Source organism: Microtus oregoni, unplaced genomic scaffold (genome assembly GCF_018167655.1).
Source record: "Microtus oregoni isolate MIOR12 unplaced genomic scaffold, Mior012 000014F_ref0000157, whole genome shotgun sequence".
Classification (NCBI taxonomy): domain Eukaryota; kingdom Metazoa; phylum Chordata; class Mammalia; order Rodentia; family Cricetidae; genus Microtus; species Microtus oregoni.
Window position 1 is genome coordinate 7789457 of NW_024543073.1, and position 109368 is coordinate 7898824.

Below are 109368 nucleotides of genomic sequence, written 5' to 3' on the forward strand. Positions count from 1 at the left end.
AAGTGGGAGACTAATTATCAGAGAAAGAACTTCTGGGCGCTCGCTCGCAGCAGAGGAGTTTCTACATTTGCAAAAATTGGTCGGAAATCAGCAGTTCCCAGCACACAGCAAGAAATGACAAGAAATGTAATGAGCTGATAATGCTAAGATATACTTGCCTGTGCATTTGATCATTCTCCTGGGTAGACTTGCCCTGCCCCTCAAAAAGGATATTAACAAGAAAAATCGTGAAGAAGTGAGCCCTGAGCTCGAGGCCACCCAATTAGAAAGTGACTTGGTAGAATAATAATAAGATGTGCCCGCACTTTATCACCAATTATCCCAGGATGATGATGACTAGATTTGTTTTGTACCCTTTCCTCTCTTATTCCTGCACATATGTAGAGAAGAAAATGAAGAAAAATGTGTCCCCCGAGCTTCTGCCAGCTGCTACACAATATGGTGTCAGCAGATCCAAGTTCCTCAGGAGTCAGAGAACATGGGTCCCTTAGCAAAATGGGGCAGAACATTTGCCTTCTCAATTTTGTTTTGGTTTTGCTTTTTAATTTTAAATAATGTACGGTGTGTGTGTGTGTTTTCCCTTTCCAAGTCAAACAAAAGATTACACTGAGATGAGTACTGGGTACAGTGGCATGACTGAGCAGAGGGGAAGAAAGAAAATTATGTGCTTTTCAGCTATTACTTCTCCCACTGGAGTACACAGGAAATGGAATTTCCCGAGGAACCGGGCTCTCTTCCTTGCCGGGCCATTCTGGAGCAGTGGGCGAGAGGGCAACACTCTATGAAATGGATCCCTACTATCGGATGCGGGTGACTCTTTACCTGCCTGTTTTGAAATTGCGTCTTTGAAACTGTATAGACAACTCGTGCCCATTTATAGTGAAATTGGGATATAAAGATTGTATCTGAACCGTCAGGATTTACTGTAGGATTTGAGGAGATGCCCTCAGCTGTGTTCATTTCTGTGCGAATCCTGTGCTGGGAATGATGGGCAGAAAGGACAGATGAAACACTTACCTATTCCATATCACAAGTATACATTTGTGGTTTCAACGTAGATGAGAATCTGCATCTACACACTATCTACGCATCTGTCTACGCTGCCACGTGCATTCTGACTCGACCTTTGATCCAAGCGGTGCTCCAGAGGAATTCCAGGCTCTGCAGGCCCTGAGAGGATGGGATCGTCCTGCACCAAGAGAGATTAAGTAGCAAGAACAGTGCAGGCATCATACAAAGAAGAGAGAAGCACCAGGAACCGCAGACCTGCCCACGGGGATGAAGTTAAACTCCAGAAGGCTTGGCTGCTTTTCTTCCCACTTGTTATAAAGCCTGCTGGTTGGAGATGGTGGGTGGGGGCTGTAAATGTGGGAATGTCAATCCGCATCCTTCCCAGACTGCTCGCTCTCTAAATAAAGTGCAGTTCAAAGATTCTGCGCTCCCTGTTGGCATTTGCGTTTATGAGCAAACCTGGCTCCGGGATTCAGTAACATTGAGTCCTTAGAGATGGTGTCAGGTGCATGGTACACGGCTTGGCACAAGCACCCACGACTGGGAAGATGCGTCTAAAGAAATGATAAAAGGCTCAATTGCTGAGTGGTCCCAAGGATAATGGTGACCATGATGGAACATTCAGAACCAAGTTGCTTGTGTTGTGACCTCAGTTGTGCCCTCCTCTGCCAAGGTTCCCACCAAATTCCCAATCCCCATTCTCCAGGCTTCGTCTTCCAATCAGTGCTGTGTGCTCCACTAAGCACACAGTGGAGCTTTGGAACATTCTCTATAATGATTATTTTTTTTAACCTTTAGAGGATAAATTTGAATTTTAGAAGACATAAAGGAATTTTGAAGTAAGAAATGGCACTAATTAATATCAGAATTGGACACACACACACACACACACACACCACAGGTTTTCCTGCCTGAGAACATAAGCGGTCAAAAAAACTGTGTTGAACAAGTGAAACTGAGGGCATTTTAACATTTCTTGACCTCTCTCTTCAAAGAGATGGAATATTCATTTGATTGTTTATTCATTTATAAATTAAACTCGGTCTCATTACTGCTTACCTAGTGTGAAGCCTGTATGAGCCCTGGCAGAACAGGACCTCATGGTGATGCTCAGAATCCTTTATAATTAAGAGGAAACCTGTGTTCACAGACTCACGACTTAATTAAATTAGACCTCATAAGTACAACTCTATTTTGCTCTGCCTAAAAATATATTACCCATGCTATCATAATAACTACATGGCTTTGCCCTGACAATTGAACTCCATAAACAAAGCGTTATCTTGAAATAGTATTTTGTGGCCATTAAAACAAACAAACGTCTAATTATTTTGTTTTCGGCTACCATGCATGTTTACATTTCTCAAGCCTATCTATTTGTAAATTTCCAAAACTCAGCAGTGTTGAAATACACATTTTCATCTTACTCTATGCCACACAATTCACCCAGTTAAATATAAATGAAGTGTGCACTTTGATAGGCTTTGGCACGTGGAGCATTAGTCAACCATCATAACTGTGATTTAAGAGACACTAACAACGGGTTGGAGAAACAGCTCAGTGGCTAAGAGCACTTGCTGCTCTTGCACAGGACCTGAGTTCAATTCCCAGCACCCACAGCAGCAGCTCACAGATACTTGTCACCCCGACTCCAGAGAATCCAATGCTCTCTCCTGGCCTCTGAAGGCACCTGCACACATAAACACATAAACACATGCGTGTGCACAAACACATATTGTATTATAGAAACTAAAAAAAAAATAAACTTTTTTAAAAAAATAAAACATCTTTTTACATTGTGTGTGTGTGTGTGTGTGTGTGTGTGTGTGTGTGTGTGTGTGTAGAGGGTTTCTGAGGCCTACTGACTGGAATAAGTTCTCTCTTCTCATCACATGAATTTTGGAACTCAAACTCTGGTAATCTGCTTTGGCAGCAAGCACCTTTACTGGCTGAGCCATCTTCTTGGCCCCAAATTTAAATATCCAGATGCTTTCTCATTTTATGAAATCAAGACTGACACTTGATTTTAAAATTAGGTAAAATGAGAAACCACAAAATGTGTATGGCATATCTACTATTAATCATTGTCATTTAAGTCACAAGTAATATCTAGTAAAAAAAAGTTGTCCTTAGAAGCAATTATATCATTATTTCTCATGGAATAATAATTCTACTTATTCATTATTATTCTATTGTTGTCTGTTGGTTCATGTTCAACATATGATCAAATTTAGGGCTTTGTGCACCACTATTGGCTATGGATTTACATTCCATCTCTTCAATTATTTCCTTTTTAAAGTCAAGATCAATCCATTTAATTTAGAATATATGTGATTTATACATCATTTATAATTTGTTTTCTGATAAGTCACCATCTAAATATCCCACCACTCTGTCTTCTTATAAATGACTGATACTTTCAATTGCCTGAGAAATGATTGACAAGCTATATTCATGACAAGTTTTAAGACTTAAGATTTCCTATAGCAGAAGGTTTTCTATAAAGAAACAGATAGGGAATATTCTGGGCCTTCTGGCCATATGGTCTTACTCACAAGTGTTCAATCCTATGCTATAATCATGCCAAAACCTTTCTGTAAAGATAGGGAGCTGCATCCATGAAACCCCAATAATGTGGTGGCCTGAGTAAGACCTACACAATGACAACAAGGCTTGACATGCCGGTGCGGATGGAGCGATTCCACAAGACCCTACCCCCAAATTAAAAGCTACAGGTAGTCAAAGGCTTCTGAGAGAGGGAGAATCAGTCTTTTCCAGGGTTGAGCTATTTGATATTATCCATACCCAAGTGGTCAGCCTTAACCACAAATGTATTGTGCCATTGAGCAGCAGCAAATGGACTCAGAAGGTGAGATATATGTATGTGTACATAGATGTACAATTGTTATTACATGTATGTATAACCAATAAAGAGGTTATTAATTTGAGAGGTTATTAAAAAACAACAAAGCATAATTTTCAAAATGTTGAAAGTCTGACTCTGATCTAAATATAAACATGTATGAAAGATTCATTTTATTCATTAATGTGGGAAGAATTAATGCGTAAGATAAGATGGCAAAGGTGAGTCCAAAGGGTGGAGGAAATGGAAGAATATTATCACTGACGAAGAGCTTGCAAAACAAATGCCAAAATACATAGACAACTTGCTGGTATCCCACACTAACTGTGACCTCTGGGGTTTCCCTTTCCACTAAACAGAATTTACCAAATCCTGGTCAGTTCTGTGTTAGTCTCCATCCCCCTACAAAGTTAAAAATATGCCCGCCATTAGCATCTACCGAGTCAATGAGTGAAAACTCCGGGAGTGAATAATCCTGTGTACCTCTCTTACACACTTTTGCAGCGTGGCTAGTTCCAAGTTTGGGCTATCCATTTCTTAACACTTTTTACTCCCTCACTAAACTGCAAACAGTGACTTTTCTGGGGAAAAAAAAAATCATTTCAATTATCTAAGACATGCCCTGATATCACATCTTTCCCAAATGAATTTCAGCATTTTGCTATTAAGTTCTATGGTAAAAGCATGACTTTCCATCCTTACAGCTCAGTGTTTGGAAGTCAGCGCACCCTCAGCATGCAAGTATGTGTGTACGCCTGAGAGAGAACTGCACAGTTCAGGGTGGCTCTACTACCATCTCTCAGCCTCCTGACCTTCAACCAATTTGTGTTGTTGTTGTTGTTGTTAAGGTGGAATAAAAACTTCATGCTTAGGAAGTTACCTGGCAACAGAGCCCGTACAGATTTTTACTAACAACCGCAATCTCTTATTAGTGTCTTAACCCTCAGATCCTCCAACAACTCTTTTTACATTCAGTCACCTTACCAAGTTTTCCAACTACGTTTTTCATCTTCATTTTCAAAGAAAATATATTTTGCATTTATATTTCACAAGGATTTTGTAATCTCTGGCTGAATTTTGCAAACAATAACAGGCGTAACTACTGTTGTAACTAGATTTTGGGACAGCCTCCAGTGGCTCTCTCTTGAATTATACACACTTTAATATAGTCCTCTTGCGTGCTGACTAGGGTTGAGCTGTCTAACTAACAGAACATCTCAGAAGTGACTATGCATGACTTATGACGCTATCATAGAAAGCATTATGGCTTTTATCTTGTCCTCTCTAGGATGACTCACTTTGGGATGAGCCAACTGTCATGTCATAGAGGCACTCAGCCAGTCTATGGAGATGACTCCACAGCAAGAAAAAAAGGCCTCCTGCTGACAGCCACCATCGGCTTTTCAACTGCAAGCCTGAGTCATACTAGCATGACTTCCATCAGACGCAGTCAAGTACTCAGAGGACGGCAAACCCTCCCAGGACCTTGGTCACAGCCTCCAAGTATCTCCAAGTCAGTTACCCTAATCAAGCTGAACAGAATCCCAGACCCACAGACACCGAGGTTTAGCAAACATTCATTGTTTTTGCTTTGTTTTGTTTTATAAGCCAGGGTTTCTCTGTATAATCACCCTGGCTGTCCTGGAAATCACTCTGTAGACCAGGCTGGCCTCAAACTCACAGAGATCCTCTTGCCTCTGTTTCCCGTGTTGGAAGCAGTGAGACCCCAGATCCTGAATTTCTTGTAATCCCCTGATCTGAGTGCCTACAGTTGCTCTGAGCACGAGACCTTCAGGAGTTCCTGATGGCAGGAGAGTCGTTTCTGGTGGGTTTGGCTGGGGTGTGGCTATCTCTATATAATAACACAATAAAGGGGGCATTCTTGGGGAATTCAAGGATGACCCGTGTCGCTGTCTCTCTGTCTGTGTGTGTCTGTATATTTTAACCTCCAGCCCCTTGCCCGAAGCTCACAAACTGGGTGCCAGCGCACAGAGCGCAGATATGGGGGCGCGGTGCACGGCATCCCGAGTGCTGGGATTAAAAGCAGGTACCACCATGTCTGGCAATTCATTCTTGTTTTTAAAACCATTAAGCCATTAAGTTTTAATCTGTTATGAACTTAAAACTAATGTGAGTAGCACAAACAGGTTTAGGAATAGACACCCAATACAACTGACATGAACAGATTTGTAGTTAAATAAAATTAGCAAACGGTTTGGGAATAAAACTCAATGCTATGTTAGAAGACAACCAACTGGCTCTGGTTACTCAACACTATGGAGTGGGCATGCATCTGTATACTTCTATGGAGGATACAAACAGCATGGTTTCCAGAAACTTTCCTAATCAGCAGTCCATGAAGAGAATGTCAACCCACCAGGATATCTTTGGGATGATTGTTGTTTCGTTGTTGTTGCTTTTTTCCGAAGAAAATACTTATGCAGGTTTTTTTAGTTCCAAAATTCCCCCTACACTGAACTGTCTATGACAGCGGCTGGAATACCTTGATATGTTTGTTTCCTTTTCTAGGGCTTACGAGACGTGTCCAGTTGAAGCAGCTACAACCTGCCACATAGTGCAATGGAGAACATCTCTGAGACCTCAGTCCTGCTTTTCCCTATCTCATATGCCTGGACACCCTCTTTGGGATGAGAGATGGTTGGAGAAACAACTCTGGAACATTAGCGTCCTGGGCTGACTTTAATCCTGAGCCCATACCATGACTTAAACAGAAACATTTTACAATGCAGACTCACCCATGAAAGAGAGTAACTACAACATGCAATAAGATGTTTTATGATGCCTAATACTGTGGGAATTTAAGGACAGGTATATGTGAGAGAAATCCCAGACCCAAGACGGAAGCTGGGTTCCGTCCTCCGTGCAGGGTATGAGGTACCATATCACTAGAGACTAGAGGAGTTCCCTGTCTTGTTCATTTCAGAGTATGTCTACAAGCAGGGAGCAGAAGGAATATCTGGGTTGCCTGCAGTGGGACAGGGTTGTAGCTAGTGGTTGGAAGAGGTGTGCAGAGGGGAAGGAAGTGGAGGTGACAATTCCATAGGGGTTGATAGTTGGCAGGTTGAGTACCAGAGAGTAGCTCACCAAGGGGTATTTGGGGCAGGGGAGGGAGTTGGAAATACCAGGACAGACAAAAGGCCTGGAGTGTGCTACATCCAGGTGGCAACACTCTCAGCTTGTCTGCCCTTGGTTGTGAGGAGACTAAGGGACTTCGGCTTTTGGAACAATGGCTGGGCCAGAACACTCACCACACTCACACCACTGTGCAATGGAAATAGGAGGAGTCCCTTCTTTCTGAGGTGTCTTCACAGCATCTCTGAAACTGTAGGAAGAGACACAACATAGAAAAATTGGGAGCACTGTTAAAGTATCCTCCTGGCTTTCTCCAGTCTTTGGGTGCTTTTTCTCTACAGGAATCATAGCTCAGATCTGAACAGACCACTAAGCCAACAATGCCATATTTTTCTGATCTTTCTGTTGTCTCTCTTTGAGATAACAAGAATTGTATAAAAAGAATTGTATGAAAAGGTAAGTCCCTTTTCCCATGAGACCAAAAATGACCTCTACTTGTTCTAATCCAACTCATCCTTCCCAGAGTGACCAAACCCACCACACTCTGAAAGAAATTTTACTCTTATTTATTTTGGGGGGTGGGCTGGGGTTTCCTATAGCCTCTTTTGCTTATGAAGTCAAAACTAATACAAAATTTTCTTTTACTCAATTTTAAGATATACAAAATTTGAGAGAGCCCTTGCTTCTTTTGATCATTTGAGCTTTTCATGCTGCCAGCACTGTTTAAAACAGCCTATACTATAGTAACAAAAAGTCAAGCGCAGGCAGTTTCTTTCATGCTAGTTATAAAAACCCTGAATCCACTCCTGATCCCTCAGTTTCTCATTTTCCAATCATGGCTACCAAAAGGTGTCTTGATCAGACCAGGTATAAAATCATGTACATAAATTTTCAGAAGGGGGTATATATTTCAAAATCACTTATATTACAGTTAGAACCTTAATCTTCACTAGCAAATGAGAACAAATGGATGGGTAAATGCATGAATAAGTTAGAAGATGGGATAGCAGAGAAAACATTGGACTAGACAAGATACAAGCTTAGAAACTTTAGGGAGGCTTATGTCATAAAATACTCAAGGACATTAACTCTATAAACAACTTTCCATTATCTATTCTTAAAAGATAGGAATAAAATGATCCACGCTATGAAAACTAGGGCACTGATAATTTTTGCAACACTAAAAAGAAAGAAAATAAGTAAAACTGCTTCCAATGAACTCCAATACAGTCATTGAATTATGCATCTTAGTTTGAGAGATATTGAAATATGGATTTTTAAAAAGCAAGACTTAAAAGTAAGAAGATATAGAAGAAGAGATGGTTAAATTCTGTGGGAACTTCTTCAGCCTATAGCCTTAAGAAACTCATGTTTCTGGGAAGGTACTATACACAAAGGTCACCAGCCATTCAGGCTGCACAAGAACACAAAACAGCTAGCAAACCTTCAAAGATACCAACAGTTCTACCTTTAAAATGGTCAACTGAGGAACTAATATGGGTTAAACAATAGCCTTTGACAGAAGAGAAACTGCAAGCTTTAGAAGAGCTGGTACAGGAGCAACTAGATGCTCACCATATTGAAGAATCAACCATACCTTGGAATTCTCTTGTATTGTTGTTAAAAAGAAATCTGAAGGGCTGGAGAGATGGGTCAGTGGTTAAGAGCACTGACTGCTCTTCCAGAGGTCCTGAGTTCAATTCCCAGCAACCACATGGTGGCTCACAGCCATCTGTAAGGAGACCTGGAGCCCCTTTCTGGCATGCGGGCACACATGGAAAGAATGCTGTACACATAATAAATAAATCTTAAAAAAAAAAGAGGGAGAGAGAAAAAAGAAATCTGAAAAATGGAGAATGGTGACAGGTCTAAGAGCTGTCAATAAGGTAATTCAACCTATGGATCCTCTATAATCGGGAATTCTTTTGCCTTCCCTATTATCTAAAGAATGGTCTCTTATAGTTATTGATTTAAAAGATGGTTTCTTCACTATGCCTTTATAAGAAAAGGACAGAGAAAAATTTGCCTTCACAGTGCCTACTTATAATAATTCTTAGCCTACTAGGAGATATCAATGGACTATCCTCTCACAGGGGATGCTCAACAGCCCCACCCTGTGCCAATACTTTGCGAGTCAGCCATTGGAAATAATACATAAACAAGTTCCTAAATCTATAATTTACCATTACATGGATGACATTTGTTATCTGATGTAGATACTTTAGAAAGAATTTTGAAGAAATAAAGTTTTTCCTAAATGGGGATTACAAATTGCTGCTGAAAAAAAAATACAAAAAGGATATTCTATCAATTACCTAGGTTAGAAAATAGGTTTACAGCAAATTAGAACACAAAAAGTGCAAATTAGGAGAGACTGATTGCAGACTCTTAATGACTTTCAAAGATTGTTAGGAGACATTTTCAATCTATGACCTGCTGTTGGGATAACACCTGATCTAATAATTTATTTAAACAAAACCTTAGATGATGACAAAGACTTAAATACTCCCAGGGAATTAACAGCTGACACTGAGAAAGAATTAACTTTGGTTGGATCCAAATCTTAATTGCATTCTAGTCATATTGCCTTTCAGAATTTCCCCTACAGGAATTTAATGCAGAAGGAAGATGCTATCTGAGAATTGATCTTTTTACCACATAAACTGAGTAAAATTTTAAAACTTATGTGAAAAGGTCTCTGAATTAATTATAAAAGAAAATTTGAGTCTTTGTCAACCAGCAGGACTAGACCCAGAAAAGATTATAGGACCTTTTACTAATGATGAAATTAAAAATTATGGGAAGACAATGAACCTAGGCAAAGAGCCTGTGCTAATTTTTTAGGAGAGATTAATAGCAATCATCCCCAAAGTGATAGAATTAACCTTATAAAGAGAGTTACTTGAGTCCTTCCCCACATTGTATACAACACACCAGTAACTAGAGCCCATAATTCTATGCTGATGCAAATAAATCAGGAAAAGCAGATTACAAATCAGAAGATTTAAGTAAAATGGAACAAAGCCCTTATATCTCTGTCCAAAAGTCAGGATTATATGCTATTTTCATGATACTAAGGGATTTTAAAGATCCTCTCAATATAGCTACTGATTTGCAACATGCAAAAAGAGTTGTTTTGCATATTGAAACCACTGAATTTATAGCAGATGATACAGAATTGACTTTATTATTCATTCAGGTTCAAGATATAATCAGGAATAGGCTTTGTCCCATATACATAAGACACATGCGATCCCATACAGGTCTGCCAGATCCTCTATCACATGGTAATACAGAAATTGATTAATTATTGATTGTAAATGTACTAAAGACCTCAGAATTTCATAAAAAAAACATGTCAGTAGCAAAGGTTTAAAAAAGATTTTTCTATTACATGGCAACAAGCTAAGGAAATTATAAAGAAATGTTCTACTTGCTCTTTCTATAACCAAATACCATTACCTGAATGGAGTAGCCCAAAAGGTACTCAAAGGAATGAGATCTGCCAGATGGATGTGTTGTACTTTACAGAATTTGAAAAATAAAAATAAGTACACCACACCATTGACACTTTTTCAGGTTTTCAATAGACAACTGTTTTGAACTCAGAAAAGGCTGACTCAGTAATCATGCATTTATTAAAAGTTATGGTCAGCATAGGTAAACCTGTACAAATAAAGACCAATAATGGTCCATCATATGTCTCTAAAAAAATGAAACAGTTTTCTGTTTATTATAACATAAAGCATATTGCAGATATACCAAACAATTCTACAGGCCAGGAAGTTATAGAAGGATTAAATCAAACTATAAGGGATAAGTTAAACAAACAGAAAAGGATAGAAAATACCCCCAGAAATAGATTGCATAATGCTTTATTAACCTTGAATTTTCTTAATGAGAAAGAAACAATGACAGCAGAGAGACATTGGATAATAGAAAAAACTTCTGAATTAAATCAGCTGGTGAATTTCAAGGATGTGTTGACATCAGAATGGAAACCAGGAGATGTGCTATGTTGAGGAACGGGTTTCGCTCTTGTTTTCACAGGAGAATAAAAACTATGGATACCTTCAAAATTAATAAATATTTGAAAAATAGAAACCTCTTGAGAAAGAAATGAGAGTTCATCCACAGAGGTGTCAATCATACAGGTGGTAAGGAAACCATATAGGGTTGGGGCAGGGTTCTGTTCTTGTCTTTGCAGGAAAATACCCATCTTCAAAAATTCAGGAGACCTTGGACATCTAGATGCCTAAAGAAGAAAAGATAGCTATCCAGAAAGAATCACCAAGCAAAGAGAAATCTGACTTATGGTGACATATCATCTGCAGGGTAAAATTTTAGTACCTAAACATGTATGTATCTCTACTAACAATCAAAGCTGGCTTTGGAGTTGGACGATGGCTATCCTTCTCTATATATCCAAGCATGTTGTTAAAAGAAAAACTCAGAGTTTCTGTCTCATATAAGGAGCCATCTTGTATGGGACAGAAAGAAGAATGAATTTAGGAAAGATTTTACTTTTTCTCATAAATATTTTGTTTTTATCATACCTTTCATTGAATATATGTCTATATATGAATGATGTTTAAGTTTTCCACAATGAACAACAAATATTCCTGCACTTATCTTTGAAGTTTCCAGGAAGAAGGGGTCCCACAACAATGATTCCACCTGGTTGATATGACATCATAGTGCTGATAGTACTACTTTAAGATCAATTTTGGGTACCAGCTGCTCAAAATGATTCCAACTTGGTTAGCTGAAATGGTGTACCTCCTTACATTCTGGCCAGAACTTCAAATGAGAAAGACCCTACTGACTACTTAGAGACTCTTTGCAATTATACCAGACAGTAATCTTGAAACTTAACCATCATTATAGTCCATCATTATAGTTTTATAGGATCCCATAGAAAGAACATCACCCCTATAACAGCTGGAAGTAATTCTAGAAGATAACATCCCCTCTCCCAGCTAAGTTTGTCCTTAGGGTTAGGAACACGAATTAGGGGTTGGTTTTAACTGGTTGGAGGTTGGGGTGGAAATTATGTAGGCTCAGGATCTCCATTGGGAAAAAAAGGAAATTGAGTGGGATAATAGGTAAATTAGTGTGAGCTTACTCACACCAATAATAATAGTGAGTAATAGAATAAATAATTGTGAGCTATTATTTATAGACAATTTACATTGGGATAGATTCTTATATATTGATACAAATTCAAATTATATTTGTTATATTGAATATGCTCCTATTTCTGTTTACAATATTTGAAAACCTACGCAAGGTTATTTTGTCATATTGTACGCATGCATGGTTCTACCTCTGCTTAAAACATTTTGTATATTGATACAATTTTAAGATATATATTATATTGCACTATACATTGTTTATACTTTGAGGTCATTGTCCTCATTTGCTGCATAGTTGTTTAAAGATTGTCTAATATTCTAATATGAAGCCTTAGTCTTTAAGCTATATAGGTATTAATAATTATAGGTCAATAGTCATCCATGTTTGTCATCCTTATAGTCATACTAATCAAGTTCTTTAGATACATAGAGATTGTATTCCACATAAATAAGTAATCTTCAACCATGTCAAAGAACTGTAGAATATGGCATTTAGATAACTCGGGATTCTATTGACTTGAGACACAATTGCTCTTGGCAGCACTGATCTATTCCTGAAAGAATGTTGGGTATCAAAGACACTCCACTTAGAGTTTGTTGTCTTCTTGGCAAAACTGGCCTTTGGGCAGAGAACTGCCCCTGCCTCAACCACTGACAAAATGCTTGGTGTCTGGACTGGACAAAAAGGATACAAGAAAAAAGACTGCCAAACCTTGCCAAGACAGAGTAAGATGGTTTTGAAATTTTTCCTGCCTCTGAAATGGTCTGTCAGATACTCTAGGCCTTTGTCAAAGTTGGTTGTTCCAAGGTTGCAAATGAGACTTTGAGTGATTGCCCAAGTAGACAGTTGTCTCTGTCATTTATTGCACATTTTGGACATTGCTTGATTGTACTTTCTGTTTATTCAAGTAATATTATTTCCCTTTTTGGGTCTTTGATGGGGTTGAAGACTAGATAGTAGTAGTTACTTTCCTTTCATGGATTAGTGAAGCAATTTCTAATACAAGACTTAGACCCCTAGGATAGAATAATTATTGAAGCATTTAGCATATGTTTCATGCTTGATATTGTTTACACTGGTTGTACAAAACTATATACTGGGATGGAATTCTTTTATTAGACAAAGTGGGGAGATGCTGTGGGAATTCCTTCAGCCAATAACCTTATACAAAATCCTCAAAAAATTAATAAAAATAGTTTTTTAAAGGCCTTTTCACAGCATAAATGAGTAAGCCCCAGGATTCAATTATATTAGAGATACCAAAAATGTTTCAGAAGTGAAAATATTGAAACAAGAGCTTCTGAGATGATTTCTAATATAATTTTTTAGCATTTCTAACTTCCAGAATACACTATAGAAAAAAGGCACCAAACTGTATAATTTTGAAGCAAGTATTAAGTGTTCCCAAATGTCACAACAGTCCAGTAGGACTATGAAAAAATGAGAAGCCATGTACAACTGGAACCCTGGAAATGTCGCTGGTGGCTGCAAAGGCTGCTGAGCAACATGCCCGGGCAGTGAAGGGCGAGGACAACGCTGTGTCCTGTGGCAGAAAGACTGTGTCCAGTGTGTCATGGAAGCACAGGCCACTGCCGAAAGATGTCTTGTAAGAAATCTTCTCCAAACTAAAAAAGGAAGAAAAAAGTGGTGGTCTCTGGGCCCATTTTAATTTTACCTAAAGAACAGAAACACACAACCTGTCAAGTTCATCCTTCATGCCACCTACAAATTGATGGTGTGCTCAGAGACAGAGAGAGAAAAATCCCCACGTTAAAAAAAATATAAAGCATGAATATGAATATTAAAATCCCATTCTTTCAATATCTATTAAGATAAACAGAGGACCCAGAACACAATAGAGTTGTTCTTGTACATGTGTTTTAGGATTGAATAATCAATCAGGCAGCTTGACTCTGAAGAAAACAAATCCTCTTTTTCAGCAGCCATTGACTGACAATAGCTCTACACCTAGGGGTGAAACCTTGTAGAATTTCCATCTAAGTTGGCATATCAGAAGGGTGGTGCACGCACGTGCGTGCATACGTGTGTGCATGTGTGTGTGTGTGTGTGTGTGTGTGTGTGTGTGTGTAAAACAACAACTACAAAAGAGAAGATCATGAATTTGAAAGGGAGTATAGGGGAACATAAGAGTTAAAAGGGGAAGAAAGATGGATGGAAGTAAATACTCAAAAGTTTAATGAAAAAAATCTTAGCATCTATGTATATGACCAACATTAATAGATTAGAATTCAGCTCCTATTTATGTCTACTCAAAAGTCTGCATGTTTATGAAGTTAGAGTCTACTTACAATCCATAATAAACTAGCCATACATGGCCACACACAACAGGAATCCCAGCACTCAGGATGCTGAAATGGGAGAATCACAGTGAGGCTAAGTCAAGCCCAAACTACAGTGAAAGATCCTGTATCAAAAATACTTTCAGGGAATTTGAAATAATTTAAGAGATGCTTATTTAGTATTCTTATTTTATATTAAGACATCTAAGAAAATGTCCACATGCACGCTCACACTCACCCCTCCCACACACACACACACTTGTGATTAGAATTTGAAAGCAAGCATCAAGCCACAAGTCAGGTGATCTTCTATCTAATGGGATAACTTGTTGCTTTGTAGCAGCTCTTAAAACTCAGTTTTCCAAGTCCTAAAAACTGCCATTAACACCAATAATGATACAAAATGAGAGTATGATTTATATAACTGTACTCAATACAATTGAAAAGGCCATTTATTGTGATTGATGTATTCACTAAATTCAAAAGGCAAATCACTGAAGATCCAGGCTTCCTGCGGGAGTAGGAGATTAACTACATGGAAATCAAAGAAACGCTAAGGGAAACACCAAGTTCACATGCGGGGAAAATATTAAAAGCCTCTCACTGCCGGCAATAAGCTCAGGCAATGCATTTGTGGAGCCAGTTCTAACATTCATTAAGTATTATGAAAAGGAGCAGAGCAGACCCAGGGGCTCAGGATATCAGGCTGCTGGCAGCAAAATGAAAACCAATAATAAAAGGACCACTCTTGAAACAGAGCACAGGGACCGTTCATCAACGCCAGCAATCCGGCAATGCCCTCGAGGGACCTACCACCAGTGAGCCTCGTGAAAAGGTTGAAAGAGAAAGATAACACAGCGTCAACCTGAAAAGGATCCAAGATTCCAAGAAGCACTGGGATCCTGATGTAAGAGTGTCAAATATGCAAGTATGGTGGCCATCGTGAAGATGCTACTGGGGAGACTTCAAAAGCATCTGCACCTGGAAAGAATCCTTTTGTACTGCCAGTTCACAGAAACCCTTGCTGCCCCTCTCTTTAAAGGCCTTTTAGACTTTAAAGTGTTTCTATTAGCTGGGAAATGTGAATTGTCAAGTCATTTCTAGTGGTCATCAAAGGATGCTCCCTCAAAGGATGCCACTATGCTACCTTCTTTGCTGATGAACACATCTTCAGAGGTCATCTTAAATGGCAGCTCCTAGTGACATCTCCCTCCAACTTCCCCGGGACACTTACCTCTCTTCTTCAGCTCTGTACTGTATGTGACATTGATTTCTTTGTCTATACTTAGATGTAGATGTAGCTGTTTCTTCCCTGAGCTGAGGTCCTTTAAGAGTTACAGCCGTCACTCTTCCTGCCTCATTTTCTAGCCTTTGGTATCAGACATTAGGCTCCACAGTAAGCTGAATAAATAGAAGGGCTCTCAATAGGTGGAGAGCTAACTAGTCTTTCTGAGGAGATGTCCTACAGCCTGAATACATTCTGTTGAGGGTGTTAATGTCACAGTAGTGATCCTGATGCGAAAGTGCAATACCAACATTGGCACTGGACAGTTTGACCAGATCCTGAGGACAAACAAGGAAGTAGGGAGTAAAGGCACAGGGGCAGCAATGAGGAGGAAGGGAAGAGCAGGGAGATTTTAACAATATTAAGTCTTTTAAACCATGAACAGGTGAGGTCTTTCCATTGAGTGAGGCATGGAATCAGCCTAAATGCCTGAACAGATGCAGCAATTGTTTTGTTGTTGTTTTGCTTTGCTTTTAAAGGAAAGAGTGAAGAAGAGGGAAAGAGGGAAGAAGAACGGAGGGGGCAAAGAGAGAGGGAAAAGACAGAGAAACAAAATTAAAAAGAATGTGAGGGAAGAAACAGTGGGGAGAGAGAGAAGGGTGATGACAAGATTAATATACAATGTAAACATGTATAGAAATAGCAATCATTCCCATTAGTGTATACAATTAATTTTAATGAAAACAAACTCATCAGAAACTAAGAAAAGAGAGAGAAAAAGAAAGGGTGTAAGGGAAAAGAAGGGAGGGAGGGAAGGTAGGAAGGAGAGATAGAAAGAAAAATAATTCCTTTTGTGAGATCTGCTCAGACCAAGCCCATGTATCCTGCCTGTGACAGGATTTAGTGCGGTCAAGGAGGAAGAACTGTGGATCACCAGAGGAAAAACCTCCAGTGGTAGCTGTGAGCCGGCATCTCTCCCACATACAAGGCCATCGAGTTCTGAAGAGCATTCAGTTTCCTTCTGTAGCAAGCACTGTGTGGCATGGCCCCCACATGTCCTCATCCTGGTGACCTCTGCATTCGGAGCCACTTCTGTGTATCTTCTTGGTCCTGGAAAATGTGGGCATTTGCAACCACCAAATACAATCAACTCACTTGACTAAGGTGAAAACCAACTTGGAGAGTTCATATCTTACACCATAACACTTGCTTAACTGTCTACCAGCCGCGCTAAAGACTGAAATCCACATTCTCGGTTCTAACCAACATGGCTGCTACAAATTCCACCGGGAAAGACCACGGTACTGGATCAGGAGTCGCCTGAGACTCTCTCAACTGCCACCTGCCCCACTACCTTTCTGTTAGCATGGAGGAGACGAGGCTTCCTCCAGCTCTCCCATGGCAGGGCCACTGTTCTTACACATTACTCCTGTTACAGTGTCATCAACTGCCCATGAAGCTGCTCGCAGCGACTCAACGATGAGTTCTCTGCTCTGCTATTTTAAATACTTATTATATTTTAACACCAGCAACTGCAAAAGAATGACTTGGAGGATTATGCTTTGACCTAGATGGCCATCTCTACATTTATTACAACGCGCTTGGTTTAGAGATTAAAACATCGATTTTTGTCAGAGGACTAAAACAAAAACTTATCTAATGAAAGGAAGCAAGCCTAGCTACTCCCAGACAGCAGAGAACGGAGCTAAAGTAAGGGGCTGGCTTGTATACAGTTCTTCTACCTCAGTTTTTCTGCTCAAGTTGAAGATGCGGACAAATTTTTCCTCTTTAAAATCTAGTAATCAGACACTTATTCCAAATTATTTGCTGCTGAATTCAGGCAATTATTCTTTTCTCCCACTTGTAAAGAGGTGTTAGTGAAAGTCCTCTGGTTACTAGGAAGATGGATGCTTCTTTAAGGTATCGTTTTCACACAATTAATGACTTACTGAAATGCAGTGGACAAATCACTACTCTTTCCCATAGAAGTCAATAATTATCAGCACAAGGAAGAACTCGACTTGGAAATCCGTCCTCGTTAGATGCATCATGGCTTGTGAAAAGTCAAATAAGCTAAGTGAGGTACCTCCTATGGCCTTAATACATCACACAATACAAACTTTGTAAAACAGAAAAGTGAGGGACTCTGAATATAAAATCATCATCTGCAGGCAATAATTGTTTCTAATTATACCTAGCATTTTGATTAGAGAAGAAGAAAGCAATCAGAGGTTACCAAAGACAGAATGCTGAGATAATCTGACGCAGGTAAGTTTGACCATTCTGCACATTTTACCTAGATGTCTTACATTTTTTCTAAGTTTTTTTTTTCTTTTGACTTTTCAATAGAGGATTTCTCTGTGTATCCCTGACTATCCTGGAACTCGCTCTGTAGACCAGGCTGGCCTTGAACTCACAAAGATCCACCTGCCTCTGCCTTCTAAGTACTGGAATTAAAAACACGAGTCACCACAACCTGGTTTTGCTAAGTATTTTTAAAATGTATTTATTTTCTATTACCCCCTCCCAGGGATGATGTTGGATTCCTCTCTGATTGCTATGACTATGTTTTATTACCATTGGTTAATAGAGAATCTGCTTTGGCCTGTGGCAGGACAGAATAGAGCTAGGTGTGAAAAACTATACTAAATGCAGGGGGCAAGTAGACAAAATAAAAGAGACGCCATGTAGCTGTCAAAGAAGAAAGACTCTGAAACCTTACTGGTAGGCCACAGTTTCGTGGTGATACACAGATAGAAATGGGTTAAGATATAAGAGCTAGCTAAAAATATGCCTAAGCTATTGGCCAAACAGTGCTGTAATTATTATAGTTTCTGTGTGATTATTTGAGTTTGGTCGACCAGGAGGTCAACATGCAGCCTCCATCTATACAGGGAGATCTATGTGTCCCCCCCACTTGGGCCCTCCTTGTTACCCAGCCTCTCTGGGTCTGCAGATAATAACATGGTTATTATCCTTAACGTTACAGCTAATATCCACTTATGAGTGAGAATATACCATGTTTGTCTTTCTTGGTCTGGGTTACCTCACTCAGGATGATTTTTTTTTTTCTAATTTCATTCATTTGCCTTCAAATTTCCTGATGTCCTTGTTTTTAACAGCTGAGTAATACTTCATTTTGTAAATGTATCACATTTGCTTTATCCTTTTTTTGTTGAGGGTTGTTTCCAGGTTCTGGCTATTATAAATAAACTGTCATGAATGTAGTTGAGCAAGTGTCCTTGTAATATGATTGAGCATCCTTTGGGTATATGCCCAAGAATGCTATCACTGGGTTTTGAAGTAAATGGAATCCCAGTTTTCTGAGAAACTGCCATATTGGGGATGGAATCTTAAGGAATTGAATTGGGGGGATGGATGAAAAGGAAGAGTACTGAAAGAGACAACTGGAAATGGGGTGAGGGGCGCTTATCAGGGTTAGGTAGAAACCTAAAAAAGGAAAACTCCATGAATCTACAAGGATGACCCCAGCTAATAGGATGACCCTAGCAATAGTAGATACACAGCTTGGACTGACCATCTCCTGTGATCAGGTTAGCGACTACCCCAACTGTCATTAGAGAGCCTTCATCCAGTAGCTGGTAGAAACAGACACAGAGACCCAATAGTCAAACTTTAGGCCAAGTTCAGGAACCCTGCTGAAGAGAGGGAGGAAGAATCATAAGAGTCAAAGGGGTCGAGGAAATCACAAGAAAATGAACAGAAACTAGCCTGGAACTCACAGAGTCTGAACTGACAACCAGGGAGCCTGCACGGTGCCAACACAGGTCCTTTACATATATGTTACAGTTATGTAGCTTGATCTACTTGTGGGATTCCTACTAATGGGAGCAAGGGTTGTCCCTAATGCTTCAACTGACTCTTGGGAGCCTATGTCTCATCCTGGATTCCCTTGTCCAGCCTTAATACAAGGGGAGGTTCTTAGTCTTACTACAACTTGATACACCATGCTTTGTTGATACCCATGAGAGGCTTGGCCCTTTCAGAACAGAAACAGAGGCGGGGTAAATTGGGTGTGGGTAGAGAAGGGGAGAATGAGAGGAGAGGAGGGAAGGGAACCTGTGGTTGGGAGGTAAAACAAACAAATAAATAAATAAATAAAAGATTCATTTATTTTACGTGTATGAGTGTTTTGCCTACATGTCTGTATGTGTACCACGTGCAGAGTTCAGAGGATGAGGTCAGATCCCCCAGAACTGAAGCTGCGGATAACTGTGAGCCACCAAGTGGGTGCCAGGAACCAATCCCAGGTAAGAGCAAGTGCTCTTAACCACAGGTCATCTCTCCAGCCCAACGCCAAGGGCCTTTTCAAACGTCAGCCAGCCACTCGGGATGCTGAAGCATAAGGATCACATGAGTCCACAAGCTCAAGACCAGCCTGGGCAAGGTGGTGAAGCACTGTCTTTAGGATAAATGTTCACGCAGAACCCCATGTTTAATTCTTTTTAATTATGCAATCAATAGGCCAGAAAGCTGGTGTGCTCTGCCTCCTCTGTCATGCTCATCATTAAGATCTCAGGTGATTCAGCTTTCAGCCACACGAATCTAATTTTTAAAACCTCTCCCAACAGTTTGACTCTGGGCTTTTACTAGCTGCTGAGTCTAACAACCTGAACTTAAAATAAAGGTACATAGATACTGGTATCCATAGCTACAGATAAAGTAGAGCCACGAGGTCTCCGAGAGTCAGACAGTGTGCCGTTCTATACAAATAATTTCAGCAGCCAACAGTCTTGCTATCTTAGTAAATTAACCCTGAGGTTGTTTCCTGTCAGGCCTCTTCAAAGGTCATGTGTGAGTCCCTTGTGGAAACAGCGAGTAAAAGGCCTCCATGTTCCCATGTTGGATTTGTCTACAGCATTCAAAATAAAAACAGTTCAGGATGCCAACTGCACTTTACTTATTTCCATGAAAACAATTTTTAGGCCTCTTTTTTTTTTTAAATAAAGCTTTATTTGTTTTGCTAAACATAGAGCACTAGCACATACCACTCCAGAAGTCTTCCTCGTTGTGACTGGGAGATGTACTCTGCAGACCAGACTGGCAGCAGTCTGTAGCTTGTGATGGGTGGAGGAAGGGAGAAGCTGTCCTTCCATTCTCTAGAAAAAGCTCTAAATGTTGTCCATTTCCTATTGGAGCAGAAGAACCAAGAGACGTATTGCGAACTGAAGAGAACTAACCAAACCACTAGTTACTTTTGTTTTGGAAAGATGACTGGGTGGTAACACTTTCTAAAGAACATAATTTGCAACAGAAAATCAGTTGAAACAAAATTTGCTCAACAATCTCCAAAGAGGAACCTGCAATATTATTAAGGGGATTTAAAACAAAAGCTTAGATTCATTAGAAAACAGTGACATTTATATAACAAAACAGATATGCACTAAACAACCTAAGTGGCATTTTATTGGCTTAGCATCCAGTCATCCCCATTTTCTTTCTCTGAACAGGAGGGTAGAACATGAGTTTAGCAAACCCTGCAATGTAAAAACCCATGAATACTTATCCTGCTGAACTAATGAAGGTATCTGAGACCTACTGCAGGCAGCATCTTTGCTCTTCAAAAATCAAATACTCCTGCCTTCACTTCCTTTGATGATGATCCATAAAGAGATGTACGGAAATAAACAAACCCTTTTCTCCCCAGCTGGTTTTGATTGTGATGATCCACCACAGCAACAGAAAAATGAACAAGGCAACAAAGTCTAGGACCTGGAAAAAAAAACTGTGAGCATTAAATACCAAAACCCAAATCATCTAATCAAAAACCAGACAGATAAACTGAACAGACACTTCTCAAGGGGTGGAACACCACAAATAGCCTGTAAATATTTGGAAGAATCAATGACCGTGATGCTCATGAGGGGTAGATGTGGAGAAATAGAAACTTGTAAGCACGGCAGATGGGGATGTAAACTGATGCTTCTGAGGTTGTCCCTGCGGAAATGGGTGTTGGTGGTCCCAAAGAAAATGAAAAGAACTACTAGATGATTCAGCTATAGCACCCCAATACAGGCCCCAAAGAATTCTAAGTCTGCAAACTACATAGATTCTTGTACATCCATTTTTACTGCTATTATACTCACAATAGGTACTGTACAGAACCGGCCCAAGACGTCTTTCAACACATAAATGCATAAAGAAAATGTAGTGTAGATATATACAATGGAATCTTATTGCACTCTAATAAAAAATGGAATTATAGTATTCAAAGGAAAACAGACAAACTAGGGACTATTATGTTAAGTAAAAGAGGGCAGACTCTGAAAAATTAAAAAGTGCATTTTCTTTTGCATGTAGAATAGAGGGGTGTGTGTGTGTGTATGAACATTAAAGTAGAAAGGGTGGGAAAGTCCAAATAGGAGTCAGGGGACAGGAAAAGGTACTGAAATATATGTAATGAAAGCAGGGGATAATTTAGGGGGAAGAAGGGACAGCGAGCAAGGGAATGTTAAGTATGAAGGGAGGGAGAGACAGGAATAAGATCAAAGCAGAAAGAAGCACGTGTATGAAAATGTCACACAACAAAGCCCATTCCTTTTCATAGTAACAAAAATGAAAATAAGATTAACAAATAGAAGCAAAAAAAATTGATCAGGGAAAGGGAAAGACGAGGGAGATGTTACAATGTTCTTAAGGGGACGACAGTGTTCATAAGGGGACCACAGTGTTCATAAAGGGACGACAGTGTTCATAAGGGGACGACAGTGTTCATAAGGGGACCACAGTGTTCATAAGGGGACTGCAGTGTTCATAAGGGGACCACAGTGTTCATAAGGGGACAACAGTGTTCATAAGGGGACCACAGGGTTCATAAGGGGACTGCAGTGTTCATAAGGGCACCGCAGTTTCATAAGGGGACCACAGGGTTCATAAGGGGACGACAGTGTTCATAAGGGGACCACAGTGTTCATAAGGGGACTGCAGTATTTATAAGGGAGCATGTGTTACTTCTACTTTTAGAGGTCCTAACTGGGATGAGACATGGAAAAGGTAAAATATTCACATGACAAAAAGTAACATGAAGGCAAGAGACCTCAAACTCAAGGCTAGCGAACACACACACCACCACACATTAGTAACAGAATCTAGACATGTATTAAAAAATTAGCATAATACATTATGATATGACTGGGATTTATACCACTTTCCACCTAATTCAATGGTGAACTCATATTAGAAATCAAATACCACAATATACCCCAGTGCAATAGAAAGTAAATTCACGGGGCTAGAGAGATGGGATAAAGACCCCTTTCTCCCAGCCTTGAGCACCCGGGTTTAGATCCCACCACCTACATAAAAAGCAGTGCTTGCTTGTATCTTCAGTGCTGTGGGAGACAGAGACAGGAGGACCTATGACTTGTTGGTCACCAGCCTAACTCCAGGTTCAGTAAGAGGAGCAAAGGAGCAAAGTGGAGTTGCCATAGCAGGACAATTCGTGGCTTCCTATGAACTCCACAAGGATGCACACTTACCAATACACATATGCATATTCTAGTACATTTAAATACATACAAAAAGTAATAAAAATTAAATACCTTCATTTACCATGATAAAAGTAATATGCAAATACTTTCAAGTGTCCTAAAAGTTTTCTCTTTAAAATCAAGAACAGTGACAGCTTGTTATCTCCGATCAGCACTATACTGAGGGTCTCAGGTGGTATGAGACATTCCCATTTCAAGCAAGGGAGGGGGCAGAAGGGATGAAAGAGACAGCATTTAAAAAGTATATCATTTCAATTGCTGTTGTAAAAATTCCACTATAAATCATGAAACCATAGATTTTTATATAATAAATGGTTTCAGGGTGTCTAAAGATCCAGCTTAGCTGAGTCCTGTTGACTCTGAGTCTTTCAAAGACAGCAATTCATTCTATCGGCTGTGGCTATCACCTCAAGCTGAACTGAGGTGGGACCCACTTCCAGGAAGGAGCACAAACGTTAGTGCCAGTCCTCCCGTCATCACTGGCTGTTAACTGAATGAAAAAAGAAAAAGAAGAAAGAAAGAAAGAAAGAAAGAAAGAAAGAAAGAAAAAGAAAGAAAAAAAAAGGAAGGCTACGCAACTGTCAGCCACATTCAGAGGGACTAGGGGACTAGTTTGGTCCTATGCTTGTTCCTTCCCAGTCTGTCTGGAGTTGGTGAGCTCCCATTAGCTCAGGTAGACTGTTACAGTGGGTATACCCATCATGGCTGGGCAGACTTGGGGGCCACTGGCAGTGGCACCAGGATTTATCCCTACTGAATGTACTGGCTTTCTAGGAACCTATTCTCTTTGGATGGCTACCTTGCTCAGCCTAAATCTAGTAGGGAGGGCCTTGGACTTTCCACAAAACAATGTGCCTTACCCTCTCTGAGAATTGGATGGAGGTGTGGTGGGTGTTTGGAGGGAATGGGAGGAGAGGAGGGAGTAGGAACTTGTATTGGTATTTTTTTTAAAAAAATCTAATAAAAAATATTTTTTCTTAAAAATAAAAAAAAAAGGAAGGCTATGCCTGCTCCTAGGTATGGTGGAAGAGGTTAGTCATAGGTAAGAGAGAAAGCATAGCCTGGGGTAGGGAGAGTCCAGAGTGAACTTGACCCTGAGCCAGACTATAAGAGGAAACGGGTGTGGGCGGGTGTGCATGTGTGTACACATGCGTGCGTGTGTGAGTGTGTGTGTGCATATGTGTGTAAAAGGGAGAGCAGGATCGAGAGGCCAGGAGAGTGAAGGAAAGGCTGGGAAACCAAAATGGCTGAATTATATAGGGAAGGGCAGTTGAGGAAAGGACAGCCCAGCCCCTAGGCTGGAGATGGTCAGGGGAGGAGGCAGGGTATGTCAGCCATTCCCTCTAACAGGCAGGAACTGAGGGATGCTGGGAGAACCTGGCAGACAGGTACACTTTGACATGATAAATAGGCAGCTCAGCCGTTTGTCCCAGGTTTGAGACCTAACATTGACAAGAAGCAACAGTTCCCACATGACCAGCCTCTCCTAATCCCATATGCAAAGGAAGATTACATGAAGCATTAAATATCTGGAATGGCCAGAGTACAGCTATATTAAAATCAGAGTGAAACCATTATCAGACACCAGTATTTACCTATACATTGAGAATTCAAACCCCATAAGGCAAGCTTTGGTGAAAATGCTGTCTAAGAAACTCACGCACACTGATGATCCAGGTGTTAACTGGTATGAGTACGTAGGAAAATTGTTGCTACCAAGCATCGGTTGTATACTTGGTTTATGGAATTTCCCTAAGAACTTTATACGTTTCAAGAAGTAAGCATAAGACAGAAAGCAATCACACACACTTCCAAAAGCAACAGACAAAGGGGTTCTCCACCATGGGGCAAGACTGAGCAGAAAGCAGAACTAGACTTTGCTTTAACAAAATGTCAAAGTCTAAGAACGCTGAAGTCTAAAAATCACCTTCACATTAAATATTTGAACAGTACTTGGGCCAACATGGACACTTCTCCATTTTTAAATGGGTTAAATCTCTGTAGACCATGGAAGATATTCTGTCCCAGGAGAACAGGGGCCGATCTCAAAGGCAAGAGCACAAAAACAGGTCAGGGTACACTCAGAAGTAATGCAGGTGCTCCACTATTTTGCAGAAGAAACAAAGGAGAGAGAAGGGAGAAGAGGAGGAGGGAGAGGATGGAGGAGGAAAGAAGGAGGGAAAGACAGAGACAGTCAGACAAACAGCCATTGGGGCACACTCTTGAAACCAATACGAAAGCCAAAATAAACCTCACTTCTGATACACAGAGTGATGTGACTATATTAACAAAGGCATTTGAGGAGGCTCCCTAACTTATATAAAAAGAAAAAGAAAAACACTAGACATAATATTAAAAAAAAGAAAAACACTAGACACAGTATTAAAACCTTCAGTATTTATTTACATTGCATTTACTTTCAAAAGGATGAAGAAGCTGAGAAAATACATTCATAAAGGAAGTAATTTCATCTTACCAAACCTATTTATACTTTTTTATGAAACCAAACAAAGATTTAATTTAGATTTACAGGTCTAAGAGAACCCAAAGAATTCATCCAGCTCAACCTTCGGTCTTTAGGTAAGACTCACAACACACGACTGTGGGCAGATGCAAATCTACTCCACACCCACACATCTGCAGACTGATATATGGGAGATCAAAGAGCCAGCGTTAGTGGATTTCACAGCAACTGACAAACCTGCAAGGAAAAGCACAGCCAACACAATGCAAGACAGTAGGGACTTTTGCACAACAACAGCAACAACAACAAAATGGGATGTACACAGAGATCACAATTGGCAACGAAGTCAATGTATCACAGTAACAGCACCCAGTGTGGTTTTCATTCAAGTATGTACATTATTCTTAGGCTTGGTTTTCACAGACGTGTCAGGGAGGAGAAAGCACACACAAAGAACTTTACACACTATAGAAAACAACAAATAGAAGAGGGGGAACACTTTACCTTTAGACTCTGCAACAATCCCAAGCCAGTTGCACCACCACTATACACTTGGCTTGTAATCGTTCACTGATCTGTACATCTCTAAAAACAGCATTGAGATTTATAAAAATACTGACAACGGCTCAATATGGTAAGGGTCAGGTCCGGCTTCTCTGAAACCCCCTATTTCAGTAGTTTATAACTTAGCATTCTTGAGCCTCGACTGACTGAAAACTGTCTCGAGCGCTGAGGTCTCTAAAGCTCCGTCACCGCATCACATCCGGAAACTTCTTGTCCTCTGAAACGGCTGGAAAGGCTTCCTCAGCGCCCACATAAACAGCTGCGGTTTGGGCTTGGGCTTTTCAGGGAAGAGAAGCGCTTCGCTCTCTGGTGTAGGAAATCGCTCCTGGTAGACTTCAGGGTACGATTTCTGAAACTGAACAGGAGTCCAATATGAGTCAAAAAAAAAGGCATAGAAGAGCCACAGGAATTGGACAGTCCAATTGCAAGACTTCTTGATCCCCGCTCCCCTTTACTCTTGTTAAATATTTGATGCTGGTGCCCACAGCTCCACCTCACCTTTGATCCAGTCTGCAGATGAAACTGTCCTTGTAATCAAATCCCTTAAAATGCTCTCACTGTCCACTCCACCCAGACCTCACTGTGAAAATCGGTAAGTCTGAACCGGAAGTGCCCTGTGTTTACACAAAATCTCTCTGCTTCTCCAGCTTAGCCTGGCCAGCTTCTACCCAACACAGAGAAGAGAAGAATGCCAGAGGTATTATCCAAGGAATATTTAAAGAAAGGGCATGTATTCTTCCTTCGATATTTGCCACTCCAACATTAGCAGAAGTATGAGAAAGAGGCCCAGATCCCTGATGTCCAGGGAACAATCCTATGTATGCTGTGTCCAGGAACCCAGCTGTGCAGTGAAGAACAAAAATCAAGAGTGGCGAGGCCCCACTTCCAATTCCAGCACTCCACAGGTACGGAGAAGATAACCCGGTAGAGGCTGGCTGGGTGACAGAGTGAGACTCTGTCTGAAAAGAACAAAAAACAACAAACCAAGAACTAAATACCATCCACCCGAATGAAGACCAGGCTTTGAGGATGGTCAAAGTTCACGTTAGGTTGGGATGGCCAATGTCCTCCTGGTGTTTCGAATGTGTGGTTCCCAACAGGGGGCATGGCTTGGGGAGGTCTTGAAAACTGGGAGGCAAAGACTGGCTGAAGGAAGTGAACCACTGGAAGCAGGTCCCTGCGGGTATATTACCCTCCCTTTTCCACAGATGCTCTCTGGCCCACGGTGGCATGAAAAGTCTTTAGGCATGCTCCTGACGCCACACCCTAAACTGTTCCATCATCCCTTACCTGCCACAATGAATATACCCTCTGGTACTGGGAGCCCATGAAACCTTCCCCACCCCTTAAGTTGTCTTTCCTCCACAGCATCAAAACCTAAGTGATGTGGTGACATGAGGCGGTGACGTGAGGCGGTGTGCCTTTTCTGGATGAAGACTGTTCTCTAAGAACCTCGGCTGTGCTACCCCACTTACGAGGAACTCAGTTTGGCTGACTGGAACACTTAGTGGGGTCTGAGACAGGAAACCACGCTGATAATGCCTATCTAAAAATAACAGTTCCTACGAGGTGGCTCAGTGGGTAGAAGCACCTTTGCAGAGGCTGAACACCAAGGTACACCAGACAACTAATTCCTAACAGGTGTCTTGACTTCTATATGCATGCTGTGGTATAGGCACCTGCACATATGCGCACACACACGCACGCGCGCACACACACACGCGCACACACACTAAATATTTTCCTTATAGTCAGTTTCCATGAATTGTTTGGCTGATTCCTATCATGTCAGGTTGCAAAGCGAATGGCAACTATTAGAATTTAACTCTACGAGAGAAGTACTCAGTGATGTCAAACATGACAGAACTGGGGAAATGACGGCAGTGCACCAGTAACCAAATTTCTGCAACACAGAACCTAATGAAAAACTCACATGCCTAGATAAGATTTACATAAAGCTCAGGAAAAGAGAGAATAAAAGGAAGAAGCAGCGAGAACAGAGAGGGAGAAGCCTCCTCAAGAGCATCCTAATCACCTGCTTCAGCTTCTTCTTCTTCTCCTTGTTGGAGAGTTTGGCATCTGCTATGACTTCTTCCAACAAGGCTGCCAGAGGCTCCTGAGAGCCGTATGCCCTTTGGTATTCAAATTCCTCTGGACTGATTTGACGGCAAAAAGAAGGCGCAGACAACGTGATATCCATATCAGCTCCTGGGTATTTTATCTGAGGCAAAGCAAAGAATCAGATTAAATTAAAACCAGCTTGTCTCCTGGTAGGAGTGAGATATTTTCTTCAGTTTGCTTGGGGGGGCGGGGGCATACTGAAAAGAAGGGTGTATTCATGCTTTCAAAAGAATAACATTTAAAGCCACAGTATTTTAGTATTTTAAATTTAAAATACTAAATTGTTTTATTTTTCTGAATTTGAGACTCATTCTAAAACAAAACAACAACAACAACAAAAAAAACCCAATTAATAACAAAGACCTCCTATATGTGCCCTTCAATAAGATCTGAAATTTAAATAGAAATCAGGGGTCAGTGAGTGGGTGGTGGAGAACTTTCTAGAAAAGCCTGGAGAGCTCAGCTTGATCTCCAGAAGCCATGTACAGCCATCACTGACTTTACTCAGCCATAGCACAATTCCATCTTTACAAGACCAAGCTTATCTGCGGGCAGATTATTAGCATAGCCTACCCTTGATCCTCAAACCACAGGGCTCACCAGCTAAGCTACTGTGATCTACCTGCCCTGTAAGTGAGCACACAAACCCAGCAAGTACCTGGAACAACAATGACTGCTCTAACCCTCCCTTGTGAAGACTGGAGGAAGCTTTTCATCGTTACTCTTCAAAGTCAAAGTCATAAAAATATCAGGATTGAAAAAAATGTTAAACTAAAATACTAGTAAGATTATGTATTTTACCAGTGCAAATGGCAAGTGCATGTGTATGTATACATATATAATATACATACACATACATATATGCATTACACACACATATACATGGAGATTATGTTCAAAGCAGAGGCAAAGGGGAAATGAACACTTATTTTCTTATACCACTGACATAAATTAAATTGAAACAATCAAACTAAAAGGAAACTTGGCAATATGCTGTCAATACTTAAAATATATTTAAGGTCTTTGACTCAGCAATGATGCACTTAGTAATTTACTATTAGAAAATAATTGTAGATCAGCTCCCTCCCCCTAAAATCTAGCTATAAAAATATTTACTAATACATTACTTGCAAAACAGAGGGATAAAGAGACAATCTAAATATCAACCATAGCTGGACATGGTAGTTCATGTCTATAATCCCAAAACTCAGAAAGATGAGGCAGGAAGATTGTCTCCAAATTCAAGGCCAGCCTGAACTATATAATGAGTTCCAGGGCATGTTGGTCTTCAGTATGAGACCCTGTATTAAAAACATAAAGTAAAATACAACTAAAAATTTTTAAAAATTAAACACCAAGAACAATACTGGTACAGGAGAATTGTCTGTATTCTGTCAATCATTGTCAATCATGTCTTAAATAAACTCTGATTGGCCAGGCAGGAAGTATAGGCGGGTCAACCAGATAGGAAGTAGAGGCGGGGGGGGGGGGGGGGGGCATGAGAACAGGAGTACCACCAAAGAAGCAAGAAGTGACCAGCCCCTCTGAGAAAGGTACTGAGCCATGTGGCCAACATAGATAAGAATAATGGGTTAATATAAGTTATAAGAGTTAGCAAGAAGCCTGAGCTAATGGGCCAAACAGTTTATATCTAATGTAGACTCTCTGTGTGATTTTCTCTGGGACTAAACGGCTGGGATACCGGGCAGGACAGAAACCCCAACAAGCCCAGCCCTCATGTTACACACCACAGTCAATTATGTATACATTCCTACTATGGAATATGGATGGTATCAATAAAGATATTATTGATACCACATACCAATAACATCGCTACATTGTTATTGTAAATAACAATAGCAATCACATACCAATAACAACAACGGTCTCAACAGCAATTTTCTATGTGATAGACATTAGAATATTACTGTAAGCACTTTCTATATGTACTAACCAAACAAAATATTAACTATCATTCCAATTTTACAGAAAAGGGATAAAGCACAGTAATATTATTTTATTTGCCTACTAAGAAGGCACAGGAAAGAAAAGGACACACCATTAATTCAAACACTATTTACCTCAGAGTGTGCTCTTGGAACTAGTGTCAATCAAGAATATTTGAAGATAGGAGATAATGTTCCATTGTATTACTAAGTAAGAAAAATTAAGTTACTAAAAATAAGTGAGATGAAGAAAAGAATGGAGAAAGGAGGAAGGGAGAAATATAAAAAGATAAGAAAACATATATTACAGACATTTTAGTGTAACTGCTAATTTTCTATATGTGTAATCTGTATTTCCAAGCTTGTTCAATGTATTAGGTTGACCCATATAGCAGTGATTGATCCAATGAACCAAACACACATCCCACGGTTATCCATGGTAACAGCAGACTCCTGCAGTGTTCAGTATATGTCAAGACCTAGTGTAAGCACTTTGCTCCCATCAACTCACTTGATCCTTAGGACAGATGTCAGAAGGAGACTGGCAGACCTACTTGTCTTCCAGCTGTCAATCTTACAGGAATGACAATGTCTCGTCTTTACCTGACCTCTTCGCAGATGAGCCACGCGCTCCTCTATGGAGGTCTGCAGGGCCAAAGGAACTTTCAGAATCTCCTGGTAATTGTCCATCAGAAATGTCACCAATCGAGCAGCTAGCAACTCATCTAAGTCTACTTCGTCCTTAGAACACAAGATGCACCGAGAAAATGTCTGAACCATCTACAACGAGAAGCAGGATAGGGTGAAATCAGCAGAAATGTGTGGCCTTGTTGCCACCTCTAAACTGAGTGCCAGCTAGTCTGCAAAAGACAAATGTGAAGAGTTGGGGAGAAGGGACAAGGGGCAAGGTGCACATCCCACCAGGCACCCAGTCACACATGCCCAACTCAAACAGCAATCTCCGCTTAAGAGACTTAGCAGGGAGAAGCTTGTCTAAGGAATTGTTGAAACTCTGTTTTATACAAGGTTTATATGCATATATATTTGTACGCATACATACATATACCTATGCACATATATTCTGAAAATTACATGAATTATCACTTTAAAGTTCAAAGTACTCATAGCCATTTGACCAAGCAATACCCCAGTTCCACTGATTGTATTTACTTTGTGTTCCCCAACTGTCATCGTTCCCTGGCTAACTTAGTTTCTCTGCAATTTGAAATACACACTTGAGAATTATCTTTGTGTATCAAGTGACAAGACTCCTTTTATGGTAACCAGAAATACAAATATATAAGTAATATGAACAATACAGCTTCCATGGAATTCATATGATCACTTCTTTCCACTCTATGCTTTGGAGTAACCTCTTTCCCTTTCCCTCTAATTTTACTGCAACTGTAACCATCTCACATCAAAACCTACAAACAGAAAGCCACGTGCTGCTGTTTATTAAGTAGTATTAAGACTAGCTTTCATCCACACTGTGTCACGTTATCTTCATATTTGCATATATAAGGAGAGGCAGAAATTTTTGCTTTGAAACAATAAATTTCAATAGATTTAAGAATGCTTTGAAATCATGTTTAAAATTTTATACTTACAATTTATATTGTGTGTGTGTGTGTGTGTGTGCTGTTAAAGGAAAGAGGTACAAGTTTTCTTTTCTTTGACTTTTCAAAAAGGTTCCTTTTACCCAGGAAGGATCAAGAGTCACCCCAGTGGGCACAGCATGTTCCTCTAGAGATGCTCTCGGCAATCCCCAGGAAGGGAGTGGTGGCTTCAAGAGCACAAGAAGGACACACATGGTATTAAAGTAACAACCTCCCTACAAGACTCTTCTTGAGGAAAATGGAGAGAAGGCAGCGGCAGGAAGAAGCATGGAGAGGAGATGCCAGCTAAAGCATATGAAGTTCCAGTTAGGAGGAAGTTCTAGGAATCTATCCATGGCAGCCCAGCCATAGCTACAATAACAATACATGGAATGTGTCAACACTGCTGGAAAAGTGGTAAACAAATAAATGAATAAATAAATAATCATGGACATATTAATTAGTTTTAATTAAATATTTCTACAGTGTGTCTATATATCAGAAGAGCACATGAATCCATAAATGCATGAAATTGCCAATTAAAAAGAAATCTCCCTCTCCTCCCATATTGTCTAGCACAGCTAGGTACTCTGCTCCCGCCTGCTTGAATCCACTACTTCAGCTGCTTCTACCGTTGCTTGTGCTGTCTCTCTTGCTTGTTACAATAAGAAGGACTCCTCAAGTCCCCTGTGCTGGAACAAGAGAATGGGTTTCCTACACTGCCTGCCCACTTTCATTGTCTTCGTGTTGACGGCAGGTAACAATTTATGCAATGTAAGCAAAGACACAGCAGCTGTCTCTGGAGGGAGTGCCTGTTCCCTACCCTCCCTCTTCACTTTACACCATGTTCTCCAAGGTTCTTAGGCTGAAAGCAAAGGAAGTCTGGGAGGACAGAGGGCTGCGCTCTCAAGCAAGCTTCCCTCCCGCTCTCAACTGACTGCTCAGAACAGGGACTCGGTTGCCTTTCAGACTGAAAACAGGGGTCACAGTAGATGGTAAGAGTCCACCTACCAGCGTGCGGGTGCCAAAGCCATCACACAGTGGCGGCATCTCTTTGTTTAAGCAGATCCTTGCCATCATCCTCATCAGCAGCTGCAGCTTTCTCCTGTTTTCAGGAGGCAGAAGGAGACAACAAATCTGAAAAGCTTCGATTGCCATCTTCTCTTTCTGCAGCAAACCTGATTCAAACAAGAAGTTTCGCCTTTTAGTACCCAACCCACTTGACTGGGCCTCCTTTCTCACATTCTTACAGTTAAAATTATACAAAATGTTCTCACATATTCAGCTCCACCTGGTAAGGTGCACAACACGCATGCACTGTGACTCACAAGTCAGCACAGAAAATGCAAACCATGAAGCCATTCAGCATGCCGAGAGGGAGACAAACACAGCCATTTTCCCTCCCAGCAACAACCACATAGACAGAGAGAACAAATTCATAGCTCTCTTTCCCACTAAACTAGAAGCAGGCCCTGCTAGTACCAAAGCCCAACTCTAAAACCTACAGTGATTGAGAATACAATACATAAATTGTCATATTAACAGATGGACAATCATGGTCATCTTGACAGCTTCAGAAAAGGCATTTAATAAACTCAACATCCTTCCAAGATAAAAATCCTGAACAAATTAAGGACCATAATAACGAGGGACTGGGGAGATAGTTCAGAGGTTGGGAGCACTGGCTGCTCTTTCAGAGGACCAAGGTTCAATTTCCAAGACCCACATGGCAGGTCACAACTGTTTGTAGTTCCCTTTCCAGGAAATCTGACACGCTCATGCAAGATATATAAGCAGGAGAAAACACCAATGCACACAAAATAAAAATAAATAAATAAATTTGTTTAAATTTTTTAAAATTCATCTTCAAAAAGAAAACAACAACAAAAAGACAAAGGACCATAACTAAACACAATAAAAACCATTTACAGTAATAAATAGCTGGGACCAGAGAAGTAGATAAAAATGCTGGCCAGACAAACCTGATGGCCTGAATGTGACCCCAGAATCATTGTAAAAAGCCCAATGCTGTTGCACTTCTGTAAGCACGCCTACGGCAAGGTGGAAGGCAGAGAAGAGACTGCCCAGAAGATCACAGGCTGGTTAGCCGGGAGGATAAAGCATGGACAGGCAGACAGACTGCTCAGAAATGAGGGAGAGGGGACAATTGCCCAACAGTTGTCACACGTGTCCCAACACACGTGCACACTCTCTTACACAAACACACAAAGGAAGGGAGGGAGAGGTAAAAAGGTACTTTTGTTTGAGACAAAAACAGAGACAGAGAGACCGGGAGAAACATGATTTCCATCATACTGATGGGGGAAAGCTGAATGCTTTCTCTAAGACCTGGACTGAGAAAAGCGTGCCCACGGTCTCTGCTCGCTCTCCAACACAGCGGTGTTTGACTGCATACAGCTGCAGACATTACACCACCTGACTTCCAAATATGACACGAGGAGGTGGAGGGGTGGTTAGGAGCACATATGCCTCTTCTAGAGGATACTTATGCAAATCCCAGTACTCACATCAGGCTGCTCACAACTCCAGCCTCAGGAGATCCAATTCCCTCTCCGGACCCCTGCTGACACCAGCTACACAGAGACACACACAAAGCTAAACAGTATAAACAAAAGGAACAGAATAAACCCACGTTCTTACAACCAACTGACTTTCAAGGGAGGTGCTAAGGACACACACAGGACAGCCATCCCAACCGTGTTGAAGACTACCCCCATACAGACGAGTAAAACTAGATCCCTAGTCCTTACAGTCTCACAAAATACAACCCAAAATGTATAAAAACTTCAGTGTAAGACTGGACATTATAAAACTTCTAGAAGAAAAGACAGGCTGATCTCAAACGTACAGCATTCCTCCCGCTTCAGCTTCCCAGTTCTTAAATGAGTTACAGTTCTTATTGTGTTATATAACATAAGCTAGGAATAAAAAAGTCAAGTGTCTCATGACCTCAATTACATATGGAATCTAAAGAGTTGATCACACAGAACTGAGAGGAAATGAGGTGAAGGGGTAGCACTGACCAGTGTGCGCTGAGAGGCAGACAGGACGAGAAGGCTCTGGGACCCTACTGCATAGTCAAGTGACAACAGATGACAAGAACACCAGAAAGCTGTGAGAAGAAGGAAAAGGAGGAGGAGGAGGAGGAGGAGGAGGAGGAGGAGGAGGAGGAGGAGGGGGAGGAGGAGGAGGAGGAGGAGGAGGAGGAGGAGCGGGAGGAGGAGGAGGAGGAGGAGGAGGGGGAGGAAGAGGGGGAGGAGGAGGAGGAGGAGGAGGAGGAGGAGGAGGAGGAGGAGGGGGAGGAGGAAGAAAAAGAGGAGCAGCTCTAGGCCAGCAGGATGGCTCAGCAGGTAAAGGAAGGCACTGCCACCAAGCCTGATGACCTGAGTTTGAACTGTGGGACCTACAGAGTAGAAAGTGAAACTGACTCTCACAAGTTTTCTTCTGACTTCTGCAACTGTATCATGACATGTACATACACACATGCATACCCACACACATACAGAAATGTAGATTAAAAATTTTAAATACCAAGATGTGACATGATCAATTAAACTCATTTTAGGCTTCCTCACACTTATGCACCAGTATCTCACTACAGCTTTAACCCATGGGCTCTGAATGACCAATGAAATATATTTTCTTATTGTGTGCTCCTTAGGGAATCATCTCTCCTTTACAAAATATCTTTTAAAAGTTTGTGCCCTCAGGCGATCGCTTCCTAGGTATAACCCCAGCAGCACAGACATTAAGGGCAACATTGAATAAATGGGACCTACTGAAACTGAGAAGCTTCTGTAAAGCAAAGGACACTGTCACTAAGACACAAAGGCAACCTACTGACTGGGAGAAGATCTTCACCAACCCCGCAACAGACAAAGGTCTGATCTCCAAAATATATAAAGAACTCAAGAAACTAGACTTTAAAATGCTAATTAACCCAATTAAAAAATGGGGCACTGATCTGAACAGAGAATTCTCAAAAGAAGAAGTTCAAATGGCCAAAAGACACTTAAAGTCATGCTCAACCTCCTTAGCGATCAGGGAAATGAAAATCAAAACAACTTTGAGATATCATCTTACACCTGTCAGAATGGCTAAAATCAAAAACACCAATGATAGCCTTTGCTGGAGAGGTTGTGGAGAAAGGGGTACCCTCATCCATTGCTGGTGGGAATGCAGTCTTGTGCAACCACTTTGGAAATCAGTGTGGCGGTTTCTCAGGAAATTCGGGATCAACCTACCCCTGGACCCAGCAATGCCACTCTTGGGAATATACCCAAGAGATGCCCTATCATATGACAAAGGCATTTGTTCAACTATGTTTATAGCAGCATTATTTGTAATAGCCAGAACCTGGAAACAACCTAGATGCCCTTCAATGGAAGAATGGATGAAGAAAGTGTGGAATATATATACATTAGAGTACTACTCAGCAGTAAAAAACGACTTCTTGAATTTTGCATGCAAATGGATGGAAATAGAAAACACTTATACTGAGTGAGGTAACCCAGACCCAAAAAGATGAACATGGGATGTACTCACTCATAATTGGGTTCTAGCCACAAATAAAGAACCTTCATCTGGCAATGGATGGAGATAGAGACAGAGACCCACACTGGAGCACGGGACTGAGCTCCCAATGTCCCAATGAGGAGCAGAAGGAGGGAGAACATGAGCAAAGAAGTCAGGACCACAAGGGGTGCACCCACCCACGGAGACTGTGGGGCTGATCTATTGGGAGCTCACCAAGGCCAGCTGGACTGTGACTGAAAAAGCATGGGATAAAACCGGACTCTCTGAATATGGCGGACAATGAGGGCTGCTGAGAAGCCAAGGACAATGGCACGGGGTTTTGATCCTTCTTCATGTTCTGGCTTTGTGGGAGCCTAGCCAGTTTGGATATTCACCTTCCTAGACCAGGATGGAGGGGGGAGGACTTTGGACTTTCCACAGGGCAGGGAACCCTGACTGCTCTTCAGACTGGAGAGGGAGGGGGAGAGGAGTGGGGGGAGGGGGAGAGGAGTGGGAGGAGGGGGAAGGAAATGGGAGGCTAGGAGGAGGCGGAAAATTTTTTTTTCTTCAATAAAAAATAATAAAAAAATATTATAACTAAAAAAAAAAGTTTGTGCCCTTTTCATTGTATTAATTGTCTTATTGCTTAAGAGTTCTGAATATATTCCAATGTGCTCATTACTTTATCCGTTGCTGGGGCAACTTCAGGAAGACCTTCTGGCCTCCAGTTCAAGTGTATTATCCCTGAGGGGGAGCAGCGACAGCGGCAGGAATTTGGGAGGTCGGTCATGCTGTGGGCTCAGTAGGGAAACAGAGTTATGAACACCAGCTCTCAGTCCCCTTTCTCCTTCATATTCAATTGGGCTAGAATGACATTGTGCACAGTTAAGAGGGTCTTCCCAGCTCAATTAGCCTAACCTAGACACTCTCAGAGACAGCGGGCTGTTTCCATAATGACTCCATTCTAGTCTACTATTTTATGTGTATGGGTGCTTTGCCTGCGTGTATGTCTGTGTACCACATGTGTGCCTGGTGCCAACGGGGGCCAAAAGGACATCAGATCAGCCACATGTGAGTACCTGGAATCAAACCCAGGACCTCTGGAAGAGCAGTCAGTGCTCTTAACCACTGAGCCATCTCTACAGCCCCTCCAACAGGGATTCTAAAACCCACCAATTTCACACTCAAAATTAACTACAGCACCTAGCTTCAAGCATTTTCTAAGATACATAATAAGCACATGCTACTCCAGACTCTTTTCCTTGTATTTTAATGGTGTATTTCTTTTTTTAATTTATTTTTATTTCCGAGAATATATTTCTTGTGCCTTACATTTTTATTGTTTCTGTTTACCTTTCAATAACTATAAAATCAAACTAGAGAAATCCTTCTTTGCCTTGTAAAACAAAAACCAAACGGCAAAGCTTTCATGATGCCATTTGCTAATCTGACATTGTCTTAGAGCAAGATGGCAGCTGAACAGCCAGAGTCTGAACGACACAGGTATAATTCTGGAAGTTCTAAGAGGAAATGTTGACAAATGATAACTACCGGCTGCATCTTTGAGGGAGGAAAGAAACACTGCTAGAAAATTCTAAAGTGACTCATGGGCCAAAGGGGAATGGGGTTAATTAAATGTCTCAGTGGCATTTGACGAAAACACAGACATTGGAAGTTGCTGGAAACAGACAGACAAGGCTGGAGCATCTCAACATCAATACTCACAACTGTAACAACACCCACAGGCCACACACACTGCTAAGGGCTTTTCCCTCCCTCAGGAGCCGTTGGCAGAAGGCTTACTTAGTCCTTTTCTAACACAGGAACCACCTGCCAAAGCAAAGGGAAGAGGTAGAAGGAGCCCTTGCAGAGGTCCTGCAGAGAGGACGGTGATGGAGGAAGGTCATTGGCTAATAAAGGAACTGCCTTGGCCCATTTTATTGGTTAGAGGATAGGTGGGAGGAGTAAACAGAACAGGACGCTGGGAGAAAGAGGAAGTGAGTTCAGTCTCAACAGCTTTTCTCTCGGGAGCAGACGCCTCAGGGAGAGACGCCATGCTCCTGGCTCCTGGGCAGACGCACGCTATGAAGCTCCGACCCAGGATGGACTAGGCTAGAATCTCCCCGGTAAGCGCACCTTGGGGTGCTACACACAGATGATTAGAAATGGGCTAAATTAATATGTGAGAATTAGCCTAGAAGAGAATGGGCCAAGCAGTGATTAAATGAATACAGTTTGTGTGTTGTTATTTTGGAGCTTATGCCGGGGTGCTGGGAATGCAGCCCCGCCGCCCTTATTACTACAGGACGGCCCTCTCCGCGGCTCCTGTTTTCTTCATGCTTAGAGACAGAGCATCTGAACCACAGATGAGCTTTTTGAGCGGAACATTTTCTGGCCTGCTGGGACCGTTGAATGGCCCTGTCTACATTTCTCTATACCTCAACTTGTTTCTCTCTGTAACTTCTGACTGAGAGCCAAGGGCCCTGCTGGTGTGAACCTCAACATCATGCTCAACCTGTCCATCCTCCTAGGAGAGGAGCTGTTACAGTGAGAACTGCCCGTGAGCTGGCCTGTCCTGGCTATGCGGGACATGTCTCCATTTTGGGTACTGGATGAGGCAGGTACTACTTAGTATCAGCCCCACATCTTCCTCTTGCCATTATTGTTGCTGGCACTGCTGTTCATGGGTAGTTGTGCCGAGGAGCTGGTCATGCCAGCCAGCAGGGGCCATAGGCCACAGTTTCCTCAAAGTGGTTGGTTGCTGTTCTAGTGCAGAGACATTAGAGGCTCAACAAAATCACACTACATTGCTGGGGGATGAACAGTGATCTGGGGCTACAGCAAGACGATCTATCATTCTCAAACCAAAAAAAAAAAAAAAACAAAAAACCCGCAAGTCTAGTCTCCCTGAAACCTTGTCTACATTTCCTGGTGGAGTAATCGAAACACATGACACTCCTAATTTGAATGAAGTCAATTTTATTAAATTTTTATTGTTTAAGCTTTTTGTATGTATATCTTTGCCTACCCAAGACTGCAAGAATCCTCTCCTACGTTTTCTTCTGGTGGATTTTAGATTGATTTGTTTTATTTGAGTCTATGATCCACTTTAATTTAAGTCTGAACAAGCATGAAAAAAATACAGAGGCTCATCTTTTCCAGTTGTTCTAACATCATTGACTGAAAATATTATCTTTTCTCTGGGTTTCTTTTGAAAAACCTCTTGGCTATTGGTATATGAAACTATGAAATGAAATATAAAAGCAATGAAATATGAAAACTCTAGGGAGGCCTGAAAGTCCTAGAAAGGCCAATAGAGTCATGTCTGTTGAAAGGGAGGGAGGGGTCAAAGTTTCATTTTTATTGAAAACGTATAAAGAAAAAAGATTATATTGAACCAAGAGGATTTAAAATACAAATCAATTGGCAAGAATTTTTGGCTTAAAGAAAGACACAGCAAGAGAATCTAATTCTTTGCAGATTTTTAAGGAAAGGCAAGTAGGTTACCACAGCGAATTATTCAAAAGTAGATACAGGCTCCCCATGCTCAAGATGATGTCCTTTCTTACATGAATCTCAAATATAGCATTTAATGATCCCTTCGGCTCTTGGGCTCAGAAAGTTTTTTACTCATCCAAATACTGGATAAAAATGAACCATATTTCATATTACATTTTAAACTAATTTTATCTTTATCTTGCTGAAATGGTATGGGAAGAATCCTGGACTTTCCTCTTGAAAGTACTATCAATCATCTTAGTGATCACTGATATAAATAACTTATACACTGGGTTACATCCAAGGAAAATCTAGACACTTCCCTAAATTGCTACCTTTAGGGAATACCTAACTCCACTGTATTTCGACAATCACTGGAGCTATTTGAGGGTGAACAGATATCTCTATCTTGACCAATCTGCATCTTCAGAAGCTCCAGTAACAAGATGTGAGCCCAGAAATCAGATGACATCACCACCAAGAACAAGAGTCCTCTGTCTGGGCAAGCACACTAACCAGTCTCCCTCTGAGAAAGGAGGAAATAAGTGACAAGGACCCCGAGGTTGCCTGGAGAATATAGGGGCAGGTAAAGACCACATCCTGTTCGACAAGTCACCTGACAACAAGCAGTGAAAACACCCAGCCATCTGGGTTATTCTACACTAGGAGCCTACACAACTCTCTGGTGCGCACGTGCCTGCGAGTGGCGTGCACACACACGGAGATCTCAGACTACCGAGACAGACGGTCCAGCGCACAATGACTAGTGAATGACAGTGTGTTTTCAAGCCGGGAGGAAATGACAAATAACAAAGCTGCCATCTCTGCCATCTCAGCCTTCCAGCTCAATGGCAGGGAAACCGGGCGCCACTGCTGAGATGCAATAATTAAGAAACGGGAACTAAGTGAACTCAGTCAAAACCAGAGAAGCAACGCAGCAACAAGCTGGAATCCACGTTCCCAGACACTTGCTCCTTCTACTAGAAGGACAGCGACTTGTACCAGCCAATCCTCGAGTTCCAGACTCGCAGATCCTGCCATTTTTCTTTTTAAAAAGCTGTAAAAATTAATTTGTCTATGAATCTCCTGTATCTTAAAATATGCTAGTTAATCAAGTTTCTTTAAAAAAAATCAGACACACAGTTCAAACTAGAGATGCTTACAGGATATTTAAAGAAGCAAGGTTAGCACAAACCAACAATAGGATCACTCGGTTTCTCATTTCTTATCCACCTTCATTCCCCTCAATATGCAAATTACCAAATGCTACACTAGTCAATGGACTCGGTGTAGGGGCTATGGAGCACGGGTAAAGGTTGACACTCATGGTGGAAAATAAAGAACCGTCGACAGCTGGCTTGGTTAGACTGCTGGACCAACTCAGTATTTTGTAAATTATTGGTAAAGAATAAGTCTCGCATCTTCAAACATGTCAAATCAGGGTTCTTTTCCTGATCCCCATCCCATGCTTTTTAAATGTCCGATTCCTGAGACAAGATCTTGCTATGTAGCCCAGGCTGGCCTCAAATGTTACTCTCCCCTTCTCAACATCCTAAAGGATAGGATTATAGGCATGGGCCGCCACACCTGCATCTTTTCTTTGACAACTATTAAAATGGACTTGAGACGCCCAGTTTCATACATCAGTGGTGGCTAACAGCTCTCAGGGCCACAGCTCTGGTCACAAGGTCTACCATGTTCAATCAAACAGAGGCATGAACCTCAAAAAAAAAAAAGAATATAAGCTAAAGTGACAATCACATCCATTGAAAACTGCCAGACAATTTTCAGCTTCCACACAAAGTAGACTGATTACTTCCTTCAAAAGACAACATCCTGCTTCAGTCTAGGCAACGTGTGATTTCAATCAAGGCAGCATCCTATTTCAATCAAAGTCAAGAAGTTTAAGAGATGAATCAACTCTACGAAATTCAACCTACATCTCTATATACTTCCTTTATCCAGACTGTATTAGATACTCTTTGTTAATCATAATCTTCCAGTCTGGGTTTTCTTTCTGCACTACAGGAAGACACTTAATCTTTTTTAAACAGTGATTTCCAATGCCGCTGGCTTGTGCATGTTCACTTTGGAAGGTCTGATAATAGAGCAGGTTAATACATTTTACCAGAAACATTCAATGGTTGTGAAGGGTTTGACTGAAAATAGCCCCCACAAAGGGAGTGGCACTACTAGGAGGTATGGCCTTGCTGGCATAGGTGTGGGCTTGTTGGTGAAGTGTGCCACTGAGCTTTGAGGTCTCACATATACTCAAGATACTGTCCGGTGTCTCAGTTCACTTCCTGAAGACATAGAATTCTCCAGCACCACGTCTGCCTGCACACCACGTACTCCCAGTCACAATGATAACAGACTAAATCTCTGAAACCGTAAGCTACCACCTCAATTAAATGTTTTCCTTTTTAATAGTTGCCATGGTCATTGTGTCTCTTCACAGCAATAGAAACCCTAACTAAGACAATAGTCTATCTATTCTGGCTTACAGCTAAAGGCAAAAATTCCTAATACTCATCATTCTCTACCTCAAGTCCTTTATATTTTATGGGTTAACTAATTCTGATATCAATTTGGAATGGAGCCAGCTTTAACTCCTAGCTCAGCTCAAAATAAATAATTATGAAGAACAAATGATATAAAAAGACAGATTCATTGGACTTTATGCTTTAAAAAAATGTTCCAAGTCATTCAGTTTCCAAATCAAATAATTTTACTACATAATATTAAAAAATGGGAAATGAGAAGAAACTATAAGAACTGATTTTTCAATCCAGCCTTTAGAATTCTAGTCTAAGCAGTGCTAATGGCAGTACGGATAATGAGGATCTACCCACTAAGTCCATAAGCACCCGCAACAGCGGCAAGCGTTCAGCATTAGCCATGAGATGCACATATTCATAAGCCCCAGATCAAACACAGCTGAAAACAAAATACCAAGAAAACTCCGTAACAGTGATGGGTTGGTGGTAAATACCTGTCATTTAGTACTCAGACAGGGGAAGAGGAGAGTTAGGAGTTCAAGGCCAGCCTCAGCTGCATAGTGAGTTCAAGGGCAGCTCGGTCTAAATGAGACTCTATCTAAAAATCAAATCAAAACCAAGACACCCATAAAAGATCAACTGGCCTAAATAAAATACCCAAAAAACTTGCTGGTCTTAGAGTCCCATAATAAACTGAATAGGTCCTCCATTTATCCCCAGTGTTGATAGTAATAGAAAATAATCACGCCTAAAACAAGGTGGATGGATGGGTAAAGCACTGCTGGGGAACCTGCACAAATCTGGAAAGAGAAAGCCAACTGCACAAAGCAATCATCTGATCTCAACGGGAGCACTATGGCATATGCCTGCACATAAACCGCATGTGCGTGTGTGCACACACACACACATGCACACACACATACACACAGTTACTAGTACACAAACGGTTTATAGCAACTTTGTTGCTTTCAGAGAACCTACAGAGGCGTGAATCTAGAGTACACTGCCGAGTTCAGGTAACTCATTCACATATGGCTGACATTTTGTTCAGATGCTTTGGAAGGGATGCAGAGAAAAATAAAGGAAGTAAAACTGGAAGGGGAAAAATTGCTAATGCCCAGGATGCTAGGGAACAAGAGTATGTTAATTCCTCTCACATCTACGTAACTGACGATACTCACACAGCATGCATTTGACAAGGAGAAGATACTTACAGCCCACGGGGAAATCTGATTTCCAAAAAGAAATGAATAATAGTAATAATGGACTTTTCTCCCTTTCTACCATGTTTCCTTGACGGTGTAAATTCTAAGGTATAAGCCTATATATATGAAGAATAAAAACAAGCTTTTCATGGATAATGTTACTGTATTTATTTTGCATATTTCAAGTATCAAATAGTCCTATAAAGACGTGTTTTTTTCTAATAAAAATAAATTACCTTCAAAATGACAATATACCTCCTACACTGACTGCTCATGAAGTCATATCTAGAGTAATCAATTTAGTATTGAAGAGTAAATGTCAAATTTACATTCTTCTCTACCAACAAAGTTATGTTCTTATACAACATTCTGGTCTTCCTTTAGAAATAAAAGCTGCTAGGTTTTGCTTTGGGTTTTACAATACAGGTTAACTATTTTCTTTTGCTCCTTCTGGAGCAGGAATTAAGCAGTCTATCAGTTCTAACCTTGACAATGCCTGTATGGCTAGCTTTTACTGTGCAGGAAGGCACTATACAGGCCGCTAGAGGCAAAAAGTCACCAACACTTTTACCCAGCTGTGGACCCTACACTGGAGCACCACTGGCAGGATCTCTATGGAGGTAACCATCCACTTACTGATTGGATTTGAAGCCCTGCTTCATGGGAAGGAATTAACACTTGGTATTTAAAAAATAAAAATCAAAAAACAAAAACAAAAAAAAAACCTGATTTAATAAATAAGACACACGTGGAGAAGCTACTACCACTGTCTTGATAAATGCCAGACCCATCCTCTGCCCTCTGCTATTCGTGCTTATGACCATAGGGCAGTGCTGCTCCCAGCTTAGGTCAGAAAAGCATCTCTCTCAGTGGATGATGGTCACTGCAAAGACTTGCAACTGCTCAAAGTGCTGAGAAAAGTGAGCATTGAATGTTCTGCCACAAACAGGACAGCCACCAACCCCTCCAAGGCCCAGGGAGCATCATCACAGAAGAGAGAATAGGAGCCAGAGGAAGGGGGCGGTGCAGTCGTCCAGGTATGGCATGGCTGTTGCACTCGGAAGCTCACAACAGCTATGATTCCTGCCTAAGACTGGGCACAACACACTGCATCACAGATGAAGGTTTATGCAGGCAGACAAAGATCACTGTGGGGAGGTCAGGACTCCACACTCCACCCTGAGAAACTGTCGGGAGTTAATCATGGCTGGAGCAGAGGGAAACATTTTTTCTGTGGTGGAACCACTGAAAGGTGCAATGATCCTATAAATAGCTTTTACCAATGCTTCGGTGAGCAAACCTAATGAAACTCTTTGTGTCACACAGAAAGAGAGAGAGAGAGAGAGAGAGAGAGACATGAAAGCAGAAGGTGCTGTTTGTGAAGAGGAGTCAGTAGGAATGGGAAGAAGTAAGGAAGGATTATGCATTATATACATGTATGAAAATGTCTTCATGAGACCCGTTATTACATTAAATTAATATATGCTAATAAAAGAAAAATACTGATGTATGAAATTCTCAAAGTTACAAATAATTCATATAAATATTAAAAGTAAAACAAAAATAGATAGAACAGGATATCAAAACTCAATTTAAAATGGGATTTTTTTAAAAAAATAAAAGATAATGTTCTGAGCTCTTATTAATGGAACTCTGGAGACAGTGACAACAGGATGACTCAGTATCACCATGCAGATACACTGCTATATGTGTGTGTGTGTGTGTGTGTGTGTGTGTGTGTATATATATATATATATATATATATATATATATATATCCCCACCTAGGACACTGACGAAAGCATCAAACAGATGGAACGTAAGGAGTGGCTCCTTCAGGTGACCATAGTAATCCGCGATTGTCTTGAAGACATCTTTCTCAAACCCCAAGTACATAGGCTGCTTCCAATCAGAACAGTTGGGCCCTTTAAAAGAAGAAAGAGAACAATTAATGAGGCAGTTACTTGTAAGTACCATAGTCTGACCATCTGTGTGTGTACACAGATAGATACTTGAGAAATACAGATAAGTTTTCATATGGAAATGACATATACCTTTGCTCAAATACGATTAATGTTTAATTGAATATATTATAAAAATGAGGAGTACTTAATATATCTCTATTTTAAAAGAAAAACTTTTTTTTCAAGTCAAGGCAAACTTTATTCATGTTTCATTTCAAATAGTCAAAATTTTCCTAATCTTAATAAAGTTAAAATAACAATTTGTTAATATGTAATAGATGAGCTATCAAGAAATTTTTACAACTTCTTGAGTTTATTAACTATCCTATAATATCCTAAAATCATACAGTTGAAAGAATCAGTCTTTCCTAACAAACTTTCAGACAAATGAAACTTTTATGCTTTTTGAAAAGATGAGAAAAATTTTACATTCTATCTTGTCAATTTATTCTAAACTATAAACAATCACTGCCCAATTATTAAAGGAAAACTGATCACACTGTAGAGCTGGAGCAACCTTGGAAGCTCTGAGCCAGCCTGGGCCATGCTCTGTGCCACCTGAGGGCAGAGGAAAGTCCCTCTAGAACCCAGGTCCCAGGAGAAATAAGAATGATCTGCACAATCTGACAGCAAGCACCCTCAGTGCACTGCACAATGAGCACAGGATCACACCGCCAAGCTGACAAACAAACTGGAGGTGCTGAGGCCTTGAAGGAAACAGCGCGTCCCAAGAGGACCATGGACGAAAAGGAGTGCAATTATGTGACCAGCTCTCGGCCAGCAGAGGACAAAGTCGTTAAACCCAGATAGACTGATATGCCCAAGAGGATGAACAAAGCAACAAAGACGAATTCAAGGAAATTCTTCCCACAGAATTGAGGGAGCTAAGAGATTCGAGCTGTAACACAGGAAGCCACTCTGGACCATGACATTCAATCCCCCAGGACGTCATGAAATGGCTCTTTATGGTGTCCCTAAAATCTCCTTTACTGGGAGCTGGAGATGGCTCAGAGGTTAAGAGAGTTCCCAGCACCCACATCAGATGGCTTTACAACCATGAATAACTGAAGCTCCATGGGATCCAATGCCCCCTTCTGACTTCTATGGGTACCTCCACCTACATGCACACACCCCCACACACATAGGTAAAAATAAAATCGCTAGCCGAAAACAAAACTTACTGTACCCTTTACAGTCTGTACCCGTCTTAAAAATTAATTTTATTAGTTAAAATAATGTTGTAAGCATAAACCTAGCAGCAACTGTATAAACCATGTTTGTTTACATCTTCCTCACATACGAAGCGTAATCAAATGATGGTCTGCTATATCTCAACAAGAAGACCCATTGCCAGAATTAGTACTTAGCAGGGTGAGCGAGTAATAAACAGTTACATGCCTAGGGAATGTAGCATCATCTTTGTTAAAAATATGGGGGAAATCCCTTAAAGGAAACACAGATCTTTTCTTTCTTAATCACCTTAAGTTCTAAGGACATATTTTTCCCTTAGTCTAGCTTTTTATAATAATGTTATTCCTGACAGATTCTGGAATGAAATGTTTTACCTATTTTATTTCCATTTTTTATTGGCTCTTCTGATGTCTACACACAAAAGGCAAAAGAAATCAGTTAATCCAGTTCTGCATTAACACAAATCTTCATCCTCTGAGCGTCCATGAAAGGGTCTGGCCCAAAACTGAGCACGCAGGTCCAAGCGTGCGTGGTCTACACTGACTGAAGAAATCTTCAAAAGAGAAGGAAGAATAGCAGACTTCTAGAAAAAGAAGGCACATAGCTCTTAAGACACCAGATAGTCACCTATACCCTTTCAGAGGACTCAAGAGGAGACTGCACTTACTAAAGGTAAGGACAAAGAGCAGGTCGTAACCGACAGACTCAGAGTAAAGTTTCATACACAGGAGAATTCAGGAAAGCTTAGAAATTTTATAAGACTGTCCAACAGGCTGGCCTTGTCCTTTGGCTACCTTTTATATTTGATACATAACCAACCCTCTGTGATATGCTAACCATTTGTAAAGATTGCTCTCAATACATGTGAGCCCACTCCTTCTCCCAACACTCTGGTCTCTAGCCCGTAGCAATTATAAAGTCATAGGCCATCTTTCCTCTACTAGATGGCCAGTCATGCCCACCTTACTGCAGGCATCTGTGGCTTTGTGTGTCAACCAGGGAACTGAGTACACACTTCCCAGCATTCCCGTCTTCAGTAAAAGTCACACACAACAAATGCACCTCACGGCATTTCAGCGCACTCTATAGCTTCATTCCCACGGGTAACTTCCAAATCTTTGGTTCTCCAGGAGCTCAGAAAAAGTGTAGGAGCTTCGCAATTGTACATTTATGTCACCACTGCCACCGCTGGCCAAAGTTGTAATTTTTATTTAATTTACTTTGACCAGTTGAGCAGAAAGGATAAAATGCACTTCCGGGTCAGCAAGATGGCACAGTGGATAAAGACATTCATGGCCATGTCTGACCACCTAGGCTCGGTCCCAGAACCCATAAGGTGAAGAAGAGACTAACTCCTCCGTGCATCCTCTGGCCTCCACACACTTGCTATGGCATGGCAATAGTATGTACACACACACACACACACACACACACACAACACACAATTTTAAAATCTTCAGTAAAGTACTTCTCCAGGCTAAAGCCGTATCCAAATTATCAACAAACATCAGTGAAAATTTTAAGAGTTAAACTTGGAGAACTCTGAGTTGTATGTTAACTGGTATTGCTATGTGTGTTCAGAATAAGAGGGAAAAACCGCCCCACACAGGGCCAGTAAGACAACCATACTCAATGGTTAGTTTTATTCTATAATCAACAGAAGTGACTCAGCTTAATAATTCAGTCTACTAATTCAATAACTTACACATCTGTCTCTGCATATGCTGATCCTACACAAAAATAAGAAAGTAACCTTTTCCTGAAAGAGCCATGATACTCTAGAGCTTCTCTAAAACCAAATATCATCATTATTAATAAGCTAAAATAACAAGGATTCTCATTAAAAACACATGCTTCGGGCAGAATAGACTGTTCCTCAGGTGAAAGTGTTGGCTGTCCAAACCTGATGATCTGGTGAAGACCCTCAGAGCCCAGAGAATAAGAAGCGATCCCCCAATCACCTTCTGACCACCACACAGGCAATACAGCATGCACACGACATCCGCATGCACACATACATATCACATACACACACACAGTAATAATAATAAAGCGTTTCTTCCTTTAAATATTAGAATCCACTCTTTAGGTTACACTTCCTGAAAATACCAAGAACATGATAGTGTTCATTAAGCCTTTATTATACTGTTCCTTTACGGTGCTGATGACAGCCAATGAGGAGCATGCCATGTGTCCACTAAAGAGATTTTCTATGCCTAAGTGCATACCCTCGGGCCCACCCGGGGCCAGGCCTCCAGATCTTACGTGCAGGTCTCTGACACAGTCTTTGTTGTCTCTCTGAATGCAGGCTCCTCTCCTTCTAAGCCATCCTGCAGATCAGCCAGGCCAGTTCTCTAAAACACCCTGTTCCTCTTATAACACTGGCCTCCAAAGCCCCGTGGAGGACAGAAGCTGCCCAGCACACAAGACGTGAGCATGGCAGACGCTTACCAACCCCTTTAGGAATGACAGCCTACAGACCACCGCAGGAGGCTGCTGCTCTACGGTGTCCACTGTCACTCGCTTCTTTCACCCCTACGATGTGCTCGCGGGAGTGGCACGGACTTGATGTCTAGTCATCCATGAGACCGAGGAAGAACTAGATGCCTTTAAAACTGCAGTATAAAATGCTGTGACTAAGTCATGAATCTACCGGAAAACCACAATGGTCGCCAAGCGATTCCCTGCCAGCCTCACAGGTGTTAAATCAATGTCCAGCCCACTGAGCAGGAATGTTTTCTAATTCAAGGCACTAATTTCTGTTAATTTTATAAAACTGGCAGATAATTAGTACTTACAATTTGCCAAACACTTCATAGCTGACAGGACCCAATAAGGAAGCTCTTCTGTAGGAATAAAAAGAAAAATACAAAAGATATTTTATTCATCTCTTTATAACTCCATCAATCAATCTCTCTCTCTCTCTCTCTCTCTCTCTCTCTCTCTCTCTCACACACACACACACACACACACACACACACGGTATTAGAATATATCATTTGTCCAGGCAATATGAGACATTTCACCAATTTGTGTACAGAACAATTACAAGATAGAAATTTTTCTTTTCTTTAGAAGCAATGTTATAACATGTACTTAAATCGGAAATAACACTTTCTCAAAGGATAGGATACACTTTTAAAAACAGTAGTAAAAAGAAAGAATTGGATGATTTGTCCAGGGAAAAACATGGCATGCATGAGGCCCTGGGTTCAATCCTTAGCACCAAAATGAGGGGCCAGGGGCGGGGGTTGGGGGAGACAGGACCGACAGTATATTTTGTAGGTCTAATATAGTTTTCATTTTACCTGTTACCATTTTCAAAATGTTTCAGGTCAAGAACATTCCACTGACATATTAATCACAGGCTGCAAGTAGCAGCTCAGCCTTACAACATTAGTGACATGGCTAAGATAAGCCCAGCCCAGAGGCTGGAGAGACTGCCCAGTGGTTAGAGCATGGGGTGCTCTTCAGTTCCCAGCACCCACATCACATGGTTCACAATCACATGCAACTGCAGCTCTGGGGAATAACTCCCTCTTCTGGTCTCCTTGGATATTGCACTTATTCGTACAAACCTACACAGAAACACACATACACACAAATAAAAATAAAACCTTTAAAAAAAAAGATCCCAGCAAAATAACTTGATACAGCCTCTTCCCTCTGGGCCTACAGTAGAAAGGAACTTGTATGATTCTATAGTATGGGAAGCAGCCTGTTGTTGCAGAAAAACAGCAAAACAAAAACAAACAAACAAACAAAAAAAAAAACACCTGACTGGTTGTCCAAGTGCCAACTCAAAGTATGATTCTTCTCCACACACCGATTTCTGCCTGTCACTGTCCTCCATTCCTGATGGAGGGCCTACGACAGGAGAAGTGCTCCTGTTTTCCAAGGCAAGTCCTCCTCCTGTCCAGGGACACAGCTTACTTAAACCTCTTCTCCGCTCACACACCGTGATCCTTCTTGTACACGCCACTGGTTAGGAGCTTCAGCCTGAATGTACTAACAGTTTCCTATGTCCCCCAAAGTACTAGACCATTTTCTCGCATCCAAAGGTCACTTAGTTCCAGCCAATTATCAGCAAGGACTTAAGATCAACTCAAAGAACCCTTCTAATTCCGGTCCAACACTTACCTATAAGAAAACGCTTTTAAATTAGTCTTGAGTCAAATATGAGGACACATCCCTGCCTGTCAGCTGAGGCAAGAACATCTCAAGTTCCTGAACTACATAGTAAAACCTTGCCACACATAAACAAATAAAACCAGTCTGACGATTGTGGCCCACCACAGGCACTATGGGCAATATGACTGCCTTGTTACAAAAAGAAATAAAAATAAAAAATTAAAGGCATGTTTTGGTTTGTGGTTTGGTTTCACCCCTGATTTATAAGCCAGCTTAAAAAAAATTCAAAAAAAAAATACTTTCAACATTTAAAGTTATCTCATTAAAATAATAATAATAATAATAAAGACTATCCCAGTCAACCTAACTTACTGACACCATTGTGAAAAGGTAATTCAGAAACCTAAACGTGGGGCTGAGAATGTAGCTCAGTTTCTAGAGTACCTGACTAGCTCACAAGGTCCTAGGTTCAGTGGCCAGTACCACCTGAATCATTACCACATGGTAACTCTTGCCCTTGACCGCAGCATTCAGACTCCCTGGGCACTCGTCTTTCTATGATATTTTAATAACCCAAACACTGAGTAAAACACTGATAGAAAACAGATAAATGTAGTGAGGACCTAGACTCCGCTGGGGCTCAGGAAGAGACGTGTGTGCCACTGTGAGGTCCGAGCAGCGCACAGGGCTGTGCACTCACTTGACTTGTCATCCAGGATGACGACGCCCTGCTTGCTGACACTGTACACATTATGGATGATGAACTTGGAGTTGACAAGTTTGGTGTTTAGAACTTCTTCCAGGGAATCCAGGCCAAGGACTTTCTGTAAACTAAAATGATAAATAATTTATTCTTAAAATAATGTTTAAAGTTTCAAAGTTTGTTTCTAAACACTGAGCAATACAATAGGTTCTCTCCCCCCACCCCCGCCGTGTGTGTGTATGTGTGTGTGTGTGTGTGTGTGTGTGTACGTGCATGTGTGGTGTATGTTTACATGTGAGCCAGCACTCATGCATGCTCATGTCCAGGTCAGAGAAGGGTGCCTCATGTCTTCTCTGTAGCCCTCCCCTGTTTTATGAGGCAGGTCTCACTGAACTCCAAGCTCACTGTTTTGGCTAGCTGGTCAGAGAGCTCCAGGAATCCACCTATCTCTACCTCACAGTGCTATTACAGGCACAAGCAGGCGTGTCAGTTTCTACCCTGCGCTGGAGATTTGAACCAAGGTCCTCGCTGCATTCACTGCAAGCACTCTTATCCACTGAGCATCCCCTTATCACCTCAAAAGATCAATCTTTAAGGTGCACTGTTTTCATTTACTGTACCCAAACTTTCTAGACAGTGGGTTAGGAATGGAATATATTTAAAATAACCTAGAATATCCTTTTCCAATAGCATACTTCCTTAATTACTGAATCACACAACAACTTGAATTCTAAGACAGTTTTTTAACTAAAATCCCTTAAGGTCAAATTTTCCATTACATGCTTATTAAACTTAAGATGTCAGTGACTGAAAGTTTAAAACTCTAAGTTGGGAATGGTAGGACATACATGAAGTCCAAGCACTCCAAAGGCTGAGCAGAATGACAGAGAATTCAAGGTCAGCTTGGGCCACAGAGCAAGAGCATGTCTCAAGAGGCTTAAAAAATAAAAAAGAATTCAAAGTCATATCTAACAATAGAAACTTCTCAAAAATTCAGTTAAATTATATATGTAAACAGCATAAGTACAGATTATGCAAGGTTGAGATTTTTAAACATAATTTCAGAAAACTAAAAATGCAGAGTAGGAAAGAGATAAGTAGAAAGAAGACCCCACAATTTCCCAAACATCAAGCGTGCATACTAGGATAGCGTCATGGACTTCCAGATCTCCTCCACGTTGGCCTCGGTCAGCTGTCTTCGGTGGACCAGACGGCAAGCTGGCACCTCTCCAATAGCAATGCTGTGCCGCTTGAACCACATCTCAGAATTCTAATGTGGCGGGAGGGGGATGGGGAGGAAGAAGGGATGAAAGGGGCAGAATAGAAAGAACCAGAATAAATTTTTCAACATAAAATGCTACAGTTTATGAGAAATGCTTTTGACTCGTCTATTTGTAATTTGACTGAAAATATGGTTAGAGTTATCATCTTTCTTTGTATGGACTGCTGAGAAGGAATGAATGACTCTCAAGATCAGGTCCTATTACAGCGAATGGCAAAAGAGCTAAGGCAGTAAGTACGGCACTAAACCACTGCTATTTCCTGTGGGAGCTCCAACTAACCTGTGAAATAAATTTTTATAAATTCAAAATTAAGTGCAGAAATGCTTGTCTTGATTTACATTGTCCCAACTGAGTAATCATTTATATATATATATATATATGTATGTAATATATACATATCATTTATATATATATATATATATATTCTAGAATTCTCTTTTATAAGCAAATATCAAAGCAAATATATAATATTGGAAAGCAACCCAATCCTAAGCAACTGCGAAGGGCAGAAAAGCAAGCAGCCTGCAAGAATGGTTCAGGATGACTAGAGCCAGGGAGTGACACCTTCTGGAGACAGGTGATGGCTCAGAAAGCTCAGGCTGCCCAAGCCACATAGCTCTCCACACCCGTGTTCCTAGCAGTTCATGCCCCAGTTAGTCTATTAGACACAAGTCAAACTTTTTTTTTTCAATCACAGGGAAGAATTTTGACCTGTGAGAGGCAAAACTATGGTAGAAAACATTCACAATGGGTTTCTAGAATATATTTTTTTAAATATACTGCTACAAAAAAAAATCTTACTAATTTGGAAAAAGCAAGAAAGTTATTTTTTTTGTTTGTTTGTTGTTGTTGTTTTTAAAGGAGAGAGAGTGGGGTAGATAGGGTTCAGGTGCCCATGGAAGTCAGCAGCACTGGATTTATGATGGTTGCTGCCAATAAACATGGGTGCTGGGAACCAAACTGTGATTCCTCTGCAAGATCAGGTTCTGTTAGGTGTTTAAACAGACAACTGAAGAAAAGGAGTTTCCGTACGAACCTTTTCTCGACTAGGAACTAACAGCTACTGGGCAGTCCTCGAGGAGCTAGCACCCCGCAGTCTCCATCTGCTGTCTAACACTGTATCTCCTGCTTTACTGTCCTTCTCTCTCTAGACTGCGCGTGCAGAGACGGTGTCACATGGCACTGAGTATATACGCATTGCACACTTGTCACACATGGATGCTCTCAGTAAATATTTTTAATAAGTAAACGAGGGATTTCCAAATACTGTCTCCCTTCTAAGTTCCGGGGTCACTGTCTCCATCCACCTGCTAGGCACTCCTATTTCCCATAAACCACCATTATTGTCAAATTCATACCAAAGTCAGCACCACCCTTGACAAGTCTGCAAGCCCCTGTGGGGTCCCCGCTTCTGTCACTGCTGTCATCTTTGCCTTGATCATTTTTGATAAGCCTGAGCTCCTTAATTAACCTCCCCAAGTTGAGACATCACAGAATTTCTTTGCGGGGGGCGAGGGCTGTTTTTTCTTTTAATTGGGCTGTCTAAAAATGGCTTCATCACATCTTTACAAACAAAACTGTCTGGATGTCTAATCTTATAAGACCTGATTAACCTAAATCAATAAGGTCAGTAAATTTCTTCCATAACTGACATATCAAAGATTCTCTGCATTTTATTTTTTAGCATCATCTCAATCTTGGCAGTCTTGTTAGCACAAACGATATTTTAAGAAAAAAATATGGAGGAGAAAAAAAGAGGCTGTGTGTTTCACGATGTGCTGCCTTTAGAGACCGGAAGAAGCCAGGCTTGTTCATACGCTGTGCTGGGAATGGGGCCACTCCACAGGACAGCCTCCCGGCTCATGCTCCCGAGACAATAATTAAGACAGCCTTCAGGAGAAGACAGGAAAGGGAGTTAGCAGAATCTGCTCTGACTGAACATATGAAAGCAGGCACCACAGGCTCTATCAAATGTCAGGGGTAAGAGTGAAAACCAGGAGAGAGCCTGTGAAATGGCCTCAGCCCTGGCAGGTGGGGAGTTATTTCACAGTGCCTCCCAAACAGTTCAAACACGACCCAGGAGAGCGCACTAGACACGCTGGTAACTCACTAGGTGATCCCTCCTGGATTGAAATCATGACTATTGTTTTAATTCATTCATTCATTGACAGTTCACACATGTGTGCAATACATTGTGGTCACACTCATTCCTCACCCCTCTTGTCCCTTCCTCATCCCTTCCCCCACCGGGTCCCCATGTCCCTTTCATCTCTTTATTTTGTTGTTTGTTTTTGCTGTGTGACTCACTGGGTTTACCCAGGGCCCACTGTGTGGGCAGGGGTGGGGAGTTATCCACCAATGGCAACCCCATGGACCCAGTGACTTCCTCTTCCCAGCAGCCAGCAACTGCAATACTGTGCCCGCTGTCTTTACCGCAGCGCTTACCATCACAATCGGCCTCACGGGAATGTTCTCTTGTGAAGTGCCAGGTGGGGGATCATTCCATTCTGGAAATTTGATGACATCTCTTTGATGCAGGGGCTTCTTTGGATATGGCTTCAGGGGTGAGGAAGGAGGAAACCTGAATCCAAGAAGAAATGCTCTAATATTGCAGACAATAGGAGACAGGTGGTTCAGCACTCAAGGGAGTGATGAGCCCGTTCTTGATTAAATTATCAAACATGTAATAGCATTATCAACAATGACGTTTAAGATATTCATTCATTATGCCTACCAAATAAAATTTATAGAGAAAGGGTATAAAATATGAGACATTTTTTATAATAAGCCTTGTTTGAACCTGTGGCACTGTGCACACTACACAGCCCTCTGCCACCACTACACCCTTAGCTCGCCATCAATCAGTCTCAGTGAGACAGGGACTGGCTACAGGGTCCAGACAGACCCGGCATTCACAGTCCCCCAGCCTCCTCCTCTGGAAAGCAGGGATCACAGTGTAGACAGCTGTGGCGGGCTTCTGGCTTGATTTCTTTTTCTCTCCCTTTATCTTTAAGATGAGGTCTCACTTTAGTACTCAGGCTTGAACTCCTGGCCTAGGCAACCCCTCTGCTTATGCTGCCAGAACGGCAGTATCAAGTGTGTGTCACCTCATCAGTTCTAAAGGTGCTCTTACTGCAACGGGAGGCCCTTGGTTTCACCCAGCGTGAAATCTTCTTTGCCTCCTGGCTCTATTGCTAAATTTTACAGATGGAGAAATCCTCAGTGGGCGAGGTCGAAGGGCAGCACACTGACTGACATTCATCGACTCCTTCGCTGGCAGTGCTGGGTCCCGCACAGCAGGCAGGCACTCCACCACCCAGCTAGGCCCAGCCCTGGGTGCACTTTTATAACGACTTCTCAGAAAGACTAACTCCTCTTCCCTGGAATATCCAACATGTCACACAGGGATTGAAATACCAACCAAGAAATCCATCTTCGGGGAGGTAGAAAACCGTCTGGAATGTTTCTGCTTTCTCCACATGGCCCATCTTCCTGGATCCCCTGACTATCAGGGCCATTCCACCTTGAACATAAGAATTCCCTCCTGAAAATGGATTGCACCACACCAATACAGAACTTATGCTAGGGGCTGAAGAGATGGCTCCATGGTTAAGAGCATTGCCTGTTCTTCCAAAGGTCCTGGGTTCAATTCCCAGCAACCACATGGTGGCTCACAACATCTGTAATGAGGTCTGGTGCCCTCTTCTAGTCTTCAGGCATACACGCAAACAGAATATTGTATACATAATAAATAAAGGATTTTTTTTCAAAAAAAAAGAACTTATGCTAAATGTGTCTTTTCTTCTAAGACGTTCCTCTATACATTTTTTAGAACAGGATACAGTGAAATATATCAGTAGGATGGATGTGTGGCTCAGGGGCAGAGTTCTTGCCCAGCATGTGGGAAACTTTGGCGTCTGGGATGTTCAATCCCAGCACTGCAATAAAGGATAGGGGAGCATCTCAAAAGCAATGCAAGAAATCAGGAAGTTGTTAACTTTTGTTTTTAAGATTCAGGCCCAAATAAAGGTTCAAAACCGTCCCCACAGGAATCAGAGAAATGGCGCTGTGGCTAAGAGCGTGTCTGTTTTAGACGACCTAAGTTTGGTTCCCTGCATCCATGTCAGGCAGCTCACAATCGCCTGCCACTCCAGTGTAAAAGTATCTGATGCCCTCTTCTGGCCTCCATGAGCACTGCACTCACACACACATACATAGAGACACACATATACACACATATATTTAATTTTCCCTGTGATATCTATAGGAAAAGTAATTCAGATCATTAAACATTTTATTCTTTAAAAAAATGTTTAATTGAAAATTTCATACATGTACACAAATGGATTTTATCTGCCTTCCACTTCACTCAGCTAATCTACCACCCAGCTCTTCCCAGCTTATCTTTTTTTAAAATATTTATTTATTTATTATGTATACAATATTCTGTCTGTGTGTATGTCTGCAGGCCAGAAGAGGGCATCAGACCTCTTTACAGATGGTTGTGAGCCACAATGTGGTTGCTGGGAATTGAACTCAGGACTTTTGGAAGAGCAGGCAATGCTCTTAACCTCTGAGCCATCTCTCCACCCCCCCCCCCAGCTTATCTTTTTAAATATTCCACAAAGTCAAATTTGTACCTTCCACATCCTCATGAGTATGAGGCCATCCTCGGTACATCGTCAATACCAGGGGCCACACCCTTAAAGAAAAGTGCTTCTTCTCCCCTCGGTGACATTGGCTGTCAATAGCTAAGAGTGTACAAGCCCCGCCCCAACACGGACACACATGCACACATACACACGCACGCACACACTGGAATGTGACAGGCTTCATCTGTGCAGACAGCCACGACTGCCATGAGCTCCTAAGTCACATCCAGAAGATGTGTTTGGCCCTGGTCCTCCCCACCTCTAGCTCTCACCATCTTCCCAGCCCTGTCTTCTGCAACATTCCAGGAGCTTTAGGGACAAGGGGTGTGATGCAGATGCTTACGGCCCAAACTTCATGCACACATGGTCTCACTCTTGGACCGGTCATGAGTTTCTGAGCTGTGAGCGTCTCATTCTAAGGCACACACTGAATCAAAGAGTTCTAAAAGTGCCAACGTCTTCAAAGAACACTTGGCTCACGGTGAGTCAGGAGACATGATGGTAACAAGAGCACTACAGGAACCTCTTCACAACAGTCACAGGAGAGAAAAGCTCGACTCCGCATCCTCTGAAAAGAACATCCAATAGCCACGCTGCATTTTAAGTCAGTCTGAATCACAAGAAAAACCACGAGGTCTGGAAATCACCAGTTCAGTTATATTAACTGAAACCACCCCCAGTGGATTATGTGGCAATCAGATTATTAAAGCAGGTGACAGAATCCCAAGTATAAAATAAATGAAAACATTAAGCCAGCCAAGGATACTTGAGTCTGTATGTTAAGGCTTTCTCAGCTGGGTGGTGGTAGCGCACAACTTTAATCCCAGCACTCAGAAAGCAGAGGCAGGCAGATCTCTGTGAATTCAAGGCCAGCCTGGTCTACAGAGTGAGTACCAGGACAACCAGGGCTATACAGAGAAACCCTGCCTTCAACTACCTCCCCTCCAAAAAAAGAAAGAAAGAAAATGGCTGTTTCATAACAGTCCATCTAACATCTAACTCTTCTCTCCTCCTCTTCTGCCCCCCCCCAACCTTTTCTTCTGTTTTTAAGCAGACCCTTGCTACGGCCCAGGCAGGCCTTGAACTACAGATCATCCTTGCTTCAGCCTTCCACTGTGCTGAAATGACAGACGCACCACACCTAGGTCCACTCTGATTCCTTAAAACCAACAGTCACAACAAAACCTCTTTCCAACCCAAGCTTATCATGTGGGCATGCGCCCTCCCACAGACTCACCTGCGTATATAACCCGAGTTCCTAAACCACGCACCTCGCAGCTCACTCTCCACTATGGTAGGAAAACTGGGGACCTGGGTTCAGACTTGGCATCTTACGCACTGCCTGTACGTCCTTCAGAAGGAAAAACCTCCTTAAATAGCAACTTAGTGATGTGTCAGACATCTATACACTCCCCTTCAGCTTTGGAAACTTTATCCTTGTATATCCACTGAGAAATAAATATCTCAAAGGGCAAAGCAGAATTTCTTATGTGCAGACTATCTCTCACCCTACCTAGTGATGAGATCTTTGCCACCATAACACCTGGCAGATAGGTATCCTATTTCCACTTCAGTCTGGCGACCTAGCCCCGAGGGGGTAAAAAAAATGTACAAGGGCTCCCTCTGGTGGTGACTACTGGAGGTACCTTCTGGAGATAAGAAGTTTAATCATAGCATTTGACTCCTGCGGTCTGGGGCTAGACACCCCATTAGCTGATCTGCTTCAAACTTCACTTGAATGAAATAGAAATATTTCCCAAACAGGAAAGCAATTTTTTAAAAAGCTAACTAACTGGCTCGAAGCACAACACACCTTCAAGATTTATAAGTTCCTCAATAGGGGTGTGAGCATGCCCTCAGGAGTCTGGGGCCAGCCTGGGAGACACAGCACAAAGCCTGTCTCCAAAACAAACACCATAAGTGGACAGCAGCTCACAGAGACATGCAATTTGTACAGAGAAGAAAAGACCCTGGAGTGTTCACCTCCCTACCCCAACGCTCAAGGAGCAGGACAAATGAAGGGAACAAAGATTCTAAGGGCCTGAAGTCAGGAAGGACCAAACCAGCATGAAAGGGGGAGGAGCTCACAAGGCCCCACCCTTAGGTGAAAGCTATGGGCAGCTGAAGGTGGAAGAATGGATGAAGAAAGTATGGAATGTATACATATTAGAGTACTACTCAGCAGTAAAAAACAAGGACTTCTTGAATTTTGCATACAAATGGATGGAAATAGAAAACACTATCCTGAGTGAGGTAAGCCAGACCCAAAAAGAGGAACATGGGATGTACTCACTCATAGTTGGTTTCTAGCCATAAACAAAGGACATTGAGCCTATAGTTAGTGATCCTAGAGAAGCTAAATAAGGAGAACCCAAAGAAAAACATATAGGCATCCTCCTGTTTTTCAGGCGATGAAAGGAGAGACAGAGACCCACATTGGAGCACCAGACTGAAATCTCAAGGTCCAAATCAGGAGCAGAAGGAGACGGAGCACGAGCAAGGAACTCAGGACCGCGAGGGGTGCACCCACACAGTGAGACAACGGGGATGTTCTATCGGGAACTCACCAAGGCCAGCTGGCCTGGGTCTGGAAAAGCATGGGATAAAACCGGACTAGCTGAACAAAGCAGACAATGAGGACTACTAAGAAGTCAAGAACAATCGCAGTGGGTTTTTGATCCTACTGCACGTACTGGCTTTGTGGGAGCCTAGGCAGTTTGGATGCTCACCTTACTAGACCTGGATGGAGGTGGGTGGTCCTTGGACTTCCCACAGGGCAGGGAACCCTGATTGCTCTTTGGGCTGACGAGGGAAGGGGACTTGATTGGGGGACGGGGAGGGAAATGGGAGGCGGTGGCGGGGAGGAGGCAGAAATCTTTAATAAATAAATAAATAAATAAATATTAAAAAAAAAGAAAGAAAAGAAAAAAATTGCAGGTCCTTTATAATGCTATTGAAAGACATTAAAGAAAAAGTGAACTAAGGAATACCTCAGTGAGAAGGATTCAAGGGAATAAAATATGAAGGCGAAATCACATTGCAGAGAGTTCAGGGGTGAACACCTTTGGACTGTCACTGTGGCAGTCTGCTGTAAAGATGCAGTGTCACTTCTCCTACATGCACCACAGTGGCCAGTTACTGAACAGACCATGCATTCCCAGTGTGCACTGTCTACTCTGTCATTCCCCGTGTTTTCAAACTTGAGGATGTGGCTTGAATTCAGTTCATTTAGTCCCATGTCTCCCAGCTTGGGACGGACCGTTGTGGGGGATATTTGTCAGCGTCTTGGAGAAATACCGGCTCTTTCCCCAAGACTGAGCCCATCAGGAAGTTGCCCAGGGCCCCAGCAGTAACAAAAACTCAGTATTTACCAAAGCAGATTGTCACAAGTAGCAAGACCCTCCTGTCACTTGGGAAATCCAGGGACTGAGGATGTAGTCAATACTCCATCATAGGCTTCAGGAGTCACAAGGGACTACGTCACAGAGGACTTCTGAGTAGCCCAAGACAGAGCAGAAGCTGAGCCAAAGAACTCTAAGACTGTGACTCCATCTCATGGAGCAAGTCACAACAGGATTCCTAAGGAAGCACAAGCTTCTTAAGACAGGAATAGTAGCAGAACTACCACCCATGTGTGCAGTTGAAAGGAGAAATGAAAATCAAAGCCGCCTCAACTTTTCGAAACGAAATGAGTTATCGCGACTTTCAACCTTCAGGGCACTGGAAGTGTCTGAGAAAGATATCCTGCTGCAGATCTGGGCTATTTCTTACACAAAGAATGACTCAGAATGTTGAGCAAAGACTCGAGCTGAGAGCCCCATGGAACTCTGGGGAGTAGCAGAAATGGCAGATGTATCTCAGACTGCGTATCAGTAGATGTCATGACATAACGGGATGAGACTCAGTTGTCTCACCGGGTGGGTACGGGTCCTTGAAAATGAGAAGAAACTGTTGCAGCCAGAGGCAAACTCTGACAGATTATATTTTCCAAGGATGGCCACAACATAGCTCCCGTCCATATGCTCTTCCCATCCCATCCCATATGCTCTTTTCATCCCATATGCTCTTCCCATCCCATTCCATATGCTCTTCCTACCCAATATGTCACTGCGTCTCCATCAATAGGAGCTTTCTCTACCTGACCCCAATGAGTGGACTGACAAGCAGAATATGACAAGCAGTTTCCAGGCACAGATCTTGGGGGCCCATCAGCATTCTCCTCGACGAGAGAGAGAGAGAGAGAGAGAGAGAGAGAGAGAGAGAGAGAGAGCGAGCAATCTGGTCTTGTGGTACATTATAATTCCAGTCCTATAGAGTCTAAAGCAGGAAAATGGAGAGTTCAAGACCAGCCTGGGCTACAATAATGAATTATAGGATACCTTGAGCTTATAAGCCTTTCTCAAAAATAACATAGATTGCTGGGCAAAGGTGGTGCATGCCTTTAATCCCAGCACTTGGGAGGCAGAGGCAGGCCTCTGTGGGTTCAAGGCCAGCCCAGTCTCCTAAAGGAGTTCCAGGAAACCAGGACTGTTAAACAGAGAAACCCTGTCTTAAAAACAAACAGACAAAAAAAAAGTAGCTTAAATTAAAAATATAGTTACTTTAAGCCAGTGAAGTTTGGTGACATTGTTTCTCAGCCATAGACAATCAGAACATTGCCTGATTCACACCATGAAGCGCAAGAATGGTCTGTGTCTTCTGTTATGATCACTTATTTTAACAGTAAAAACTCTTTTATTTACTCAAAATAAAAACTATCATAAAGGCTAAGGGAACTGCTCAGTGAGTAAAAAAAACTACTAGCTATGTAAGTATGAGGACCTGAGCTCAAATCCCCATCACCTATACAAAAAGTCAGGCATGACTGTGAGTTCCTTTAAGCCTAGAACTAGAAGGTAGAGAAAGGCAGCTCCCCAGGGCTTACTGGCCAGCCCAGTCAAAGCCATGATTCAGTTGAGTGGGAAGACACCTGACACACAACATGCACACATGCATACACACGCACACATACACCTATGCATACACAAATATCACAGCAAATATGAGATTTAAGATAATATATTAAAAAAATAACTCTCAGACTCCAGGAGATGAAGACTTTTTAAGCGATTCCTTTCTTGGAGCTGTGGTACAGGCCACAGCATGCACAGGACTGAGACATCTATGGGGGGGTTAGTTCCTTTCTTCTGTATCTGGGTTCTGGGACTGAACTCAGTAGCCATGCTTGACAGCAGGTACCTTTGAACAGTTAGCTCCAAGCCAGCCAGAGATACAAGGTGAGACCTTGTCTCAAAGAAAAAAACAAAACATTGATATAATAAAATTATTAAGTTTTCTATTCATCAGGATGCCATAAAACAAGTCCTAGAGGTTTTGTGGTAGAGCAAGTGCTTGCCTAACATGTGCAAGAGTCCTGGATTGGACTGTAAAAAGTAACAGGAAGAACAGAAGGAAGGGGGAAGACAGAAGAGGGGAGGGGAAGGGATGGGTTGGGAGGGGAATCAGAGCAGGGCAGAGCACAGCAGAGCACAGTAGGGCACTCACAGACGAAACCAAAGGCTGAAGGTGTAGCTAGGTTACAGGCTGCTTTCTCACAAGGCCGTTTCTCAGCACCGCGAAAGGGAGAATGAGAGACCACTACCATCTATATAACTGATAAAAGATTAATTGACAAAATATCCTATCTTAACTACTAAGAATCTACTAGAAGGAAAAGTTCTACAGAGAGGTAAGAATGTGAAAGAAACAAGTATTTCCAGATGTGGATGGAAATAATGAGCACGCATAAAAAGACTCAGCCTCATCAGTCACCAGCGTAATGCCAAATATCATCACAGTGAGACAGCTCTCCAGGCACACCAGGGGGGCAATGTGTAAATCAATCCTTATCAGATATTTTCTGCCAGTGGAATAAAAACGAGCACTATGTGTGCTGGAAGAGGATCTGTCAGTACCAGCAAGTGGAATATACCCAAACCCTCCAAATGCAATGAACTCTGGGATAATGCTGGGTACCCTAAAATAACACTGGCTGGGCAGAACAATCTCTCCACATAGATGAAGACAGCACAATGGAAGCAACCCAACTCTCTACTGACGGGGTACAGGCTGTGGAATGCTGGTATGTCAGGGTACAAACAGCCAATTGTAATCACACACATCAATATGAATAGATCTAAAAAACTACCACAAACAAAAGACTAAACTCTGGAAAGTTTTATATAAAGTCAAGGACAGAGAAAATACTTCAGAAACAAAGACAATTGGTTGTTAGGGGCTGGGGAAAAGGCTCAATGGTCAACGGCACTTGTTGCTCTTGCAGAGAACCCAGGTTCAATTCCCAGCATTCACAGCATAGCTCATAACCATCATCAACTTCAGTTCTATGGGATCCAGTTCCTTCTTCTCCCTACACAGGCACCAAACACACACATGATATACATGGGCAAAATTCTCCTATGCATAAAATAAGTGTTTAAAAAATAATAATGAATTGTTTAAAGATTATATGGATAAGTAATTCAAGAAAAAATATAGTAAACCAGAAGCAGTGGAATCATCCGTACCTGTGTCCAAACCCTGGCGAGCTCTCAGGTGATGAACACTGTGGGCAAAGACCTCTGCTTCCCTACCAGTGCACACTGTTCAACTACAGCCAATCGCCTCCAGCATGGGAGGTCCCTCACACTAAGAGAACATTCCAAAGACCATGGCTCCCTCTGCTGGGTAAAGTGTCTGTTTCAGAAACTGTAAGTCATAAATTTCAGAACTATAAAGTCATACTGAATTCCACATGTGTATACCAAAGACATTAAGAGCAGCAAAGTGATCAGCCTCCCTGACTAGCCAACAATGCAACCCTGGTCTCTTAGCGCCCCCTCCATCACCAAATAATGGCTGAAAATGCCCTTTAACACAATACAAACAACTACTATCCTCGGCATACTTATTTGAAAAAAATTAAATTTAGTATTTAATCAAAAGTGCAATAAGACATCTAAGTCATAAGGAAAACACACTTTCTAAATCTTTGAGGGCTAAGAAGATGGTTCCCTAGGTAAGAGCAGTTGTTGGTCTTCTAGAATACCAGAGTTCAGCTCCGAGTAGCTATGCTAAGCAGCTCACAACCACCAGTTTCAAAAGATCTATCCCTCTCTTCTGGCCTCTGTATGCGCAACTGTGCGCAGGCGCACACACACTCACACACACACACACACAAATAAAAAATATAACCTTTAACAAATCTTCTATTTCTTTATCTCAGGCTTTGAGACTAACAAAACAAAATTCAACATCAACAAAAACCTGCCAGAGAGTAATTACCATGAGCTCTGGTCTTTTCAGGGATGCTGTTTTCCAGAAATCCATGAGTTAGACAAATCTTCAATTCTAGGGCTTTAACTGTGCTCTGTAAAGCCTCTCAGCACATGCAGTAGTAGTATGGTGTGTGTGTGTGCATCATAAATATCATATACAAATACTGAAAATTTGCTAATTATATTTCATAAAACTGCATGAAGGTGTGTCAGGAACATATAACTGTATACAGTAACATCAAAAAACATGAACGACCTAAAATCTAATGAAACATATTCAAAATTGAAATAACTTAAAACAGCAGAACAACAGACAGACATCAAACAGAAAGATGTCTGTACTCTGTTTATGACTTGGTAGATTCAATTTTGTTGAGAAGTTAAATCCCAAATGGATTTACTGAATTCCACCAGAAATTCCATTCAAAAACCCCAGGAGGAATTGTTATAAACACATTGACTCTAAAACCAATGAGGAAAGACAAAGGACCTAGACTAGGAATAAGATCTGGAAAAGCACAAAGATGGAGCACTGGCAGGAAACTGACCTCCGGGACTGTCACAAACCTACAGTGATCAAGGCAGCACTGCACGGGGACACACAGGCAGGGCCTACAGCAATGAAACCATCTGGGAACTGAGGGATCACTATGGGTATGGCTGCCCCTTAGATTAAAACCAAAAATCAAAGGATGCTCTCCTTTGATTAACCTTGCTCTCCAACCCCCCTAGTAACTCCCAGAGGACTGATGGTCACCACCACTCTGGATTCAGCTGGTAGTATTCCTGACCCCAAAGGGACAAACTCTTGCTAGGATATCGAATGGGGACACTCTGGACTGCTCCTGTGGCCAGGGAGCAGAGGGCGAGAAGAATGACTACCATGGCAAGGGTAAGTGATTCTGACCAGAAGGAAGGATGACTGTGCTCGTACAGTGAAGGCAGGAGGAACAGCCTAGAGCAGCGATGTCTGCATGGCACCCCTTGCTACCTCCTTGTCCCACTGCAATTGTGGATGGCACAGTACAGAAAGACTAGTCTAAGAAGTGCAAGATGATCAAGGAGGGTGCAGACCCTCAGGAATGACATTCTGGGTCACTCTGCCAGGTACAGCACTCTAAGCCTGCAAGGTGATGACAGAGGAGAGAGAACTCATGGTGGAAAAGAAGGCAGGGGAGAAGCAGCAGCTGACTAACTGTGGGGACCAGAGCTGTGGTCTTCCTAGTAATTCCCATCCTCTTGACCTCCCCTTAAGGAGAATGTCCCACAAACATGCATGGAGAAGTGGTTCTTTGCAGCACACAAAACAGTCTGTGCTCACCACAGAGGTCACCTCTCTCTTCAGGCCAACAACCCCCAGCCGCTGTATCATCCCTGTTTTCTACAAGATGCTTCTAGCCCATCATGGGGCACATGGAATAACAGAATCAGTCCACTCCTTCCGGAAGAGGCAGGGCTTCAGCAGCACTCTGCGTGAGAACACCCCAGGAGCCTGGGAAAGCCACTGGTCCTGGGTTCCTGCAGTTCTTTCCTTCTCAGGTGAGACTTGCATCACCATGTGCTGTTCACTTTATTAACTCCTGTATCCCTCTGGGTACTCCCTATCCACAGCACTAAAGATCACTGCCTCAGGTAGGGTTTCTATTGCTGTGAAGAGACACCATGACCAAAGCAACACCTATAAAGAAAAACATTAATAGGGGTGGCTCACTTACAGGCTCAGAGGTTCAGTCCATCATCAGGACAGGGAGCATGGCAGGCAAGCAGATGCCATGCTGGAGTAGTAGCGAAGAGTCCTAAATCTTGTGGCAACAGGAAGTCAACTGAGACACTAGAGGGTATCCTGAGCTCAGGAAACCTCAAAGCCCATCTCTACAGTGACTTCCTCCAATGAGGCCACACCCATGCTAACAAAGCCATACTCCTTAACAATGCCACTCCCAATGAGATTATGGCAGCCAATTACATTCAAACTGTCACAATCATGCATATCTGGTACTATCTTGCCACCTCCTTCTCTACTCCAAAGTCCTAAAGGATCCTGTGTTTGCATTCGTTCAATATAACTTCACATGGATGCAAGAAATACAAGTACCTGTTACACATGAGACACAAGTGGGTAAACCTTGGTCTAACAACTATGCCTGCACGTCAAACTCCATCATTTGCTTTATAAACAAAGTCTTACTGACACACTCTTTACATACGATTTATAGCTGCTTCTCACAGAAAGCAGGCGAATCGGGCTGTGCCAGAGGCTGCAAGACCAGCTGTCTCCTATCCAGCCAAGTATAATACAAGGCTGCCGGCCCCTGGTCTAGTGAACAGACGTAACGGTGTTTATTTGGGGGTTACACAGACAGCATGAGACAAGGAACAGACAGGCCTACCTTGTCCCCACTGCGTTGCCAACAACAAGCACATTCAATCTGAATATTATAAGCGGCAGAACCATTCAATCCCTACTCCTAAGTGTGGGCCAAGTCCAAATGTTAGCATTCCTAGTTTGTAGATGAGGCCACAGGGCCACAGAGTATAAGCAGTTTACTTAGAGATGCATGGATGGGAAACTGTAAATAGCTGGGTTTGGAGCCCAGCCCTGCCGTACTCCACACCCTGTTACAACCCTCCCATCACTGAGCTCACATTATACTCCACTCCCCCTCACATGGTGTGGGAAAGCTACAGCCAGTGTTACTAGAAAAGGGGGTGTAGTGAGAACTGCTGGCTTACAGTAAGGTCGGGAGCTCACTCTTCATTGACTAACCTTCGGACTTCTTTCTCAATGGACACTAGATCTTCTGTTGGAATGATGGGGACACCCAGATAAAAAAGAAAATTCTGTCACACTCTTATCTCCCAGCACTCCCTTGTAATGACACCCAACTTGTTTATTGGTGTCCTCCACAGGCAGACACCTGCTGCTAATGAAGATTCAACTGAGTGCCACCTTGAAAGCAAACTTCTCTGAGGGACTTCATAGAGATAACCTTCCTAGAGCCCTGAAGCCATGTCCTATCAGAGGCTTCAGAAGAGATCCAGGGTTCATCCATGTGCAGAAAGGGGTGCCCATTTTCTCTGTTCCGCATCACCATGGATACAGTAGGTGTGACAAGTGCTTGAGAAAGGATAAGAAGAAACAGGACAGAGAGAGCAAGGCGGCATATGTAAGGGTATAATTACCAGAGACACCCCCCCCCCAAAGAAAACCCACAAAATTCTAACAAGAGTTCAAAACTGGGTCAGCAAGATAGCTCAGCAAGTGAGAGCACTGTCGCCAAGGCAGACGATCTGAGATTGATCCCAAGGCCCCACGTGGCGGAAGGACAGAATCAACTCTCATGAGTAGCCCTGAGTAGCCTTCAGGCCTCCACACATGCACTGTGATACACCCCTGGAACTGCATAAAGAAATAAAACTAAAACTTAGAATACAGCTCAGAACGTAACTTTAAAATATCTTTTCAAGTTTTATGCACACACACAAAATACTAGCCCCTCATATCAGAGCGTAAGTTTCAATCAAGCAATTGATAAAAGGCTGATGTGAGTGGCATAAATACACTTACGTCAACTGTGCTTCCTGAGGCTCACATGACACATCTGCCTGGCATCGCTCATTCCTAGCTTACCAGTCTGCCAACTCCACACGCAGAATGGTGTGTCTGTTCTGCCTTTCAGGAACTTCAGTGAACCTCGTCTTACAACCGCACAACAAATCCCCACTGTTCTCTGCTAATCCTAAACTGCGCTTTCCTGAGAAAGGCTAACTAACCCCATGTCTCTTTCCTGTTGTTTCTGTGTCAATAACAGCTGGGATGTGCTCCTATGCGATCTCCCTCCAGCTCGAGAGAGCTCTCTGCCGTCTAACAGGGCGGAGCACTTGTGAACCACACTGCTCCCAAGAGATTTCTGAATTGTGGTTCCAATCTCTACTGAAGCTAGTGGATAAATAAATAAATAAATAAATAACAAGCAGAGAGAATTCAGAGAAAACTAGCCAAGGAGCACAGAAAATAGCAATTTTAAGGATAAACTGGTAGCAGTCACATGCCTAAAACAAACACAGAGGGAAAGGATAAAGAAACCTGCCAGACAGCGTGGAAGGCAGAAATATTTCAGGGTCAGGGCAGAGAAACAACTCACAGGTTTGAAATTAGTGAGAATTAATCACCAACACACCTTAGACAGGACTTTACAAAACTGTGTTGACAATCAGGCTTCACCTGGTTTGACAGCGTATTTCAACATCCCATTGGCATGTCTACCAACACCCGGGCAGCTTCCACATCACAAGATGGCAGTGGTTGGCTGTACCCGCAGAATTGCGCTGATTTAATAGTTCCGTGTATAATTCTCAGCCCAGGGTTCAACTGGTGAGGCTCCCGTCCTTGGCAGATCTTCCCCTGTGCCTCGGGCTTTCAGAGAACGCCAAGGACCCCTCCTGCCTCAGAATGTTGCACAACAGTCTGAGTCATTGCTTTGCTCTCAGACGGTCTACACACAATCTCCTAGGCCAAAAAAGCTGCCCCAACTTAACATCCTCTGCAGTCATTGCTTGTTCCATAGATATACGCTCTTGCAGCTGCAAACACCAGAAACCAATCTTGACAAAGTTAACTAGAAAAGAATATGAAAATATCAAATAGGGCACAAACCAGCAGAGAGCTAGAGAACAGGAGGAACAAGGATAAGGCAGAGAGAGACAAAAGCAGAGGGCCAGGTGGCAAACACAGCTAGAACCACATTTGAGACCAAGCCCTAGAATAGGTGAGTCCCAAAGCCAGCACTGGCACTATGTCCCTGTATGCATCCACCATTGTTCCTACCGACTCTCGCCTCTGTCCCAGGAAGATTAAAACTGTCCTTTCCCTTGCATGAAGATTTAGTCCTGGGTGCAAACACCTAAACAGCCAGAATGGCCATGTGCCTGCATCCTCCTTGCCATGAGGGATAAGGAGGGTGGGCTCAATCACCTAGGCTTTCACTCTAATGGTCTCCTTCCCACCAAGACCACAAAAGAGGAACTCCCACAAATAGAAAAGTTGAGCATGATTAGGAACAAAAAAAAGCTAAAAGCTCCATATAAGCATATAAGCATATGTATGTTTAAATTTTTCACCAATATTCCAGAACTCCAACCTGGCTGTTAATTATACCTTTATGAGATCTCATATATATATATATATATATATATATATGTATGTGTGTGTATGTATATGTATATATATGTATGTAGATGTATATATACATATATATGTTTTTGTGTTAATTACTGACCTTTATGAGATCATATATGTGTATGTGTATGTATACACATTTACACATATACACATAATACATCCAAATATACATATATATATACACACAAATGCATTATATATATAGCTAGAGAGATGGAGAGACCCTGGACATTTGCCCACTTCTCAATGCTCCATACTTCTTGAGATACTAACTAGGTGCAAAGGTCTAAATACCCAGAAATACTGAAGATGTTTATGAAGAACTGAAAACTATTATGGACTGTTAACTGGCTCTAAAAAGACTAAGATTATAGTCTAAGCCTCAATAAGGAAATGTTAAACACCAATAAAAATTCTAAATAAGATGGCTAATCAGGTAAAGGCCTCCAAGCCTGACTACCTGAATTCAATATCAAGGACCCAAAGAGTGGAAGGAGAGAGATAACTCCTACAAAGTGTTCTCTGGCCTACACACACAGCGACGTGTATGTACGCATGCATGGACACACACACACACAATACACGCACACACACACACACACACACACACACACACACTGTTACTAAATTAACGGTTGTAGACCACAGGCTTCCTTCCTGCTCAAAGCCCTTGCCTTGGCTGCTTTCTTACGAAGCAAATGTCTACTCTAGGGGCTAGAGAGATGGCTCAGTGGTTTAGGGCACTTGTTCCTGTAGAGGACCCAGGTTCCATTCTCAGCACCTACACATTGGCTCGTAACCATCTATAACTCCAGTCCCAGGGGATCTATCACCCCGGTGCATAAACATACATGCAGACGAAACACTCATACATACAAAAAGTAAATAAATCTTTTTTAAAAAGGCCTATTCTGTAGCTATAAACCTAATAAATTCCACCAAATTCACACCTGTGACATCCTAAGACTAGCCATGTTTATAAATTCCACCAAATTCACCCCTGTGATGTCCTAAGACTAGCCATGTTTGTCTCCTCCCAGTTGTCACATGAAAACATGAAGACTTGGGCCCCATCCTCAACATCACCAGAAAAATAAAAAAAAACAAAAAACAAGAGGAAGGAATGATGGACCTCATTAACCCATGAGTCGCTATTCGAGAAAACTAACACCTAGAAAGGCAAGGGCACGCCTGCTCATCACTGGGGTGGAGAGAAGATGAACAACCGTGGTACAGTCTAGGGGTCTGGATCAAGTTCATCTTATCTGTCAGTTAAAGGATGGAAAAGAGGTGGAGAAATCTCAAACACTGCCAACAGGAGCAGACAAGGTTGAAGAAAGGTGTCTATTGGAGTGAACACACACACACACACACACACACACACCAGAAACACGGAGAAAAAGACCTTCTCTCAAAGCAGGAGGGTGGGGAGTAGTCTCAGGAAGCCTAAAAAAAACCCAGTCTCTTCTCAGGGGGTGGGGTTTTTAAAGTGTTGAAGAGTTTTCCTCCCCTGATTTAGGGCTGGTCCTTTTGAGGAAAGATGGGATGGGTGACTGGCCCACAGCTGTTATGTAACACATTCTGAGCCAGCTTTGAACTCGCTCAGCCAGTCCTTCAGCGGCAGGCCTCCTGGTGAGAGAAAAAAGCCTGCAAGGTCTTTGTTTAAAGCTGTCAGAGTCTGTCTCAACTGGGGAGAGTGGGGAAGAAACCCGTCATCTTGGAAATTTGCCACCTTTGTTACCTAACCATGGCCCTCTCCCTATCTGTCTGCCTCCCAGAGAGTCTGTATAACATCAGACCCTCAATGGTACAGTTGGATAGAAGGAGTCACTTGGAACAGTTCTAATAGCGCAATACAGTGTCACAAGGTCAACTGAGTTTTTCTATATAGCTAGTAGAGGGGATTTTAATGTCCAACAAGAAAAATGAGACATTTCCAAGGTGACCCGAGAGTCTGTGGATGGAATCTGGTCACAAAGCACATATTCTTGTGTGGAAATGCCACACCACACCCAGCAAAGATGTAATTAGTGGGTCAACTTAAGACGAAAATATATCTAAAACAAAAACATCAACACACACAAACTATTCTCTGATTAATGTGCTGCTTCTCATTTCAAAACTAGTGTTGCCAAAACTGAGAGCGGGTCATATGTGCCAATAAAGAAACCTCTAGCAAACGGTATCAGGTGTGAGTCTGAACCAATTTCTTAGTGAGAGAGAGAGAGAGAGAGAGAGAGAGATAGAGAAGAAAAAGCATTCCTTATACTTTTTTTTTTTTTTTTGATTTTCGAGACAGGGTTTCTCTGTCTTTTGGTTCCTGTCCTGGAACTAGCTCTTGTAGACCAGGCTGGCCCAAAAGAAAAATATCCAAAAGAAAAGCATACTTTTAATGCTCCCAAACTCAACTGACCAATTTGATATTGGATATTTTTCTTTTACTTGCTTAAGAAATGAAAATAACTCCCTGCGTCTCCAGGTCCCTGCACTCCGCTGGTCTCAGCAGCTTGGCACTTAAACTTAGCGCCTGAAACTTGACCTTTATGGACTTGGTGAAATGAGAAGTGAGAGAATAATAAAATCACATATATGCATTTTGTGCTTTCCTACTGAAAAAAGATGTCCACTAGAGGGAGTAAAGAGTCCACCCATTGTGGGAGCTGAACCGGTTCCCTTCAAAAGATTTACAAGATAATCTAAGAATTTGCAAGAATGTTTCACAGGGTGACAAAAAAATGACTCAGGGGTCTTACATTTTAAAACATCTGCTCAAGTTTCTGTCAACAGAGATACCAATGAGATTTTTCAACTCTACAGCTTACTGGCCTACTGAAAAGTTGATTTGGGGGTTGGGGGTAATATGATCCTATCAACTTTTAACACACAATCACATTTGTATAGCCTTCATTCTATCAGGAAAGAGGTTTCATTACTCCCCCAAACACTCTCTTCCCTTCACTGTATGGTCAACGCCCTTCCCCAATCTGACAGCCTTCCATTGTGTAGATGAACTGTGCTGTCCAGCCAACCATGGGACGGTTAGGTTGTTTCCAGTTACTGCTAATTATTAACAGAGCCGCTACAGATACAAGTTTTCCTTTCGTACACTAAATTTTCATTGCTGTAGGGAAATACCCAAAAGCAATGCTGAGTGAGATCCTCTATATTAACTCTCTATGACACTGCCAACAGGTTTTCCAAAGTGACTGCCAACCTAGGATTCCCGCCAATGACAGAGGTCTCAACCTCTGCACCTCAGCAGCACTTGACGTTGGTGGTGGCATTTTTATTTTAGCCACTTAGTGGTTGCTGCTTTACTTTGCATCTCCATAAGGTTTACTATGTTAGACACATTTGAGGGCTGTCATCTGCATATCTTGAAGTATCTGCTCAAACCTCTTCCTCATTCTTGTTGAGCAACTACTGAATTCAAACGTTCTTCATATGTTCTTGGTTCCCATCCACTGCCACATGTGTGCTTCACAGATACTTCTGCCTGTCCTCCTTTTCTGTTTGTTTTTTGTTTTGTTTCATTTTTAATGTGTATAGATGTTTGTGTACCTGGTGGTCAGAAGAGGGCTCCAGATCCCTGGAACTGGAGTTACAGTTATAAGAGTCACGTACATACTAGGGATAGAACCTGAGTCCTCTGCAATTGTGGCAAGCACTCTTAACTGATGAGCCAGCTATCTAGCCCCCTTTCCATGAGCCTAAAGATCAGATGAAATTACTGAAATGGAACTGCCTCATAAACAGGGGGATGGGAAAAGCCAAACAGGGGATCAATCATCAGATGAACATCCTGGCACTATTTGACTTTGCTTGTACTGAGTTTGGGGAGAGGTTCTCACTAGGCAGTCCAGAGTGGCATCAAACTGAGCTCCTCCTACCATCAGCCTCTTGAGTGCTGAGATCACAAGCGTGCAACCACCATGCTTGGCTTGAAACTGCTTATAAAAACACATGGCACAATGGTAGTACATGTGACTCTAAAAGACTCTGTGGTATGACCAGCTGTGTCCCTCACGCAGAGGTCTGGGAATGTAAAACTGCTAAAACAGCCACCCTCTGGTTCACCTATGAGCACCTATTACTGAGACCCAGGACTCTGAAGTCACTGGTGTTGGTAATGGAGAGAGGGAACCCTAGACGGCACTGGGAGCTTCTCTACTGCATCTTCCCTCAATTTCATGGACATCCAGACAGCAGGATCTCACTTTCCTTCTTACACACTAAGCTCTCTCTTCACATTCATCGCTGTTTGACTCCTGAAAAACCATAGCTAAGTTAAGGGCATTCACCAAACAAATACAATGAACATTTTTAAAATCTAGAGATATTAGATTCCTTCCAAAATGAGGGCTTTATTCCTCACCCGTGTTATAAAATTACCCAACACATATATGTAATTTCTCTTTTTAAAACACACAGTCGCTGGGCGATGGTGGCACACGCCTTTAATCCCAGCACGCGGGAGGCAGAGGCAGGCGGATCTCTGGGAGTTCGAGACCAGCCTGGTCTACAGAGCTAGTTCCAGGACAGGCTCCAAAGCCACAGAGAAACCCTGTCTCGAAAAAACAAAAACAAAAAACAAAAATAAAAATAAAAAAACACAGTCAGGTGCTGGAGATATAGTTCAAAGGTAATAGAAGAGCCTGGGTTTGATCTCCATCACTACAGAAACAAAACACAAAAGATAATGGACTGTTTGCATTCATGTCGCTTTCTCTAATAGCACAGACTCAGGTACCACCCTGCTGCACTTAGATTGACTGTTGCCCATACCTCCTTCATTTAGGATGTTCATAAAGAAGGCACTCTATCAGTTACTATGCATCACAAGAACTCCGTGGCTACAAATGTGCTGCCCACAAATGCTCCTCACTGGACTGTGATTATTTATCATCAACATATCTGTTGAGCTATGTCAACCTCATCTTGGGGAAACTGAGTCAGCCTGGCATATCACAAGAACAGTGATTTTCTTTACAGACAGTCCTTGACTCAAATGATGAGCCTTCCACTATTAACTCCAAGACTCTGAACATGTTTGTAAGCCCGGCTTTATTCATTTCCTAACCTTCATATTTCGGGAAGCTCAGAGTGGCAGCTCAGGCCCAAAACCTCAGCACTTAGAAGGCTGGGACAGGAGTGCCACAAGTTCAAGCCATCCTGGACTGTAGAGTAAGACTGTATCTCCAGAAAAGAGAAAAAAAAATCATAATGAGGATATCAGCTTTACATCTACAGAGATAAATGGCAAATTACATACCGAGTTTGCATCATCAGAGATGTTCTGGAATGTTAGTTTCTTTCTTTCCAACAAGAACTCTCTAGCTTGTCCTTTTCAGCACTTTCTAGACTACATAAAAGGACTGACTCCCTTCCATAAATCTGGACCTTTTGAAGTATGTCCTAAACTCTGCCAACTCTCCATCCACTCCAGATCTAACCTGCCTTGACGTATTCTCTCTTCTTCAGCTTCCATGATAACTTGGCTTTCGTGTTCTTCACCTGAAGAAAGGAGCTGGAGATACACAGGTCAGAATAGCAAAGGCAACCCTCCCCAGAACTCTGGCATGGAGCACCAACTCCGGAAGGCTGCGTGTGCCAGCTGGCTGTACGCTCACCTCCATACAAGTCACAGGCCCCTTCACCAGTGGTTTACATGTTTAAAGTCAGTGGTTAATTTACAGAATTCTCATGCAGAAAAAAACAAGGTGATAGTGAGCATTCAGTGCTAAATAACAAAAGGCTGTCCTGTTTATGAGTCAAGCACTCGACTACCAAAATAAGACACTACGGAGGAAATCATTAGAACCAGCCCCCCATATCCATGAGTTCTATGTCTTAAGATTCACCCATGCTTGGACCAGCCAACACTATATGAAGAAAAGACTTCTGGCAGATGAAGTGGCTCCTATGTGTACTCTCAGACCTTCAGGACACTGACACAGAAGGATCACTTTTGAGCCTAGGAGTTTAAGGTCAGCTCAAACAATATAGCAAGACTCCCATCTCAAATATTTAAAAAAAAAAATAGTTTGCAGAAAGTTCAAAAAGCACTGGAGCCGCCACCTCACACGCCCTCAGATTCTCCTGGGTACTCCCAGCAGAGCTTCCTTTGCCTCCCCTAGTTCACCTCACTTTCTGTTCACGATCTGATCTGTGCAGTCAGGAGCACAGTGCTTGTATCTGGATGGCATATGTGTGCTTTGGTCACTATCTCATAGCAATGAGATAACTACGTATTTATATTGGGTATTGTAAGGAATCGAGAGAGGATTTAAAGTGTAAGAGCTGTGTTTAGGTTACATGGAAATGCTATATTTTATATAAGGAACTTTAGCACATGCAGATTTTTGGATAAATGGGGAGTTCCTGGAACCAACACTTGGTAGACACTGAAGGACCACCACACTTAATGAAGAAACATCTTCTGTCATGTGAATTCTTTTATCAACAGGGATGTGTGATTAAGTTTAATACTGAAAGGAAATATTCTAGTAATCAGTGTTCAGTGGTCAACTCCAGGAATACATGCCTATGTTATTCTCCTGAGAATTCAAGAGCCTCAGGACACTCAATGGGAGATACCCTATTTAAGATCACAGCAGGAAAGACTGTACCTTACTCACCGAGAAAAGTCTCTCAGAGCGGTTCTAGCCAAGTCTTGATGGGTACAATCAAGGAATTTCCCAAAAGGACAATCACTTAAGAATCCCCAGTGCAGTTTGGTATGTGCAGCCTGAACGGGACTTCCCACCATCTGATACCAATAAGCACTCAGGCCTCAGATTAAACTCAGGCCATTCAAGACCCTAATCAGAACTTAGATCAGCAAATAATTGCCAAATGGAGAAACAACTAACAGCTCACATGACAATCCTGACATCGGGGCACTGGAAACATTGGAGGACACGCCCTCAGGCGATCTGGCAGGAAATGCACACCAGCACCTCTTTAGCCCTACATGCTACAACCACCCTGTATGCTATGACCGCCCTGCATGCTATGACCACCCTACATGCTATGACCGCCCTGCATGCCATGACCACCCTACATGCTATGACCACCCTACATGCTATGACCACCCTACATGCTATGACCACCCTACATGCTACATGCTATGACCACCCTACATGCTATGACCACCCTACATGCTACATGCTATGACCACCCTACATGCCATGACCACCCTGCATGCTATGACCACCCTACATGCTATGACCACCCTCACCCTGTTCTGCTTTGCACAAAAGTTAGTCAGGAGGGAAACAAAGAAATAGATCAGGTAGAAGAAGACACATGCTTGAAGCCGTGCATCCCGGGCTGACAGGCTCATTAGACATGTTCTGATCAAGATCCTTGCTTTTCGGTTAGAATAAAGGAGAGCACGAGCTACAAGTCTCCCTGTTCAGCTCTCCACTCCTGGTTAAGTCCTCTCCAGTTCTTGGCACTGACAGGCTTCTATAGAGGATAAGCAGCTCCTCTCTGCACCTGTGTGACTCCATTCCTCTTAAGTTGTCTTCCATCACCTGAATTTTAGGTAGGTCTCCCAGGCCTCCATCAATAAAATACCCTACTGCTCAGAGAGAAAGCACCATAGATCTCCATTTCCCCTCAGAATACCTGGTACTAACTGTCCACACCATAAAGTATTGTCAGCCAATCCCATGGAGAAAGCAGGTGTGCAGCATCCAGCTAGTTAGAGACGAGAAGGAATTCTAACACAATCCCACACATGTACCCTGAGCTGTTTCAAGACCAGACATTCTGCCCCAGAGTATTCCAATCCTTGGTCCTCAGCAAAGCTATCCCCAGAGGGACCGTTTCACCCTGCCAGGCACTCTGGAATTACTAAGTCATTACTAAGTCCAGGCAAGCAGGAGGCGTGGAAATTTTTCCCTGCTGGAAAAGCATCCCAACAAAAGCCTGTTCCGTGCTGCTCTGATGGAGCAGGACAAACCGCAGTTGGTTTTATTTTAACAGCCCATTCAGTCAGGCACTTAGCACATCACAAACAGAACCACCGCTCCAGTGGACACAGGAAATTCCTTCACTTCAGGAAGTTTCCAGATGCGGAGCAGATGCACTCAGTCTCCCTAAGGTCCTTCTGCAGACTTTACACACTGCCAATACCTGTAGAGCTGACGGTTGTCTTCAAAATCCTCCTGGCCCCATTTTCCCTTGATATCTTCGATCACGTGATTCTTCAGGAATTTCTTCAGCAGCTGGACTGTCTGTTTGCGAGTTACCTCGGGCCCAAAGTTCTGACTGTTCCTCAGAAGCTCGTGCAGCCAGTCCACAGCTTCGGCAGCTGAGAAGCAATGCTCGTAGCTCTTAAAACGACAGCGATGTTTCCGTAAAGGCATCCTGGCACGAAAAAGCTCCACCGTCTCGTTCCACTAGGCAAAAGACACAAAAGTGTGTAGTTACCGACCAGTGTTCTTTAAGGGTTACTAAGTCCCAAATATTTAAATCAAGGAATACCAATTTTCCATTTAACAAACTGCAGGAAGACTGGGGACGGTTTAGCATACGCAAGACCCTAGGTTAGAGGATAAATATAGATTGATCTACAAACTGGGAGGCTGCTAGGTAGGTAAACAGGTAAACAGATAAAATCTAATTATTTAAATAAAAAGGAAAAACACTGGAATAACAGATGGAGATTTAGTATGTTATTTGCAACCTTCAGATTCTTAAAGTCCTAAAGAATGACTGGTGGGAGGTAATGATTAAACTGGTGTGGATGTAATCATACCACACAACGATACACTTAGAAATAGTTAAAGTAGTCTAAATTGTCAGGTGGTGGCGGCACACGCCTTTAATCCCAGCAATCAGGGAGGCAGAGACAGGTGGATTTCTGTGAGTTTGAGGATGGCCTGGTCTACAGGAGCTAGTTCCAGGACAGGCTCCAAAGCTACAGAAAAACCCTGTCTCAAAAAAAAAAAAGTCTAAGTTATGGTTATTTTGTTACAATTGGAATGGAAACCATGGTAGGAGTACTGGTTAAAATGAAGCTCATCGCTGGGCTTGGTGCTACACACTTGTATATAATCCCAGAACTCAGGAAGCCGAGGCAGAAGGGCTTGGAGTTCAAAGCCAGCCTAGAATTCATATAAAGTCCCAGGTCCAGCTTAGATCATATAGTGAAACACTGCCAAACCTTACCCCCCAAATCTATCCCCTTATATACAATTCATTTCTAGAAGTTCCATGTTTACTATGACTTCACTCGGCACAGACTGTTCACAGTGTGGGAGGCATCGTGTGGGGAAAGAAGAAAGGTATGAATAGTAATAACGATACACCTCCCAATGTCACAGGGCTCAGGACAGCAGAGAAAAACCTTTACAAGGTAGTATCAAGAGTCTGCTTAGTCACCAAGGAAGCTGTTTGAAAAGACTCACTAGTCAGTCTCTCAAAGCACACACACAAACTGTAAAGCCCCTTCTTTTCTTTGGCTGCAGTCAAGTTTTCCTAACCCCTTCACTTGCCTGAGAGGGAGGTTGGCTTGGGGCTCTTCTGAAGAACACAGTTCAGTTCAGCATGGTGTCCTCAGAAGCCATAGGGACACAGAAGACTGAACAGACAGAGCTCAGGCTCTGAAGCCCTGTCTGACTTCACAGCCCGCTCTGCTAATGACCAGCAGGCCAGCCTTATATCGGAGTTAGCCGAGCCTGCGTATCTCTAGCTGCGTAGCAACAAAGACCAGAGACATAAAAAAAAATAAAAGATAAAAAGTGTATTGCAGTATCTGCCCTGATGTAGGTACTTAACAAATCTTACTGCTATCGCCTTTATTGTCAGGGTATAGCCATTAAAGCTGAGCAAGTATGCAGAAAAGCCCCCGCATTGAGTCTCTAGGATTCAGCCCGATCTCTACCAATAAGCAGAATACACTGGGCAAGGTTAACACATTTCTGTAGAATATAGCAATTATAGCAAACTAAAACGCAAAAAGTTGAGATTCTGATATATGAAAATCATGGAACCCAGCTGGAGCGTTGGCAAGTACCCATATTCTTCTGATTTGCCTTAAGGCAAGACGAATGTGAGTTCAAAGCCAGCCTGAGCTACAATACAAGCCCCACCCACCCAGTCCAAAAAGAGAGCAATCAAAAGAAGGTCAAGGAGGTTAGGTGTTACCCAGGGTCAGTCTGCTAAGAAACAGGGCTGGTTCAATCTACTCTAGTCAGATCAGAGAGAAATAAGGCCCTGGTGTATGAACCTTTAAGCAAACAAACCTGTGTCACATGAGCGCATACTGACCAGCGCTAACACACAGCCGCCAATGCTTACAGCAGTTAGTCTGGCCTTGGCTAAGAGATGTCTTCAACAGGACAGAATCAATCTCTGAAGAAAGGGAAAAATATGAGGTGCTGGGTGAGACTGGGGTTCTAATCCCAGACTTTCTATTCACAGTTTTCGTAAGGTTTGGTACATATTAAGTACCACAAAAAATATCCAGTTTCCTTCTGCTCCCAAATGCCACTGATAGAATCACATGAGCCACTATGTCACTTTAAGACAAAATCCAGATCTCTCTAGATGTCATTTTTTAACAACTTCAAGACAGCTCAGCCTCTTCAAGACTCCTTGTCTTTCGGTGACAGGAAACCAGGACATGAATAGGTCTAGAATAGGGAAGCTTTATGAACATGGCAATGACCTAGTCAGCATCCCAGCAGACGACACAGGTAGCCGGGAGTGGCTGCTGCAAGCATCACAGAGCGGTCATTATATAAAACAGTCAGTTTTCCACAGCCTATGCCAAAGACACCAAGAACACCACAGCAATGTTCCTGGCATGCCTCGGAATTAATCCCACCACTCATGAGGCTCTTGTCCACTCTGCTTCCAGAATGTGGATGTGTGAATAAATAGCTGCCATTTCTGTTCCTCACACAGCAGGACTCCGCCAACCTTTCTCTCCACTGTGCCTTTGTATCCTGCAGTCCTCACAGTCACTGATTCTGCTCTATTGGAGGCATGAACCTGGGATAGTGGAGCTTAAAAAGGAGGTGGGCTAAAGCCTCCTGCAATAGCCGTCTTTATTGAGAGCACCAGACGATTTATATTCTGAGGGTATTATATTGTGAGGTTTGGAAAGTCATATGAGCAGAGTTCACTTGAGTTCTAGCTGTATACAGTCACAAGGGCACAGTCACATGAGTCAGGCTGGATACTACTGAGGACAGCTCCTGCTTAGAAACATCATTCTAGATAATCATGGGTAAGACGACGGGTGACCTAAAGTAAACCTACTCCTATTACACCTGGGAGAAGCAGGAAAAAGTACATTCCAAGAACAATCCATGTCCTGGAAAAACAGAGGTTACAAGATGCTTGCCTTGTTCCTTGGAGTTATCTCACAAGTTCTCAAAAATTCTCCTCACACAGCTTCATGGACCATGTTCCGACACTAACTACCTTCCAAAAGGTTAGGGATTGTTCCAAACCACACAGCACAAGCCTTCTGGAAACTATTTTTAAATGAGTTTAGAAAACAAAAAAGACAGCTGTCCCACTGAGAACGAGCAAACAGCTGACTGGCGCATGTGTCGTCGTGAACTGGACCCATCATTTCACTTTTACCATAAAACTTTAGCTAATCTGTAAAGTTTTATTTTCAAGCCAGACATCAGGGCTTTAGAAAATGAGGAAGTTACATGTTATGAGACATTACAGCCAACCAGGGAGGAGACTATAGACCCTGCCATTTGTGTGCTAAGAGTCTCCAGGCTCTTCCTGAAGAAACAGGAAGTTGAGAGGGATGCTGAGAGGAAAAGAGTTGGGCCAAGGATAAGGGAAGGAAAGGCCAGCCTTGAAGGACAAGAGAGGACGAGTTACAAAACATTTATTTATGCAATAAAAGCTTTAAGACACAGCTGGAAGATATTTGGAAAATATCCACAGGTTCTACTTTTAATAATAACTAATTTCTGGTAACAGCAACCCTCACGGTTAAGGGGAAAAAACTGATGATCACTGTGTCTTTTAAAATCTTAATAATTAACATTAAGTTTCTCAAATACATAATAAGACTGCAAGGTGAATTGATTACCTGTAAAATACTGGTAAAACTGGGGGTCTTTATTAATTACCCATATACTTTTCTTTTTAATTAACTGATTAACTTAAACAGGGCCTGAATGTCATGGAGGTAGAAATTAAAAGCATCCAAAGAAAGTTTTTTTTTTCTTTACAGACTCCTGCAGTAACATGTTAATGCAACAGAGAATCCAGTAGCATCTCTATATGAAACCTCTGCAACCAAGAGGAGAAGCACCCCATAAACACAACTGCCTCAGACAGTGTTCCGCTGCTGTGAAGAGACACCATGATCATTACAACTCTCACAAAAGAAAGCATTAAATTTGGACTTCCTTACAATTTCAGAGGTTTAGTTCATTATCACCATAGCAGGAAGCATGGCGGCACACAGGCAGACGTGGTGCTGGAGATATACCTAAAAGCGCTGCATCCAGATCAGCAGGCAGCAGGAAGAGAGAGGCACTGGGCTGAGCTGGGCTTCTGAAACCTCAAAGCCCAACCACAGTGACACACTCCTCCAAAAAGGCCACACCTACTCCAACAAAGCCACATCTCCAGATCCTTTTCAAGAAATGCTACTCTTGATGACTAATCATTCAAATAAATGAGCCTATGGAGTCCAACCTTTTTCAAACCACACTAACAATGTTTAAAGCATGTCCAATTACAATATTTATTTTTTTTATCATAAAACAGGATATAGACTTGCCGTACCAAGATCCAGTTTGTTTCCCTTGAACAAGTATTGTGGATAAATAGTGTACAGGATAAAACGTGTTCTTTTTTTCTACCCAAAAGGACAATATAATAGTCAACCCTATCCAAAGTTTCAGCAGCCCACTGTTAACAATAATCTGAATAATAGAAAATTCCAAAACTTCACAGTTCCTAAGTTTTCCATTGCATGCAGCTCCGGGTGGCAGACTGAAATTGCCTCATCCCGCCAAGGAAGTGAATGATCTCACTGTCCAGGGCATCACACTGCATGTGCCACTCACACTTCAGTCATTTAGCTGTGTTTAGGTTATCAGACGGGGAGGTATCACCGTGCATGTGCTCAAGTCATCTTTATTTTAATACCAATGGCTCCAAAGTATTACAGTGAACTTTATTAGAGTATGTTAATTGTTCCATTCTGTTATTGTTGTTGTTAATCCTTCATTGTATTAATTTATAAGTTAAACTGTCATAGACATAGGCAGGAAAAACACATACTATGTATACTATATATAGGGTCTATCATAGTTTTAGGCGTTGATTGGGTATCTTAGTGAGTGTTCTATTGCTATGAAGAGATACCATGACCAAAGCAACTCTTATATGAAAAGCATTTGGTTGGAGCCTTGTTTATAGTTTTAGAGGCTGAGTCCCTTATCACTATGACAGGGAGCATGGCAGCTGGCAGGCAGGAGCTGGGAACTAGCTAAGAGCAACATCCTGATCCAGAGAGAGAGAGAGAGAGAGAGAGAGAGAGAGAGAGAGAAACTGGGCTTCACATGGGCTTTTCAAACCTCAAGGCCCACCCCCAGTGACACACTTGCTCCAACTAGGCCACACCTCCTAATCCTTGTAAATCTTTTCAGACAGTTCCATTCCTGGGGACTAAGCATCCAAATACATGAGCCTATGAGGACCATTCTTATGCAGCCACCACATGGGGTTCTTGGAACAAACCCTTCACAGATAGGAGAGCACAGGTGGCGCACGCCTTTAATCCCAGCACTCGGGAGGCAGAGGCAGGCGGATCTCTGTGAGTTCGAGACCAGCCTGGTCTACAGAGCTAGTTCCAGGACAGGCTCCAAAGCCACAGAGAAACCCTGTCTCGAAAAACCAAAAAAAAAAAAAGAAGTTACTGAAAGGAACATCTTCTATCTGCCCTGGGGTTGGAGCTAGGAATAGTCCTGACCTCAGGCAGTTTAAATGCTAGAACCACTTCTGCAGGATCAGCTATAAAAACACCATTTTGAGGCTCTATTATTTTCCTTGCCATTACCATTCATACCTCTTAGAAACTAGCTCTAAAAAAAAAACCTAACTTTATTACTTTAGGTTTATTAAAATAAATGGATCACTCAGGGTGTCCAGTAGATTATACAATGATTCCTTCCAACAACCCTCATCACAAACATCTTAGCAATGTGACATTTTCAGCCAAATGAAACAATGCCACAGTCCCTAAAATCTTAGGAAAAACCTCATATGAGGCAAGTGCTGTTTCCTGTGAAGGTTCATAATTTAGTAGTAGTAGTAGTAGTAGTAGTAGTAGTAATAGTATTCTCCAAATGCCCCATAAGTCTAATTTAAAAAGTAAAGAACAAGCAGCCCGAAATCTGGGTTCCATCCATCCGGAAAGTGACTTTCCACGGAACACAGAGTGCCTGGCTCTAGAAAGAAAGGAAACTACGTCTCTAGAATATGAGTCTAATACAAGAGCTAGCGTTTAGCGCCTCATCCCCACCTTTCCCAGGATATTATAGAGAGTGGTGAGACTTGACTGCAAGGTACATATACCTGAGAGTGGCTCAAGACTAAACTCAAGTCCTCACCTGTGCCTATTCCGTTAAACTAATCCTTGGAGGCGGGGTCAGTAAAATTACTTCCTCCAAGTAATCAGACAGATCGGCTAAATCTTTGCATCTTGTTTTCAGGAGAAAAGGCCTCACCCTGGCGCATCTGCCGAGCTTGCAGACCACCTACCAGAGCTGATCCCTAAGTGAAGTGGGTGCTGACAAAAAGTGAAACTCCACGGGCAGGAACCTTTGGAGGAAGAATACACCTTCACGCTGTGCACCGTTACCAAGAACTCTCGTCAAGTGTCAACAGTGTCACTCAGGAAGGAGACACGCCCTTGGCTGGTCACCGCAACCCGCAAGTGCAACACGGGCAGGGTGGTCCTAGAGCTCCACCCAAGGTCAATCTTGTCCCAGGCGCTGGAGTAGGTCCCGAGGACAAAGGGGAACACGGTCGCCAGGTGTTCGCTTCCCGCTAAAGCCGAAAGCGCCGTCTACTGCAGATAACATAACCATTGCCCGCAGATGAAGTTCATCCCGTCCTGGTGAGGCTGGCTCCAGGCCTCGTCTGCGCTCTGCGGGGCAGGGAGAGGAACCGCAACCCAGCAGACGCTCGCCCACCAGCACCGGCAGACCCCAGCGGATGCGCACCGTCCAAGTCACGGCGGTGACGCCGGCACGGGGTCCGCCTGACCCGCACCCTCACTCACCAGCTTGGTGGCCCGGTACGGCCCGGGGCCCACGATGCGGTGCTCCATTGCCAACCCGCAGCAGTCGCCGGGCAACGCCGGCGGGGACTCCCGAGCTCGCCGCGCCGCAGTTTGAATCACAAGCCTGGAGGTTCCGGACGCTGATTGGACAGGGCGAAGGCACGTGACAGGAACTGCGTGAGTGGGCGGGGCCGTGCGTGGCCCGGTTTTCTCTGCTCCGGGTTTGGCCCTCAAGTAGCTGGATGGAGAAGATGAAAGATGCTTCTTCTTTCTCGCCGGTGGGTGCTTGGACGCTCGCGCGCGTGATTGATCGCGCAGGGTGTCTCCGTCCCGCCGTGGAAGGCGCTGCCAAACCCTTCCCCGACTTTGCCCGATGCGTGCCCGCTCGGCACAACAGCTCTGCAGCAGAGCCCAGTGAGTCAAGCCTACTGGAGCCTGGTAGATAATTCCTGTCAGCACCCATGGCAGAGAATCTGCAAGTTAGCTAAGAGAGGAAGGAGTGGGTGGTGAAAGAAAGCGAATTGACAACTGTCTAAGTGGAGGAACTTTTATTTTTTTTTATTGAGAAAAGGAAAAAAAAAGTTTCCCCCTTCTCCCCCCCCCCCCCCCGCTCCTCTCCCCCTCCCTCTCCAGTCCAACGAGCAGTCAGGGTTCCCTGCCCTGTGGAAAGTCCAAGGTCCTCCCCCCTCCGTCCATGTCTAGGAAGGTGAACATCCAAACTGGCTAGGCTCCCACAAAGCCCGAACATGAAGTAGGATCAAAACCCCGTGCCATTGTCCTTGGCTTCTCATCATCCCTCATTGTTCGCCATGTTCAGAGAGTCCGGTTTTATCCCATGCTTTTTCAGTCATAGTCCAGCTGGCCTTGGTGAGCTCCCAATAGATCAGCCCCACTGTCTCAGTGGGTGGGTGTACCCCTCGTGGTCCTGACTTCCTTGCTCATCTTCTCCCTCCTTCCGCTCCTCATTGAGACCTTGGGAGCTCAGTCCAGTGCTCCAGTGTGGGTCTCTGTCTCCACCGTGGAGGAACTTTTAAAAGCCAGATAAAGGCAGTCCGCAACAAGGGGTCGTAGAGGGATTATCAGAGCGATAAGGAGGCCCTGGTCGGCTTCTATTTTGTTGTCTTGATAAAATAATCTTTTCCCTCCTTGAACTTAAGTTTTCTATTTAGCATCTGACTGAAAGTGTCAGCCCTTTGTTTATGGGATTGATCACTACGTTTTCTCCGCACTGAATCGCCTTTCTGCCTCCAGCCCTTTGGAATTGTTGGACCGACTTGGAACTGTTCAAAGTAATAAATGACTTGACCAGTCTCTATACTCTGTGCCTTAAACTCCTATTCAGAATCTGTCTGGACACCTCGGTGAAGACCAGGACAAGATACTTCTGAGCAACCACCTTGATCGTGGAAGTTGCTTTTTGCAATAGACAGTGGTTAATTCAGATACTCAAAAGCGGTGGAAGTGCCAAGATTAAGTAGCACTGAGCATGCCATACTTATGTGAACACCACCTCCTTTCAGGGAACCTGGTAGAAGAGGGTGCAGAAAGATGTACGATCTGGGGGACAGCGAGTAGTTCTGTGAAACGCTGTCCTCTGGATACAATATGGCTCTCCCGCCCATGAGCGCACAGCAAGTTTGATTCCCTGTACAAGACCTGCACACAATGGAGCCTGACAACATTCCAGCAGGCCAGGGAGGGCCAGCCACTAGTAGGGAGGTTATTGGAAGTTAATGGATGCTGAGAGATAATCATCTATTCCAGTAAATAATGCCACACCCATGCTCATGTAAGCAACCCTAATTAAACTCAGTGAGTCATTTAAAAAAAAAAAACAGATTACAAAGTAAAGCCTGGACTTGCTCAGTTAAGAATGTGCGGGCCTGACGTGAGGCAGCTCAGCTAGTAAAGGCACTTGCCACTAAGGCCAATGCCCTGAGTGTGGTCCTGAGTGCCGCTGCGGTGGAAGCAGAGAACTGACTCACCCAGGTTGTGCCCTGACTTCCACACAGGCTTTGGTGACCTCCTCCCAAGAGCTGAGGATACACACGCGTGCCATTAAGTCTGACTCATAATCCCTACATTTGCAAGACGTTTTCCAGAGCTTTTTCTAATCACTGATCATCACGTTTGATTAGATATGCAAATAGGAGAAACTCCATTTTAACGCTAAGGAAGGTGAGCTTCAGACCAGCCCAACAGCTTGCTTAGAGTTCGTTGTCTAATCATTAATAGGAAGTAGACCTCCACCTGTGCTTTCTATTACCAAAGCCTGTATAGAGTTTGATTTCATTTGATAATATGAATTGGGTGGTTTTAATACCTTCAATGCTCAAACTGGACAGTCAAAATAAAGTCTAACACGCTTATACAGAGACATTTTCAGTAACCCGTCATCAGTGTACCTAAATATCTTTACCAGTTCTGAATTTTATAAAAGAAAAACACACAGTTGAATAACCAAATAATGATCAAAATCTATGTCTTTAATTATCTTTCAGTCCCCTGATTATAATTTAGGTTGAACCAGGGTTCACTGAATATATAATATATATTTAATTACATTAATGCCTCCCTAAGTGTAGCCCTCACTTATGTCTCAATTGGATCATTGCATTCACTTCTACATCCTTAGCATAACAATTTCAATAACTTGCTATGCATTCTCTGCTGTGGCACACTCAGGTGTGCCGCCGTGGAGATGCTATAGGAACTGACTCTAGGTGCAGACGTCTTCATGGGCTGAGTGTCATTTAGCAGAGAACTGACTTGCACTGACCTGCCGCTGGCATTGGGAAGTTGCAAACTGGGCAGCAGAAAGAAGTTTGCCTCAAGTATCCTGTGTTGCAGGTTGTGTTTCTCAATCGCTCTGCCTTGGCACCCAGAGGATTCCTGGATGTCACATTCAGTACAGCTCCTGTAGAAGTCACCACCCAAGTCACTCACTGACCAAGTCACTCATTGCTTACATCAGATGTTAGCTCTTCAGAATGCCCCGCGGTGCCCATTCAGTGTTTGGTTTTAGCATTTTAGCCGTCAAAAAATCTCTACATGCAGGTGCGGGAGAGATGGCTTAGTAGTTAAGAGTGCTTTCTGATCTTCCGGAGGACCAAAGTACAGCTCCCAGTACCCTTATTGGGTAGCTGACAACTACCTGTAGCTCCAGCTTCAAGGAATATGATTCCCCCCCTTTGGGCACTGCAGGCACACGCACTTAGACACACACACACACACTTTTCATTTGAAAATAAAATAACTCTTAAAAATTGTTCATTTGCTGAGGCTCTTAAGAGTTAAAAGCCTGGCTTGCTTTGCACTACTATTGGTCTATAGCACCACTACCCCATCAGAAAATGTTTCTGCAGAGCTTGTACTAATGTGATTCACAAATAGGATTCGCAGGTGAGGAAGGAAGGGTAAAGATGTATGAAAAAATAGTTTTTTAAAACTATGTAGTTTGGCCGGGCGGTGGTGGCACACGCCTTTAATCCCAGCATTCGGGAGGCAGAGGCAGGCGGATCTCTGTGAGTTCGAGACCAGCCTGGTCTACAGAGCTAGTTCCAGGACAGGCTCCAAAGCCACAGAGAAACCCTGTCTCGAAAAAAAAAAAACAAACAAACAAAAAAAAAAACCTATGTAGTTTGATTGTAATTGTTTAAGCTACTAGGTAGAATTATCTCAGAATTTAAAAAGATGAGTGTTCACAAAAAAAATAGAGAAAGAATCTATGTTTGGTCACTCAGTGATTCAGTAAGTATGTGGGTGTGCTTACTGTGTTCAGTTCTGCTCCAATTACTAGAGTCCAGCAGTAGGTCATGCAGAGTCCCTCTTACCAACAGGTGGCATCCTAAGTAAGAAGGGATGGAGAACTAAATATAATATGGACAGACAGACAGACGAGATCGACTTTTGGTGATTGAGTGCAGGCAAGATAAATAAAGGGGTCGAGGAGAAGATGGTACAGAGAGATGCTCTTTTTAGTTTGGTGATCAGAGAAGACACGACTAAGCAAGGGGCGTATGAGTAGTCAGTGTGACCGAAGTCAGGGAGCTGTGTGGGGAACAACCTTCAAAGCCAGGAAAATGAGCAGACCACAGCAGACCTCTGGGTGCACCAGCACCCGGACACTGGAGGTGCCCAAAAAAGGGGTGGGAAAGTGATCAGATACAGGGGGCAGAAAGGCCTTGGGGCCACATTATAGTCCATGGAATTAAAATGTTGTTCTAAATTAATTAAAAATATATTAAAATTTTTTCCAAGCTGACAAGGGTCAAGCTCTGTAGTGTTTTTAAGTGCCACTCTGGCTACTGTGCCAAAAGTGATTGGCTAGGGAGCACCAACCACAAGGATGGAAACAGGTGAACCAGTTAGGAAGCTGTTGCAACAGCCCGACAGATAAACAAATAATCAGCCTGGCATTGGCACAAGTTGGCATCCAACAAGTAGTTGCTGAAGGAATAAACAAATAAGCCAATGAAACTAAACTTGAAGACAGTTTTAATTTTTCAGATTGCCAAAATGGTTCAGTAAGTTTAAGTGGTTGTGCTAAATCTAAAGACCTGGTTTGATCCCCAGGGACCCACACCTACGTGGTGGAAGAGGAGAGCAGACTCCTGAAAGTTGTCCTCTGTAAACAACAACCACACACACACAATCAATCAATCAATTGACCAATCTAATTTTAAACCGTAGAATTATTCAGTTCTGCTCTATGTCTGGGGTTCATACCTGTGATCTCAGCACCGAGGAGGCAGAGCCAGGGGGATCAAAAATTCAAAGCCAGCTTGGAATACACAATGGTACTGTCACAATTTTTTTATTCGTTTCTTGGGGCTGGAGAGACGGGTCAGCAGCTAAAAGCACTTGCTGCTCTTCCAGAAAACCCAGGTTCCGTTCCCAGCACCCACACAAAGGCTTACCTCCATCAGTAAGTAGCCCCTGTCCCGGGTTCCCAGCATGTTCTTCTGGCCTCTGCAGGTCCAAAGCATGAACACAGGGCACTTGCATAAATGTACACAGTGCATAACACATAAAATTAAAACCATAAATACTTTAAAATTGTTAATTTCTCAAAGAACATTTTAATTGACTCTTGTTATTTCTTATATAAATCTATTCTACAAAATTACGACCCATCATAGTCACATAATCTATCAAATTTGTTCCTGAATATTCTCCTCCGCTACTTTTAATCATTACAGTTGTCTGTATTTACTTTTCCTTTTGATTTTGGAAAGTGTAAGCCACACACATCTGGTGCCTTAGTTTATAATTTGCCCCTTCACCTGCAGCCTCCTCATGCTTCCTGCAGTGCAGTTCAAAAGGTGTCCTAATTGAACGTTTGCCAAAGAACACTGCTAAATGGGTTTATATATTTGGGTACAAGCTTAATTTTTGGCATATATTGGCCATGCCAAATAGCATTTACAATGAAGTGTATTTCTCAATAGCTGGAAATGTAATTTGATGGAAAAGCAATTTGTAGCCAACATTTGCCTGAGGAATATTGGATGGATTAGTGGAAGATTCTGAAGATAAGCGATGAACGTAGAAAATCATTGGAGGATTATAGACATGAAATCGCAACAATGACGGGGTGGCACATGGAAATAGTATGTGTTCTTGATACTGGTGCATAGCAGAGTTCAGGGAACACCTCTGGAGAAGTTCTGGGTTCTTATACCCTGGAACAAGTTGGACAGAGACACATGGATAGTCGCAAGAGAATCTAAGTAAGGAAACACTTCTGAGGGAGAAGCGGGCTGGAGAGAAAATACAGTTTAGTAGCCGAAAGGTCTTCAATGTGACATGTAGTTACACATACAACTTCTCATGTCTCATTAACATCCTAAATCTCCACCCACAGGTAACCTGACAGTAGAGCGTGCCTCTGCTCCTTTTCTGGTGGCTCCATTTGTGTGGTGGACTCCCACTATTGGGTTGAGTCAAAGGAATTGAAATCAGTTTATTGGAGAATTGGCTGCACTCCCAGGGCTCCCAAGTTTCTTACAGCACCGTGCACAATGGCCAAATGTGCAATCAACCTAAGTGTCCATCTGTGGATGAATAAATGGATGAGAAAATAAAAATGTGGCATATCAACCATGAGTCCCTGAGTTCAGTTTTTAGCTCCAAAAGAGAAGAGGGTTTTTCTTTACAAAGTAAAAAAGAAGGAAGAGAAAGGGAGAGGAAAATGAAACATTCAACATCACAATGGAATATTATTCTACCATTAAAAAAATAGTGAGATCTTATCTTTGTAGCAACATAGATGGGAGAAAAGCATATTATATTAAGTGAAGTAAGCCAGGCACAGAAAGACAAATGCTATGTTTTCTCACTTATTTGAGGAAGCTGAAATCTTAATCACATTTCAGTAGAGAACAGAATAAAAATCACGAGGCTGCAATGGTTCGGTGGGAGGGAAGATGGAGAACAAAAAAAATGGGTAACAAAAATGTAGAATATAAGGGAATGGTTCCAATGTTCATAGACAGTAGGGTAAACTATACAATAATTATTGTATGTTTATAAAGACCTAGAAGAAAAGAGTTTGAAAGTTTACCAACTTCTTAATATTTGAGAATATGGGAATACTAATTTCCCTGATTTGATCATTCTATATTTTATGCATGTGTTTTAAATTATAATACTTAACTCCATAAGTACAAAGATTGTAAATCAAGTAAAAAGTCAGGGTCAGGGTCTGGAAAACTGACTCAATTGGGGTTCTAGTTAGCTTCTATTGCGGAGATAAACACCATGACCAAAGGCAACCCGGGGAGAAGAGGGTTTATTTCATCTTACACATCTGAGGGTAGTCGGGGCAGGAACTCGAGCAAGAGCTGATTTCTGGATGTGTGCTATCTATCTATCTATCTATCTATCTATCTATCTGCATATATATCTATATATCTATCATCTGTATATCTATCTATCAATCATCTATCTATCCATCCATCTATCTTGTATCTATCTATCTCTATCTATCTGTATATATATATATCATCTGTATATCTATCAATCATCTATCTATCTATCTGCATATATATCTATATATCTATCATCTGTATATCTATCAATCATCTATCCATTCATCCATCTTGTATCTATCTATCTCTATCTATCTGTGTATATATATATCATCTGTATATCTATCAATCATCTATCTATCTATCTGCATATATATCTATATATCTATCATCTATATATCTATCAATCATCTATCCATCCATCCATCTATCTTGTATTCAACCTGCTTTCTTCTACTACTCAGGACCACCTGCCCAGGACTGGACAGAGGGTTGTATTCTTTATATCAATCATTTTTGTCAAGAAAACACCCCACAGACTTGTCTACAAGGTCACTCTGATGAAGGGAGTCTGTCAAGGCCCCCAGATACCTCCAACTGATGGAACTGGCAAAGGCTTCCCCGGGTCCGTGTACAGACGTTGACAATGCGTGCAGAAAATGTCAACCAGAACTTCTTCCTCCCAGATACTCACAGCCTGAGACTGCTTCTCTACTGAGACCCCCTGCCTACTGAGATTGCTAAACCTGCCTCCTTGATTGGCTGTATATAAAACCCCTGCCTCCTCATTCAACTATCTATAGTAAACCTGCCTCCTTGTTTCAGACTATGAAGTAAGCGTGCTGAGGTTCAGGGCTGTTGCTGATGCATCTCCATCAGAGTCCACAGCCCACCTGATCGCAGCTTTGCTGTATGTGTGTCTGCTCTTTCTTCATTTCCCACGGCCCCAATTAGGCCCTGTGTATTAAGAATGAGGTGGAATAGCAATCCAAGAGAATGCCTGTCATAAACCTAGGGCTTTCACAGGCACACATGTGCGCACACATGCAGACACATACACACATACATACGCACACACATGCACCACTCTTCTATACACATAAAAAATCACTCAGAATAATGCTTGACTAATATCTGGATATCCTTTGACGCAGTCAAATTGCTGTATGAAATTAACTGTTGTAAGCCACATAGTTCTCAATCCAAAGGCCTGTCAGTGACTTACCAAACACCATGCTAGGTACTGTGATGAGATATTTTGCACATATAATTAAGATCCCAAATCCATTATCGATTACGATAGATATCAGTGCTTTCAAGTATGTCTTAGAGCTGACGTCAAAGATCCATAGAAGAACTGAGCTCCACAGACCTAAATGAGTTTCAAACAGACAAATTGAGCTACAAGCCACAAAGAAACAGGTGATGTCTGTGTGAACAAGAAGGAACGTGAAGGGTTACAGACTTTATTATGCTCCAAATCACCAAGGTAGCTTATGATTCAATTTTATGGCTTCTATACACAAAGATACCTAGATTCCATAGCTGGTTTATGGTTTTGACTATTACCTCCACCAATCTCTGCCCGGACAATACCTTGACTTCAGTTCTTGATACCCAATACTCTCAGCAGAGGCAGCCACACCAGACCAGATCACCGACCAAGTGAACAGTTAGCTATTAAATATTTGTTGTGTGAAATCCGTTGACGGTGTTGTATAAGATCCAGTAGGTGTATGTCACTTCTTGTGTAACAACAGAAAACCAATATACATTTTATAGAAAAAAAAACCTCTCAAATATTTGCTTGAAATAGCCACAACATGACAGTAAGAATAAAAAGAATGTCAATATTTAATGAGTGACTAGTAGCTATAAAGGAGGGGGTGGAGAACCAAAGAGCCTTCAAAGCTACTGCAAGGCTGGCAGAAAAATTGAGCCACAGACTACAAGGAAACAGGAGATGTCTATGTAAACAAGAAAGAATATGAAGGGCTACAGACTTTATTATTCCCAAAATCACCAAGTTAATTTATGAATCAATTTTATGAATTCCATTCATAGAGGCACCTAGATTCCATAGCTGATTTATGGTTTGGACTCTTGCTAACAGTTTCAGTTATCTATGACAATCACAGATTTCTAATCTCAATGCAACTCTCACCCTGGAGGCCAAGTATAAGCTGTTTCCCAGTTTATGATTGATCGCAGCCAAACGTCTATGATCGCTAGCATGTGATGACCCAGCTAGCTCCGTATTCTATGCTTTGCATGCCTGTGATTGCTGTAAGCAACATGTATGCCATGCTGGTATTTGAAAATTCACCATAGTCATTGACTCCGATCCTCATACTGTAACAGAGGCCACAGAAGTTGGAATTTAGAGTTGGTGAGGTGGATTCATTCATTGGTAAGGCAACTTGCTATAAGCCTTCAGACCGGAGTTCAAATCCCCAGTACTCACAGAAAAAGATGGGCACCACAATGGTGTCCACAAACCCAGCACTGTCTAGAAGGACCTTTGTGACTTGCGGGCTACCAGCCTAGCTCCAGGGTTAATGAGATACTCTAGCTCAAAGAAGTAAGGCAAAAAGTGAGAAGTAAAGCAGGACCTCGGACTCTCTCTGTCCTCCACCAGTGTGCACATGAGCTTGAGCACTGCATACATATGCACACACAAATACTGACACACGACACACATGCGCTGACTGACATATACCACACACATGTACTATATAGACTCAATTTTTTTTTAAAGTTAAAGGTTGGATTTGATTGCCAGGGAAACATCAAAATAGTCACATAGATTCGCCTAGGTGGTGAGGGTGCAGCTGGGGAAATAGAAGCCAATGAGATTAATTAAGACATTGAGGAAGAACAGAGAGAGAAGAGAGACTCAGCCAAGGTTCTGTCGACTTCAGACCTGGCATCTGCTGCTTTGACTGGGTCCTCCGGTCCTCACCCTACTGCTTCACTATGTATCTCGGCTTGCCTGTCCACCCCGACTTCCCCTGTGTCTGTGACAGTTCTATTAAGGGATTGTCCCCTTTTAAGCATCCCTGGAGGCTCAAGCTCTGCACAGCTACCAAAGGCCCCCTTGCTCTTAAAGGCACAAGATCAAAGTTTTGCTTCTGCAGAATTACAGCGCATGATATGTTGTCATAGAGCTTTCTGGTTGTTGATAAACAGCAAAAGGATACGGTATTAGTAGATCGTTTGTTTGAGCTACAGTCTCTGAGCTTAGCTCTAAAAGAAATCTACCAAGCTGGTTAAAATGATCTAGATTTTAAAAAAGCTTCATCACAAATAGTCCCTGAATAACAACCATACTTGATGTAGCTGGGGAAAAAAATTATTTCACAAAAGAAAAAGGTCAGAGGAGGATAGCAGGGAATATACAGAGTGCTGGGAAGGCCTCTGGCTTCATGGCCATCTTGAAAGTCGTAAGGGGCTTCCTTTCTGCCAGGCAAGGTATTTAAAAGCAAATTTTCTACTCCTAGCAACAACAGCAGAGGACCCTGGGAGCCCAGGCCCTGGAGCACAATGCCGGTGGAATGGGGTGGCGACACCCACACTAGAATCTGAAGTGCTTTGGTGTTGAGCAGCACCAAGCTAGAAACTGGATGAAACTGAGATGGGGAGGCCAGGGCACTTAGGAAACAAGGGAGGCTGTGATCCGGGGCTGGGGGAGGGGCTGTGCCTGTCAGGCTGGCAGCAAAGGCAACAAGCACCTTGTGTTCCTCCCAACACTGTGGCCCTTAGAGCCTTTCAGAGCCGCGCAGCTGACACCCGCTTGGGCATGAAAACAAGAACAGCATACACTTTTGTCCTTAGTGAAAATGATTACTTTATGATGTATTTTTCTTTCGCTCGTTCCCATTCTCTCTCCCTACCCTGCTTCCTCCCACCCTCCTGCCCTCCCTTCCTTCCTACCTCTCTTCAGCTCCAATCTGTCTTTCCTAATTTTCCAAAGGTTCTAATGATAATTCATATTGTAGGCTCATCACACAATTTGATTAGATAAATTGATTATTTATACGTCTTCTGTATATATACAATAATATACAGGTTTTTAATTTACATTAATTACTGGAAGGAGGGGTACGCATGCCGCAGAGGTCAGAGGACAACTTCCAGGAGTCAGTTCTCGCCTCCATCGTGTGCCAAGGATCAAACTCAGTTCATCAGCCTTGTCAATAATATCCTTACCCGCTGAGCCATCTCGCTGCCTTTTGTTTGTTTGTAGATATATGTGTAATGGAGGGAGAAAGAATCAAAGTGTTTCATTGAATGGATAAAATGCAGCATTTGGTTTCAGCATTGACTAGCTGTATCATTTGTGCGTTTCTTCCTTTTATTTAAAACTAAAGAGACTTTCCAGACACCGAAACCTGCTTGACGGCATTTTCTTTATGCAGCTTTCTCTGCAAAGCACTAATTGGCTGAATCCTGGAATTGACTGACAGGCAATGGTTTGACTGCTCTTCCAGTAAGGGATGGGTAGGGACTAGGCTCTGGAGATCTCACTCAAGGTTCTCCTCCGATCTGTCTATATATAAAACCCTGACTTCAGGTCCTGTAACCCATCCCTCTGGGAGTGATTTAATTATCTGACCTTCTCCCAGAGATCTCTGTCAAACAACATCAGGAGGACCAGAGCAGGATGCTGGGAGACAATGGCTCCTGACTATTCTTTGTTCCAAGCTAACATTACCACAAGTAGCCTGCTGAAGGAATGTTAGATGAAGCCCAGAAAGAATATTGAGCGAGGTCTTCAGATTGGGCCAGGGACAGTCTGAAGAAGACAGAATCAGACATGATATAAGATTTCAGGCAGAGCCAGGTGGAACTGTAAAGCTGGAATCCACACAACAGAACCAAGTTCATGAGGGACTTTTACAGAATCAGCATTGTTACATCTACTAATTTTGCCTGAAAAAAAAATATATATCTGTATCTCAAACTGGCTATGTTGCTTGCTATGAGCTGTGGGATGTTGTACCCAAAAGAACCTGGAGTATCGGAAGTCTAAAAGTGTCCAGGACTGTAGTGATGAGGTGAGCAGGCCTGCTTTTCATCCCGCCTGGATCCCGCATGGCTAGCTTTACACCCAAAATAACAACCCACAAATTGTATTCATTTAAACACTGCCTGGCCCATTAGCTCTAGCCCCTTACTGGCTAACTCTCACATCTTGATTAACCCATTTATATTAATCTGTGTTTACCACAATGTCGTGGCTTACGGGGAAGTTTCTAACCTACGTCCATCTCGGGCTGAAGCTTCATGGCTTCTGCATGACTCAGCTTTTTTTCTCCCAGCATTCTGTTCCATCTACTCCGCCTTTCTAAATTCTGCCCTATCAAAAGGCAGTTTCTTTATTAACCAATGAAAGAAACACATAGACAGATGATCCTCCTACACCACAGGATTTATACTTGCAAGGAAGGAAGGAAGGACCAGGGGTGAGAGGAGGAGCTGGAGGACGACAGTTCACAATCAGAAATGGGGGTTTCCACCTGCCACCCTAGCTGTGAGGAGGCTGAAGCAGTAAGTCTGGGAGTCCAGCAAGTTTGGGTTCTTGTGAGTAATCACACTGCAGTTATCTTTTGGACCAGTTGCTCAAGGTCTTACATCAGAAGCCCCAGAGGACTTGCAGAAACAGGTTCCTGGGCCCTGCTCCCAGAGTTTCTGATTCAGAACAAGTTCCTTGAGGCCCAAGACCATTTCCAACAAGTTTCCAGGTGATTGCGGTGATGAACGTCTAAGGACAACAAGCTCAGAACAATGGCTTTAAAAATGTCTTTTGAGAATATGTATGACAAAATGATACAACGTCCAAGGCACACTTAAAAGCAATGTAAAGAAAGGAACACAGGTAGGGACAGAAATAAAAGATTGCTGATGAATTCATCATTGTTGGAGCTAGATGACAAGGACATAAAGAGTAACTACTGTTCTGTCTTCTTTTACATTTGAATTTTCTGTTTAAGATTGATATAGATCTGTGATTCCAGCTAAGGCATGAAGGTCTTGAATTCAAGGCCAGCCTGTGACCTTAGGGAGATCCTAAAAAGTAAAATCGGCTGGGGATATGGTTCAGTGCACTACGGCACAGGCATACTACCGCACACACACACACACACACACACAAGACAACATCACACACACTTTTTAATACATACAAATACATATCAACCCATCCACATCACACACACATGTACCACATCACACACATGCATTTTACACACACACAAACACATGACCCACATACTACCCACACACACATCATACACATACCATTCTCTTTTTCTCTTTCTCTCTCTCTTTCTCACACAAACACACACACACACAAAATAAATAGGTCAATAGTTCTAGGGATGTAGCTCAATAGTAGAGTACTTGTATACCATGCACTCAAGAGCCATGGATTTGTTTTGTTATTTTACTAAGCAATGTCTTCTTTTGTTGTAGCTCAAACTGTCCCAAATTCAATATCCATGTGGGCCTCTCCTACCCTTCAAGGTCTTTTATGGTGTGGGGTTAACTGAAGCTGTCCTTATACTTTTGGTGATGGAATTACAGGCCTAGACTACCAAATCCAAGAAGATCTCTTCTTGATTTTAAAGTAAAAAAAATCTCAACAAACTAGAGAGTAGTCGAGAACTCCCTTCCCCAACTCAAAAAAAAAAAAAAAGAAAGGAAGAAAGGAAGAAAGGAAAGAAGGAAGGGAGGGAGGGAGGGAGGGAGGGAGGGGAAAGTGGGGGAGTCTACTGAGCTTAACATACTTCAGATTTGTTCTGTAGCCTTGCCATTGAATGTCACCACTGGACTCAGGTGTGCCTGGAGCTAGTCACACACGCGCGGGCGCGCGCACACACACACATACACATCTCTTCCTTCCATAGTCCATCTGCAAGGAATGTGAGCAGGAATTCTCCCAGCTACAAACTACCATAGACTCTCCTTGTGACCCCAGAGATACTGAAATGGTAGGGCTCTCTATTGTATGAGTTCTACTGGACATTTTCTTCTCAAATCTGGGGCACTGGCTTCTTTTCTTTTCTGCCAGATGTTGAGAAGGGACACATGCTATTTCCCTCTCAGATTTCCACATGGAGAGACTTTGCTTAGGACAGTGGGTCTTGGTACAGTGTTGTCGGGTAGGAAACATCAACCCCACCCACTACCTGCCTTCTGCTTCCATATATTGTGATATAATGGTCTTGGCATGTGACCGGGATTTGGAATCCACAAAAGATACATTGTAATATTCAGTTTAGTCTGAGAACCACTATCCCAAGTCAGGGCTTCTTCAACTTTTTTCACTTGTGACCCCCTTTTGCCTGAGAAATTCTTACTCCACTCTGGGTATAAAGGTATATAAAATGTACATACAAATCAGTTATGACAGAAAATCACAAATAGATTTCTTTCCAAAACAATTCTTTGGTTTACATAAATGTTTACTGATTATTAAAGACAAGATAATAATAATAACAGATTAACAAATGAGTGAGATGGATTCTTAATTCTCTCTTACATTGGTTTATTGACTCAAGTACTTGTTTGAATGCTTGCCCTATACAAGGCTATGCTAAGCTGTGGCGGGCGGGGGGAGATTGTTTTAAACAATTTATTATTATTATTATTATTATTATTATTATTATTATTATTATTTACATCCCAACTGCAGTTTTCCCTCCCTCCTCTTTTCCCAGTCCCTTCCCCAACTCCCCTCCACCTCCTCCCCATTCACTCACTTCTATTCAGAAATGGACAGTCCTTCCATGGATATCAACCAAGCATGGCATGTGCAGAAAGACTAGGCACCTCCTAGTATTAAGACTGGATAAGGAATAGGGTCCCAAACGCTGGCTGACCGCCCCTGCTTCCACTGTTAGGGGGAAGACTAAGCTACACAACTGTCACATGCAGAGGGCCTAGGTCAATCCTACGCAGGCTCCCTGGTTGCAGTTTCAGTCTCTGAGAACCCCTGTGAACCCAGGTTAGTTGATTCTGTGGGTTTCTTGTGGTGTCCTTGACCCCTCTTGGCTCCTACAATTCTTCCACTCAGGGGGAAGGATTTTAAGCAAGACCTCCAGCTCTTTAGAATGCTTACAGTCTTAACGGAGATTATACATTTGAATTAATGTTGTAGATGTTCTAAAAAGTAGGCACATTGGTTTCTAGAAACATATCAAGGAATGTTTCTGGACAGTTGGGAGATGGTATCCCTAAAAAACATGAACTGAGCTATAATATCTGAAAAATTGGTTGGAATTTCTCAGGTCAGAGAATGGGTTTTTGTGTCACTGGGTTAGGCAGGGGACAGCCTGAAAGGGTGGTGTGGAGGAGGGGACCCGGTGATCAGAGCCATGCACAAGCACAGAGAGAAACTCACAACAGCTGAGAAACCTAGGAAGATCAAAAACGAACCCTAACTGTGGCTGCAAGGCTGGGCAGATGCTGCCTCTGTGGGCCTTGAGGGCAGTCCTTTCCCCTCCCCCACCCCAGTATAACAGAAAGCCATTAAAGGGTTTTATCCAGAGAGGCATAATTAGGTCTGTATGTTAAAATGCAGACTGACTAATGGCGGAGACTGGGTGGTGCATGGGGGCGTGCTAGTCTGCCAGCTGGGCGACTCTGCAGCAAGGCAAGGAGCTGCCTGGCACTCAGCACACCCTAGGGCGGTGCCTGTGAAACATCACTGTCACTTCCTGTCACTAAACAAGCAAGCACACACCCATTCTGTGGCTTCCTAAAGATTTCTACAAACAATAAGGAATAGAATTGAACTCTTCTCTAGCCTAGCATTCCCAGCCTCCTCTCCCCGAGTCCCTTCTTTTATGCCTACTAGGGAAATGCAGTGATGAGGTTGAATTTGACCAGAGAGTTTGGGAACACAAAGGAACTTGAGTCTGAACACTAGCATTAAAAGCTTTCATAAGTGTAGTGAAGATGTGTGGGAAGGACAGAAAGAGAATTGGGGTGCGTGTGGGGGGGGGGGTGTGGGTGTAATGAATTTGACTCTTTGGAGGGGAGAGAGGAAGGAAGGTGTTTCCACACAGTCTCGGTATCACTATCCCCTCGTCCCAAAGGGTCTGCTCCTTTGCTGCTGTAAGGTATGACCCTAGAAAGAGTTGGAACACGAAGCAGTTGTAACAGGAAGTGGAGCACAGCAGGAATACCTGAGGACTGCAGGAGGTGACACAGGCATTTGTGTGAGAGAGGATTTTAGCAGATAGTTAGCTGAGAGTCCAGAAAATAAGCTGTTTCTTTAAAAGCACATACAGAGCCAGGTGTCATGGCCCATACCTGCAGGCCCAGCATGTGGGAGGGAGAGCTAGCCTGGGCAACATAGTGAAGATCTGTTTAAATGAATAAACAGCCAGTGTGGTTGCATATACCCACAATCCCTCAAGGTCATTGTCCCCTCTACATAGTGAATTTGAGGCCAGGGTAGGTTACATGAAACACTATCTCAAAAACACCAATGGTAAACAAAGCCAAATGTGCCGCACACACTACTCCAGTGGTTGAGACAGGACAATGACTTGAGTCCAATAGTTCAAGACCAGCCTGGGCAACACAACAAGATGGTATCTCAGAGATGGATAAATAAAAAACGAACAAACAAAATAAATAAAAGCATATTCAATTATTGGGCTACAGAGGTGGTTCAGAGGGTAAAGTTCTTGTTGTGCAACCATGAAGACGTGAGTTCAGATCTTCTCTCTACACCCACATAAAGTTGGGGCACAGCAACACCAATCTGTAATCCCAAGGCTAGGGTGTTAAAGAGAGGTGGACCCCAGGTTCCCAATGGCCAGCCTGTTTATACAAAATAGTGACATCTAGGCTCAAAATATAGGGCGGAGAGCAGCAGAGAAAGATATCCAAAGTCATCTCTGGCCACAAACACACATGAACAGGCAAGCTTGCCCCTGACATGTGTATGCATGCATAACACCAGTGGAAACATACAATTCCTAAGTTATGTGAAACTATTTTGAAATGTTTAAAAAGTCAAACATCTCTTACTTTTTTTGCAAAGCAATTCTAACGTTAAGTGAGCAGCTTAATGGCACTGAGTGAATTTGTGCTGCTGTGCACTGCTCCAGAATGCTCCCAAATGCTCTAGAACTCTTCATTCCTTTCAACTCAGCCCTCTGTAGCTTATTACCCATTGTCAAAAGACACAGTTACAACATACTTTTCAACTTTGGTTCATTTTCTTTCCATACCGGGATGTGAACCCAGGTCCTCCCACGCACTCTAAAGGTCTTAAATACCTCAGTATTCTACTGCAGAGTGAGGCCACACTTCAGTATGTGAAACCAAGAACTTTGAGAATAGAACAGAAGAGGCAAGTCTGAGAGTCGTGAAAGGGCTGAAGAAGTAAGAAAGACAACGAACGAAAACGAAACTGGCCATTTCAAATTGCCTTCATTATAAGGCAAGAGCAGGGAGATTTAATAATAGAGGAATAACCCATTGGTTAGCATCTAGTTATTTTGGGTTACTAATTTTTTTTTTAATTTCCTTGGAAGGTCTTACAGTGTAGTCCAGCCTGGCCTCAAATGCTATCTCCCGTCTCTAATTCTCAAGTTCTAGGCTCACAAAGGTTCACTAGGCCAAAGAGGCTACCATTTTATTCAGATGGAGGGAACTTCACGCCAGCGAAACTAGCCTGCTGACAATGGTCGGTTCTCTTTCTAATCCTGGTTTCTCTGGGCAGATAGATAGCATGCTTTTAGCTTGTGTGGTGGAGTTTCAGCAAGAGTGACTCCATCTTGAGTTGGAGTGATAGCTAGTGGGTAAAGTACTTGATATGAAAGACTAAGGGCCTGAGTCTGACTCCGCAACACCCATGTAAAAGCTAGACACTGTGATGTGACCCTGTAACCCTACACTCACACATATGTACACACACATACACGAACATATGTACACTCAGCACATACATATAAACACATATGCATACTTGCACATACACATAGGAATACACACATGTACACATACACATGTGCATATACATAAACACACCTATATGCCACATTCACACATATACCACATACATATGCATAAACATATGAATACATGCATACACATATGCATACTCATAAATACACACACACATAAACACACACACACACACATGCGCACCATTACTCTACTTTGATTTCTAGCCTAGCCTGTTGGGGTTCTAGCAAGAGCATAGAATCCAAAACAATCACCTTCTGTGTTTCTTATGGGATTTAAACCAGCTCCTAACTCTCCCATCTTCTAGCCGCTGCCAGTTACTGTTCTATTTACTCTGTAGTTACCTAGAAAGTAGAATTAGACAGTCTTTGTCTTTAGGTGATTGGCTTATTTTGCTTACTGTGATGACCTTAGAGTTCCACCGTGTTGTAGCATTATCAGAATTTGTTCTTTTTTAAAGGCTGAACAGTATTCCATTGGTTTGTTCATTCACCCATCCATGAGTAGTTTCGCTGCTCCCTCTTTTTTGTGCTGTGAACAATGCTTCTATGAACAAGGTACACAAATGTCTTTTAAAGACTGGACTTCAGGGCTTGGGGTGGAGTATATATGCCGAAGTGAAATTGTTAGACCACGTGGAATTTTATTTTTCATCTTTTTGGTAGCTCAGCGTTCTGTCTTCCATGATGATCACACCATTTTACTACCTCATAATATAGCATAGGAGTTCCAGTTTCTGATAACCTAAGCTGATTCCCAAGACTCACAAGGTGGACACAGAGAAGAGACTCCCACAAGTTGTCCTTTGGCCTCCACACACGTGCTAGCACATGCATGCCCACACACATGTACACACACACATACACACACATATAAATAAATGTACCATTTCAGAAATTAATGGAAGCTCATGAAAAGAAAAAAAAGGGAAAATAAAAGAAGATTAAATAGTAAAAGAGGGCTGGGGATATAGCTCAATCGGCAGTGTACTTCCTGGCAGGTATGAAGCCCCGAGATAGTCTCCAGCAGCATGTAAAACCAGCATGGAGGCACATTTCTGTATCCCAAGTTCTTGAAGGGTAGAGGCAGGAGCATCATAAGTTCAAGGTCACCTTCGGCTATATGACAGTCTCAAGGCTAGCATGGGCGACATGTGAGGAGGAGAGAATGGTAAGTGACAGCAAGACTTCTATGACAACATGTCAACATGTTCCTGTGAATGACAGATGATAATTAAACCCAAAAGCGGTAACTGGATTTGTTTTTATTGATTCATGTGTTGTTCCACAGTGAGACGGTCTAAAATCTGCATTGTCAAACCATGGTAGTCACTAATAACCCAGAAGAAAGGAATGAGAAGGAAGGGGGCTACCGAGGAGAAAGACACCCCACAAACCAGCACAACTGCTGAGTGCTGACCTACCTGCCCTCTCACTTCTGACCAAGGCCATGAAATAAGGCATTGTTCCTTTGCTTGTATGAACAAAACAGATGCAGACAGAATATATTCCATGTATGCAAAATGTTCTCCAGTGAAGGAAGGAAGTGAGGGCAATGGAATATGCTGTGAATGAGGAATTGCCACACAAGGCTGGCTTTTGTGCCTACAGGAATAAAGTCGATTCTGATTCACAAACACACCAGTAACACCGCTCTCTCTCGGCAGCACTGGAGATTACTCTTACAGTCAGTAAGGGAATTGTGCAAAGCATTTACCTGGATTCACTGCTCACATGGTGCAAGGAAGAAAGGGGGAAAATGGTAAGTGGTCAGGAGGGGAAGGTAGATGGGTGCACTGCAGGCAACGAGGCCAAATGACACACAGGGCCGACCATCAACAGCAACCAGGAGAAGTCACGCTCTCAACTTGGGTCTCATTCAAAAGACCTCGGTGATCTGGGACTCTAAGAGAATAATGCCCACCTCCCGGAGAGGCTAAGTGTAGTTTTACATACATATGACAAATTTGGATCTAAATGAAGGACAGAATTAAACCAATTAGGTTTAAAACTCTTGGCTGTGTTTATTTTCTAGGAATCAAGTAATTCTCCATGCCATGAAACAGAGTAGGTGTCCTAGTGGCCTGAGACGAAGTTTATTTCATAAACAGATAAAGGCTGCAAGAAGGCACAAACAAGGGGACAGAAGACCAACTGGCCACTTCTGGTGGCTTCTAATTCAGAGTCAGGGAGATGGAGCATCAGACACAGAACTCAGGGTCAGTCTTCTGTTGATCCTGTGATACAATACTCTGGCAAGAGCAACTGACAGGAGAAAGGGCTTGTCCAGCTTAACAGTTCAAGGGTACTGTACTTTGGGTCAGGGAGTTTGAGGGCAGCCAGAGCTTGAAGCAGCAGGTCACATCCCCTTCACAACCAGGACTCAAGGCTGGAACTTAGCTTGCTTCCTCCATTCTACATAGTCGAGGATCCCCTGCCCAGGAAATAGTCTTACCTACAGTTAAGGTGGATCTCCCCAGGAGTGGAGAATTGGCTCATCAGGTAAGTGTACTGACTGCTCTTCTGAAGGACCCAAGATTGATTCCCCAGCAGTCACAAACTGGCTCAACTCCATCTGTAATTTCATTTCCTCAGGATCCAATACTTGGGCCTCTGCAGGCACCAGGAACATGCATGGCATGCATACATATGCTTTGGCAACAGCCACACACATGAAACAAAAAAGAAAGATTAAGGAAAAAAAGTTGAGTCCAAATAATGGCCTCCTGTGTATTTATTTATTTATTATTTATCTATTTACTTATTTTGTGGTGTGTGTGTGTGTGTGTGTGTGTGTGTGTGCATGTGTGTACATTCATATGCAGGTTCACATAGAGGGCAGAAGGTACTGGATCCCCTAGAGCTGGAGTTATAGGAGGTTATGGGTCTTCCACCTGTAATGATCTGCTCTGTCTATTAAGAAACAAGCCACACCTAGGCAAACTGATCTTCAGCTTCCAGCCTGAGTCTTTCTTTTCCTCTCTCTCTCTCTCTCTCTCTCTCTCTCTCTCTCTCTCTCTGTGTGTGTGTGTGTGTGTCTCCCTCAGAGGCAGCATCTGTCTCTCCCTTCTCCTCACTTCTCCCTGTCCCCCTTCTGTTTCTCTCTCTCTCTTTCTCTGCTCTTCTCTCCTTCTCCCCTTTCCCCTCAATAACCCACTAAACAAATATCCAACCTCACTCTGCATGGTGTGTCTATCCATGTCTCTCACCCATCAGGGCTGTGGCTCCTCGTGGGACCAACTTCCCTGCTGAGGTCTCTCACCTGCAGCCATGCTGCTCCCTGCCATGGCTTGTGGGCCACTGGGAGGCTCCCTGCCTGTGACTTGCTGCTCCTAGTGGGCTGCTGCCGCCACTTGGGGACCTGTAGCATTTTACTTTTACCATTACACCAACATGGGTATGGTACTGGAAACTAAACTCTGGACCTCTGAAAGATCAGCAAGTACTCCTAATCTCTGAGCCATCTCTCCAGCCCTCCCGAAATATTTATTTAAGAATTTCTTGTTTATAAACTTAAAAGACTAGACTTTTCTCTATTCTTGTAGTCTATTGTCAGAGTTCCCATGGGCTCAACAGCTTCTTCATACATTGGGACCCACCTAAGCCCAGAAATCCTTACCAGGTACTACAATATGGACCCGTGCTCCCAAAAGACTCATATGTTGAAGGTCTGATTGCCTGGGAGTAGTACTAGGAGGCACAGCAGACTTTTCAACATCCTTGGGTCATTGCGGGCATGCCTTTGAAAGGATCATGGATCCCAGTCTCTCAGATTCCTGGCTTCAACCATAGTAGTTTGCTCTGCCATGCTCTCCTGCCGTGCTATGCCATCGTTGCCAGAGTGCCTAAGCAGAGAACACCTTATCTTGGACAGGAACATCCAGAGCCATGAGCCAAAATAAACCTTTCTCTTTGCAAGTTAATTGCCTCAGAGATTCTGTCGTGACTTCACTAGCTGAGTAATCTGCCAGGCTCTTTTATCTCTGCCTGGCTAAATGCCCCGTACTTAGGGTAATGCTACCTTTCTGAAGATACTGCTGGGGAGCAGGCAAAGGTTTACCATCTTAGAACCTCGGGTATCTCTTGGCATCTTCAGACGCTGCTCTTCATCTGCCCACACAGAGATAAGCTTCCCAGTGGAAGACGGAAAAGGATGTAGACTGTTTCTTCAGACATTACACATAGGAGTGAGAATCCTTGGAACACCCAGCCCTTCAAAGGGATGACTCCATTAAAACCCTCCCCCTCAGAGCTCAGGGAACCCAGCAGAAGAGGAGACAAAAAATAATATAAGAGCCAGAGAGGATGGAGGACACTAGGAAAATAAGGTTTTCTAAGTCAACATGAGCCAAACTCCGATGAACCCACAGAGACTGAAGCAGCATGCACAGGTCTGTACCAGTGCAGGTCTGCATTTATATTCCGGCTTCCTGTGTTGCTATGGGATTCCTGGGCAGTTGAGTGGGCGGGTCTTTGATTCTTGTGCCTTTTCTTTTGGTCTTTTCCTTCTGTTGGTTTGTCTTGTACAACTTCGATGTGAGGGTTTGTTGTTTGAATCTCATTATATTTCATTGTGTTATATTAAAAAATGAATGACAGAATGAATGTAAACTTAGTCACTAGGGTAAAGATTAATAATGGAACTGTCACTTATACCTGCTGAGAGAGGGAAGATCATTTTTTCCCCCCGAAAGAATGACACAGGTTATATCAACCACTTTAGGGAAGCTCTCATGTTCAGAAGTGGTTGATCAGCAAATAATGAACTTCACGGTGTGTGTGTGTGTGTGTGTGTGTGTGTGTGTGTGTGTGTGTGTGCATGCTTTTATTTGGTTACTGTCTGGTGGAATTTTTTTGGGGAGTATTTTCTTTTCTAGGTTTTGGGTATTTTGTTCTATTGGGCTTGTGGGTTGTATTTTGATAAAAAACTTAAAGTTGGTTGGTTAAGAAGGGGGAAAAGGTCTGGATGAACTTGGCTGGGGGACAGAATATGTTCAAAATATATTTAAATTAAAATTTTTTTGAGGCAGGGTTTCTCTATGTAACTGCTTTTGGCTATCCTGGAAAATACTCTGTAGTAAAAATTGCTTTAAATATTAAAAATTTTTTCAAAAGAAATGTATAAGTGAAGAAATAAAATGCCCATATTGACATACATTGAGAAAATACTATTTCAACTATAAAATGAGGTTGTAATTCCTTGCTTATTTGTAACAATGTTTCATAACAAAAAAATATAAACTAAATATTTCTTCAATAAAAAAGGATACAGGCTGTTTCTGATGGGAATATGCTGCACATATATCATCCAGTTATGTTGGTATCAGCACAGCAGAACTAGATGGCGGCCAGTCTGGTTGTAAACCTCTCTCAACAGTGGACAAGTGTATTATTTTAGACTCAATATTTCAAGTCATTTTGATTCCAGCAACACAATGAAGGGGATAAAATGAAATTAAAATCAGCCACTATTAAACATTTCTTCTTCTTAAGTTTTCTGAATTTTCATACAAAATTCTCCCTTTTTTAATATTTGGAGAAAATTAAAAAAAAAAAAACAAAAACAAGATTTCCTGGTGGTGTTCCAGAGAGCTGTGTACTATACACATCAATAGAGACACAATTGAAATCCCCCTAATTCCTCTCCTTGCTTATAAATCTGAGTTAGATGTGAAAATAAAATTATGATAGCGGCTTGTTTGGGTAGCAGTCAATAATGAAAGACATTCAGATTTCTGCCCTGAAATATGTGTATATTCACCCAACATGAATGAATAAAGAGAAATTAGCCCCTGGGTATCCAATCAGGTTTGGCCAACAAGTTCATTTGCTACAATTACACAACTCTATGGCTTCTCATGATGGTGACTCTCAACCTGAAAGCTTACATCATCTGCCTGTACAGACCTTATTCCTTACCCCTTACTAGCAGGATCTAATCTTATTAGAGATGATGGCGTACCTACCTAGAAAATCACATTTCCTAGTTTCCCTGGTAATCAAGGGCAGTCATGAGATACTCTTGACCATTGAGAGGCAGTGGAAGCTCCTGTGCGGGACTCCTGGGAAATTCTCTTGGTAGAGAATGGAGTCACAGTCCGCCTTGTCTGGACACCAGCACTTTACAGATAAAGGCCTTCTTTCTCTGTGCCTGGATTCTTCAGAGCACTTGGATGCATAGCACCATGCTGTGAAACACCTGATAACCACTTCCTGTTACTCCCAACTGCTTCCTCAAGGAGGAAGTAGTTAAAAGGTGGCGGGGAGCCTCAGGTTTCCTGCGAAGGGTTTTATC

The 109368-nt window shown here is 42.5% G+C and overlaps 1 protein-coding gene across 1 annotated transcript; it reads right to left on the minus strand.

Moving 5' to 3' along the window:
* Positions 1–25541: 25541 nt before the first annotated feature.
* Positions 25542–85372, minus strand: Depdc1b (DEP domain containing 1B). The gene is made up of 11 exons (XM_041663522.1): positions 85277–85372; positions 78133–78398; positions 55286–55421; positions 52700–52827; positions 51555–51685; positions 49522–49569; positions 45353–45493; positions 32844–33010; positions 30838–31014; positions 28203–28388; positions 25542–26522 (listed from the first exon to the last, which is right to left on the minus strand). Exons 1-11 carry the CDS (start codon positions 85322–85324, stop codon positions 26361–26363), a joined length of 1590 nt encoding a protein of 529 aa, XP_041519456.1. The 5' UTR covers positions 85325–85372; the 3' UTR covers positions 25542–26360.
* Positions 85373–109368: the final 23996 nt, after the last annotated feature.

Coding starts and splice junctions, on each gene's coding strand:
- Depdc1b (XM_041663522.1), bottom strand. CDS start 85,324: ATGGAGCACCGCATCGTGGGCCCCGGGCCGTACCGGGCCACCAAGCTG. Junction 52,828..55,285: donor CCGTGAGGCCGATTGTGATG/GTAAGCGCTGCG, acceptor CCGCCACATTAG/AATTCTGAGATGTGGTTCAA. Junction 28,389..30,837: donor CTCATCTGCGAAGAGGTCAG/GTAAAGACGAGA, acceptor GCTTTGCCTCAG/ATAAAATACCCAGGAGCTGA.